Raw genomic sequence first — 122,242 nt, forward strand, 5'->3', positions numbered from 1 at the left:
CATGAGCCATGGGTTTCCATCCCACACTTCTGATGCCAATGTAAAGCCCACAAATCATATGCATTTTAAGAGGGGTTTATCGCCTCACCTCCAGGCAACCCAATAACATTTTTAATAGCATTAATACCATTTTTATACTAGTACTTGTCCATAATTATATATATATATATATATATATATATATATATATATATACATCGATCAGTCATAACATTATGACCACCTGCCTAATATTGTGTAGGTCCCCCTTTTGCCAGCAAAACAGCCCTGATCTGTCGAGGCATGGACTCCACTAGACCTCTGAAGGTGTGCTGTGGTATCTAGCACCAAGACGTTAGCTGCAGATCCTTTAAGTCCTGTAAATTGTGAGGTGGGGCCTCCATGGATCGGACTTGTTTATCCAGCACATCCCACAGAAGCTCGGTTGGATTGAGATCTGGGGAATTTGGAGGCAAAGTCAACACTTTGAACTTGTGATTCATCAGACCAGGCCACCTTCTTCCATTGCTCCGTGGTCCAGTTCTGATGCTCACGTGCCCATTGTAGGCACTTTCAGCAGTGGACAGGGGTCAGCATTGGCACCTTGACTGGTCTGAGGCTACACTGCCCCATACGCAACAAACTGCGATGCACTGTGTGTTCTGACACCTTTCCATCAGAACCAGCATTAACATTTTCAGCAATTTGAGCTGCAGTAGCTCGTTTGTTGGATCGGACCACATGGGCCAGCCTTCGCTCCCCTCGTGCATCAATGAGCCTTGGCCACCCATGACCCTGTCGCCGGTTCACCGATTTTCCTTCCTTGGACCACTTTTGATAGGTACTGAACACTGCAGACTGGGAACACCCCACAAGAGCTGCAGTTTTGGAGATGCTCTGACCCTGTCATCTAGCCATCACAATTTGGCCCTTGTCAAAGTCACTAAGATCCTTACGCTTGCCCGTTTTTCCTGCTTCTAACACATCAAGTTTGAGTACAAAATGTTCACTTGCTGCCTAATATATCCCACCCACTGACAGGTGCCATAATAACGAGATTATCAGTGATGTTCACTTCACCTGTCAGTGGTCATAATGTTATGGCTGATCGGTGTATATATATATATATGAACTTAATTATGCATTACTGTAATAAGATTAAGGAAACATAGTGCTGATTAATAATTTAATATTTGTGTAATGGCTTAAACATCAATTAACCAATTTGGTTTGTTACAGGTGTTTCGGGGTTAATATTGAAGTGCTTGTAATGCATTTTATATTAGAATTATTGTGTAGAAACTGTGGTTCTTTCATTTATTTGGCATGCTTATTTATTGTATGGTTTATTTGTTTTTTAAATGAAGGTTGCTTGCTGAAAGGAGATGATGACATTGGTTCAATGTATGAGGAATGATATGACTGTGAAATTGGCTGACTTATTTAATGGATATTTACTTTTGTTGAGATTGCTTTTTGATATTTTGACCAAATTGCACATTGCAATATTGCCGAAATTGCAAATTGTACACCCATTTTTTTTTATCTGTTAGAGATTTTGTTTTCACAGATTTTGTTTCCTGGTGTTTCTCTCTCCCTCTGTCCCATAACTACCTCTAGTTTCTGGGATTATTTATTGTGAACATTTAATCATGTGCAAATTGCTGCAAACATCAGCCTGGAACCGCTATCTGAATTGGAATCTCTCACCTCTAGAGTACATAACGTGTCTATTCAAAACTGGAAAAAAGAGAACTCGAAATTGAAGATCTGTATCAACCAGGAAGAGGGTACTGTGATATTTCTGTAACTCATTAGCTGAGAGACAAAGCTTCAGGGGACGAGTTCAAACGCGCGGGTTCCCACTACCCACGTGACCGCCGAGCAGTACATTTTCGTTGCAGCGAGTCGGAGTAACAGTTTCCATTTGCCATTGGTGCAAAGACATGGCCAGAGTTCAAACTTACTTCAGGCAGCTCCTGAACCTCACTTTCCTCGACATCCCAGTGCTGTGACCGCCTGTCTGATCTGCCACACACTGCACACAAAATGTTCTGGTTAATGGAAGGGATGTGTTTTTTGCCGACTTTCTTGGTGATTTGGTCTTCTTGCTCCTTCATCGTTTCCTACATCATCTCTTTGTTCGAACATCACGTCCCTCCAGTATTTCCGTATATCAGGTAAGCTGGATGTCATTGTTAAGTGTCAGAGGATAAACATATGCGTTTCCATTTATTTCGATCAGTCAAGCTTGTTGTAACAAATACTGCAGATTACCAGTTTTGGTCGAGAAACAACTAATGTGTATTTTCTTTATTGATATAGGAGAGATGCATTTACAACTAGTCGATATATGTAATTTGGGCTATTTTAGTTCCATGCACATAATCGATTTTGGGTTTATTATATAAACAATTGATAGTGTCAGTCTATCTACAATAACGCATCTCTTCCTCGTATACCGACCGCAGTGCTACGTTACCTAGTACTACAACAAAAGTGTCAATTATTTTTGAAGGTGTAAAAAGTGTTCTAAGTCTTTGTCATTCAATTAATTTTGGAGATCACACGCTGGATGATCTATCAATCAAGTCAAACAAAACAAAGCAAAACCAGTTTCACTTTTTAGCCACTGAGTTGATCATTTGGATTTTTTCCAGATAACATCTGCTTTCAGTAAATGCTATGTGGGAGTAGTTTCCTGCGTGTATGACTCGAGGCAGAACTAAATTGTTCTGTATTTTAACTTTACAGACCGACTGGGAAACCATGCACTTACCTAATCTGTCTTCATGTTTTAATGTGATCAATAAATCAGTCAATAAGTTAAAAAATAAATAAATTTGGGACCTGTATTACAGCATAAATACAGTTTGCTGTAAACTACCACAGGAATAAAAACTATTTCCCTTGATTTGTCAGTAATATAATAAGTATATAGTATACATATCTTTATTAAAGCATAATGACATACATTTTAAATAGACTATATAAGATACATATCTTGAGTTAGGCAATCCATTAAGTATCTCTCTCTGTCTCCCTCTCTCATATATGGTTTATCCATTTGGTAAGATTGGGAAAAGAACAATGAGAGTTGTAGACTCATCCATTGATGTAAAATTCACAGTACATAGTCCAGGAATCTTACTACCTGGTCATTTTTTCTGATCTGCTGACCTGCATGCTGTAGTAAACCTGGAGGTTCTGGTCTGGGCGTGCTGTTGTTTAGGTGTGAAATCGGATGAGGGAGACAAAATACATGGTTGTGGGCAATGTGCATTTTGTTAATCATCAGCCCTGATATTTAAAGTCTGATATACAAATTACAGGTCAAACTGTTCAGAAATATGGTGGTAAAATATGAAGGTATGGTGTATTAGCAGTAATCGTTCTTCACAATATTGCTGGTTAGCTCCCTATAGTAACCCAACTTAACTCATGACTCCTTTTATTCAATACACCTGCACACACAGTGTGATGATCTGAAAATGAATGCAGGTATGAAGTGGTTCTAGACTCTTGAACCAAACAGGCTATGCAGGCCAAAGAATGAAGTTGGCTTCAGAAAAGGGGATTTGTAAAAAAAAAAAAAAAAACTTTCAATTGACCTTTTAAAAATATTTTACCAATAGAAACTTTAGTTTTGCTCTGAAGTTTTAGAAACAATTGTCGAATTAAATATTTGTGTTCTTGTTGTGCCTGTTTATGTGGTGTTTTTAAGTTTTCATCTTTTTCCCCTTTGTTTTGCAGTGACACAGGGACACACACCCCTGAAAGTGGCATTTTCAGCATAATGATTGTTATCTCAGCATTTTTGGGTAAATACAGAAGTAAATCATTTTTGTATTGATACAATATCTTGGCTTTACATAGCCCTGAGAAGGCTTAGACTTATCCTGAGAGCACATGGTGTAAACACGGTATAAGATGAATAACAGTGAAAACAGGTGCTGGGTATTGCTGAATTCTTCACACTTTTTACAATTCTTACATACCTATGATCAGCGAACATACAGATCCGTATTCACTTGCATGTTTTTCTTCTCTACATTCATACCAAAGTGTCATGATCTGTTAATGAATCTGTAATCTGTAAATAAAGTATAATATCAACAATGTTTGTCGTTAAGTGTTGTAACCTGCTGGTAATTCAACAATCACTTTTATTTTATTAATTTGCTTTCACATTACGTGCTGATTAATATTAATTAATTATTCATCCACTGGCATGATAAGAAAACTGGAGCCCTCTCCTGATGGTATGGAGCTGCACTGGCTTGTTTTGATTTAATCACTATAGTAACCCTACCACAGCCAGATGTCAGACATGTAAATTTACTAGAAATAGCAGGTGATCTTTTCATGGGCTTTTCCCTCAAGTTCGAAGCATAACTGAAAGCCAAAGCCCAACTTCCCTTTCTGAGGAAACCGAAAGCAGAAATATGTTGATTTTGAAAGACCTTAATAGCAGGTGGGGTTTGCAAGCTAAATTGAGTTTTTCCTTGGTAGAAAAGACAAAATGAAAATCCACAGACAACAGAAAGCAAAGTGCTATTTCATTAATTTAGTCTGGATTGTTGTGGATGTTTTTTTAATACTAAAACAAATTCACATTTTACAATTAAAGTGGAATACATTTCTCTTGGGAAATTTTGAACACTACTAACCCATTCATTCTTGTTTGTATTTTTCCATTCACACTTTTTCAGGTGTGGCCACCATGTACACAAGGTACAAGTTTGTGGAGAAGTTAAATGAAGCAACTCATACAGTTAACCCAAGACTGAATCACATTACATTCTATGTGGGGCTAATTGGGTGCATGGGGATGTGTGTTGTGGCTTCTTTCCAGGTACATAAAATACTATTATATATCTTAAGAATACTGCACCCTTTCTGAGCATTGTTCTACATCAAGTATATAAGTATAGAATTGACTGTATATGGTAAAATACATGCACATCTTTTAACACAGTTAGAGTACAATATCCTCTGAAGTTTTTGTTGCTAGTGTGTGACTGCCTATGAGCTAGAATTATAGAAATACCATCTACTTCCATGGTGCATTGTAATTATCAGTGTTATCCCTGGGAATAGTTAGGTGCTTTGTGGTTGTGTTATCAATATTATGTTATGCAACTATTAAAATCATAGTGTATATTGTATATGTGGTGCCTTGCAAAAATATTCAGAACCTCTGATGGTTTTCACATTTTATTGCTTTAAAGCTTGCAGGCATGTCACTTTCAAATAGGAAATCATAAGAGTTCTATACACAACCTACTGCACACATTCAAAGAGTAAGAAAATTAATGTCCCTGACTGGCCCAGTCAAAGTCCTGACTTGAATCCTATGGAAAATCAGTGGAAGGACAAATGTGCTTCCACCAAATATGGAGTTGATGGGTCTGAATACATATGCAATCAACATTTGTTTTTCTCATTCAGTTTTTGCTGACATTTACTGTAACTTATCTTACCCTTAAATGTCTTTGGTTTGAGCATTCAAGTTTTTAATAAGTTTAAAATCTAAGCATAATTTTGTAATTTTACAAATTGAGACACCACAGGAAGGGTCTGAATACTTTCCCAAGGCACTGTATGTGTATCCATGTCCTGCTTTTTTCTCCTTTCATTGTTTTTGCTTTCTGTGATTGCAGGAAACAGTCATAACAAGCGTCCATGACATTGGTGCGCTCATTGCATTCCTCTTTGGCGTCATTTATATTCTCCTCCAGTCTATTGTCTCCTACATGTCAGTCCCACACGGCTCCTCTCTGCCCTTGTGCCGTGTCCGTATGGTGATCTCCATAATCTCCGTCGTTGCTGTATTCCCAAGTATCCTTTGAATTAAAAAAAGAAATCTGCACTAGCCTATAGTTTTTGTGTAGCTTTTGCACTAAACAGATAATAAAACAGAGCATGATTGGCTCACAAATAAAATGGCTTGCAATCACAAGTGAGAATGAATTATAGTCCTGGATTTGATCATAATGGTTCACATTATGATTCAAACTTCTACCAAGGTCATGGAAGAAGAGTAATATCCAGTTGTTGATTTCACTGCTTTGCCTTATCATCTTCATCACTAACCCTTGACTCTTCACTTCACCAGTGATCATATGTGCAATTTATGTGAATCATTCCGATCCACATTGGGAATCCTATAAAGAGGTACTCATTAACAACACAATTGCTGGTATAATAAAGATGTGTTTTAGACATTAATTAAATTGTGATAAATACATATATCTTGAAAGAAAAGGCCATACGGGAGTAGGTCAACCTCAATCTAAGCATAAGTATCCAACAATAAATGCACTTTCCCAGCATTCATTGCTTTATCTCCCTTCTGCACCCCCATTACCGCTCCTTGGCTTATTCTACCTAGTTGGGCCGGGGGATCCAATGATCTTGTCCTCATGGCATTATCATTCATTTGGCGAGTCTATAGGCAAAAATAACCTTTATTTACCTACTACATACATCAGCTGGGGTTGTCCAAAATTCTATTTATACACAGAGGACTCAATATTATGAAGGAGTTCCTAATGTTCTGTAAACTCAGTTTACCTCAGATCAGCCTCAATTCATACTGTTCATTCTCCTTCTGCCTCCTAGGAAGACCCTTACCGTATGGCCAGTGCAGTGTGTGAATGGATAGTGGCCTTTGGATTTATCTTTTATTTCCTGACCTACATTAAAGAATTTCAGGTTTGTGGATTTTTTTTATTCTTATACACCTCTCATTATTATTTATATTTTTAACTAAATTCGGGCATTATACAATTCTATACTTTCTTAGAAGTATTAAGGATTGGTTTTATTTACTATTAATCATAATATCCTATCAAATGTCTTTGTTTCCTGTATTTAAAATTGACTGTGGTTATTTATAAAAAGTAAATTTCCTGTCAAGCAAGAAAGACTTTTGTGCCACCTTAAAATAGAAAAGTTTAAATATATTTGAAGACAGAAACTAGTCGGTGATAAATGCTTGGACACCCTCCTGTATTTTCAGTGCATAAAACATAGATTTTAAGGAACTTAGCTATGCCAACTAATTGTGAAATTAAGTTTCAGGAATTATCTGTTGACACAGCTACCCGGCAGTCTGAAATACAAGCAGTGTTGTGATATTATGGAAAATTGTGATCCTGCGGTTGTGAAATATTTTCTGCAGATATATGTATGGGAAGGTTAGAAAAAAATGCATTCAAAAGAGCTCCTGCAATTAGTTTCTTCTCACACTATTTTCCCCCTTTTACAGACATTTACACTGATTTGGAAGCCAGAGATTCTATTATTTCCCTGACATCGCACTTTGTTGAGAAATCATATCATGGCCTTTCGCTGCTGCAGGGAATTAAGGGATTATTTTTAAAAAGAAGGTTAAAGGAGGTTCTATTATTATTATTATGTTTTTTTATGATGTTAGAGATGCTTTTCATGTAAATGAAAAAGCACTTACCATTTATTACAATGCCAGTGCTGGTGAATGTTTTCCTGTTATTCAACATCCAACGCACGCTTTAATAGATTGTAGAACAATGGGTTATGGTATTTCTCTTGAAATAGTATGCTCACTTATGTCAAGACTTCTAAGATATGGCAATACTTTTAAAATTGATTTTGAAGACTTGATTCAAGCCTTCAAAATCATGAAAGGCATCGGCATCAAACCAGAGGAGCTTTTCCAGATCAGCAGGGACACACGGACCCGAGGACCCAAATGGAAATTGGGCTTCAAGGCATTCAAAATGGAAAACAGGAGACACTTCTTCACACAGAGAGTCATCACAATCTGGATGTGGTTGAAGCTGAACATTTGGGAACATTTAAAATCAGACTGGATAGGATCCTTGGATCACTCAGTTATTAATGGACACCAAACAAGCACGATGGGTCGAATGGCCTCCTCTTGTTTGTAAACTCTTATTTTCTAGATCTATACAGCCATTAAAAAATAGCTTTATTCAGGTAACGTAATTACCTACTGACTTTCATAGCTTTCCTTTTTTTTAATATACTTTCTTTTGATTTATTTGAGGAAGGTATCCACACCCACAATCTGAATATATGTACATTACCCTCTGCCATGGTTCTTTTTGTATGAAGAGGGCTTTTTGTCAAACTTGTATTTAAGGACTTATTTTATTATTTTCTAGCCAAATGCTCATCAAATATGTGAATTAGAGGAGCTTTGCTGAAATCTACATATCATAGCTTTCTTTTGACAGTGGTGTTAGTGGTGTTTTTGCCCTTGGAAATGCATGCTTGTGGTGTGTCTTTGGACAGCATTATCGATCATTCGATCTTCGTTTGGTATAGCACCCTTCCTAGAGCTGTCATAGAGCGCTTTACACAGTCTAATCAATACAAGCTGGTGTTATTAATACAAGAAAGGAAACTAGGCTGTTAGGCATGGAGGAGAGAAAAACAAAAGCTGCCACAGGATGATAGACTGGAGAATGAGAAAGACTATGGCTTGATGGATGTTGCATGATTCAATCTCAAACTATTAAGTTTCACAACACAACCTTCCCAGTCTGTTCTGGCAAAAACCCCAGGCTTACCACAATGAGACAGATACACTCAAATATAAACCTCCTTGCATTGCACAGGTCAGGTTTGTTTCCTGTTTAGTTGAAGGTTACTGTATAATGAAACATCAGTGGATGACAAATGACAATTTGGTATCTCTAAACAATATTGACACCCCTTCCCATTTTCATTTGAGTGGTGTTGTAATTATAATAATCATAATAATAATGTGGAAAGCTGATATACAGTCAGTCTAGTTGAAACTGTATCTATGGCTCCGTTTCAGTTTCTTTTACACAGCTGGTATAGTACAAGAAAAACAGCACCAGCTAAAACTTTGACTTGTTTTAACAGGCCTTAACAACCTTCAGACTCAATAGCGACCAATCAGCAACTGTTAAGAGATTTTTGGAGTGATGACAGTTGCTTTTAGAATCAACTTCACTAGCGACTGAACAGTGCAACAGCAGCTAGGGTGAGGCAGAGTATACAATGCACTTCTTGAAAACAGTCTGCCGACACCCACAGATCAGGGTCATTAAGTCATGAGTGTTTTTTTGTGTGTGTTTTTTTACATCTTATGACTGCTTGTACATCATTAGCAGAAATCCCAAATGCTGTGTGCAAAAAGTGGGTATTTGTGAAAATTTTAACCACTAAATGAAATGCAGTTGTAGAATTTCCAAATAGAAGCAAATAATAAAAAAAAATCGTGTGTGTGTGTATATATATATATATAGTGACAAACCAAGGGGCAGGGTCATACATGGCAGATATGTTAGGCCAGGTCTGCTGCAAGGTCTGTACTCTAGGGTAGAATACTGACCCTAGACAAATACATTTCCCAGAAACCCTCAGGCAGCCATTCTACCACCTAATGTGGTCACCTGGTGCTACTTCCTCAATTATTCACCAGGTATATAAGGCGTACCTGAGAGAGTGAGAGAAGAGAGAGACAAAAGGGTGAGTGATCTGGAAAACAGAGGTAGCTCATAAGGACAAAGCCAAGACATATTTATTCCAGACTTTGTTTAAAATAGAATGATTATGTAAGATTAGTTACAACTCCAGTGGGAGTTAGGTTTTGTTTTCTGTTTTGTTTGAAGTAAACATACAGGCACAGCCCTGTTTTTGCAACCTCCTCCCTGGGTCATGACTTGTTTTTACTCCTAAGAAGACCAGAGAGAAGACCCGCACACGTGTACAGCCAAGGTGGTTTGTCACAATATATATATATATATATATATATATATATATATATATATACATACACACACATACATACATACACACACACACCCTCACAAAAACAAGCTTCCTTTCAGCAAATCTGTTGCTACTCCACTGAGGGTATTAAAGCTTATTAAACACATGAAGGTGGAGAGTTTATCACATTGCATTTTATCTACTGATAGGAAAATTGAAAGTTACATTATTACCTGAAAAAGCGGAACAAGTTTGTAGTTTATCAAGGTGAAACTGCAACACAAAAAGTTGATTGCCGGACTTACATGACTGAAAGAAAATAATTGGTAAAGTTGGTAAATTATTTACAATTGATTACAGGCCGTTGGTATGTTTATTAGGTTCTGTAACATACTTACAAACGCAGCTCAAAATGGTTGAGAAAAGCCACAGAATATAATGAATTTACACTGGTGTCTATTCTCATTCTGCTTTTATGTATTGGTTTTGAGGTCAAAGTGATGTTCGCTGCCTTAAGCAGTTCAAAGTGTTTTCAGCAGTGTGAAAACCATGTGCAAGTCTGAGAGATAGAAAGCAACACAGCAACTCCTTTGAAGCTTGCAGAAAACATCTCAAAGAGCTCTGTGGTTAATTTTTCATCACTGAGATCTAAAAAAGGTTGGCAGTACTTTTTAATGTTATTTTATGTTCATGCATAATATTACAAATACCCACCTGAAGAAAAAAAAAAAAAAAAAAAATCAAAAGAAAGAGATTCAAAATAATCTTAATGCACTTTACTGAAACCTGGGAACTCAAAAGTTGTTATCGTCATGTAAAGTACCTTGCTCAAGGGTACAACAGCAGAGTGCCTCACCTCATGGGCCTTCGCTCCAGAGTCTACTGCCCCTGGTAGATTAGCTGAACGTATGTTGCAGTAATTCTATCGTATTTTTTTCCCTTGCACATTACCCAATTTTGAGAACTCAGGCCCTCAGTTGTTTTAGCTGGATACATTTACCTCTGAGAAGTGATTCATTTGTTAGTTAATACAAGAATTGACACACAATCTAATGATAAAAATGAAAAAAAGAGGACATTAAATGTAATTAAAAAAACGCCAAAATTACCTACCTTTCCAGTAGTGCAAAACTTACTTCATTCACAGAATACAAATTAAAGATTATATAATTTATAGTTAATTCTTATAAAGAGCCACCAAAAGGTTAAATAAAAGTAAAATAATGCTTTCAAATAGTATTGCTCCTTCATGTCAGAGTAATCAGCACTCCTTACAGATAGTTACATTTATTGTATTGATTGTTATACTAGTGGTTAATTAAAACACAGCCACGATTTAACCTGTCTTTCTACAATATTTCAATGTCGTATTCTCCACAGTTGATTAATGTTAAAGAAAAGGAAAATAAAAATCCGACAGAAAAAAAAAAAAAAGGCAAGTAACATTACACACCATTATGAGTAGGGCCTGAGAAACAAATGCTCTGAAGTTTTGAGGAGTTAAATGCTTTTTACTTTTTTTTTTTTTTTATTCCTCATGAATTGGATAGGACATGATGACAAGAACAACACACAGACGTCAATCCGAGCAAAATGGGATTGCAACTCTCAAGATACAGATTTCAAGCAAAATACAAAGAAAAAATATATAAAAAATCCTCTGCGGTGGTTTTCCACAAGAGATGTGATTAAGCTGCTCACTGCATTGTTCCATTTTCTTCAGAGGGCCAAAGTCTGGCCTTTCCTGTCAATGTTCCTGACTCACCTTCTACCTTCCCATCCTGCTCTGCCTTTTCACGAGCACGCTTGCCTCGTCTCCTCCCACACCTCCTTTAAGGAGCACTGGGGGCTGAGAGCCACCTGGCTGCCGGTGCTCCCAGGTCTCAGTCGCTAAAAGAGGACTCGCTGCCAGAGCTGTCGTCTTCCCCCTCTGTGGCTTTAATCCCTCCGTCTGTGACAGGAGCGTCAGGTGTGCTAGAGCCGGGGGGGAGGGGCGGCAGATTGAAAGGTCAACTGAACAGTAAATCATGAAACTGAATTATCAACAAAAAACATAACATTTCCTTTCTGGCATTAAGGGGATGACTGGCATTTGTTGGCTAGTTTGCATTGGTGAATCTCATTTTCATTCTATATCTAAGAATAATACGATTAATGTGCACCTGCAGCCTTGATCTTTCACAACCAGATTACACATAAGGAGCAACTGCGCCCCCCTGAGGCATTTGAGAAAGAGACACCAGACACTTTCTACATGACTGATTAACACGTAAGAGAAGTCTGAGGTTGGGATTTGCACATACTATTATGGTTCTGGGAAGGGCTCTACTGTTACTATGCTAAACAGACATGCACTTCTATTCAAGAAGACAGAAGACAGGACCAGAAGAGGTCAGCTTCTACCTGAGAACCCAGCTCTCTGCCCCAAAATAAACAGGGAACTTGTGCTAGAATAATGAAAAAGGGGAAGCTTAGACATGTGATCATGTCTGAGGTGGACTAGGTTAAAGAAAATTACAACTAGTCTAAATTGTCAGAAGACTGGTCAAAATGGTCATCTCCTCAACCCCACTGTCCTTTATTTGCTCTTTGCTGCATTATCCTCTAACCCCTCCCTGTTCCTGACATACTCTGGTCTTCTTTTCTTAGATTACACCAACAGGACATACTCAAGCAATGAGGGATCCAACCCTTCAGACACCATCTTGTTCTTTATTGCCATGACAGGAACACCCTGAAGAGACAAGTAAAAAAAAAAAGTACGATTAAACAGGAAGTTACATGTGGTTGTGACAATACTTTTTAAGCCATCTCCTAAGTCTTTAATTAGCTTGGCAAGACAGAATGCAAAATATGTAACTGGTGAAACTGAAATACATGTCTAGTAGTCTACATAATGATATCTGCAGTCATATATTAAGGGGAAACAGTACTTTCTGAATTCTGCATATAAATGTAGCACTGTTACAGGGAATGTTAACAATTTGTACAGAATACTCCCATAAACAAGTGATGTATATTTTCTACTACAATATCAAGTTTTGTCCAAACTGAAATGAAGACATTCACTTCTGTAGGTAGTCAAACAGAATTTTCACATAGTAATAATAAAAATTGCATATTTGAAGAAAAAAAAGCTTTTTATTTTTAGAAAAGAACAGCTTTAATAAAAGTTAGAATATACGTGTGTATGTGTGTGTGTATATACAGCTCTAGAAAAAATTAAGAGACCACTGCAAAAATATCAGTTCATCTGGTTTTACTATTTGTAGGTATGTGTTTGGGTAAAATGATTTTTTTTTTTTTTTTTTTTACATTTAGAGCATTTATCTGGAGAAAACGACAATTGGTCAAAATTACAAAAAGATGCATTGACGCAGACCTCAAATAATGCAAAGAAAATAAGTTCATATTAATTTTTAAACAACACAATACTAATGTTTTAACTTAGGACGAGTTCAGAAATCAATATTTGGTGGAATAACCCTGATTTTCAAATCACAGCATTCATGCGTATTGACATGCTCTCCACCAGTCTTTCACATTGATGTTGGGTGACTTTATGCCACTCCTGGCGCAAACATTCAAGCAGCTCGGCTTTGTTTGATGGCTTGTGACCGTCCATCTTCCTCTTGATCACATTCAAGAGGTTTTCAATGGGGTTCAGGTCTGGAGATTGGGCTGGCCATGACAGGGTCTTGATCTGGTGCTCCTCCATCCACACCTTGATTGACCTGGCTGTGTGGGATGGAGCATTGTCCTGCTGGGGAACATTGTCAGAGCAGAAGGAAGTAAGTTTTCTTCCAGGACAATCTTGTATGTGGCTTGATTCATGCGTCCTTCACAAAGACAAATCTGCCCGATTCCAGCCTTGCTGAAGCACCCCCAGATCATCACCGAACCTCCACCAAATTTCACACTGGGTGCGAGACACTGTGGTTTGAAGGCCTCTCCAGGTCTATGTCTAACCATTAGATGACCAGGTGTTGGGCAAAGCTGAAAATTGGACTCATGAGAGAAGATGACCTTACTCCAGACCTCTACGGTCCAATCCTTATGGTCTTTTGCAAACCTCAGCCTGGCTCTTCTTTGCTTCTCATTGATGAAGGGTTTTTTTCCAGCTTTGCACGACTTCAGCCCTGCCCCGAAGGAGCCTGTTTCTAACCGTCCTCACTGTGCACTTCACCCCAGCTGCCATTTTCCATTCTTTTGTAGGTCACTTGTTGTCATCCTACAGTTGTTGAGTGACATTCGAATTAGTTGACGGTCATCCCAGTCATTTTCGCCCTATCTGTAGCTTTGTTGTCTCCAATGTCTGCTGCTTGACCTTGTTCTCATGAACCACCGTCTTTCAAATTTTAAGGATGGAAGAAACCTGACGCTCACTGTATCCCTCTGCCAGTAAAGCCAGAATTGAACCCTTAATTTTCTCACTCAAAACTTTCCTTTTCAACTCTTTTGGCATGGTCAATTTTTTTATTACAATTACTTTTGAGGTACTACTAGCACTGTTTTTGACATCCAGCTGGTCCTATTGCAAGAGGATAGTGATGACCACAGCAGTGGTTTTTATACTTTTCCTCATTAAATAAGATTTGGTTCAGGTGATCACCTAATCAGTACCTCATTCAGTAGAATGAGGTGTGCCTGTGTTGGAATTCAATAGACACTGGAATGGAATGGCTGCCATACATGTAGAGATGCTTATTTAAGAAAGAATTGTAGTGGTTTCTTAATTTTTTCCAGAGCTGTGTATGTATGTATGTGTATATATATATATTAGGAATGAAACGGTATGAAAATTTCATATCATGATTATAGTGACCAAAATGAGCATGGTTATCAGTATTATCGCAGTATTGTTAAAATGTGTGTGTATCAGTACTTTTTGAACATTTCCAGCACAAATCATTGTTGTATATTTAAAAACAACAAACAAAAAATAAAATTAGCAGCACTATGCACTTTTTGTGTGCATAAACATTGAAATAATAACATTAACATTAAAGATGGCACCATGTGGCCATGAGAGGTAAAAGTGTTCCTAGTGCAGCACCTTAAGTAACCAAATCAAAATGTGCATACAAAAAGCAGCACAAGTAAAGCAATGTGCATGAACCAAGTTGACGACTGCCTGATGTTGTTGTGTGACTATACTACATAATGTGTTATCGCCGTTTCTGCTAGGGGCGGGTTCTAGCCTAATAGATCCCCGTCATTGGCCAACAACCTGAGAGCGCTGATTGGACAGACTCGGAGAGACTTAGACAGTTTGAGCTGTCACAGTACAGTAGTGACGGGCAGTTGCACTCTTTTTAATTACTCGATTAATTTGTTTCAGTTCAGTTTGGTTTATCAATTCAATTAGTTCATTCCATTCACTGATTCAATGAAACGACAACAACCAATGCAGACCAAAACAGGATTGTTAGATAGATTTATTTAAACTGTAAAGAACGAGGCGTTCACAAACTACATTTAAAAGCCAGGGAAAATCTGTATTTGGTTCACTGGGTTAAATTAAATATAAATAAGTATAGCTGTGACAAAGATATATTTAGAGTACTGGAGATAACAACAGTTTGAAGCATTAACATTATTTATCCAACACGTCTAAATGTAATATTTAAATATATACGGTTAAATGCATTTGAGTAAATCATTGTTTTTAAGAACAAAAATAGTCTCGAACGAATGTGGAAATAATCTGTGGTATTTATTCAGCACCAGCAAAACGCTGTCTGCCCAATTTGATTGACAGATCAACACCGCACAAGTTAAACAAGATAAATGTTGCCAAAGCACAATGCCGCCCTCGATAATATTGCTTTGCAACAAAGCCATTATAGGAATTCAGATTTAGAATTTTGTCATTTTTAAATCACAAAATACATTTAATCTCTCTCTCATACACACATATGATATATATAAAGAGTTATTTCTTATTGTGCACTAAGCAAGGAATAACCAACATGGGATATACGGTCTTCAGTTTTAACACTCAACGAGTTGAGAGGCAGCTTGGTTTCTTTTTTAGACGAACGAATCAGCCAGACTCGAGTCAGTGAATGAGTTTTGCTGGGCAGGTCAATTGCGACGCGATCATAAGTCAGCGTTGCTTTCAGCTCGTTGCCATTGTTGACCCATAAGGACTGAACACGATTTACATTTTGTAAACATAAACACTCCCAGATCGGATGCCCGCGTTTTTAATACCTGCGTTTTAATCAGACAATGTCTAACGTTTACATATGTCTGCAGCTATAAGGACAGGAAAGGTTATATGATATTCAAATACTGTAGATCTATCAACAATAACTGTACGAGATGTAAGACTGATAAAGCGCAGAAACGGGGCGTGGTTTGGGCAAAACTGCGTTAGAAAACAAATTACGCTGCCGAGCGCTGTCACTGCCGTCCGCCATGTTTTCACACAAAACAAAACCCACGCTGCATGCTGCGCCTGCGTCAGACTGCTGCTAACTTGGGTTGATGCGGGTCAGTATTTACCGTGTTTTTTTCAATCCGCGGTAATCAAACACAGTTTTAATGATAATAAAAATTGAAACGGTAATACTAACCGTCGGGAATTTCACCGTGGTTTATCGTGAAACCGGTAACCGTTTCATCCCTATATATATATATATATATATATATATATATATATATATAATGGATTTATTCTCAACTTGATGTATTTTACAGTGATATAGGCATACAGATAGTGCTAAGTTTTGAATCCAACTGACTTCAGCGATTTGAGCTTTGCTGTTACTGTAAACAACCTCAGCTTGTTTTACAGAGTAATTAAATAGAAGGCAGTTCTCAAGCTGGCACATTCCAGAATCTGCCTTTATAACCAGCAGGCATTGGCAAATTTAATAATTTATAGGAAACATGCCTATTAAAAGACTTAGACACTATTTTGATGTTTGGCAAATGGTAAAAGGCAGTGTGTTTATGGATTTGTCAAATGTTAGCTAAATTTCCCGATGACTGAAATATCTGCCGATATTTGCTTTTTTTGTTAGCATGCAAAAACAGACATTTTCTAGCATTTATCCCTCAAATATTTCCATGTCAGAGAGAAATTCTGTCAAATATGCACTGAAGGCAGGACTGTTTTACATTTTTTCATTTAACATAATACATTTAACATAACTTTTCATCATAAATAACAACCAGAAATCAAATATTGTAAAAAGCCATTAAATAAATTAGAATAAGGGCAAATAAAGGACAAATATAAAACATTAGAACAAAGACCAAGGTATATGAGCAATTTCTCACACAAATGGAAAAATGTGCATGTTCTATACATTCGATCAAACTGGTCTGGCTTATATTTGCATTTTACACTCGTCAGGTTCTCTCAGGTCTCAAAGTCCTGCTCAGTGCTCAACAGTGCCGATCACACAGTGACAGGTTATAGTGCAGGAAGCACAGCACAGCTGCATTTGTTTTAAAATAAATATTGAAAAATGCCCTCGAAAGTATAACTTATTTAAAACGTATGTCAAACATATTGCAATACGAATCATTGATAAACACTATGTAGGATTTGAAATAGTTTTATAAATATAACGTATAGTTTCAGTTTTATCTAACATTGAGAGATGTGTTTTTCACAAATTTTCTTTAGATTTTTTACTACGATCTGAACTTGCTTGTGATTTGGAGACAGTTTTTGTTTGCTGATATCCAAGTCAACATCTTCAGAGAACATTTACTGTTTTTATTAATTTGAATTGCTATTGTGAATTTTGAAAAGCGATTTAATGAACTTTTCAGTAAAAATGCGCCTCTATGCCATCTTCAGTCATGATGAAAATAAACAATCAAAACCATGGATACTCAAATGCAGCACAGCTTTCAAAAATACTTTCTATCAGTTATGAGAGTTTTAGTAAAACATGTTTATTGGTTTATAAGCCCTGTGTTTCACCACGGCACTCAGTAGTGTGTGTGCAGCACCGCTGTGCAGAAAATTACGATGGAGTCAGAAGCTTCCAGATTCCAGCTATTTTTCACTGTGGCGCGAATAAGCTTTCATAGAAAGCAACATACGTTGAAATGTTGTCTTCTTCTCCAGTAACATAAACCCTAATTCAGAATTTCTTCATCATTTTACCCACATTCAATCAGTCTACTAATTACAATATAATTTATGGAAGTTTATCTTCTCCCTCAAATCTGTGACAGATGGAACATTGCTCTGCCTTGTTCTCAGTCTCCTTATTAACTTAAACATGTTTAGCTACTGTAAACTGATACTTTCCAGCAGTAACACACACTTACCACTTGCACCATTTTGAGGTATCTGGCATATCGTGGGTCTTTTGCTACAGTGATGACATTGTCACTAACAATACTGGCTTTCTGCTGGACAGCTGTTTCCTGGGTAGTTTGCTGTGCCTGAAACCAACAATGGAATAAAAATCATTAGAAGAACACAAAAACAATAGGGCTCCTGACAATTATTTTTCAATTCAACTGTAAACAATAATATTGCTGCATAATAATGAGAAACAGAACTAGAAAATTTAATTTTTCAGTTAGAAAGGTTGCTATGTTCTCCCACCTGAATATCTTAAGGGTGATTTATCTATAAATAAACTGCATGATTTAACAAAGCACAGTAAAATGTGCAACAGTGAATAGCAATTATTGTAACAAACTAAATCATATATTCTGAATATTTATTCTAAATTGTGAGAATGTACTGCAGTGCCAGACTGAACAATGTGAACTATAAACCATTGTAGTATGCTGGTAAGATTCCCCACTGCTTTGCTAGCCCTATAAATAGCTAGAACCCCCAATCCTAAACCAAAGTAGCCCCGTCATTATTTTAATTTAAACACTGTAAACACAGGAGAGTGAGCTATGGATCCTACCCCAGAAAGAGGTAGAGGGAGATCTAACTTGCTTACTTAATGTAGTGTGAAAGCCCATGCCCTACCTGATTGACAATGTGTCATACCCTGGGCAGAGGATACTAGTGTGAAAGGGGCTAGAGAGAGAGTGGGGGTTACCTCAGGCAGGGTGGGTACTGCTGGAACCTCCGATTGATTTGGCACAGATACTGTGCCATTGGACTCTGAACTCTGTCTCTGACTTGAACCCTCAACCTTCACATCTTCCAGACCAGGAATAGAGGAAAGCTAAGAGTCAGGAGAGAAGGGAAAAAAGTTAACTTATCATAGTGAGCTTCTGTAAAACAGCAAAAGCAATACCCTAGCAGTGGCCGAGACACAGCCCTTGCCTTTTCCTATACACTGATGGTTGGAAGTTTTCACACTCTTCATTTGAAGCAATACTATTCTGAGATTCGTGATATTATTCATTTAACCTATACCTAGCCTATTTATCAATATATTGGTTGAACACTGATTCAGCCTATAGAAATACAATATAGCTTTGTACTGCAGCACACAACTTCACCTAGCTGGGGAGTTGCCCAATTAAGTATAACCTGCTAAAGAAATAACTGTTTGTCTTAACATGGGCATATTAAAAATAGAAAATGGAAGTATAGCACAACAGACCTTTGCTTCCAAAATGTTCAGTGTTGTTTCTATTTGCTGTATTCGAAGAGATATACTTGCTAATTTCTGGAAGAAAACAAAAACCATTACAGGATTGAACACTGGGGTATCCTCAGCACATTGTGTGCCATTAATATAACATTTCAGTTTAACACAAACCTCATCTGCCTACCTTAAAAATATAATGAACATTTCTGCCCATTTTAATAAGCTGCAAAATATATCATGCCAACACAGAAACACACAAAATGCAGCTTTTGCCCTTATGCATTTTCTGCCAAATACTACTACTACCAATAATAATAATAATATAAATAGCCTGCAAATGGCTACTTACCTCTTCACAGACTGTGGAGAACCGGTTGAGAAATCGCACTGTGTGCACAATAAACTGGTTTAGAAACGCAACAATTCTCTTCTGTTGAATGGCTGGTACCTACAATGTGATTTTTAGAAGTTATCCAACTTTTCACAAACACAGCACGTATTATGACCATGCAAAGCAAAATAGCGACTGCACCATAAACGTCTAACCAACGACTTAGCTACACAAGCACGTCCAATTTTGCTAATTCTACTTGTTAAACGTTACATCTCTCACATATTATTCTATGGATAATTTAAGATTATTAATTTTTAAGCTGAATAAACGTATCCTGTAACGATGCTATTCACCCATAACACTAACCTTAGTCAAATCTATTCCAGATCCCACTATTGGTAGCCCGTCCTCATCCATATCTTGATTCCCCCTAAATATAAATATTATTAGCAAATATATATATATAGTTCAGTAATTCTTTACTACTTTGTTTGCAGGAACGACTGGAGAGGACCTTCGGTTGCACAGCTTGTCAAGTGCTTTTCACGTGATTTAACTTTGAACAGGAAGTATTATTTACAATGTTATTGATTTAACCAAAATACAGATATATAACACAGATTGTTTTTTTTAATGCGATAAATAATATTACATGAATCTAAAACGCATAATTATTTTATAAGGGGAATATATAAAAAATGTGTTTTGTATCAAACGCAGCAATGAATTGTGGTAGTTGTAGTTTGGTCGTGGCTCGTTCGAAGCTCATTGGTAAAATGGATCAGATAGACGTTTCGTTTTATGTATGCATGTTATGTATATGCATAACTAGATGACATTTTAAAATCATAAACATTCAATGTCACAATATTACAGACGTGTACATGGCGGACAGCCATGAAATGTGTTATTATATGTAAAAATATCAACAAATGCTCACACACTCATGTGTTAGATACATCACCTATCTCCAGCTTTATAATATCAATTAAACAAAAATGTTCTACAATAATTACAACTGGTTACTTTATTCATTAGGCTTCTGTAAATAAATAAATAAATAAATAAATAAATACAACAAATGAGCTTACAATGATCTGTCATAGGGAAGAGGGGAATTGTAGATTTAAGGCTTCTTAAGACTTTGACAGATCTATTCGACCATTTTATTAATCCACCACTAGATGGAAGCAAACTCTTTGGAATACACCTCCAAGGGTATTGACATATATTTACAGGCATTAGTATATTAGACATTAGTAAACGCACAATATAACGTTTTATAAAGCCCCACATTTCTTTACTTACATGCAAAACCATAAATACGTCTCTGTGCAGTGGGATGCGATTTATTTCCAGAAAATGTCTATATGCAGAAGGAATAAGTAATGATGATTTATTTTTTTAAAAGCTACCTTGTCTCTGAAGAATTAGAAACAAAAAGCTGAAGGACACGAGAGACATGGGGTAAAGCAGTAACAAACGGTAGTGACAGTAGACCTGGATCCACAGGTCTATGTTAAAAACAGGGAAGGTACAGTCACTGTGTGGAGTAGAGTGTCAGACATGTCCTGCACACTGATTTAACTTCTCTGAAGCCTTCAAAAGTCTCCCTAACATTTGCTTTGTTCCCCTCTATTTTTTGCCTTAGAGTACCTAATTGCTCTTCATTGTTCCTGCCAATCAGCAGTTTCTGACCTTAAAAGACCCCCAGTGTTAGTTTCCTGAGGTTTTCTTTGAAAAAATCTCCAGCTTTGGGCCATTTCCTCTTTTCAGCTCGACCTCAAATACCCTCTATTCAGGGGTTTACCCACTTTCTGGATTCCAGCCAATATGGCTTCATGTGTCTGCAGTCTTTGAGAAGGTGCTCCATTAGACAGTCTGGCTCTTAATCCTATTACTTTGTGCATCAAAAAATAAAAATGGAAGATTATTTTTTTGGTTTAATTAAATACATTAATATACACTCAAATTGGGCTCTGGATGTCAACCATAGGCTAATTATCAAACCTCTATCCTAGCCAGGATCTAATAATGAAAATAGATCAGGTTCCTTAACAAAATAATTTATCAGGCAGCAATTATTCTTCATACAGGAATGTAGAGGAGCACAACGCAGTGAGCTTTTGAGGGTGCAGTTTTCCTTGACACCACATTTAGAAAATGCTTACTACAGAAAATGTTAATATAAAACAAACTTAAAAGTGTCTTTCTGCACATGAGAAATATGCCATCTTAAATCTGATGTAATGAAAAAGCAACCTGTGTGATCTCTATCCACCTTGACTAATTCTTGTTCCTGTTGAACTCTCTGAGGGTTTCTAGGGTGAGAATTGCTGTGTGGTGTGTTGGCACTGTCTTACAAATTCCTCTCCAGAGGTAGCTGACCTTCAGATTAGTCTGCACTTTTGGCTGGACATCGGTGGGAAGTTCTAAGAAATCTTTTTCTTAGAAAAGCTACTTAACAAACCTGAAATTTATTGCTTCATTATATTTGGAAGGCAAGTTGATATCTGAGAGACCTGCATGATACTCAGTGTGTGTGCTTCAAAATGGCTAGAGAAGAAGCTTTTTGTCAGTTTTATGGGCACAAATGAGGTTCATTAACAGAGGATATATATTTATATGGCAACATTTTACAATAATGGGAATCACTTGTTAGTGAATTCATGTGTGAATCCCACAGGAATAACACGAATGCCTCATGTACTTGTAATGTTTATCACATGTATAAGCCCTAACCCCAAACCTAGTCTGTAACCCTAACCTTGTTATACATCTGATTAACAGCAAAATTCATGTTATTCCTGAGGTATTCATAAATTAAGAATTAGTGCCACTTATTTTAAAGTGTGTAAACGTATAGAATATAAACAAAGCACATACAATACAAAAAACAACAATTTATTCAAAAATAATTTGGTGCATTTTTTTTTTTTTTAAAGCAAAATATTGTAGGTCATTTTACATTTCACATCTCGGTCATCCAAAATGACAATTTGCGATCCCCACCAATCACACACAGTGGGAGGGTTCTGTGCCAACTCAGCCCTGCGCCGACAGTGGCTGATCCAATCATCACAGGCTACAAGAACAAAACAGTTCAAATGGTAAGAATGCATAAATTATATACAATGTCTTTTACATTCATCAGGCCATCAAAATGTAAACTTATCAAGAATCTTCAAAAATTCTAGTATTATAGGAAAAAACATGCACTTTCAGTGAATCTTTGGGTTTTAGGTATTATTTTTATAAAATGTAAATACGGTATTTAAAGCAATCTCCATTAGACTCACATGAGATATTTAATTAGCAAACAGTATCACACTTGCACCAATACCCTTGTGTAAATATACATGTACAGTGGGGGAAAAAAGTATTTGATCCCCTGCTGATTTTGTATGTTTGCCCACTGACAAAGAAATGATCAGTCTATAATTTTAATGGTAGGTGTATTTTAACAGTGAGAGACAGAATAACAACAACAAAATCCAGAAAAATGCATTTCAAAAAAGTTATACATTGATTTGCATGTTAATGAGGGAAATAAGAATTTGACCCCTTCGACTTAGTACTTGGTGACAAAACCCTTGTTGGCAATCACAGAGGTCAGACGTTTCTTGTGTGCAAACCTGTTGGCCAGCTACATCTCAGGAGGGATTTTGTCCCACTCCTCTTTGCAGATCCTCTCCAAGTCATTAAGGTTTCGAGGCTGACGTTTGGCAACTTGAACCTTCAGCTCCCTCCACAGATTTTCTATGGGATTAAGGTCTGGAGACTGGCTAGGCCACTCCAGGACCTTAATGTGCTTCTTCTTGAGCCACTCCTTTGTTGCCTTGGCTGTGTGTTTTGGGTTATTGTCATGCTGGAATACCATCCACGACCCATTTTCAATGCCCTGGCTGAGGGAAGGAGGTTCTCACACAAGATTTGACGGTACATGGCCCCGTCCATCATCCCTTTGATGCGGTGCAGTTGTCCTGTCCCCTTAGCAGAAAAACACCCCCAAAGCATAATGTTTCCACCTCCATGTTTGACGGTGGGGATGGTGTTCTTGGGGTCATTCCTCCTCCTCCAAACACGGCAAGTTGAGTTGATGCCAAAGAGCTCGATTTTGGTCTCATCTGACCACAACACTTTCACATAGTTCTCCTCTGAATCATTCAGATGTTGGCAAACTTCTGATGGGCCTGTACATGTGCTTTCTTGAACAGGGGGACCTTGTGGGCGCTGCAGGATTTCAGTCCTTCACGGCGTAGTGTGTTACCAATTGTTTTCTTGGTGACTATGGTCCCAGCTGCCTTGAGATCATTAACAAGATCCTCCCGTGTAGTTCTGGGCTGATTCCTCACTGTTCTCATGATCATTGAAACTCCACGAGGTGAGATCTTGCATGGAACCCCAGACTGAGGGAGACTGACAGTTATTTTGTGTTTCTTCCATTTGCGAATAATCGCACCAACTGTTGTCACCTTCTCACCAAGCTGCTTGGCGATGGTCTTGTAGCCCATTCCAGCCTTGTGTAGGTCTACAATCTTGTCCCTGACATCCTTGGACAGCTCTTTGGTCGTGGCCATGGTGGAGAGTTTGGAATCTGATTGTTTGATTCCTTCTGTGGACAGATGTCTTTTATACAGGTAACGAGCTGAGATTAGGAGCACTCCCTTTAAGAGAGTGCTCCTAATCTCAGCTTGTTACCTGTATAAAAGACACCTGGGAGCCAGAAATCTTGCTGATTGATAGGGGATCAAATACTTATTTCCCTCATTAACATGCAAATCAATTTATAACTGTTTTGAAATGCGTTTTTCTGGATTTTTTTGCTGTTATTCTGTCTCTCAGTGTTACAATACACCTACCATTAAAATTATAGACTGATCATTTCCTTGTCAGTGGGCAAACGTACAAAATCAGCAGGGGATCAAATACTTTTTCCCCTCGCTGTATATGTGTTTCTTCCTTTGGGACTGAGATGCACATTAGTCAGTCACAGATGACAGTTCACTGAATGATTTTCTGCTAATGAGGTTAAAAAATGCAGTGCCCTGCCACATATATATGTATATATATTCCTTCCCTAGTCCCAGAGGAAGAAATAGCAAAGTCAAACAAAGCAGATATGTTGAATTACCTGTGGGTGACCCAAGTGATGCACAAGTAGTTGGCTATTTATCTTCCCTGGACAACCAGTGGTAGCAAACAGGTTTTCATTGGCTTTGGACCATCTGAAACGAGAGAAAGAGTTAATTTCTCACAAAGTCTGTACATATTATGTTCCTTTTAAACTCTTGGCAATTCATGATTCCCATATTAATGCTGACTAGATAGATCTTCCCACATTATTTACAACTATGAAGTGACTCCCTTATAAAGACTACTCCTTAGTGTTTCCGTCTGGTCAGTTTACCTGAACAGTCGTGCACGGTCGACATGGGCAGCTCTTTTTTCTTTTGGATAACTGGAAAAAATTAAATAAAAATTAGAAGACAGCTCATCCTTAATACCTACGTCCAGCTGAGAGTGGAAAGAAACTAAATTGCCACAAAGACTGTATGGTTTTAAATTAATTGATCAATATACGGTAGAGTGTTTGATTTTCTTCTCCATTGCTAACGTCTTGAGTTCCCTAGGCATGCTATGGTTTTAGATGGCATATAAGTTAGTGAATTAATTCATCTCATCGTTCTTCTGTATGGAGTACAATGATGATGATCAAGATGAAATAGTGTGGAGCCATTTGAGAAAAAAAAGTGCTATTCCTGAAAATATTTTCTTGAGAACTCCAAAACAGCTTCGAGGTCACAGCAGTCAGTGGCCTAGACATTCTTTGCTCAGCAGAAGTCTCCCTGCGGTTAACAATGGACTTCCTTTTACTGCATTCCACTGACAGAACATAGTGAGGTAAATGTCAGAGATGCTGCTTCTTGAAGCGTATTTTCAGAATGCGATAAAAAAAAGAAATCCCATGATATTATTAAAAACAACATTATATTATACATTATGTAACAGACCTGGGTTAATCAAGTCATCTTGTGTGTCATAAAAAATTCACAATATAACCGGTTACTAGCATAAAAGGCCCCCCCCCTACACACACTGGCTATTTCCCTCTTATTTTAAGATTAATCGGACTATGTTTTTCTATCACATTTGATCTCAGCATTAGACCTCAGGGTCTTGAGAAACAGCCGACATACCTGGAGCAAGTGATGTCCCAAATAATCCAGTCATTCCCTACCACTGCTCCCACTTTAATGGTGTTGGCAAAGCACCAGTCTGCAGACATTAGAGGTGTCTGCCCACTCTCGAGGGACAGGATGGCCTGCTGCGTCACCAGGTCATAAAAGCGCACCATCCCGTTCTTCTCTGCCACCATCAGCTGCAAAGAAATATGGCAGAGACAGTCATGCAGAGCAATGTCTGTTAGACAGAAAAACTTTTTTTTATTTTTAATCCTTTAATTACCCATTCTTGGGGACTGTTCTGGCACTGCATGCATAGAGGCACTGCCAGCAATAAGCATCACATGCTACTAATTACATTGTGTCCCACTAGATACCATTTTCAAGTGTCTAACTGAAGCATTTTAATAGTGTAATATCTAACGTCAAAAACTGCATTTGTGGCAAGCTTTGGCATGAAAATCCAGTGCAGAACCCTCAAACCGAATGAACATGATACCTAGCAGGTATTATTTGCCGTCCCTGGGTGCAAATGGTATATTTAAAAAAAGACGTTACAGAAAATGGTAAACAATGTTATGGGACCCAAAGAAAAACTTCATGACCAAATTTAAGAGAATAAAACTTTCAGTGCTTTGCCTTTGACCGAGATTTCTGCTCCATTAATCATTGTTTGAATGTGCTGAATCTGCAGAGAAGGAAAAACTGCTTGGTTTCCAAAAATAAGCAAAAAGTAGAACAATAAATTTTGCATTTCCTTTTCCACAGTTCAGTAGTTTCTTACTTTAAACTATTTTTGGAATCCCTATTACATTTTACAATGCGAGCATTCAGGCCTGCTTCCATGAAAAGTTAATAATCATTTAGCATATGCCTTAATATGGATGAAAAAACAGAAGCCTAATGCATACTGGCAGCAAGGCAAGCAGTAGCCTACTTTAATCTGCATTACCGGACAGCTTTTTGAATGATGGAATGCTTTCAAATGTAGGAATCGTGTAGATGTACAGTTCTTCAAAAGCAAACAGTGGAGTTCAGAAAAATCTTCAGCATGTGTTGCTTCAGTCGTTTAAGAAACCTGGAATGCTGCACATTGTAAAGTCTTTGCTGAAGAGCTTTAAAAACTCCTGAACTATTGCTTTACCAAGATACCAGCTTGTATAATGACACTGACCTCCATTGACTAAGAAAATTCGTCAGAAGTTTTCTAAGTCTGCTTGGAATATGTCTAGGCTTTTACTCTCCAATACCTCCCATGGTGACAAAACCATTGCAGTACACAATCTTTCAGTTTCTGAACCCTCCCTAATCCACCGTGCAAACTAGATTTTTTTCTCTTCACCAATGCATTAACATATGACAAAACAATACAAAACATACACAACAGACTCACCTGCAAAACTAAGTGGAGTCGTACATAAATCACACATCAACTGATTGCGTGAAAATAATGAAAATTAAAAATAGACATGTTTTCAAGTTCTGTATGATAACACACAATCCATTGCAGCGAACCTATCAATGTTCATAAACCCTAAAATATTCAGGTCTACAATATAAGACCAAGCGGTGTAACGGACTGTAGACATTTTGAAGAAGATGACGCACAATAATTTTCTTGACCTGGACTAATGACTGGTTCATTAACATTTTAAATTTATTGACATATTGCCAAGTCACAATTGTTGAGGATATGTACTGAGATTGACAGAAGTCAAACTCTTTTGTGTAACCTTTGTTTTCTACTGAAAAACTATCCTTACCTGACTTACATATTTTGCATACATATTTTTGGAGACTATGGTCTATACAGAAGACTGAAAAGAAGAATATTTATTGATTTGTTTTTAAAATCACTGCCAACCTTTAAAGCCTCTTCGGGATGCCAGCAGACACTCATTCCCGGAGAGCGAAGCAGAAATGACACTGTCTGTTTTCCATCTAAATCCCAGATCCTATTAAGAGAAAGTTACCATATATCAAAATACTTCGATGCAGAGAAACATTTTTTTCCATAGCAAAAAAATACCCGTTTCTGCGTAGTGTGTGTGAAATATTTTGTATGGAATGAGTTTAAAATAACAGATTACCATAACACAGCTAAAGCAACTTCAGAAACAATCTTTTGGAATACACTAACCTATAAGATACTAACCTAAATACCACTCAGCTTTGAACAATGATGCCAGGACCAGTTCAGAAAAATAAGATCCTGCTAAAGTACTCAACAACAAATGGTTACTGGAATGCTGTATGCTAGTGATGGATCAAATAGTTCAGAAATATTTTGATATGGTGAAATTGTAAAGATAGATGTCACACCTACCGAGATATCTAGCCAGTGACTTATTGACTGCCTTTGCAATTAAATTAACTGACCACTAGGCAGTGTGCTAACTCAAGCAGAAAAGCAAGAATTAGAGTAGTTACCAGAAGACATAAATTCCTCTAAAGTATATGGTATAGTTTCTGCAGCACAAAAGCCCTTTATTGCCATTCTTTAAAGTCGAATTGCTCGTTTCTGTAATTGTTTGGACATATGCATTCATTTTCATATAACACAGTACAAAGAAACACACTGTGTAAATATATATTACAGTACTGTGCAAAAGTTTTAGGCAGGTGTGAAAAAATTCTGTAAAGTAAGAATGCTTTCAAAAATAGACATGTTAATAGATTATATTTATCAATTAACTAAATGCAAAGTGAGTGAACAGAAGAAGAATCTACATCAAATCAATATTTGGTGTGACCACCCTTTGCCTTCAAAACAGCATCAATTCTTCTAGGTAAACTTGCACAAAGTCAGATTTTGTAGGCATATGGTCAGGTGTATGATTAAACAATTATACAGGTGCTAATGATCATCAATTCAATATGTAGGGTGAAACACAACCATTAACTGAAACAGAAACAGCTGTGTAGGAGGAATACAACTGGGTGAGGAATAGCCAAACTCCGCTAACAAGGTGAGGTTGCTGAAAACATCATACACCATGGCAAGACTGAGCACAGCAACAAGACACAAGGTAGTTCAACTGTATCAGCATGGTCTCTCCCAGGCAGAAATTTGAAGGCAGACAGGGGTTTCCAGATGTGCTGTCCAAGCTCTTTTGAAGAAGCACAAAGAAGTGGGCAATGCTGAGGACCATAGACGCAGTGGTCGGCCAAGGAAACTTACTGCAGCAGATGAGACGCATCATGCTTACTTCCCTTCGCAATCTGAAGATGTTCAGCAGGGCCATCAGCTCAGAATTGTCAGAAAACAGTGGGACCCCGGTACACCCATCTACTGTCCGGAGAAGTCTGGTCAGAAGTGGCCTTCATGGAAGACTTGCGGCCAAAAAGCCATACCTCCAACATTGCAACAAGGCCAAGCGACTCAACTATGCACCAGAACACAGGAACTGGGGTGCAGATGGCAGCAGGTGCTCTGGACTAATGAGTCAAAATCTGAAATATTTGGCTGTAGCAGAAGGCAGTTTGTTTGCCGAAGGGCTGGAGAGCAGTACATGAATGAGCATGGTGGAGGTTCCTTGCAAGCTTGGGGCTGCATTTCTGCAAATGGAGTGGGGATTCGGTCAGAATGGTACCAGGTACCATGCATTTTCAAGTGTGTGTACCACACTATAAAATTTGCACAGACAAGTTAACGGTGACATCAGTACAGACAAATAAATCGCCATTGTTGGCCAAAAAACATACTGTATAACCTACATGTAGCGTATTTACCCTTTGATTTGGATTTTTCTACAACTATTATGTTACAGTTGGTTTCTGTGGATGTATAAAGTTTTAATTTTGGTTTACAGTTTTTGGTGTCGTATTTAATACGTGTTTGGGTTTGAGTATCAATCAATCAATCAATCAATTTTTATTTGTATAACGCCCTTCGCAGGGTAGCCACAGAGCGCTTTACAGACTGGTAAACATACAACAAATGTACAGCAAAATAATAAATTAAATTAAATATAGACCTTTAAACAGTTTACATGATCTAAAATAAAGTAAATGAACATTTAAATAAACCATTTAGGCACAGAGGTGAGAAAAACAAAAAACTCCTATGGATGACATGTAGGAGAAAATAAATCTCTGGGGGTCCACGGCTTAGGGCCTAGACCTAATGGATGTCTCTCCTCCAGGCAGTACAGTTGCAAAGAATCACATTTGCTATCCTGGCATTGCCACAGATACCCCCTATATATTCCAAGAGAAGTTAGAGCTTGCACACTGCAAAAAATATGTGATGGAGATGGTTATAATATATATACACTCACCTAAAGGATTATTAGGAACACCATACTAATACTGTGTTTGACCCCCTTTCGCCTTCAGAACTGCCTTAATTCTACATGGCATTGATACAACAAGGTGCTGAAAGCATTCTTTAGAAATGTTGGCCCATATTGATAGGATAGCATCTTGCAGTTGATGGAGATTTGTGGGATGCACATCCAGGGCACGAAGCTCCCGTTCCACCACATCCCAAAGATGCTCTATTGGGTTGAGATCTGGTGACTGTGGGGGCCAGTTTAGTACAGTGAACTCATTGTCATGTTCAAGAAACCAGTTTGAAATGATTCGACCTTTGTGACATGGTGCATTATCCTGCTGGAAGTAGCCATCAGAGGATGGGTACATGGTGGTCATAAAGGGATGGACATGGTCAGAAACAATGCTCAGGTAGGCCGTGGCATTTAAACGATGCCCAATTGGCACTAAGGGGCCTAAAGTGTGCCAAGAAAACATCCCCCACACCATTACACCACCACCACCAGCCTGCACAGTGGTAACAAGGCATGATGGATCCATGTTCTCATTCTGTTTACGCCAAATTCTGACTCTACCATCTGAAGGTCTCAACAGAAATCGAGACTCATCAGACCAGGCAACATTTTTCCAGTCTTCAACTGTCCAATTTTGGTGAGCTTGCAAATTGTAGCCTCTTTTTCCTATTTGTAGTGGAGATGAGTGGTACCCGGTGGGGTCTTCTGCTGTTGTAGCCCATCCGCCTCAAGGTTGTACGTGTTGTGGCTTCACAAATGCTTTGCTGCATACCTCGGTTGTAACGAGTGGTTATTTCAGTCAAAGTTGCTCTTCTATCAGCTTGAATCAGTCGGCCCATTCTCCTCTGACGTCTAGCATCAACAAGGCATTTTCGCCCACAGGACTGCCGCATACTGGATGTTTTTCCCTTTTCACACCATTCTTTGTAAACCCTAGAAATGGTTGTGCGTGAAAATCCCAGTAACTGAGCAGATTGTGAAATACTCAGACTGGCCCGTCTGGCACCAACAACCATGCCACGCTCAAAATTGCTTAAATCACCTTTCTTTCTCATTCAGACATTCAGTTTGGAGTTCAGGAGATTGTCTTGACCAGGACCGCACCTCTAAATGGATTGAAGCAACTGCCATGTGATTGGTTGATTAGATAATTGCATTAATGAGAAATTGAACAGGTGTTCCTAATAATCCTTTAGGTGAGTGTATTTCAATACCGTAAAAGTTCAGTTAGAAACTCATATGCAGTAGTCTCATACCCAGGGCCAGCAATAAACATGATCATTATGGATTTATTTAGTTTTAGCATGGGATGGCTGTGTCATTGAATGCATTTAGTAGGTATATTATTATGCAATGAGTATTTGGAATAAATATGAAATAGATAAGAACATATATTACAATATGAGTATATAGAAACCTATAACCAGTCATAACGGGACAAACAGACTGCTAGTAATAGACATTAAATTGGAATTTTACAGGCCTTTAAATTATCTCGGCAAACAGCACAGTATTCACATACATTGCGTTTGAAGTGGTCACTGCTGATGACTGAACTACATTTGATCTCAAAAACATATTTTTCCCAATAAAACACATTTTGTTCATTTGACAGAAATGAAAACAAGCTCAGTCCGGGCATGTATGTTCACGCACTTAAAAGAGCAAGCAATTAGACCTTAAAAGCTACATGTATCTTTTTTCTAGGAAAGTAAATTTGGGCATAAGAAAGCTTGTAACTCATATAGCCTATCCACTAACAAACAATCACTGCAACCACTGAATGGAGGAAATAAACTCAAAATATGTAATAATTGAAATAAATGAATGAATGAATACATTTTGTGACCATGCACAACCCTGTAGCTCCAATAAATATCTGTTCACTTGGGGGATTGAGCACATTTCTGGAGGAGAAATGCAGTGAAATCGGTACCTTAACATGACACGATCACCTAAGAATACCATACCTTCTCCCTGAATACTTAGAAAATCACATGGACTCCTTCCTATGACTTCCTAGGGGAGTCAAACAGCCAGGAAATCTAGGCACCTCAGTCATTTTCCAATAGCTTCCACTGTCTGAAAAACGATACTCATTGGTAGCTGCATCAAGACAGAATAAACCAAGTAAAAAAACAACCACTGGATAGTACTGCAAAACTGACACTTATCTTTCAGGTAGACAAACAAAAGAAATTGCAAATAAAGCTTAAAAAAACTCAATGATCGCAATAAAGGTATTTCAACTGGCTTGATTTATTTTGTTTTCAAGAGAACCTTCTGGTAATATTTTCAAACAACATAAAAAAGGGGGGGGGGGGGGGGTGAACAGAACAAGTTTCCTCTGAAGCCATGTCTTGGCAAAGCCAAGGACTCTTTGAAATGACAAATGCGGAAGCATTCTTATCTACTGGGTCCAAGAAAGTCTCAGTTGTTTGAGTGAGGAACACACAGCAAGACACAGACCACAGAAAGATTCTTAACAGAGAATCCTAGGAAAATGCCTCCATAGCTAAGTCACCCATGCAACCATGTATGGGTCCAATTAACTCAGAATGTTTTACTAGTTTCTTTTCGAAAATATATATTCATTTCCTTTGATTGGAAGAAAAAATAAAAACAAAATCTGTGGGTCATATCTTTTGAGAATTGACAAGAAATGTGTCCTTTGCCAAGACCTTGTTTCTGATTGGCTTCCAGGGTTGACACAGTGCCTTAAGTTCAGAGAACCATGGATACAAAATTACAACTTCAGAAGAAATCTAAAGAACATTTCCACCCTGTATTCCAACTAAAGAACAAATAGAAACATAACATTTAAGTATATTTAATATGAAGTTAAATTCTCAGAACTGAAACTGGATTAATCACCAAAATAACACCAACAATTCAAGTTACGCCTATACAAATATACACAATTGAGTTCAGTCACTAGAAAAGTGAACCCTAACCTATATAAAAGTTTACTGGGGACTCTAATCTCTCATCTCCATATCTTCAGTTAATACAGATATGGCAATTAAACAGATTTAAAAATAAATAAACTTCAGAATCCGAGCTGTTGTATTGCATTGCAGTGTCGAAAGGTGAAACTTTTCACTATAGCTCAGTAAATGAAATCAGTAGGTTACCTTACCCTTATTAAAACCATTGAACATGTTTCAAATTTTGGGTGGGAAAAAACACGAGATAAACAGAATAGAATGCATACACAAGTAATTCCCAACATTACAGATCTCTGTATATCAGGCAAAACTTGGGTTTACCACTGAAAGAAAGATTTGTTTTAACATTTGTAAGGAGATTAAGTGTGCTGCACAAAATTGTATGTTAAGCAGGCTTAAAATGCTTTGGTTGTGAAAAATTGCAAGTGTACTGGTTTTACTTAATAATTCGTAATGAGATAAAATGACACTTTTTGTTAGAGCTCTGTGTTCTAAATTACTATAATTTTAAATATTCATATAATTAAGTTTGGACTTGCGTGTGTACATACATAGACCCCTGTGGAGGCTGACAGTTGATCCTGATCAAATGGCAGTGTTAACACGACAATTCTGATCCTGATCAAATGTACCGATGCATTTGATCCAGATCAGAAATCACAGTGTAAATTGCGCCTATTGCAAACTGGATTGAAGATTAAATGTTTGCAACAAATTAGACTGCATCTAAAATGACTGTTTTTACAAGTGTTTTAGCCGAGAGAAACATTTGCCAGGGCATCCTTTATAACAGCCGGGAAACATGAGGTAAATTCAAAGACAAACAGGCAGATTTATAAACCAAATTAGGCATCTTTAAGGTTTAATTATGAGCTGGAGTAGTAGAAGGATGTTTAACAAAGGTTTGTTGTTGACCGTTTGTGAATAATAATATAGCACTTATTAGGGTACTAATAAGTACTATAAAAAATCAGAAGGAGGAATTGAGGCAGATCAGACTATTAGCACATGTTGAGTTTGGCGGTGACGGGTGTGCCTAGATTCCTCATTGCAAAGCGTACAAGACCTCCATTCTACAAGTTATCTTCCACAACAGCCTCATCATCAGGCAGGTAAGGATTTTAACGGAGGGGGTAGTTCAGTATGTACTTTTTAAAATAAATAAAAATGCCTTCATGCAGCATTAAATTAAATAACCACCAGGACCAGCTTGCTTATCTTCACAGATCTGACGAGATCAGGCTCCAAGGTGGTATGACTGTAAGCTAAGCTCACTGCGAACATTGCCGGCTAATTGAAAACACAACTTTAAGCAGAAAAATTATTTTCCACAATGTACCATACTTAGCTGTACTTAAGAGTTTGACCAAAGTTCTGATCATGATTTAGGGCAGATTTCCTTCAGCAGAGACCGACAATGCATCTCATGCTCAGATCGGGTCACCCCTAGCAACGCCGCAGCAAGCAGAAACCTCAAGGAGACAAAGTTCTAGATTTAATTCTCTTTAACGCAGCTCAATTTTCAGGAAAAAGAAAAGCTAATTTTCCTTTGTATATGAATTCCATGTGGAAAAGCTATGTTAATGTGGCTGGGAGGCTGAAGTTACACCACAAATTCTGTACTCAGGAGAATTTTTTTTTTTTTTTTTGCAGGTGTAAGATTCAGAAACTGATCTTTTAAATATGAATGACACAAAATTATTAGCGTTTATTGAGGTTAGCCTACTTACACGTGTACATTTTTTGTTAATCCAATTAAGGTTATTAAATTAACATTGTGTTCTGGATTGATTTAAGGCTAACACGGCACAGCAAACCAGCTCTGTGTAATTTTCCATGTATAGTTTTACTACTCTCAGAAGTGAAGAGGTTCTTGCCATTTTATCTGGCAGACTTCATTTTGAGAAACAAAAGTATTGGGTATTAACTCAGATTTGCTTTTGCCAGTCCAAAATACATAGAAATTCAATACATCTCTCTTCCCACTGTACCATCTTGTACATTTTTTGCTTGTCTTTATCTAGTAACAGTTCTAAGCAGAATGGATCAAATGCATTTATCACATAAACACTTTTAGTTATCTGAAGAAACAGAAACATTATTGCATTTAAGTCTGAGTGTGTAGCTTTAAAACTGAATTCAAGAAAGAGATGCATGACTTATCAACACCAGACACTGACGACACCAGATTTGAATTTAAAAAAAAAAAAGAGAAGACAACAAAAACAAAACTCAAACAATTAATCTCCAAAAAGCAAAGTGGGGTAGGTGCTGACAGTAGGAAGAACAAAGGCAATACATTCAAGCTAAAAATAAAGTAGAATTAATCAATCATCAAAAGTGGGTTTTTATAACCCACGTGATAAAATGCACGACAGTATCCCTTTTATTTAGCTAAATCATTTATTTATTTATTTTTTACATTAAGCTTTCAATTTTATCTACAATATCTATAACAGAGAACAAGCCGTAGTCGTGTATTTTTCTCTATAAAAATAATTAAAAATGCCTTTTAATTTAACATCTAAATACATAAAATCAGTGGATCCTGTAGACGTTGCTGAGACCTAGCGACCATCAAAGTGTAATATTACAATACATCCTGAGAATTAGTAATTTCTACCCAAATCGAAAACAGATAGTATGAACACTTAACTTGAATTTAAAGTGCATGGTGACCAATACTTCCTAAGAAACTGCTCAATAAAGGCCTCTTTAATAGGCTCAAACAGATGTTAATAACACATACTTGATGTAAATGCTGACAATTTTACCGATTTAACCGAAAGCATTACAGTTAAGGGGGGAAACGAGGCAATCTGGAACACACAGAGCTTTCTAAAAATAATAAATGCCACAAGTGTTGCATGACAAGTACTTATATGCTAGGTAATTCAGAAGACTTGTTCTTATTTAACGAGAAATGGCATTTCTTCCAAAGCACATCCAAATGTCAAGCTGACTTGTTGAGCTTTTATAAAATTTCACATTTACTTTTCTTGCTGTTATCTGAAGTTATGACTTTAAAAGGGTCTACAAAATATATTAAATTCTGAATCCTTTATTAATTATTGCTATTTTCTGCTTTAACTCTGTACAACTATATTCAAGTTGTATTACGCACACAAAATACTCACTGTAATCAAAGACTTCAGAGAAATATTTTTTCGGCTCTATTTTAGATCTCTAATTTTCTATTAAAATCATATCCAGACTCACTGTCTGTGCAATATAAAGAAGCAAATACAATACCAATGCACTTCAAGAATATATGACCACCTACATGTATGTTTTGATGGAGATGTAGCTGCCTTTAACTACCAATCTCTACCAATATCCAATTAAGAAGAGGAAAAAAACCTCCCTGCTGGCATGTGACGTATGATTCCAAGAAACACACTTAGAGGTTTTATCAGATTGCTCACTGCTCCATTACACCAGCACATATACACTTCTGAATCTAATTACCTTCTGAAAAGCAGAAGCAAAGTGTGATGTTAAGAGAATAAGTAGCGAGAAATAAATGTGTGCTTTCAATAATACATCATTACATTTGTATAGGATAAATGGACTGTATGTCTGATAAAATCCTGACCAGGTGCTGCAGCACAAAGCTAAAGCAAATAATTCATTTTCAACTCAGAATCAAACATAGGCCTATTAAAAAAAGACTGCAGAAAGTAAACTGCACAACTGTGTTTTTGGGTTCTGCTTAAATAGGTCACAGTTATTTTAGAATGAAAGCCAGGTTCAAGGCTGGGTTAAACAATGTGCCATTTCCCACCAAGCCCATCTGAATGTACCTCCATCAGTTTCTCAGTAGCATGTGTGACATCCTGTTCTAACGAACCCGTTGACCTCCACCTTATGTAACCTTCATTCAAGCTGACATAACAGGGTAAATTATCTCAACCACTTCCTAACGGCTTACAAAAACTTACTACCATCCAACTTTTGGAAGGCTTAAGTTGTTTTCACCACTGGCTTTAAAAATTCTTTCAGCACTTGAAAGATAAAAACAAAACAAAAAAAAACATTGAAACTATACCGCTTTGAAGACTATAAAGGTTTTGACGATGACTTGTATTCTGTTCTAGTGCACACACCAGGCTGACATGCACAAAAGAAGAAAAAAGAAAAAGAGTACATTACATTTTTAACCTGAGTTTAAGGTCTCCCACTGTTTGAAGGCAAAGGGACACAGGCTCAACTAGGGTTCAGTAGATATATCCTCATCATCATTATAATAATAATAATAATAATAATAATTATTATTATTATTATATTTTGCTGATGCCTTTACAAAGCCAAGTGAAATAATGGGAGATAAAAAGGGAGATAAGAGGATCACTTTCAAGACATGTAGCCATAATGGGCATGTTTAACTTAATACTTCAGATTTGGGGGTGAAAAAAAAATATATATATTATACACTCACCTAAAGGATTATTAGGAACACCTGTTCAATTTCTCATTAATGCAATTATCTAACCAACCAATCACATGGCAGTTGCTTCAATGCATTTAGGGGTGTGGTCCTGGTCAAGACAATCTCCTGAACTCCAAACTGAATGTCTGAATGGGAAAGAAAGGTGATTTAAGCAATTTTGAGCGTGGCATGGTTGTTGGGGCCAGACGGGCCGGTCTGAGTATTTCACAATCTGCTCAGTTACTGGGATTTTCACGCACAACCATTTCTAGGGTTTACAAAGAATGGTGTGAAAAGGGAAAAACATCCAGTATGCGGCAGTCCTGTGGGCGAAAATGCCTTGTTGATGCTAGAGGTCAGAGGAGAATGGGCCGACTGATTCAAGCTGATAGAAGAGCAACTTTGACTGAAATAACCACTCGTTACAACCGAGGTATGCAGCAAAGCATTTGTGAAGCCACAACACGTACAACCTTGAGGCGGATGGGCTACAACAGCAGAAGACCCCACCGGGTACCACTCATCTCCACTACAAATAGGAAAAAGAGGCTACAATTTGCACAAGCTCACCAAAATTGGACAGTTGAAGACTGGAAAAATGTTGCCTGGTCTGATGAGTCTCGATTTCTGTTGAGACATTCAGATGGTAGAGTCAGAATTTGGCATAAACAGAATGAGAACATGGATCCATCATGCCTTGTTACCACTGTGCAGGCTGGTGGTGGTGGTGTAATGGTGTGGGGGATGTTTTCTTGCCCAATTGGCACTAAGGGGCCTAAAGTGTGCCATCGTTTAAATGCCACGGCCTACCTGAGCATTGTTTCTGACCATGTCCATCCCTTTATGACCACCATGTACCCATCCTCTGATGGCTACTTCCAGCAGGATAATGCACCATGTCACAAAGGTCGAATCATTTCAAATTGGTTTCTTGAACATGACAATGAGTTCACTGTACTAAACTGGCCCCCACAGTCCCCAGATCTCAACCCAATAGAGCATCTTTGGGATGTGGTGGAACGGGAGCTTCGTGCCCTGGATGTGCATCCCACAAATCTCCATCAACTGCAAGATGCTATCCTATCAATATGGGCCAACATTTCTAAAGAATGCTTTCAGCACCTTGTTGAATCAATGCCACGTAGAATTAAGGCAGTTCTGAAGGCGAAAGGGGGTCAAACACAGTATTAGTATGGTGTTCCTAATAATCCTTTAGTCCTTTAATATATATATACACTCACCTAAAGGATTATTAGGAACACCATACTAATACTGTGTTTGACCCCCTTTCGCCTTCAGAACTGCCTTAATTCTACGTGGCATTGATTCAACAAGGTGCTGAAAGCATTCTTTAGAAATGTTGGCCCATATTGATAGGATAGCATCTTGCAGTTGATGGAGATTTGTGGGATGCACATCCAGGGCACGAAGCTCCCGTTCCACCACATCCCAAAGATGCTCTATTGGGTTGAGATCTGGTGACTGTGGGGGCCAGTTTAGTACAGTGAACTCATTGTCATGTTCAAGAAACCAGTTTGAAATGATTCAACCTTTTTGACATGGTGCATTATCCTGCTGGAAGTAGCCATCAGAGGATGGGTACATGGTGGTCATAAAGGGATGGACATGGTCAGAAACAATGCTCAGGTAGGCCGTGGCATTTAAACGATGCCCAATTGGTACTAAGGGGCCTAAAGTGTGCTAAGAAAACATCCCCCACACCATTACACCACCACCACCAGCCTGCACAGTGGTAACAAGGCATGAAGGATCCATGTTCTCGTTCTGTTTACGCCAAATTCTGACTCTACCATCTGAATGTCTCAACAGAAATCGAGACTCATCAGACCAGGCAACATTTTTCCAGTCTTCAACTGTCCAATTTTGGTGAGCTTGTGCAAATTGTAGCCTCTTTTTCCTATTTGTAGTGGAGATGAGTGGTACCCGGTGGGGTCTTCTGCTGTTGTAGCCCATCCGCCTCAAGGCTGTTCGTGTTGTGGCTTCACAAATGCTTTGCTGCATACCTCGGTTGTAACGAGTGGTTATTTCAGTCAAAGTTGCTCTTCTATCAGCTTGAATCAGTCGGCCCATTCTTTTCTGACCTCTAGCACCAACAAGGCATTTTCGCCCACAGGACTGCCGCATACTGGATGTTTTTCCCTTTTCACACCATTCTTTGTAAACCCTAGAAATGGTTGTGCGTGAAATCCCAGTAACTGAGCAGATTGTGAAATACTCAGACTGGCCCGTCTGGACCAACAACCATGCCACGCTCAAAATTGCTTAAATCACCTTTCTTTCCCATTCAGACATTCAGTTTGGAGTTCAGGAGATTGTCTTGACCAGGGCCACACCCCTAAATGCATTGAAGCAACTGCCATGTGATTGGTTGGTTAGATAATTGCATTAATGAGAAATTGAACAGGTGTTCCTAATAATCCTTTAGGTGAGTGTATATATATATATATATATATATACACACACATACATACATACACTTCTATTTCTCCAGGAAAATATTTATGAACATGCTCAACCACTGCATAAATATTTGAAATCATTAAGACATGCATGAAAACCACTCCTTAACATTGATATGTTGCTTTGCATAAACTGTTAACCTTTAAGAAAAAGTCAGCAGGAGCTAAGGTTTTGGATTGGAAAATTAAATCCAGACAAAAGCCCTTGGCATCTTCCAGTGTGGGCAGAGGGTGCCCAATCATCCTCCCAATACCAGGCAATCCAATACTCTTCATCACTGCCCAAGAAACACAATGATATAGCAGCTTATTGTATCCTTATTTGCAGATAATAAAGTTGACATATTTGCTACAAAATATAAGTAACATCATTATATATATATATATATATATATATATATATATATATATATATATATATATATATATATATATATACACATACATACACACACACACACACACAACGCCCAACAATGTGCAGTTTTAGTATAGCTCTGTCTGTACAAACAAATAGTTTACTCAGGTTTACAGTAGTGCTGACTTAAAATGTAATTTTAAAGATCAACTATAAGCAACAGTACCCTTATTTCTAGTCCTGCCTTTTCCATTAGATAGTTTTATACAGGTTCATAAAATTAATTTATTTTCTTAGAAGAGAAAAACACTTATAATTAGTACTTTACCATACAGGTTTTGGATTACAGTAACAGGGTAATATACAAACATTTTTGGCTGTTATTGGGTGACTGCAGCTACACAACCAACAAGACAGGGTTATCTAATGTTTTAGGTGAGCTCAGCATAAACAATTTTTCTATGCAGCTTACCACAGAAATATTCTTGCACAGCCACCTCAGAGATCAGGCATCATCATTGCAAACCCTGGGAGTTAATATAATAATAATAATGATGACGCTTATAATAATAATAATAGCAATAGTTTCTAGAACATAACAGGAGTTCCCACGCTGGACATGTCGATGTTAACTTTTTAAAGTTTGCCTTGAAACAATGCCAGCTGTGGAGTACAGTCTGTTGTGGGGCACCAAAAAGGGTCTGCCTGGCTGCATGGAACTGAAATTGAACTTAAACCTGTTTTAAAATCAATCTGCAACAAAACACACAACCGAAGGTCAGTAGAAAAAAATATATTATACAGAGGGTGCCTACGTCTTATTTATACTAAAGGCTTATTCTTTATTTGTCTAGAAGCCTTTCCCTTGATAACAATCTTTGTACACATTTTGACCCCCATCCCTCGCTTCCGAGTTCCATATTTTCTCAACACGACAGAATTTTAAATCTTTATGCAGATTTGAATTCCCCTGTTTTCCCTGGCTTGATCCGAGCTTGCTCTGAGCACAGAAGTTTCCTGCAGTAGCATTTGAAACCCCTCCCAGGACCAGCACTCCATTTTGTGGGTCATGTTAGTTACCCCAGGCCTCCACTTTATCAATCGGAGGAAATTAATAGAATACATTTAAAGACAGCATTGACAAACATTACATACAAGGTTATGATGTTAATAAGAAAAAAAAAAAACACATACTTGTTTTTGTAATAAAAGATCTCTTCAGAAGTGTGAACATGGAGACCTTCCTGAGGCCTATCTTGCAGACATTTGCCCATATCATGACACCCATTATAACGCGGAATGAAAATCATACAGTGAGGGGAAAAAAGTATTTGATTCCCTGCTGATTTTGTACGTTTGCCCACTGACAAAGAAATGATCAGTCTATAATTTTAATGGTAGGTGTATTTTAACAGTGAGAGACAGAATAACAACAAAAAAATCCAGAAAAACGCATTTCAAAAAAGTTATAAATTGATTTGCATGTTAATGAGGGAAATAAGTATTTGACCCCTTCGACTTAGTACTTGGTGGCAAAACCCTTGTTGGCAATCACAGAGGTCAGACGTTTCTTGTAGTTGGCCACCAGGTTTGCACACATCTCAGGAGGGATTTTGTCCCACTCTTCTTTGCAGATCCTCTCCAAGTCATTAAGGTTTCGAGGCTGACGTTTGGCAACTCGAACCTTCAGCTCCCTCCACAGATTTTCTATAGGATTAAGGTCTGGAGACTGGCTAGGCCACTCCAGGACCTTAATGTGCTTCTTCTTGAGCCACTCCTTTGTTGCCTTGGCTGTGTGTTTTGGGTCATTGTCATGCTGGAATACCCATCCACGACCCATTTTCAATGCCCTGGCTGAGGGAAGGAGGTTCTCACACAAGATTTGAAGGTACATGGCCCCGTCCATCATCCCTTTGATGTGGTGCAGTTGTCCTGTCCCCTTAGCAGAAAAACACCCCCAAAGCATAATGTTTCCACCTCCATGTTTGACGGTGGGGATGGTGTCCTCCTCCTCCAAACACGGCGAGTTGAGTTGATGCCAAAGAGCTCGATTTTGGTCTCATCTGACCACAACACTTTCACCCAGTTCTCCTCTGAATCATTCAGATGTTCATTGGCAAACTTCAGACGGGCCTGTACATGCGCTTTCTTGAGCAGGGGGACCTTGCGGGCGCTGCAGGATTTCCTTCATGGCGTAGTGTGTTACCAATTGTTTTCTTGGCGACTATGGTCCCAGCTGCCTTGAGTTCATTAACAAGATCCTCCCGTGTAGTTCTGGGCTGATTCCTCACCGTTCTCATGATCATTGAAACTCCACGAGGTGAGGTGCATGGAGCCCCAGACCGAGGGAGACTGACAGTTATTTTGTGTTTCTTCCATTTGCGAATAATCGCACCAACTGTTGTCACCTGCTTGGCGATGGTCTTTGTAGCCCATTCCAGCCTTGTGTAGATCTACAATCTTGTCCCTGACATCCTTGGACAGCTTTTTGGTCTTGGCCATGGTGGAGAGTTTGGAATCTGATTGATTGATTGCTTCTGTGGACAGGTCCCTTTAAGAGAGTGCTCCTAATCGCAGCTCGTTACCTGAATAAAAGACACCTGGGAGCCAGAAATCTTGTTGATTGATAGGGGATCAAATACTTATTTCCCTCATTAACATGCAGATCAATTTATAACTTTTTTGAAATATGTTTTTCTGGATTTTTTTGTTGTTATTCTGTCTCTCACTGTTAAAATACACCTACCATTAAAATTATAGACTGATCATTTCTTTGTCAGTGGGCAAACGTACAAAATCAGCAGGGGATCAAATACGTCTTTCCCTCACTGTATTAACCGTTTACAGTTCTAATTTGCACATTTAAAACTATTGGTAACTATTGCCGATTTAGAAAAATGCTATATGCTTTCATGTGGCTATGTTTTGGAGCATGAAGGCAGAAACATTGAAGGGAAAAAGAAAAGGACAAGAGTGATTTTGGATTAAAAGTTGATATTGCGCACTTCCACACTATTAAAAAGGAAATAAACTTTGGTGCTTTCATCCTTTTTTCCCCAAATTCTACATCAATAAAACAGCAGGTTTGGGGCTTACTACACTGAGCAGGTGACAAGGGCAAGAAAACATTACATGAGAGCTTTTCACTGACGGTAGGCAGCATGCCTACAATTGCAAAAGAAATGCATAAAAAAAAATTAGATTTGTATTAAGTAAACCATTACAGTAAGGTGATCTATTAAAAAAAAAAAAAAAACTCTGCAAACGTAAACAGTCAATCCAGTATTGTTACAGGATTTTAATGTCTGCTAATGCTATCTGCTCACCCTAATGGGGAAACCACATGCAGGCAGCAAGAGCAATTGAAATTGAATCTATAGCTACTAAAACGTACCTGCTAGGTATTGTTCCCTGCAATACAATTAACCAAAACGCCCAGTGTTTAAGCAATGTGTTAACAATTACACCAAGGAAAAAAATAAAAATAATAATAAAATCCCAAAGACTCTAATGTTAATTGGATTTCCACATTTAACCAATTACTTAGGAAAACTAAAACATTGCAGAGTAATTGCGCAAATCCACCCTGTAATATTTCTCACATGTTATGCTTAGCTTTAGATTTCATACTGGAAGAGCTGTGTCAGTGGTTTCTGCACCATTAATAAAGAACAGAAAACACTTTCAGTACAACTGTTCCCACTTTCCCACCCCGCCTTAAGCACACTGCAACCTCTAGGTCACCCCTACAAAATTCAGTTACCTCTCGGTGCCACCTGCAGTCCTTCTCTGATACGAAGCTTTCAGGAGTGTTACTTTATGAACTGAGAAGGTGGGGAAAGCAGCTCAATAGTAGCTCTAAGGATTAAATTAAAGGAAATTATAAGTCTCTCCTAAACCCAAATTACTTACACCCAGAAAAATCCCTATGAATACAATTTACTGGGATTACGGAGTACAAAGACATTGTAGTGTTTTATATATCACGGAAATTACATTAGAAATACACATGACCTTTGCATATTTTAAGCATCCCCACTAATAATTTTTCATGTTTTGCCATTTAAAACTAAGAAAATCAATTCCTTCTCTCTCAATTATTCAGATGTCTCCTACTACATGCTGCATTTGACATACACTCACCTAAAGGATTAATAGGAACACCATACTAATACTGTGTTTGACCCCCTTTCGCCTTCAGAACTGCCTTAATTCTACGTGGCATTGATACAACAAGGTGCTGAAAGCATTCTTTAGAAATGTTGGCCCATATTGATAGGATAGCATCTTGCAGTTGATGGAGATTTGTGGGATGCACATCCAGGGCATGAAGCTCCCGTTCCACCACATCCCAAAGATGCTCTATTGGGTTGAGATCTGGGGACTGTGGGGGCCAGTTTAGTACAGTGAACTCATTGTCATGTTCAAGAAACCAATTTTAAATGATTCGACCTTTGTGACATGGTGCATTATCCTGCTGGAAGTAGCCATCAGAGGATGGGTACATGGTGGTCATAAAGGGATGGACATGGTCAGAAACAATGCTCAGGTAGGCCGTGGCATTTAAACGATGCCCAATTGGCACTAAGGGGCCTAAAGTGTGCTAAGAAAACATCCCCCACACCATTACACCACCACCACCAGCCTGCACAGTGGTAACAAGGCATGATGGATCCATGTTCTCATTCTGTTTACGCCAAATTCTGACTCTACCATCTGAAGGTCTCAACAGAAATCAAGACTCATCAGACCAGGCAACATTTTTCCAGTCTTCAACTGTCCAATTTTGGTGAGCTTGTGCAAATTGTAGCCTCTTTTTCCTATTTGTAGTGGAGATGAGTGGTACCCGGTGGGGTCTTCTGCTGTTGTAGCCCATCCGCCTCAAGGCTGTTCGTGTTGTGGCTTCACAAATGCTTTGCTGCATACCTCGGTTGTAACGAGTGGTTATTTCAGTCAAAGTTGCTCTTCTATCAGCTTGAATCAGTCGGCCCATTCTCCTCTGACCTCTAGCATCAACAAGGCATTTTCGCCCACAGGACTGCCGCATACTGGACGTTTTTCCCTTTTCACACCATTCTTTGTAAACCCTAGAAATGGTTGTGCGTGAAAATCCCAGTAACTGAGCAGATTGTGAAATACTCAGACCGGCCCGTCTGGCACCAACAACCATGCCACGCTCAAAATTGCTTAAATCACCTTTCTTTCCCATTCAGACATTCAGTTTGGAGTTCAGGAGATTGTCTTGACCAGGACCACACCCCTAAATGCATTGAAGCAACTGCCATGTGATTGGTTGGTTAGATAATTGCATTAATGAGAAATTGAACAGGTGTTCCTAATAATCCTTTAGGTGAGTGTATGTTCCATAGAGGCAATTTTTTCTCCCAAAAGAAAAGTTACAAAACACAAGAACTTAAATAAAGTATCCATAGGTTACATCACTATGTTACAAGTTTCATGCAATAATGGTAAACCTTGGACTGGCTGGCACCCTGGTCATTCACCTGTGCATACCTGCTGTCTGTAGTGATTGTTACTATATGTACTGCACTGTCCTTGCAAACCACACACACTGCACCACATGTACTAGAGCATTACAAATTGAACAGGCTTGACAATCTGTCCACTGTACTGCCTGTCCATACCACACAGTAACAGTGTCTTTTTACCTGCAGATACTGAATGAGGCCAGATATCTCATTATTCATATGTAAAAAAAATTAAACACCACAGCTGAGTATTTACCTTAAATAAGACTTAGTCAGTGCTGCATTACATTAAAGACTCCTGATACCTCACAAATCTGTTGAACATGAAAAATAATCTAAATATAAATATGCTCCTGAAAAATATACATTTCACAACCAACTAACCTGCAAGTGTGATCATCACTAACTGATGCAATCTGCTGACCCTCCCTGGGTTCAAAAATCAAGTGGTTGATATAATCGGAGTGCCCTTCCATTTCCTGAAAAATAAAATAAACCCTGGTTAAAAAGAGAGATTGAGTATCTCGATAAAGACTGAGTACGTACACACATTTATAGGATTACTATAGGATTACAGATGTTAATGTAACTGTGACAGGTCGGCCCTGTCACAGCACAGCTTTTGGTAAGGGTTGTATTGTCTCTCAGCATTGGTAGCTGGGTCTCATTTAGGTGCTTTGTACCGGGTAGTTAGGCACACTTAACTGGTGCACCTATGAAACGTGTCGGGTTCGGGTTCTGTTTACGGGCTGTTGTGGTACATAGTTGTTTAGAAGATTGAGCAGCTTTGTAGTCCATTCCTGGTTTAGTTTCCAAGGGGGGTTGTCCATAAAAGGTAGGTTGTTTGCCAAGTGATCAATCCATCTCTCTCTCTTCTTTTCCTTCATACTATTCTTTATTGCCGATTAAATTTCAGTTGTGGGGTTTCTATATGTGCTTGAATAACGCATGACAGGTGCATGTAAATTCAGCTGCTTGACATGTGTAAAGTGGTATTTTCGCCGTCACACTGTATGATAAAAGGTGAATACGGTCATGTGCCATCCTGAAGTACCTCATTACACAGGTACACCTTGTGCTGGGGACAATAAAAGGTCACTCTAAAATGTTGTTTTGTGACACAACAATGTCACAGATGTCTCAAGTTTTGAGACGGCATGTGATTGGCATGCTGACTGAAGGAATGTCCACCAGAGCGGTTTCCAGAGAATTGAATGTTCATTTATCTACCATAAGCGACTTTCCACTGTCATTTTAGAGAATTTGGCAGAACGTCCAACTGGCCTCACAAATGCAGAGCACATGTAAGCAAGCCAGCCCAGGACCTCCACATCCGGCTTCTTCAACTATGGGATCGTCGGAGACCAGCCACCTGGACCGCTGACGAAACTGTGGGTTTACACAACCAAAGAATTTCTGCACAAACTTTCAGAACCCTTCACTGGGAAGCTCCTCTGCGGCTCCTCATCTTCACCAGGGTCTTGACCTGACTGCAGCTCAGCAGGCCAATCACATGCTCCCTCAAAATATGAGAGTTGAAATCCACAGATTAGGGCCTAATGAATTAATTTCAATTGTCCAATTTCCAAATCTTTTAAATTGTTGCATGTTGTTGCGTTTATATTTTTGTTCAGTGTGTATAATCACACAAGCACACACACAGCATAACTTTGCTAAAGCGATTGATATTCCTGCTGCACTTTCACTTGATGGAAAGTGACTTCTGGCTTTATTTTATTTGTCGATTCACAAAGCTTGGTTTCACTGCTGATTGTGAGATCTTTGTCTGCAAAAAAATACAGAAAAGAAAAACAAAAAGAAGAGTCCTTTCACAAGTACATCCCTTTAAAGAAGATTTTAAGTATGTATTATGTTTAAACGTGCCTCCCAACAAGCTGTACAGCTGAACAGCCGAGCTTCCTGTGCTGTTCAAGTCTCTAGTGCCAATTTAATCAGCCACTTACATTGCTTCCAAATAACATGCCAAGCAGCCTTGAAACATTAGGTTAGCATGGGAACCTCTGGATCTAAGGATTGGGCACTGCTGGACTATTCAACCATCAATCCATCCATCCATCCGCAAAACCGCTTATCCTGGTGAGGGTTGCGGGGAAGCCAGAGCCCATCCCGGCAGGCATAGGGCACAAGGCAGGAATGACTATTCAACCAAAATGATCATATTTTTTTAAGGTTTTAGTAACTGGCAAGCAAGCACAAGGCACATTTTCCATCCACCAAATAATAAGAAAAAGAAAGAACGATACCTAGTTGGGTTCATGAGGTCACTATAAAGCAAAACTGGATTAGTGTTATATACTGACAAGGCTTAAATCTTGCACAGCCTAATTTAGATAAAAATTACAAATCCCAAGCACTCGATTTCAATTTGTTGAAAAAAAAGAAAAGTTTTATATAATGGTGGACTGTATTATATAATAGTGGAGACAACATGCAAAACTGACAGGACCCTACAGTTTGAACAAGATCTCAATGTAAATTTCACTAAATCTTTTAAATAATATTTAACAATGCCACACAACACTATTAGGAGAAAGTAGAAGAAACATTTCCATGAACATCACTTGGTTGAAATCCAACCTCTTGTTTGAATACAGAAGCTACACATCTTTAGCATTGTTCCCAGTCACAAGATTACTGTTAACAAGGCAGGAATTACTCATTATTTAGGAATTAATAATATTATTTTGTTAGAGGGGTATACAGATTAGGAAGACTTGAGGACTGTTTACCTTCACTTCATATTTGTCCTGAAGATCTGAGGTTACAAATCGCAGCTTTCGGTCTGCAGCTGCAGTACAAAACCTGACACGAATGAACAAGGGAAGAACAGTCATAAAAGCTGTTGAGAAACACAGGAGACATTTGAATCTGCTGAGTGAGAAATTGAAAATCAGTACAACGCAAAACATTTTTGTGGAAGAGGCATTTAAGACACTGCTGGAGCTCCGTTTATGTCATTTATAGTGGTCTAAAAGCCCCTGAAATGATCAGAATAAATGTAAATAGAAACTGTATACATACACACTCATGGAAACGCAGACACACAGAATATGTACAGTTTTTACCAAAATTTACCAGTTACCATCACTGCATAGTTACAAAATCATGAAGCTATAAAATTATCCTTTCCGTTCTTCACCTTATCTGTTGAGGAAGCATGTCTAGTCTGGATTCAGGACTCCAAGCAATGGCCTCCACACGAACTCCGTGATGAAATACACGCAGGGGGGAATACTGGATGCCGTCCACTTCCGCGTCTTCCTCCTGTGAAATGCAGGGAAGAGCAGGAGGGGCAGGAAGGGAGAGCAAGACATGCTGATTAAGTTTTCTTTGTCTATTTTTTGCTACAGCACGGTTAACCCATGATTTCAAAGACTGAGGTTGATTCATGTACTTCTGTCTCTAAAGATGGACAGATAAATCAGATGGACACAGAATTATAATTAAATGGTAACAGTTAAGTTGGCGGATCAAGACACCAGATTACGTAAAAGGACAATAAAGCACATATTACGTAGTAAACTAGAGATTGGTTTAAGGGCAAATTGATTTGCTTATTACCATTTAAATTAATCTGTCCATTACTTTGCTTATCATTCCTAACATTTACAATATGTAAATATGTACAATATGTACAGTAGGGGAAGTTGAAGACAATGAAATAAAAAAATTGCAGCTGGAAATACAGTGTTTCTTCCAACACAATACGAACACCAACCAATGTCAGTCACCCTACCTACATGCCCAATTTCTTGTGCCACTAAGACCAAACACTCCTAAACATAAATACAATCAGTATTGCTTGCATTGCTTTAGTGTCAAACACACCTGAAATCGGCACGTTCCCACCACGACATACTGATTGCCACCATAGGCTATGAGCGCCACAGGACATCCGCTATCGAATGGACTGAACTCCACCACATGAATGTAGTCTTCACACTGAACTGTGTAGGTGGGACCCCTGGCTGGTTCCTGCTTCATCTTTCCCAACTGTTGCTCCAAAGGCCACACACGCCAGACAGCTGTAAGGGAAGATAATTCTCATTAATATCAGATAACCTTGACATGCACAAATCCTATCAAGCAACAAACTGAGCACCACATATTGCCAATGATTGAAAACAAATTGTGCAAGTACAGGACAACTGTGTCGTTTGGACATACAATTATAAGCATTATTTTGTGTTGCTTTTTAACATTCTCTTTTATTTACATCTAAAATAGTGAGGCTGAACGGATCTACCATTGTCAACACTTTATTCAAGAGAAGGGGAGTCAGTCTAATTGTAGCTAAGGAAATTGTGCTTTGTTTGAGCTTTGACTCACTTGGTGGATTTTAGTAATTTTGTTTTTAACTTGAGGCAACATACACCTGAACATTTTTAAACAGCTTTGCCATCCATCTATGCAAGGTGACATTTTTTGATTTGTTCAAATTTGATATCATAATGATATTTAATATCAATTTTAAAAAATGTCACCAGTGAGCTTGCAAAATAAGGGAGACTGCTTGGCGAGTATTATACACATTATATATGATCATATATACAGTTGCTCTCAAAAGTGATAACCCCCCCCTTGGACTTTTCCATATTTCATTGTGTTATAACATGAAATCAGAATGGATCAGGAGTTTTTGCCACTGATCAACACAGAAAATGTCTATAATTTCAAAATGAAAAATATAATCTGTGAATTGTTCTAAATTAATTACAAATACAAAACACAAAATAATTGAATGAATAAGTTATCACCCCCTTCAGTCAATATTCGATAGAGGTACCTTTGGCAGCAATTAAAGCCATAAGTCTATGTGGATAAGTCTCTACCAGCTTTGCACATCTGAACACATTCATTCTTCTTTGTGAAATTGCTCAAGCTCCATCAATTTGGATGAGGACCTTTGCTGAACAGCAATTTTCAACTCTTTCCACATTTTCTCAATTCAGAAACTGACTGGGCCACTCCAGGACATTGACCTTTTTGTTTTTAAGCCACTCCAGTGTGGCATTGGCTGTATGTTTGGGTTCATTGTCCTGAAGATGATGTCTCAGGTCTCTTGCAGACTTCAGCAGGTTTTCTTCCAGGATTCCAATGTACTCTGCTGCATCCATTTTGCCCTCTCTCTTTACAAGGTTTCCAGGCTCTGACACAGAGAAGCATCTCCACAGTATAATGCTGCCACCACCATGCATCACGGTAGGGATGGTGTTCTCAGGATGATGTTTGGCGTTAGGCTTGCACCAAACGTAGTGCTTAGCATTGAGGCCAAAAAAATGTTGGTCTCATCAGACCATAGAATCTTCCTCCACTTGGTCTCAGAGTCTCCCACATGCTTTCTGGCAAACTCTAGCTGAAATTGAATGCGAGTATTTTTCTCTCCCATAAAGGCCACTTTTGTGAAGCACCCGGGCTATTGTTGCAGTATGCACAGTGTCTCCCAGCTCAGCCGTGGAACACTTTAACTCCTTTAGAGTTGCCATAGGCCTCTCGGTGGCCTCCCTGACTAGTGCCCTTCTCACCCAGACAGCTTGTATTCAATGCCTTGGAAATGTTCTTATATACTACCCCTGATTGGTGCTTTTGAAAAACCTTATTCCGGATTTGCATTCAATCTTCCTTTGTCTTCATGATGCAGTTTTTGTTACGAATTGTACTAACCAACTGTGGGACCTCTCAGAGACAGGTGTATTTAACCTGAAATCATGTGACACACCTTAATTGCACAGAGATGAACTCCATTCAACTAATTACGTGACTACTAAGAGGGCTCTACAGTGCGAGCGTTTTACTCGCATTTGTACTCGAGTACAAATAATGTTGTGCGAATGTGAAATACAATTTGGGCGCACACTGCGAATATTTTTTTTCTACACCCGTGGAAAGTAAAGGAGCACTTTACAACGAATTTACACTGAAGACGGTTTGCTGCAACACATGGCGCAATCACGACAATGACGCAGAGCACTAAAGAGACACACTGGAGCCGCGAAGGCAGGATGCTCGGCTGGTACAGGTAATTCTTTTCTGGATCCGAAAGGTTGTCTGTCAAGGACGACACATTGGATCCGTTTAAACCGCACAAAGTATTCAGTCTTTGCCGTTACTTGAACTCGTGTGCGTCTCGCAAACTACGACTGTTTCTTTACCTCCTCAACTACATTATTATTATACACTGTATTTATAACGCACTCTTATTATACCCAAGCAAGAGTCAAAACAGACAGTAAAAATATGCAAAACAGCAGGACAGTACAGACAGACACAACAAAATAAGCAAGAAAACAAGCGGCTAGGTTAGCCAATAAAGGAGAGCAAGCAATAAAACGTCTGAAAATATTATTTTAAAAATTGTAACTAACAGAGATCCTTAAAAACTTTTTTCCAAAAAGTGATTAAGACATTTCTTTAAATGTGTAGGGCACTCCTCAGAGCCTCTGGAAGTGCGTTGCACAGCTGTGGCGCATTATACTATAAGAAACTAGTGCCATACATTTTGAATTCAAAATATAAATATATATCATAAATGAAAATACAAATGGAAAACGTTTGAGTTTCCAACGGCGATGCTGAATGTCTATGTATTTACAAAGGGACGTGCAGAGATGGGGGGCAGGGGTACCAATTTTCTTTCCCCTGCCATTTTTTTCCCCCGAAGTGCCCTATAAGACCTGACTGCCCCCCACCACCAGGACAGCATTTCGCTAGAATTGCCCCTTTTTTGGTTTGAGCCACATGAGGCTCCACGGTACAGCACTGTATTTCAATGTCTTGAACATTGTTGCATTTGTTTTTCATTTTAGCATTAAATATTAACCAGTTATAATGATGTGCCTCTAATTTTTTTGTGTGCCCCTAAATTTTTCAATAGGGGCACAGTGCTCCTAAGTAAAAAAGTAAATGTAGAGCCCTGTCTAAAGACAATTGGTTTCACCACAGCTCAATCAGGTGTGTCATAGCAAAGGGGGTGATTACTTATGTATTCAAGTATTTTCTAAGACTTGCATAAAAGCCTGAGGTCATCAGAACATTTTACTCGGAATGCCAATCAGATCCATAAAACGAGTTAGCACTGTATGGAACAAACATCAAATCCTACTGCTTATTTCACTGAGCATGTTCTTAATAGCAACTGAAACCATGGGGCACAGACATCATCAATAATGGTACAGAATGATTTGGAAAACGATCCTCAGCATTAAACATTTCACATTTCCTCCACATGTCAAACAATCCATTACCAATGCATTCTGCCTTATGTACCATGTTAACCAATGCTCCTGGAGTGCATTATGCCAAGAGAATCCTCCACCTCACACTTGCTTTTCAGTGTTAATCAATGGAAGCCATAGCATAATTTTGTTAGGCCACAAATTAAGTCTCCACCTGCACAAACTCTGACCTATTGACAAGCAATGCATTACCTCTCTGCTAACAGTCTTCCTGTATTGTGCATTTACTGTTCAGGATATCTACACCCCCCTGTTTATTTATCAGGAAACAGGACTTATCATAGAAACAGAGACTGCTAATTAAAAGACTCATATAATTTCCCTGCCTGTGTACCAATACCTCTCATATGAGAGCTGGTAATGCTGTGGCTTACAGAGGGGGAAATGTTATTCTGTATGGCAATCTTTCCAAATGAGAAGAAACATAAAAGAAGGAACTTTACATTTATTTAAATGCTTTCCTGACATAATTAAAAAATGTAACTAAAATGTTTTAAATATGCATGCCTTATCCTTTTATATCAATAGGTTACCTACCTGCTTTTAAAAAATGAAATCTTTACTGCATTCAGGGGTAAAAAAAAACAAACAAAAAAAAACAGATGAACACCTAAATAATAATCAGAATCTTTATTCTGAACTGCTCCTGTATCACTGTGCCGAATGGACAGACTTTTTCATTACAATTTAAAATTAGGCCCATACAAATCTGCACCCATACTAGTCAAGTCAATAGAAACACAAACCTAACCTTAACAAACCTAAAGTTGATGGCAACACTAATGTAACTTGATTGCTAAATTAAATTTGAGTTAATTTACCTAAATGACTACACAATACCCTATAACTAACCTAAATGTAAGCACAAAACCATTCATACCTTCATCTGTAACCTGTAATCTTTACTTAACTGATACCACTGATATCAGAAGTTTATATACCACTCAAAAGGTGAGACCTTACAATACATTTTATTGTATTACATCAGTAGTTAGCTGGCCTGAATTAAAACTTACCATTGTCAAATTGGAATTGTACTATGTAATTTATAAGATACACAAGAAAAATAAAATCTTTAACAATATCCTACCAGAATTACACAACTCTGTATATGAGGACAAGCTGGGTTTTCTCAATGAAAGTATGTTTTGATTTAAAGTTTATAATGCATAGAAGGTGTTGGTGTGCCTCACAAAATGTACTATTAAGTGCATGTGACTTAAGCAAGTTTGAGAAACACTGCTATAAAGGCAAATAATACAGTCAGTCTAGTCTTTCTTAGTTACTTAAAGTAAATATAATGCTTCATGCCAAGGCTAAATACAGGCAACCAATTTGCGGTATTTAATTGTGTCCTTGTTTAAACTCATCCATAGGCAAAATTGTCAAATGCTGGATGTGTATCAGGTATCTGAGCAGCAAGAGGACACAGCATGCTGCATCTGCATTTCATAAACGACAACTAGTCAAACAGTTCCAAACGTTTAAAAATTGTAAAAATAAAAAGCAGTTGGAAAATTTCAGCCTTAATTCCTTAAAATTCGAGTTGCAATATTAGAATTAGAGTCCATGTCATTGCACACAGTATAGGAGCCAAGTTCCGAAGATGCAGTTGTTTTCAAGTTCATATGTTTTTCCATTTGTGATTTTTTTACTTTCTTTATCCTTTTTTCTGCATAATAATTGGCATCGTTGTGCACGGTATAAGAGCCCAGTTAGAGGACGGAGCCTTATTGAATTTCATCACCTTTCCCCCCCACCTCATGTTCAATAAACTTATCTCAAGCTCATTGTTTCCTGAAGTTTAATAAAAAAAAATGTTTTCTTCATTTAATGAACTAATAGATGAGAAACAGTTGCAATTAGTATGTATTATGTGTAATGGTTCACATGTTTACTGAATGCTTTTTAGGTCATGTAAGGCTTATTGCATAAAGAGAAGGTAGCAGCATAATAAACAATCTTGAATATTCAAAGAAAAAAAATGTGAGGAATTATCCATAGAAGTGGTTGATTTTCCCTGTTACAATTTTGATTCTGTTCACCATTGCATTGGCTTCCCTTATAAGGACAGATTTTTCCTAAGCGATAAGTATGGCCTAGATCTCCTTAAATTGTGTTTTTTTACTCCATGTGGTCATAGTAATTTCACAAGATCCCAGGCTTTTCTAAGGATACAGAAACAGGTGGTAGACTATTCAGCTTTAAAGCCCTAAGTTATGGGACAATAGGCATAGATTTATTTAACCACCCTCTGTTACGGATTTAAAAAGTAGATTAAAATATAAAGGAACTGAGAATTTCAAGTTACGTAAATGTGTTTTTATACACCTCAAAGGTTTAGTAGCATTTCAAATGATTTTATATACTGTTCACTTTTCAGGGACAAAACTTGATACAATCAATGCTGCCATACCACATTAACAAATATATCACACAGTTAAATGTTTTGTTTTTGTAATCAGAATGTTTGACTCCTTCCTGGTTTCTTTGTATACTACTTTTCACCCCCAAATGCACTCTGTATGAGACTGGAGTAATAGCAGAACTAATAGTTTGGTACTGTGTCATGAGCAATCACAAGAATTAACTTGATCAGGAAATAAAAATGCAGTTGGACAATTTCTTATTTGACTGCCTGCACCTAACATGAATAATCCTGGTGAATTTGTACCACTTTCCATGTTTGTCAGTTAAGAGTGCATTTCATGTGCGAAAAGGATATTCCAACTGAACTAACACATGCAGATCTAAAAGTTCTCAGGGTGGATATGAACAATCTGCAAGAGAAATGTAGACATCAAATCTAAGAGCAGGTAAAACAAGACACCTATGCATTTTTTGTGAAAGGGGTTAAAGGGTTCTAAGAAACAAGTTGTCATTTGAAGACAAATGATGGAAATTTTTAAAGGAAGACTGGAATTTTAAGTCTCAAATAAATTATTTTCAGCTATCCGGACAGCTAAAAGGATGTAGATATCTGGACGACCTATCTGAAAACCATATATAAACCAATTGACACTTTGAAAGGTTATAATCCATTCTAAAATAGTGTAGGAGTGGTTACATTTTATAGGCACTTGCACTTCAGTTACTGCCAGGAAACTAATATACCATATACATTGAATGTCATTTGCATATCAGGTAGTAATGTTTCAGATCCACAGCTGATTGGGATTGCCCTTTTTAAAAAAAAAAAAAAACTTTAAAGAACATGAATGAGGAGTTACCTTGTGTCTAGAGAAGGAGGTAAAATGTAGTGCTTTGACTCAATTATGTAGTTTAGTGAAATTGCATGAAAAGCATTTTATATATATATATATATATATATATATATATATATATATATATATATATATATATATATATATATATATATATAAAAATGGAGTGCAGAGACAATCAACAGATACACAAAACATCTACCAAAAGAAGTGAAACTCAACTTTCTGCTGGCTTCAATTGAATCATACTTTATAACACAGTATGTGATATATTTGGGAAGTTGGTATGTTTGGAAGAGTGGATAAACACGGATGAAATACAGAGGAGTAAAGTATTGAAAAGGGACTAAAACGACAAATACTGTGGGCAGATCAAACAATATTTGATCTTTTCAGCTCCAAGAAGACAGAGTAGGACCCATAATCATGTGTAGGCTACTACATACAGTAAATATAGTGAGGTTGCTAATTTAAGGTTTGGGGATTGTGCTGCTAGTGCATCAACTAGCATATAGTGTAATATAGAGTTAGATTTGGGCATTACAAATGCACTTTCTATACTATGTATATCAATATTTTTCAAACAGGATTATAACCAAAAACAGCAAACAACACAGTCAGACTGAACCTCGATTAATAAAAGCTTTCATTTATATAACACTTCAAATTAAAGTATCCTCCTATAAGCATAAATTCACTGAAGAGCAACCTTTATTCTACATGGCAGAAAAATGTAAGTAATGTCATTTTGTCTCACACTGTTTTCGTTTCTTAAACAAAAATAAACTTAAACGCAAAATAGTGTTCTTTACGTCCTACTTGTTCACCTATATACACGTTAAGTTTTATTATTTTAAAAAGATACAAATATTTGAAGTCTGTCATGTTCCTACCTTTTTCCAGGAAAGTTCAACTGCTTGCTTAATTGGATTTCAAAGAAGGCAGATCTGACACTGTTAAAACCGTATTACAATATTATATTTTTGTTTTCCTTTTATTATAAACGAGTGTATATATAATTATTATACACAGAAAAGCTTCTTCGGTTTCAAAATTCAGATACCACACGCGTCTCCAATTTATTATTGCAAAAATCCGATTGGTCGTCCATCAGTCTATATCCGGGTCAAAGGTTGACGGTTTCCTATTGGCCAGAACGAGAACGATCAGGAGATTTAAAAAAAAAAAAAAAAAAAAAAAAAAATGTAACAGCTGTCCCTGGGAGACTGTTGTAGGACCTGTAAGACTTGCAAGCCAATAAAGTAAGTTGTTATTTCAATTAGGTATATTAACCTTAATAGATGGGTAATTTTGGCTACCTTTATTCTCTACGGGAGTCAAAATTTAAAAATAGTTTAATGAAAAGCGTTGAACTTCAGGTTCAGGACAAAACAGGAAATAGATGGCTAAGTATCAGACATTTTGTGTTTTACCATTCTCAAGTCTGGGTTTGGTTTTTATGCTTTGGATTTGTAATAAAGTAACTTGTGTTGTGCTGTATTAATATTTAAATTATTATGTTTTGGTATTTACCAATTGCATGCATCTTGATTTGGTTTTTGTGTGTGCATAGAAATGACGCCAACCCTTGAACAAAGTCTGAAGGCTTTGGTCTCAGTGTTCAGGAGAGAGAGCCACAAGGCGCTGGGCTCCGAGAGGACTTCTATCTGCAGTGCTGACCAGATGCTCATGGCTCTGCAGCTCGCAATGGCTGAAACGAAAAGAGAGGTAACTTTCTGGAAATCCACACACTAATATTCCATTAATAATCAACACTGATTTGTTTAAGTAATTCAACACATCCAGAGGACGTATAACATTTAATGATCCACGTATCTGAAGCTATATAAAGTGTTGCCTTAAAAAAATAAGGCTATACTGTGAACAAACTGGATATTGCAGGACTGAAGCTAACCTACTAGGATGTCAGTACTGTCTTGTAATAGTGTTCCAATGTATTTAAGATGTCCTCCCCCACAGATTTTGGGAAAATCGGTGTTATGACATTTCCTGCATCCCCCGATTGTGCACGCGCAGATTCAAACGTATTTTAACTACTGTGAACAATAATTAAAATCATTTTTTTTAATTAATATCCTCGGTATATACGACTGACTTGACAATTGGCTTCATAAAACACTCTACAATGAGAAGGCTTCACTGTTGAATTAATATCACATTGTACGTAGCTTTATTTTCAATTGTAAATGGATGCAAATCTACTTTGTGATAAAGCATGCATAGTTGACTGAAAAGTCATAATTGTGCAATTAGGCAGGGAATGCAGGATTCCAGGTGATGTCAAATATGTCATAACACCGGGACATCTGCTAATATCGTGTAGATTTTAACAGACTTTCTTTAAATATTTTGATAAGCAGCTGATGCTCGTTTTGGAATGCAACATGAACTCAACAATAAAAAGTCAATTCTGATCCACTTGTTAGCAATAAAAAATGACAAGTTTTGATTTTTTTTTTTTTTTGGTTGTTGTAATTTCCTGATTTAATGAAAAATAGGCCTGCTATTAGGAGGAAGCTTCCTCTGGCTAAATATACAGGGTTCTGTAATACCTAAGGAATGTACAACTGGATTAGTACCTGCTGAGATTCCAGTACGAGTTCATGACTTCACAGCATTAATGCAGTTATTTTTATGTCTGCTTGGCTTTATGTGCGTGTGAGAGAATAGCATTACAGCACACTTATTGAAACCATTTGTGCTGTATGGAGTAGGATATGCCTAGATTATGTGCATATGGATATTTGTAATTCACCTACAGTGAGGGGAAAAAAAAAAAGTATTTGATTCCCTGCTGATTTTGTATGTTTGCCCACTGACAAAGAAATTATCAGTCTATAATTTTAATGTTAGGTGTATTTTAACAGTGAGAGACAGAATAACAACAAAAATCCAGAAAAATACATTTCAAAAAAGTTATAAATTGATTTGCATGTTAATGAGAGAAGTGAGTGTTTGTCATTGTCATGCTGGAATACCCATCCACAACCCATTTTCAATGCCCTGGCTGAGGGAAGGAGGTTCTCACCCAAGATTTGACAGTACATGGCCCCATCTATCGTCCCGTTGATGCGGTGCAGTTGTCCTGTCCCCTTAGCAGAAAAACACCCCCAAAGCATAATGTTTCCACCTCCATGTTTGATGGTGTTCTTGGGGTCATAGGCAGCATTCCTCCTCCTCCTCCAAACATGGCAAGTTGAGTTGATGCCAAAGAGCTCGACTGACAACACTTTCACCCAGATGTTCATTGGCAAACTTCAGACGAGCCTGTACATGTGCTTTCTTGAGCAGGGGGACCTTGCGGGCGCTGCAGGATTTCAGTCCTTCACGGCGTAGTGTGTTACCAATTGTTTTCTTGGTGACTATGGTCCCAGCTGCCTTGAGATCATTAACAAGATCCTCCCGTGTAGTTCTGGGCTGATTCCTCACCGGTCTCATGATCATTGAATCTCCACGAGGTGAGATCTTGCATGGAGCCCCAGACCGAGGGAGACTGACAGTTATTTTGTGTTTCTTCCATTTGCGAATAATCGGACCAACTGTTGTCACCTTGTCGCCAAGCTGCTTGGCGATGGTCTTGTAGCCCATTCCAGCCTTGTGTAGGTCTACAATCTTGTCCCTGACATCCTTGGACAGCTCTTTGGTCTTGGCCATGGTGGAGAGTTTGGAATCTCATTGATTGATTGCATCTGTGGACAGGTGTCTTTTATACAGGTAACGAGCTGAGATTAGGAGCACTCCCTTTAAGAGAGTGCTCCTAATCTCAGCTCGTTACCTGAATAAAAGACACCTGGGAGCCAGAAATCTTGCTCATTGATAGGGGATCAAATACTTACTTCACTCATTAACATGTAAATCAATGTATAACTTTTGAAATGTTTTTCTGGATTTTGTTTCTTGTTATTCTGTCTCTCACTGCTAAAATACACCTACCATTAAAATTATAGACTGATCATTTCTTTGTCAGTGGGCAAACGTACAAAATCAGCAGGGGATCAAATACATTTTTCCCTCACTGTATAATGTGGTGGTGTTGGTGGGGAATTAGAATGGGACTATCTTAGCTCTGGAAGAAAAGGAAGATGAAGCATGTCCTGTACTATGTTAAAATTGGGAGTCCAAAATATTGTAAATCTCTAGATCTTCTCCAACCCCCCTGTTTTGTTTCGTTTAGGAGAATGGAGAATTTAGTGCCTCCCTGAGTGACATCCTGGTGACTTGGAAATATTTACTAAAGGATAAACTGAACTTGCATCATGAAGGTGCACAGGCCTCTGAGAACTATGACCTTGTACGAAAACACTACGACTCCTTCCTGAAACGCAGTAATATGGTTGACTTGACTGACATCCATGGACTGTACAACCAGTTAAAAATGGAAAGTGAACCAGTGGCACCAGTCACAGCTGTAAGTATCCATTGGTAGCTTTAAAGATTGAATTCTGTCTTGAACTTTTTGGATTACTTTAGACTTACTGCAGCTTTGTTTTTCCACTGAGAGGTGCATAAATTTGTTAACTCTTCAGGGGTAACTTCTTCTGTTAGGATCTGGAAAGTTGTGCAACAAATATGTATAACTGAAGAAAAACTGCTCTTATCCATGTGCTTACGTTTTCCTGAATCAAGAAATGAGTAGGAAACCTGACTTGGAAGTGGAATTCACTGGGAGAGCTGTTAACTGTTTCTGACTGTTCCCAACACAGTATGATCCAAACAGAATTGAGGGTTTTTCCATCTGATATTATGTTTATCTCTTTGGACCAGATGCAGCTCTTCGAGTTTCTGTCTGAAAACTCAGAGTGCAGCGGTGAAAAGGATGCAAGCAAGTTTGTTCCAGCGTGTCCATCAACACCATCCAACAGGCCGAGCCAATCACATTCACAGGTAAAACGATATTGTGTTAATACTAGGCAATATCTTATAACTTGAAGAGGAGAACGCTTTTTGGAATTTTCTACCTTTGTTTCATGGGTGCAAGATGTATAAAAATAAAGATTTTAATTTGTTCAGTACATTTAAACCCTTTTTCACATTTCCCCTCATCTCATAGTTAAAATGGAGTCCCATTTTCCAAGATGACATTTGATATTTACATTTCCTCTTCACAAAGCTACTATATGTATGAAAATGTTGCCGTAAGAGACTTGTGCTCTCTGCACATTTAGGCATCGTTCGGTTTTCATTTCACCTAGAATGTTAGGCACAATAGCTGTGGGTACTCCAGCACCCTGCTGCATTAATTGCTATGATATGTTTGACACACCTACATTTTAACTTTCAGCCCAAGAACAGAGTGTTCTCCACTGTGACTTTTAGGATCTGATCTGTAAAACCGACAATAATACTGGACTTCAGAGGTCTTTAATTTTTCCATCAGGTCCCGTTAGATCTGGCCAGGCTCTGGAAGCTCTCTGGCATTTCTTACCTGGAACTTTAAATCATATAGCCTTTATTTAAGAGTGTAATGTGAAATTAAATTGTTTGAAATGAGGTGACCAACACAGGAGTTTTGGAGCACAAACATCTGCTGGCACTTTCCAGTTATTTTAGTTTCATACACCCATTCTGGTGTCTCTTCAGTATTTTATATTGTTATGGTGTAAGGCATGAGTTTGACATCTTCTAGTTTGTAAGTTTTCCATACATTTAAGATTCTTCATAAAGTATGTGTGGTGACAGCATACTTGACATTTACAAGTATGTGGTTTAACACCATGTGCAAAAGATCTTCATAAATGTCATGCATCTATAAATAACTGGTTTATTAAACCTCTGTCTGGCTGTTTACTGGTTTAACCTACATAGTTGTGGAATATTTTCCACATCTACAATGCTAATGCACTACTAAGAACATAATTATATTTGGAGGGGTATCAGAGGGGCAATTCCAACATTTAAGGTGTCTTTCATTTTGAATTTTTGTTGTTCTGAATGCCCCATGCAAGTTGTTTTTCACCATTTCTAAGGCAACCGATGCAGTGTTCTGTATACATTCTGTATATATACTTTTTTTCCCCTCTCTGCCTGCCCGCTGTTACATTTGTTTTTTGCATTTCTTTCCAATGCAGTTGCTGAAAGCGGTGAAGAGGCTACTCTGTGCATATTTAAACTTGCTGGTGAACTCCAAGAATGATCTGGCCTTGGCCCACGTGCTCAACATTCCTGACCGAGGACTGGGGAGAGTTGCATTCACTGATCTCAAGCACGCCGCGCGCAACAAGCAAACATCCCTTTTCTTGGTAGGGCTTTAGTTTCACTGGCACAAGTCCAGCTGTGAATTTCTCTTGCATATTTTCTATACACAGACGTACTATTGTTTATCATTCTCCCTTGTGATGCCTTTATCCCAGATGACTTGCAGTGTTTTTCAAGAATCCTAATACAATAATGCATTCTCTTTACTAAAGCATGCACCTTGAGTTCACCTCTAAGTTTGTGATGTCATAGTCTTTATTACTATTCTGTTAAATCATCTTCACTTTGGATTAATGATAAATGACATTCAAACCATTCAAATGGGCAGGGCTGGATTCTCCAGCAAAATGGATGGTTAAGCTATAGAAAAGGATGCAACCAAGTTTGTTCCAGCGTGGCTAGGGCTACCCTAACTTTCTGGAGGGATATAAAGAAGAAAAGCATGCAAATTAAAAATGTTTTTGTTTTGTTTTTATTAATACTGGAAGATGTCTGTACGTTGAACAGCATTTAAGTAACACATTTATGCATTATAGTTAATCCAAATGGATTATTGTGTATAATTAAATTATTAAAGAGCCGAACGTCCAGAGAGAAGGGTAACCTTCCCTTCAAAGTATACTTGTATAATACAAGAAAAAAGCTTGCTGTCAATATGAAGCATGGGTTTAACATGGTATTTTTGTTGTTGCTTGTGCATAGGCAGCTACATCCTTTGTTCGCGCAATACAACTTGGTGGGAAGGGTTATGCTCCATCAGAAACGGATCCACTGAGGAAGCATATCAAAGGCCTTTCTGACTTTGTACATTTCACTGATAATTTGGAGGAACTGCTTGGAGAAATTCCTGACCCAAGGTAATGCTTTTAAATATTATTACCTGTATTTAAAATGATAAAGGAGACTGTTACAGGATTGTTTTTAAGCCTTACAGACAGGTGGGTAATATTAACATTTCTTTCCTTACAGTGATCCGGAAAGGTAAAACCTTTATAAACCATTTATTTGATCTACTGTTCTAAGTGACTAATTTAAGACCTGTGTCACTGTACTACAGAAACTGTTGCTGTTACTGGTACCTTTCTATAAAATAATACCACCAATTCATTGAGAGTACATAAAGTACTGGGAGGCTTGCTTTGTACCTTTTTTTTTTTTTTTCCTCCTTGAGATTTGCAGCATTTTACCCAGTCTAGAGACTGAAAGTAATCTTGGGTAATGATTTTAGAATTGTCATTATTTAAATGCTTCAGTTTTAAAGACTTTACATTGAATAAACTGACAATATGAATCTAGAATTAATATGCTTATTTTTTAAGCATTTGAGTTTTCTTCAGTATGTTTCAACTTTGTTGTAGCCAAACTGGGGTGAAAACATTTAAGTGTGAATACAAGGGTTAAAAAAAACCTGTGAACTGGTTTCCTTTAATTGTTACTGTATGTAATTCTTTTTTTTTCCTCATTTAAGCTCTAATGATGGAAATAACTCAACTGTTGCACTAAAGCGATGCAGAGTGTGTCTTAGTCCTGGTAGCTGGTAGAGAGCATAGTTTGTAACGACTCATTACACTTTGCCTTAATAAAGATTGCCAGAAATAGAGGAAAGAGACCAGTGTTAGAAAGTATGTCAGGCCTGTGATTGTGTCCTGATGTGAACTTGCACCCCCCTTCTCTCCCTTGGCTTCCTGTTCACTTCACAGCAATGAAGGGAAGGCCTCTCTGTAGGGAGTAGGGCACAGAGGACGGGGCGTGATATGAAATGCAGCCACAATATCCACTATGGGGTGTGTGCCATCAATATGCTTCCCCTGTTGTCACTCCCTCTGTCAGCTTGAAGAGCTTTTTAAGAATCTATTCTTAGCCTGAATAGTTAGCACTGCGAACAATGAGAGCGGAAGCAGCAACAGAGAATAATGTATTGCATACAGTGTGATATGATCGAAAACCAAAAAAAGCAGGTGTGGGTGTGTAACATTCGCCCCTCCACGAGATTCCATCCAGAGCGTGAATTAACAATTCACAATAAATTAAAATATCCTAATGGTTATTTTTCTGCATGGGGATCAGACGTCAATCTAAATATAATTTTATATAACGCACACACACTGATCGACTATCGAAGGTTATGAGCTGTGGGGATGGTTGTGGCCCTTTGTTTGCTGACCTTTCATGAGACTGGCCCTCGTTAAAAATGTTGTACACCTCTGGTGTAACCAATCACCTTGAAAAAGTTAAGTGACCTCCACAGGTTAAACTGTAGTGATTCACACGATTTCAGGATAAATTCAACCGTTAAATTCTCTGCTGGGCAGTGCATTTCAAAGCAAAGTCTCAACCATGAGCACTAAGGAGCTTTCATAAGAACTCCAGCACAACGTTGTTGAAAGGCACATATCAGGGGATGGGATGTCCCTCCGAACTGTATGACCAAGCAAGAAGGAGACTGATCAGAGAGGCTACCAAGACGCCAATGGCATCTACAAAATCTCAGGCACTCCAAAAATCTGGCCTGTATGCTTGGGTGGCAACAAGGAATCCATTTCTCAAGAAACCCCACCTTGAATCCCATTTTGAAATATGCAAAAAACGGGAGATTCTGTAGCCATGTGCCAAAAAGTTCTGTGGTCTGACAAAATTAAAATTTGAACCTTTTGCCTACAAAGTGTTGTTTGGTGCAAACCCAACATAGCACATTACCCGAAGAACACCATCCCCACTGTGAATTGGTGGTGACATCATGTTATGGGGATGTTTCCATTGGAATGGACTGGTGCACTTGTCTGAATAGAAGGAAAGATGAATGACGCAAAGTATAGAAAATTGCTTGAGGGGAAAACCTGCTGCCCTCTTCATGGAACCTGAAACTGGGACCTTTCAGCAGCCAAACCTAAAAGAACAAAAAGGTAAATGACCTTGCGTGGCTCAGTCCGAGCCTCAACCCAATTCCAATCAAATATGTGGCATGATTTGAAGACTGCTGTCTGTGTTTTTAAATGTATTTTGTCCAGCTTTTGAGAATTTAAATGTGTTGGAGGTAATTTAAAAAAATGTATGTGAAGTCCCACATACAGTATCTTAAAGCAGTGCAGTCCCTTAAAATAGGTCCCTTTTAAGGAATAGCATTAACTTTTCAAAAATAATGCCTTCCATGTTTTCTCTGCAGCTGTAAATGGACTCAAGGAATAAATACTCCTCCCCATGACTTAAATATAAATATATATATTTAATTGAATGTTATGCACTTTGCCTTGGAGGATTGATGCCATCATACCAAAATAAGTGTTTATGGTTTGTCTTAAGCCATTTTGCTCCCACTCTGCAGTAGGTATAGAATTACATTTGCCATAAACATGCTGCTTTGAAAAGTGTTTCTTTGGATATTGGACAAACTAGGGAAAGTGCTGACCTTAATATAATAACAGTATACTGACGTATTCTTCCTGTTCTTGGAATGTGAGCTGGGTCTGTTTTATATTTTAGCAGTCTTTTTTGAATTTAATCCATGACCGTGCCCCCCCCACCCCCTACATTTCAGTGGAAAAAGAATAGTAGTTTGGATGGTGGGCTTTTCCCAGAAGAAAGGCTGTGTACTGTGTGTTTAGGATAACGTTCTGTGTAGAAAGAGGAGAGACTTGACACAATTACCAAAGGCTGGGGCTAAATACAAAAATATTGATGAAGGAGTAATACAGCAATACTGCCTGAAGGTGCAGAATTATTTATATTGTTTTAAATTAAGGAATCACTACCTGGAAGAGAGCAATCTTGGGCCAAATTAATACTTTACACCGCTCCGTTTCTGTGTCCATGATTGATCACTACTGTACTAGATCACAGTATTTCCTGTTACTAGAAGCATTTGAGGCCATCAGGACTATAAATCCGGCCTACTTAAAAAAATAAAATGCATTCTCCTTATACTGTAATTTAATAGAAGCCTTAGTTATGTACAGGATTCAGCACTATGACCACAGGTAAACAAGTAGTGTATTAGCATGGCAATGTTTGTTTCAGCCTTGTGGAAATGCTGTATTCACTTTAAATGGCAAACAACAATGTAAGCGGTAATCACATCTGTGAACCATTTACGCACACAATATAAATGCAGGCAATAACAAAATATATTTACATAATCCTATTTTTTCTAAGTTGCATATTTTTGTGCCCATGCCTTTTATAGGTTCAGTTTAACAGAGATTAAATTGTCGTTGGGTTTGAAAGCAATTGTCACAAAATGTCTTAAAAATAAAGACAGTATAGCTTCAAATATAAGAAACCTATTACCTTTTAAGCATAATCTATTCTAATGCAGTAAACTGTGCAATATGTTACGATTACTATTGTAGTTTCTTTAAAACCAGAAACCTGATTTCTATAGTGTACTACAAAGATAAAGTAATACATTGCTAATGTAGGTTGATTTTCTTTTTTTTTTTTTTTATGTATTTTCTTCTTTTGACATTTGGGGCTTCTTGTTAGGCAAACATCTGTTTTCCCAGGTGGTGGCTACCCCCCCCTTCCCCCTCCCCTCTATCAATTTAACATACACAACCACAAGCCAAAAAGCTGGAATCAACATCTATTCTTAAAATGTTTAACTCTTTCATTGGAGTCCTGTTTGTGTGGTGCAGCTGTAAGACATCTCAAATATTTAGTAATTGCTCATATTCCCATCTTATCTGTTGGGAACTGTTTTGCATAGGTTGTTTCTTGGAAAACAAATTGAATTTGAGCCCATTGTCAGGCCTATAATGTCTTCGAAGAATACCAGTGGATTGTCCTGATGACTCGTGTATCTTGCTTAAAGATCTTGCAGTGTTGGAGAACTCCATACTCATTACTTATTTCAGTAGTAGGTCTGACTGCATACTGTTGAAATGTCTTGACCCATTGTAGGAGAGTGTTGATATTCTTGTGTGTGTGTATGTATATTTATCTCTATCTCATAATTGACATATTGATCCACTCCTGGATGAAGGCCTCCCCAAAAGGAGTTGGGTAGTGTATGTTTGTTTGTATATACCCAAGAATACACATTAATGCACATAGTCTCCCACACCTGCTTTTGTTCAATAATCATATATAATGTTCCCCAGTAGGGAATGCAAAGGAATGTCCATTTGTATTTGCAAGGGCTCCTCAGAAAGTAATATTTTCCTCCTTAAAAATTTAATTAGCTGAGCGAAATCCCAGTGCACAAGATGTTTAACACTGATGTAATTCCTCCTCCTCCACTTCTGATGACAGAAATGTGCTGTACCATTAAGATTTTTGAAGATTGTACACACTGCTGGCATTTAATCTAAAACTCCACATTGTGTGGATCAAAGAAAAGTCTAAGACCTTGTTCACATGGAACCATAACCTATGAGATGTCCTGTTTGCTCAGTCTTCACACCACACTTGTTTTGAAGAGGTATTGCACTTGAAAATGAACCATAACAGTTCCAAAGAGTGACTGTTGGTTGATCAAATTGTCTGTTTCAATATAGCCCTCTAATTGAATCAATATGAAAGATTGCAGAAGACCTTTATTAATACAGTTGGGGAATCTTATGACTTCAGAACTAAGTGGAATGTCAGTCTCTGATCAGCATCAAAAAGGAATGCAATTGAGCTTCTCCTAGTTAAAGCAGACAAAGTTGTAAATGTCTGGTGTCCTAAGTCTACAAGTCATATTTTCTGGTAGCCCATTTCATTGTGAGAGCTACTGTGACATTTAAAGATATTTTGGCAACGTCCCTGTCATTTAATACATTTTCATTTTCTTTTGTTATTTCCCCTTACTGTTCCGAAAACGTATGCTAATGGATTAAAGCTGAGAAGGTTTATGCTCGCCAAATGTCTCTGGACCAGTATCCTATTGCAGAGTTTCAAAACAAATGCAGTTTGAGAATAAATCTGTTCTGGAATTTTAAAAGCCTCTGCAGTTGCAACGGTTTGGTTAATTAGTAGGAAATGCATCAAGGGCTTTTTCTTTTGTGGTATATGTATTTCACACAGGAAAGCATTTGGTAGGGAGACCATATAAAAATGAAATTCCTTTCATCCCCAAGATCAAACGGCATTATTTGGCTATGTGGCTCAAGACGGCAATGTGCTAATGTGCTAAACCTTTGCAGAAGTGGGGAGTGATACCTAACACTGACTGATAAAACAGACCCTTAACTTCCTTGAAGGGGTGGAGGGATTTGGGTGAGGAGGTGGTGGTTGAAATTATTGAACTGTTTTTCAAAGCAAGTTGTAAGTCTGAAACTTGGTAACTTTCATCCTGGTAAAATTCCACAGTTTGTGACAAATCCGGTACCTAAAATGTTCTTGTTTTGTCCTGATTCACACAAAGTGGGCACAGTTGGCTGAGGGGGGGTTTCTAAATGTCTTGTGTCAATAACCTAACCATCACCATTGACAGAGATTGGTGAGGAAACAACCCGTCTGCCTTAATAAAGAAATTACATAGGCATGGCGGTCTGCTTCAGATTTATTTACTGAGGCAGGGCCGGTAGCAGCAGCGAATGAGCAGAGGGTGTTTCCAGGGGAGGGGTGTAGAGAGATGTAGGCATAACGAATGAGAGCAGGGGTTGCTCGGCTGGGTGGGGGGGAGGTAACCCTGGAAGGTGGAATTGGACAGAGGTTTAACTCGTAAAAAACTGACCTGTCACTCAAGTCTTTGTACGAGTGTTGCCTTGCTGTACTTTTATACAGATTTCTATATTAACCCGATAATAAATCACATCTTGCCCTAATTGTCTTCGTTCCAGTCAATACAGGTTCCATGCTTGCAAAGTCTTTTGGAAGAGGAGGTGGGCGGGTGGGGGGAGTCTGAAAGCATGGTGTGCAGTAGCACCTTGCCAAGCTCTTGAAACTCATTATCGAACTACACTGTCCGTGATATAAGGTGGTTAATTGAGGTAGGGGCTTAGGGGCTTCCATTATTTCGTGGGTTAAAAATAGCAGGCCGAACGACAGTCCCAGTTGAAGTATGTCATTTACAAAGCATCTCATCCAGCAGATGAGACTGGGAGATGCTCTCATTGAATGGCGCATATTGTTATGGGAGATTAAGGCAGCAGCAAGCTTACCAGGCCCCGCGTGGGTGTTAAGAGCTGTCCTTTTCTCCAGCCTGGCAGGGGGGCGGATGATGACGCTGATTAAGATGGCCTTACTGAAAGGGCGCAGCAGTGGGGACCCCGTGTGCCGGGCAGCGGAGGAGGCCTTACAAGAGCTGAAACAGAGGATTAGCTGTATCAACGACACTCGCAAACAAGCCACCAACCCAGCCGGCACAGGCATCAGTCCAGCACGGGTAATGCAACTCCCCCGCCCCTTCCCCTGTCACTGCTTGCTGCTTCTCTCTGCAGAAAGGAAGAGCAGGCTTTTTGTTGTCGAGAATCCATGACCCCCTGAGGATATTTTGGGCTAATCTCCTTAGTCGTCATGGAATTCAGCCAGTAGCCAAAAACAAAAGAAAGTTCCAGTAGTATCTGAAAGAGTATGCAAAAAGGTTTTCTTGCTACACCTGTAACATCTCCATCAACAAATATTACACGTCACAATCCAGGGAAAGCTATTGTTACACATTATTATTATTATTTATTATTATTTTATGATTAATACAGAAATACATTGTACAGAATTGTAAGTATACAAGAAATTCCTAATACACGCACAATAAATCTCTTCCAGTCCAATATTACAGTTAATGTATGGACATAGTCAGTTTTGCTCTTCACCACCCATTCTAATTTTTACATTTCAGCCGAAAGCCCACACCATCAACCACGAGACGGCGTACGGAGGCAGAGAGATGGTGAAAGTGCTGCTCACCTTGTTGGATGAAGAAGCGCTTTGTCCTCCAACCAGAAACAAAGCAAAGGTATTGTCTGCAGTAGAAGAAGGACTGGAGTTGTCTGCAGGAGCTTGCATCGTCACACTTTTCAGGTACAATGATTGTGCTTGGCTCCATTTCATTATGATGTAAAAATGCAGAAGGGAGGAGTTCTAGTTAATTGTTATTTATAGTTTAAAAAAACAAAAAAACATCCAAATGCATGAAAAATAGTCTGGCTAACCTGGTGCCATCTGCTTTATTGCTTTATTGAAATCATTCAGGCAGAGAGAAGGATTCAAAATAGGGTCTTTTTAAACCACACATGCTGAAATTGAATGAAAAACCTTAAGTGGATGCTTACACAATGCATGGTATTCTCCTAATTCAGTTGACGATGATGATGATGATGGTGGCTCGCACCGTAAAATCCTCTCATTAGGCTAGTAAAGGAGAGCATACTATAGCTCTCAGATCTCTGGTTTGAAGGCAGGCTAGCCAACTGCGGATGGAAACTCCCAAGGGGGATTGATTAGGCTGAGCAAGATTTGGGTTGGGTTGGGAGGAAGTTGGGTAGTTATTGCTGGACTCTAAATAAAGATTGTTTCCTGGGAAAGTGAATATGTCTGTTCTATTTCAGTCAGTCAATGAATCAATCAATCAATGAAATCCTAAAATAATGATTTATACTCATGCATAGAAACCACAAATGTTGCTGCTCAGGAGTAGTGTTGTCTGTACCACCTGATGTCGGATCTCTTTTCTCTGCTTTGCTGACATGAGAGCTGTAGGGCTGCAGTGAGGTCTATTGGAATAGTAAATTGTTCTGAAGAATTACAGAAATGGGATTAGAAAGGATCCATTTTCGACTCATCCTGTTTTTAAAGGTCCCCTGAGCAATCAAATGGTTCATCTCCAAAACCACTCAGAGCCCGGATTCAGGAACGTGAAAACCAAAAACCAAAGGTACCCATTCTTAGTTCATGGATCAAATGCTTTTAAAGTATTAATTGGCATGAACTTCCTGAGGGTAAGTCTTCGAGCGTTAAACTGCTTTGACTGTTGCTTCCTGCTATTGTTTTTTTTTTTTTCACATGAAAAAATTTCCAACAAATTTCATAACTTTATAATTTTGTTTTCTTCTGTACGTAATTTCCTTTACAACCTGAATGTACTTTTGCTATACTTCTAAATAGTTATAAATAAAGAAGAAAAGACAGGTATGTCAAAACAGCTTTTCACTGAATGGAATTTTTTAGAAGGTGTAAAATCATTCCAAGCAGTTAAACTGGTAGGCTGATTGGTTGCCCAAGCCAACTTAGTGCTAAGTAATGTTTTATTATTAAGTTGTAAAAGACTTTTAAACAAATAAAAACTGGGTCTAAAACTGCCACTATTCATTAAGTTGGGGCTGCTTTTTCTTACAAGAAATAAAAATAGTTTCCTAGAATTCTCCAAAAAAATATGCTAAATGCATTTTGTGAAATAACTTCTTGATTACAACTTCATTTGATTGCACTAACAGATGTCAATTTAGCAATCCACTCGCCGGATATTCTACTGTTAAAACAGATTCAAGGCAACATAATCGTCCCCGGGCGATTCAAAGTTTCCTGAATTTGTTTAAGTTTAAGCTTTCTGTTTCAATTAACTTTGAAGACCATGTATCACTCTCATTCACTCGAATAACAATGGAAACTTAAACTGCCATCCTTTCCGGTTATCTGCTAAATGCTTCCATCTCTCCATTTGAAGGGTTTTTACATGTTTGATGACATAAATTAAGTTGGTGTACATGTACGTTTAAAAAAAAAAAAAAAGCTTAAGCCCATCTGTGCATAGTTGGAAGCATTTGAATTGAGGACTACTGTCATTGCCTGAGTCAAGACTTTGAGTGGCATAGAGTTCAACAATACAGAAATGATCTCTTGTTCCATGTGAACCTGATGTTCTAGCAGGTGTCTTTTGCTAACTTTCTTTGAACCAGGCTTTGGATTTTTTTCTCTTCTTTCTCTCCTGTTCATGCCCATCAGTAATCTTTCAATTTGTGTTACAGCTGGTAATAAAAAGCACCTGTTTTTCTTGGAATAACATCATCCGACTTGGGCTGATGGGCTTACAGTTGTATAGAGAGCTGTTTTGTACACAATCTGACATGAAACAGAATGTAAATAAAGTGTGATATGGTTACCTTATTAAACATTTACTAATGAAGTGCCCTTAATCTGTATATTTGATTTTTGGTTAATTACCAAAAATCAACAATTGCAATGGTATTGATCTACAAAGAAATACATGGTATTAATTCCTTAAGGCTGTACTCCAGTTAAGATTTGGGGTGGGGATGCAGATTTTAAATATTTTATATAAACGTATATAAACAAAAAAAATCTTATTACATGTTACTTTAGACTCCATTCAGTAAACCCACTGTTTAGCCATAATATTAAATTGCAGCTCCGGTGCAGATGTATTGTTTTAGGTGCTGTTAATTTGTCTACATTATTTTTGTTATGAATGTTTTTGACACTCTTCTCTGCCTTTTGATCTTGTGTTCTGCATCCAATATGCTCTGTGAAGCTTTATGTGTGTGTGCGCGCACAGGAGTTTTTTAATTTCTTGCCATAGCTAACAGGTTTAAAGCAACGAAATCCTAGTATCAGTAATCCAACCAGGGCTAAGATCAAAGAGGAGAATCAAAGTGCCCTGAGAGCAGAGATTGAAGAACGCCTTTAAGATTAGTACCTTCATTTTAACTTTGGCTGGATGTTCTGCGTAAAAGTTTGTAGTGAAACTCCTTGATTATTTTACTTTGGTGGAAGCTTGAATATTTTCAAGGTCAGAGCTTTTCGTCTGTATTGATTTTGCACATCCCCATTCTCAATACACAGATGTTCGCTGCCGCGCTAATCCCAATCTCCCAGCTGTTGCAGCTCGGCAGTATTTCTTTGTTCTTTGTTCTTCTGACTCTCTCCTCCCACAATCCACCTGGCCCTATAAAAAGAACCTTGACGAGAATATGCTTCAACTTACGGGAACTGCAGTCAAGGTCTTCAGTGCAGAGATCAGTAAGGTAGCTGGAAAAGGCGAGGAATAGCAGACTAGCTCAGAAGCACCCTATAAATTCTGTATTGAGATATGCATGTGTGAAGGCTTGTCTTTCTTTATCAAGATTAAGGGTGACTCATAAAGCTCATGGAATTAACCTATTCTAGTCGATGTCATAATTTTGCCAGAGCATTCATATCGGAGAATGTTTTTGAAGTATTAATACATAACCTGCCATAAGGAAATCTTCAAAGAGAATGTGCACTTTGAAAAGAGATTAAACAGTTCTGGGGTTTTGAAAATAACAAGTCTGTGCACCCAATGTCTTAATGTATAGAGAATAAGAGATGTTATGAAAGAGATCATGAAAGTTTCTAAATCAAAATTCACCAGATTTATTTATACATAAATTTTTAATTTGATAATATTAATGAGATGGCAGAGAAGGATATTAGAAATTGCTCTCGATTTTGTTTGTAGCACAGTTACTCATAACCAGTTTTTGGCAACTCCGTTTGGCCCACAATTCTTAGGCTGCAGTTTGTTGTTTTGTTGCTTTGCAGGTCAAAGGAAGAGCCATCAGATCTCAGTTCGCCATCACGTACAAAGATGAGGATGCCATTTTAAACAGAGTTCTTCAGTTTCCCAGCCTCAGTCAGGTGCCAACATGGGTGCACCCAGCCCCTAAACCCGGGCACCATCCATACAGCTCCTGTGATGACCAGTCTGCCGCAGGGACAGGTAATCCTTGACTTTTACCAGTTGAGAGTAAGTCACCTAATTTAAGTGCATCTGTTCTGATGTTTTTGTTTATCCAATAATCAGCCTAGTTTGCATCTGAGATTCTGGGCATTGGCGCTGCCAAGTTGACACTTTTAATTATGTGGACCTTCATTAACCAGAGTTAAATTTGGTTAAGAAAATGGCACTAACCGTTTAGCAATAGTTTGGTGTCACAGCTACTCTTATTTATGGGCATTGTTTCATGGGCTGAGTTTCCCTGAATCAAAGTTACTGTGCCCTTTGCAGAATGCTTATTAGGAGTATTTCTATACAGTATCACCCCTGGTGTGTCTGTAAGTCATCAATTGGTAGGCTATTAATAATTTTGCAGGTGCAACCATTTCTTTAACAATTTGAGGATTGACTGTACAATATTCTGTTCAATTTCCTTGGAAGAAATTTTAAGCAGGATATTTATGATGGCAAGAATTATGACCCCGGAGAAGTTGTTCCCCGTCTCTGAAAGCCATATAATACAGGCCGTCGTTGCTGATGCAACATTTGAATCCGATGCTTTTAAATTATTCTTATTGCTTTTAATTTTATTTCATAGCGTGTACTGTAATTGGTGTCTAATCAGTACATCTGTATCATCTGTATACCAGATTGAAGGATCATTGTTGAAATTATTCCACATTTTCCTCCATAAAACTCACATGAGAAATGGGATTGCATTGTTACATGACAGATTTACTGCTTTTGATTAAACCTCTGGGATAAATTGAAGGTTAACTCCTAGTTTATTGCCCCAATTTTAGATCTCTCTTCAATAGATGGAGGTAATGCCAGTGAAGACTTCATAAAGAGAGCTGCCTTTGGCTCTACTTCTGGAAATGCTCAGCAGAAGGGAAACCCGAGGAATAAGGGCAAAGGGTGTGCTAATGGTCAGCCAGGAAGCAGAGGCTGCAAGAGGAAACCGGAGGACATCAACCACGAAAACATAGTTTGTAGTCAAGAAAACCAGCCACCTCACAAAAGAACTCCGACGCGACCCCCAACTTCGGACAAGTCCCACGGCACACAGGACAGCAAGGCCAGAGCACCCGGGAAAAAGAGCAAAGCTGCCGCCAAGACCAAGTTGATTGCAGGGCAGGGAAAGCTCACAAACTTTTTCAGATTGTAATTATGTATTTATCAATTTATGTTTTCAGATTGAAATTTACCGACATTAAGCATTTCAGTTCTGCTTTTATTTTTTATTTTTTTATTTTTTTAATAATTTTGTGATCACAATCAATATTTTTTTGTGTTTGAGATTTGATCATTACCTTTTAATTCTGAACCACTTTTTTTTTTTTTTTTTTCTCAAGTAGATCTTGATCACTGTCTGGATAAAATTCTTAAAGGATTTGCTTTATATGTTTAGGCATACACGTTTTATATACCTTCTTTAAGAATTGTGTATTTTCAAAATATTTTAGGTGACCTCCATTGAAATGCATGTTCATGTTGGGTACATACAACATGCATTTTATTTTCTGTAAATATATGCTGTTTTTATGCCATATTTTCAGTTTTCATTTAGACAAACCCAAAACGTGGATTTTCAAATAGTTTTAATAAACATTTTTGTACATATTTTCATTGTTTGTGATAAGAATACACAATGTGAGCTAATGGGGATCAGTCTAACTGGTATAATGCAGGTAGGTCAGTGTTGTGGTGCTGAGCAGTTAATCGTAGGTTTGTGAACAGTTCTTACACTTGCCAGCATGGCCGGTAAACTCTTCCCAGCATGCATCTCAGCACTAGGAGAAAGAGGAAAAACGTTACATTTGTTGACTTCCTGGACCTAGAAACGGTACTTTCTTTACTTTGTAAAATTTAACTGAAGTTTCCAACAAATGTATTTTCTTGTCTTGCCTTTTAACAAAAGTAACCTGGAGATGCTGAGGAGACCTATGTTTCTTCTCTAAGGATACTCCTACTGCTGCTACTTCATACATTTAAATTAGTTTTCTAGTTAAGTCTTTACAAAGGCAATGCAATTTACAGAACCCAGAGGTTGAATTGTGGCATCAGTGACCACTGTTGAAGCCTTGTCATTTACAACACACGCTTGTATTGATGTCTTGCCTGAAGGACAGGACACTAAGAGGTTTAGTAACTTGCTTATCATTGCTTGTATAGAATCTCAACAGCTAATGGTGGACATCAATTAAAAGCCAACTGATGACAAGCTCTTTTCTCTAACCATTAATTAATGTGGTGTATTTTATGGTTTCCTACGCCTCAATGTTGAGTACTTTACTTACTGTCATAGTCTCTCCTGCCGACTGGAATATTTGCATCACTCCCGGTGTCCCGGCGCTCATCTTTCTCAAACCTCTGAACTGTCTCGCCCTGTGGGGCCTCCTCTCTGACTGTGTAGATGGGGAGGTGTCTGGCTGGCAGGTTCATGGATAAAGCTGGTCTCCGGAACCTCTGGAAGTCCTGGAGATCTCTGAAGTTCTTTTTCAGACCCAAGTCCTGCTCAATGACAAGTGGTAAACATTCAGTACAGATAATTTCCCACATGGTATTAGTTTTTCTAGATATTCTGTATAAATACTGTGCATCCCTAAAGAAGATCACTGATTCCACCATCATTCAGGCATTGTCTTCATATGAATGGCTTTTCCACATGTTAAGGTAATTTCTTCAGTTATTGCAACCAAATGCACTCGGCAAAAATGTTTTTACCAACTTTTTACATAAATCGTCAAAAGCTTTTATGGAACAGGCAGCATTCTTAAAGGGATACTTTGGTATTTTGGCATTTTAGCCTGATTGCTTACTCACCCATAGTCATACGAATCCATGGAAACCTTTTTAATTCTGTGTGTCCAGTTTAATTTATTGTTTCATTAGCACAGCACAATTGCTGGAAGCAAATGGTCACAAATCACTCACTCTCAAAAGCCAGCTAATACATCTTTTAAATACTCAAAAGCTCGGTTGTTATTCACTTGTAGTCTTACAGTACTGTAAATCCTAAATAAATAGTTCAATACATTTGTAAATTTACTGGTAATCTTAGGAAATTAGTTTCCACATACTTCCTTATTACTACTTTTGGTACTGCCTGCGCTCTGTTTTCATTCGGGTACAGCAATCATATCCTTGTCGACTTCATCACAGCTGATGAAATGTGTAGGCGAGATAATTCCAAAAGAAAAATCTTTAAACCTATTAATGAAAATACTTTAGAATTTGTATAGATTTTGTAGAGAATACTTAATGTACAAATGTGCTATCCACACATCTTTTCAGTAGTTAAAATATCTATTAGTTAGCTTTTGAGAGTCAGCAATGAGCGACCATTTGCTTCCAGCAATTGTGTTCTACAAACAAAATGATAAATTCAGATTCCTTCAAACTGGATTCACAGAATTAAAAAAAAAGGTTTCCATGGATTTGTATCACTGGGTGAGTAAGCAATGAGGCTAAAATGCCAAAATACCATTAAAGTACCCCTTTATTGTAACTTATTGGCAACAGCTTTCCTTCTGCCCATTTTAGAAGTGTATACCATTTCTTCCCCATTCCCACATTCTGCAGATGTAAAGCTCCAGCCAAATTTTGTGTGTTGCTTTGTCATTCTGCTTTAACTGGGAACTTTCTGTGCGATTTTCTTTAACTGTCTTTGATGTTACATGCAGGCATACCTACTAACGGGCAACTCAAGCTAAAGGTTCACTCGGAAAAGACTGCATGGTGGCCTATAGCTATGAAGACTTACAGTCAAGATGATGATCTTTGAGTTTCCTCCTTCGTTTGCCATGGTTCCCTCCAGGACTGGGTAGTTGCTTGATGGCAGTGTGTTGATAGACTTGTCTACCAGTTCTTCGTTCAGGAATGGCTCGCTTTGAGTAAATGCATCTTGCATCATCCTGGAATCTTCGATCTTGCTGATGGACATTGCTACCGAGTCTGTGTAAGACTCAAAGAATACGGCTACAGCCAACACAACAGAGTAAGCGGAAAGACTCATATTGACTGCTTGGATAGATAGCTTGTTCAGTGATTGCCTTCCTTGGCTTGGTGGACTGAGAGAAACCCTCCTACCTCTTATATACTATGGGGACTGAAAGAAAATGTAAATTAAGTTACATCAAAGTTGGAAGAGTTCTGTCAAGTCGTGATGTTATGCAAACGTAATTATAGAAAGGGATAAGCCCCCCAACTGAGCTTTATGTTTGTGGGTTGAAAAAGAGATGAATGCAAAAGCTGATTGTAGTTACCTGGGAGGCAATGCAGAATGCCCTGTGGGGTGGTATTGTCCATCAGTGGATCTAATTTAAAAGATTATCTTTGGAGTGTTTTTCCCCTGTTGAATGGATCAGCTGGGGAGGGATAAACTAAAGTTTCAAAAATAGACTTGTTGATCTCCATAGTGTGTAGTTCACATCCTGTGGTTCTACTCATCTTAACCCTGTGAAACATGAAAGTCAACCACATGTCATCTCAGAATACGGGCTTGCCTCGCAATGACCTTCTGTTCTCCAACTTGAAAAGAAAAACGAAGGTGACGGGAGTTGCCACGTTGGCCGGATTTGGCGGCTTCCTTTTTGTGGTTGAAAGTGTTCGCAACCTTTGTTTCAACACTATTCAGCGATTTTGTATTTATCTAAATTTTGTTAATTCGACAATACTTATTTAACAGTGTGCTGAACACTGGTTCTGCCTTTTCTGAAAATCACTGTCCACACACGGTAATAGCTCTGGGTCATTTGTCTTTCTGTCTGTCACTCAGGGACATAATCAAAGGGCATCTGGATGACAGACAGGAAGGTCTCAGGGCAGCAATGGCAGTCACATGCTACTTTTGTACCATTATTCCCCATTTCTACCATTTGAGCATTACATTTATTAGAACGATGAACATCAATTACTGAGATGAATGAGCTGAAACTTTCTTGTATTTAAGAAAATAAGATGTATTTACACAGCTCTCCAGATCACCCAGACTCTCCTGTTCTAAAGAAAACAAAAAAAGGACTTACCTTATTACCATCACAGAAGCTTTAGCATAGGGAAAAGAGAAATAAATATTACATGAATAATAATCATTTAACTCCGCTGAAGTAATTTTACTTGGAGAGCACTGGCTTTATTTTGTTCATGTTTGGTTTGGAGACCGACGGACTCTATTGAAGGATTGAACTGGTCTTTCGGGATTACCGTGTTCCAGTAAGTGGATGTGAACCGGCCTGCTTCTCAAGCTGTTGTTGTAACCTCTCTCTCCTATTAAATGCACTGCAGATCTGGTTTCTTCCCCATTTTCAAATGGACAGGAGTAGCAACTTATTCTTACCTTCTATTTTTGCATTTCTCTCTCTCATATCGTTTACAAAAGAGTTTGTTTGCAGAATGCAGGATACCACTGCAATTCTTAAATAAATTGGGGATGGGGGGGGCTTAACAGGTATGGTTTTGGATTCAGTACTGGCAGTGGCACACCCAGTTTCTAAGTGCTCACAAGTCATTCTTTAACAAGACGTCAGTAATAGTCCTGTCTGTTTAGCTACATGGAAGTCTTGGCGGTGATATTGAGGGACTCTAATGAGTCAACACAGCTGAAAATTCAAGCCAGGGCCATTGCTCTTGGGGAGGTATTCACAGATTGTGTGTATGGTGATGTCGTCGTTGTTGTTATTCCACTTATAATTATTATTATTGTTAATATTATGTCATTTCATAGCTATCTTTATCCAAGGTGACTTGCATGACTTACAGACACTAACGTACAATCATACATATTACATATACACATATATTCCTTTTCTATAGTTGCTTTGAAGTGTAAAATGACAATAGCAACAACTGAAGGAAGTCTTCAAAAATGTAACTATATGTATAAACCACTAAAGAAAAACAAATAGTACTCCGATTGGTTCAAAAGCCAGATAATTGTATTTATAAAATGCTTCTCATCCTCAGTGCAGGTCAAAGTATTTTATATACAGAATATAAATACAGGATTTACATTAAAAAAATCTAGGATTAATAATGAGACAAATCAAATAATAATTACAAAGAATTGAAATGTACCGAACAAAGCACACATAGGATTCATAGAATTATGTCAGATATTAGCCTAATGTATGTGAGCAGTATATACTTTTTCTTTGGTTTTTGGTTTGCGGTAGTATCTAAAATACTGGTGTTTATTGAAAAGTCATATAAGGATAAACTGAGCAAGGCTCTGCATGATAAATATATTTGTTAATCTTAAATGGGCCTGTGAAGTGGCCCAGGAAGCATCTTGTAAAAATTTCTCATGATATTATAAGAGGTCATATTGCAGACAGACAGGAGAGCAGTTAAGAGTAGTTCTTTTTCGAAGCAGCAAAAAACATAATGCAACCAGACGTGTCTGTTTAAAAACAAGATCAATGATCATTTCTAATGATGAACATGTAGGAAGGCTCAAGCCAGTGAAGCAGGCAATCCAGGAAAGATATGCCACTAAATGTAAAATAGAAATTATGAGAAAAGTGAGAACCACCCCCACTGAGTCAATACTTGATAGAATCACCTTTTGCAGTAATTACAGCCGTGCAGGTTTGCTCATCTGGATTGTGCAATTCCATTATTCTTTCCAAAATTGGTCAAATTGGATTGGGATCGTTGGTGGACTTCAAGTTTTGCCACAGATTCTCAAAGAGATTTGAGAAGTCTTGGACTGGGTCACGCTAGGACTCTTGTTTTTAAGCCACTAGTATTGCTTTGGATGTGTGCGTGGGGTCATTGGTCCTGCTGAAAAGTACATCTCTGTCCCAGTCTGTGCTCCAAGGGATATGCAATGCCACTGAAATCATTTTGTACCTTCCCCTGATTTCTGTGTTTCTACAACTTTATCCCAGAGTTGTTTTGAAAGCTCCTTGGTCTTTGTTAGAGAGAAATGTACTCCCTCAATAGATAGATGCACAAGAAATACTCAGGACCTGATTTAATTTGAATAAAAGCAAACTAATGTATTCAGCTACAACGAAGTGCTCCGGAGATAGCCAAACAGGAAGACACATCTAAAGTTTTTCTAAAGAACATATTATCATATAGATATAGATAAACTACCTTTAGTTGCCGGGCAACTACATGACATCAATGAGGTACCCCAAACTTCAACACACACTTCTCCATTGTCTTCTGTTCTCTCTATGAATTGTTTTTCTAAAAATCACTGCAGCTGGCCTCACCGGATCAATACACAAAGCGTAAATTCATACATGGGTTACACAATCTTGCTCCAATAATGGTGTGAATAGAATATATATGGAATCTAAACAGGGACTGTCCCACATCAGTCTTCATGGTAGTATCTTTGCTTTGCTTTTTATATTCCCATCTCCTGACACATCTCCTGCTGTAAGTTCTTTACATTTGTATCTTAGATTGTATCTTTGCTCCTGTAACACTGTTTAAACATGTTAACAGAATTGCACAACATATCAGTATATTATTGATTTAAATAGTATTTGATTGCCATTAGCACACTGAAGATGGGGTCCAATACTCATTTCTCAGAAACAGCTGTTGTTGTATCTGCTTCAGATTTTACTGTGTACTGTTGCTTGGTGTCCTGAGATTTCCATAATTGCTTTAACCTAAAGACAATTGCTGTGTGTTAATAACTAACTCATCATTAATATATACATTTTTAATTTTTACAACACTGAAATGTAATTGGACTATTTACATGACATGCAAAAGCTGGAGCGGTCTTGCTGAACTAATTAAAGTCTATTGTCACCCTTGATAGGTGGACGTGTCATTGGAAATCAAATCTCCTTACACTGCATCTCTAGTTACCGGAAAGATGTTGAACTAACTACAAAGATCAAGCCAAGTGAAACTAACACAATTATCATTTTATTTTTTCATTTCTATTTCCTTTTTTGTTTCTGGATTCCTGTGTGTTGGGAATACGATGCTTGAATGCAATCCAGATTCTTTACCCTTGATAATAAACCCTGAAAAAGTGTGAGGCCCTGTCATATCTCACCGTTTTCGTATTTCCTCCGAAACATTAAAGGAAATGACAAGTGTAAAATTATCTTAAAGAACTAGATGTGTGACCTTCCTTTTAAAGTACATTAACTTATCTTATTGGACAACAAACCAAAAGAACACCAACAGCAGCCTGTTAACAAGTGTAAACCAATTGTGTTTCGATTCAAATTTCATAAACCCTGTTCCTGATCCCTTAACTTAATGCACCATGTGTTTTGTCTGCTGCTGTCATGTGTTGTTCTGGACTATATCACATATGGTCAATTGCTCAGCATACTTCTGCCAAACTCATTTCACCTTCAGCATTCTGGGTTCACTGCTCTGTGTACCTTCAGTGTACTTCAGCTGAAAGTTAACTTTGTTCTCCAATTTGTTTCTAATGAAGCAGTCTTTTGCAGTGACCTGTGTCACCAGGTTCCTGGAGAACAACTGACTCAAGTGATTAAAAGAAAACATAAATCCAAGATGAGACTAGAATAGCAAGATGTTTTCTAAAATTACTCCTGGTTACAAAAGGGCATTTTTCAGATAAGCAAAGGATACAAAAAGATTCCAGCAAAAGAAAAAATATTAGTTCTTGGATTTGTTTAATAGGCCCAGCTTGATTTCTCATTCTGTATCTTTTTCCCTCGTCAATGTTTGTTCCTTCTGGGTAGCACTCTAAGATAGTGGCTACAATTTCCTAATGAATCATAAAAATAACACAATAACACAATATCTCAAACATTTCCTATGCTATGATGTTGATAGTGAATACCCAATGGGCCTTAAAATAAAACATTTCCATAGACCATTCTAATGATTTGTACTTCCAGGTCAACAACTTTGTCTCCATCCAGATACAGCAAAACTTCCCCCCCCCCCCCCAAGGCCTTCTGCTGTGGTTGCAATTGGTCTGATAGATGGCCACCTGACTAACTATGCTCACCTCCCAGCTTTGAGACATTGTGCTATGGTAATGGTAGAGTGTGGACCTTTTCAATACAATTTACTTGTTTACAATTTACAATATTGTGGGTCATGGTTGTCTTTAGTAACACTGACACTAACGCTATGTAGCAATGATGACTTCTGGTACAATACTATTTTCTGGTCCCAGACATCACAGAAAACTCAAAAGATCTCCTGAAAATGTTACTCGAAATGTTCCACAGAATCCAGTAGATGAAGCAGAAGCTAAGTCATTGGCCAGAAGCAACTTTTATAAAGATAAAGTTGGCACACCCTTGGTTTATGGCAAAAACTGGATAGATATGTAATCATTTAAAGCTGATAAATATGGACAGACAGATGGATGAGCTATTGACAAGTTTATTTAAAACCCCAATACATTTCAATTCTCAGTGTCAGTTTTAGGGCAATGTATTTATAGGGTTTATTTTGATCCTAGCAGAGGGGAGGAGTGTGGAGGTTAATGAAATCCCAAACTAAATCCAGTCTATAGAAGTGTGAAAATGGCAAGAACTGAAAGAATGTCATCTCATCTGCCTTAAAAAAAAAAAAAACACTGTATCCTTTTCCCATTATTCCTGAGAAATCACATTCCCGTTTATCACTTTGCCCGGATTTCTCTGCAACTAAACTTACAGTCAGTTTTAAAAATAAGAATAACAATAAAAAGAATATGCATCTTGATATTGCGGTTGGGCTACTTTCTTTTCAAAAGCAAAAAGCCTTTGTTTATACTGTTGATGCTGAAGCAGAGAGCAGCTAAAGCAGGCGCTCTGTTACCAGAGAACAGACCTTCATTTCCAGGAACAATGCAGCTGCACCGAACGATCAGAACCCCTCCAAGGATAATAGCATTCTGACATCATGGTTACTTAAGTGCAGCTGAGCCAATACTCTTCTGAAGCAAATCAAACCTCTGTGATTTTCCACTACAACAGCAAGAAATTAAATTCAAAGGCATTACTATCACAATTAAAACAGTTCCCCCTCCACACACACTCTCTCCATCACAGGCAAAGGTTTTGGGGCTGACTGGACTGCATCTGACTGCAAATGTGAGATCCACTACAGGTGTCCAGAGAAGTCCCTGTAGTCAAAGGGAAATAGTCAGAAGGAGCTTTGGCAGAATGCAAAGAATGCGTCTCTTTCATCTGAACAGGCAAATCTGTGTAAAATGACTGGATTTGTTTCTCTCTCATCTAAACAGCAATTTCTATTTTTTTGCATAAGAAGCTCTCTCAAATTCCTCTGTGTTAAAATAAATAATACTCATTTACTAAGCTTCATTAATTATCGGCTTATTTAAGGTATTAAACGTATATATCCATCTACAGCTGATGGCTTAAACCATGCTGTTGATGCACATGGCCAACACAGTGTTTTTGGATCTGAGAGAAGTGTCAAATGTATCAGTTGAATCATGTAATTAGATCAGTTAAGTAGCTGAGAGCCGAGTTGGTTCATTGGTCCAATTACTTCCTCTAGTCCAGTTGGAGACCACCACCCAACAACCTTGTTTATATGTATCAGCCAAATTTGTTGTCAGGTTCAATTATTTTTTAAAGAGACAGCTTTTGTTCAAAGTAGATACAAAATTACAAATGAGAATCAATGTATTACTCATCTTTGAGTACAGTGGCAAATTTTATACAAAATACTACCTTTCTGTAGCCCAGGAATGCCATTCAATCAAAACTGCATGAAATGTATAACAGTTGCTTAAATATAAAATTTACCTTTTTTTTTGTGTACTATTTTGCTTTATGAATAAAAGGTGACATTCATCTGGCATTTACTTTTGAAAAATGTCTGTTTAAAAGAGACTTTTTTGAGCTACTGGTAACAATTCCAAAATCCAAACCACATATATCATACACAGACAGGTGACAAATTAATGGAAAACCAACATAAAGTGTCTCAGAAAGGTGTTGGGCCACCATGAGCCACCAGAACAGCTTCAATACGATTCTACAAGTCTCTGGAACTCTACTTGAGGGATTAGAACACCATTCTTCCAAAGGATATTCCCTCATTTGGTGTTTTAATGATGGTGGTTGAAAGTGCTGTCTAACACGTTGGGCCAAAATCTCCCTTAGGTGTTCAATTGGGTTGCGATCTGGTGACTATGAGGGCCATAGCATATGATTTAATATCATTTTCATACTCGTCAAACCATTCAGTGACCCCTCGTGTCCTGTGGATCGGGGCATTGTCATCCTGGAAGAGATCACTCCCAACAGGATAGAAATGTTTCACCATAGGTTAAAGGTGATCACTCAGAATAACTTAATGTAATGATTTGCAGCAACCCTTCCTTCTAAGGGGACAAATGCCCCCACAGCATAACAGAGCCTCTGGCCCCCTCACTTTTTTAGTTTCAGAATGACACTTTGATTGTTTAGCGAGGTCCTTTCATACCATCTTCCATAAGAAACCCACCACAAACAGAAGTAAAAAAAAAAACGAACACTAAGCCTTGTCATATTAAAATGAGCACCCTATTGGGTCTCAAGCACCAACACTAATACTTTTTGCGTATTAATACATCCAATGGGAAAGTTAAGAAACTGGTAAATTTGTTTAAAAAAAGACCACAAGATCAATTATAAGACAATGACAGGAATACAGTTGGAATACATTTATCTGGTGTTTTTATGCTTAATCTATGTGGGTGTCTATGACTTCTTACACCACAAATTCTCTCACAAAGTCATTTTAAAAGGAACATATAAACTGCTTTAAAAATAGATCTCAATTAAAATATTTTGTGCTATGAGTTATTGCATTTCTATAAAACTCATGAAGGATTGGGTTTTGGAGGAACATTACTGAAGTTTTATATATTATTTAGCAGATGCCTTTATCCAAGGTGGCTTACATAGTTTTAGAAACCCTAACATTCAAAATGTATTCGTAATATAAAATGTAAAATATTACTGACATTGCAATTACACAACACACAAACACACTATCAAAAGGAAGGGCTGTGGCCTCACACAGTAAGAAAATGAGACAAACTTATCTGCAAACGTATGTAAGGTGGTTGTCAATAGTAAGGATTGTGGGATGTGGCTAGAGCACTAGGGGGGGCCGATTTTCGGCCCAAAACCACGCCCCCTTTTAGCCTTAAAATGTTTTTTATTGGACAAATCTGCATAGCAACAAATTGTTTTAACCAATAGCAGAGATGTTAATTGAAGGAATGAGCCATTCACAAGACTTAAAAAAAAAAAAAACGAGGTTTTGTATTGGTTAAAAAAACCACACCTATCTTAGGAAGACAGGAAAAAATGGCATCCCCTGGAAATGCACACGAGATGAGAGCGCTTTTAAAAGGAGTCAAATGGAGGATGTTTTGAACATAAATAACAGATAACTGATAAACGGACACAAAAGAAAGCTGGTAATATTAATAAATACACTGTAGTAATAGTCCGACATACATTTTCACATGGCAACAACGACCGGCCGATTTCTCCCCAAAGGAGAAAGAAAAGATCTGCCCCGAGCTGCACACACGCGTTTACAATCAATGAAAAGTAAGCGATGTACATGTATTATTAGTAGTAGTAGTGGTAGTAGTATTGTTATTATTAAATATTACTGGTAGTAATAAAGATGACAACAACAATAATCTGCACATTTTGAAGATGTTATTATACCTGTTTATAAACCAGGTTATTTCTGAAAACTGGGTTGTTTTGAAAAAACAATGGCGTCTGTATAAGTTTAGTTTCTTTGCCAATGCACATTTCTGTATTCATTTGAAAAATAAACTAATTATACCAGAATGAAAAATGTCAGTGTCTTATGTTTCTCGTGATATATACAGTGAGGGAAAAAAGTATTTGATCCCCTGCTGATTTTGTACGTTTGCCCACTGACAAAGAAATGATCAGTCTATAATTTCAATGGTAGGTGTATTTTAACAGTGAGAGACATAACAACAAACAAATCCAGAAAAATGCATTTCAAAAAATGTATAAATTGATTTGCATGTTAATGAGGGAAATAAGTATTTGATCCCCTATCAATCAGCAAGATTTCTGGCTCCCAGGTGTCTTTTATACAGGTAACGAGCCGAGATTAGGAGCACTGTTATAAAGGGAGTGCTCCTAATCTCAGCTCGTTACCTGTATAAAAGACACCTGTCCACAGAAGCAATCAATCAATCAGATTCCAAACTCTCCACCATGGCCAAGACCAAAGAGCTGTCCAAGGATGTCAGGGACAAGATTGTAGACCTACACAAGGCTGGAATGGGCTACAAGACCATCCCAAGCAGCTTGGTGAGAAGGTGACAACAGTTGGTGCGATTATTCGCAAATGGAAGAAACACAAAATAACTGTCAGTCTCCCTCGGTCTGGGGCTCCATGCAAGATCTCACCTTGTGGAGTTTCAATGATCATGAGAACAGTGAGGAATCAGCCCAGAACTACACGGGAGGATCTTGTTAATGATCTCAAGGCACCTGGGACCATAGTCACCAAGAAAACAATTGGTAACACACTACACCATGAAGGACTGAAATCCTGCAGCGCCCGCAAGGTCCCCCTGCTCAAGAAAGCACATGTTCATTGGCAAACTTCAGACGGGCCTGTACATCTGAATTATTCAGAGGAGAACTGGGTGAAAGTGTTGTGGTCAGATGAGACCAAAATCAAGCTCTTTGGCATCAACTCAACTCGCCGTGTTTTGAGGAGGAGGAATGACCCCAAGAACACCATCCCCACCGTCAAACATGGAGGTGGAAACATTATGCTTTGGGGGTGTTTTTCTGCTAAGGGGACAGGACAACTGCACCGCATCAAAGGGACGATGGCATTGAAAATGGGTCATGGATGGGTATTCCAGCATGACAATGACCCAAAACACACAGCCAAGGCAACAAAGGAGTGGCTCAAGAAGAAGCACATTAAGGTACTGGAGTGGCCTAGCCAGTCTCCAGACCTTAATCCCATAGAAAATCTGTGGAAGGAGCTGAAGGTTCGAGTTGCCAAACGTCAGCCTCGAAACCTTAATGGCTTGGAGAGGATCTGCAAAGAGGAGTGGGACAAAATCCCTCCTGAGAGGTGTGCAAACCTGGTGGCCAACTACAAGAAATTTCTGACCTCTGTGATTGCCAACAAGGGTTTTGCCACCAAGTACTAAGTCGAAGGGGTCAAATACTTACAACTTACAAACCACTTATTAACATGCAAATCAATTCATAACTTTTTTGAAATGCGTTTTTCTGGATTTTTGTTGTTGTTATTCTGTCTCTCACTGTTAAAGTACACCTACCATTAAAATTATAGACTGATCATTTCTTTGTCAGTGGGCAAATGTACAAAATCAGCAGGGGATCAAATACTTTTTTCCCCTCACTGTAGGTGAATTACAAATATCCATATGCACATAAGCTAGGGATATCCTACTCGATACAGCAAAAATAGTTTCAATAAGTGTGCTGTAATGCTATTCTCTCACATGCACATAAAGCCAAGCGGACATAAATATAACTTGGCCTTCTGACCTGCCAATCATTGAAAGCATGTACCAAAGCTGCCCAATAGGGGCCCTGCTGGCAGGAGGAAGACCCGCCCTCGCCATCTGTGAAAAGTCTCCTCCTGACTGCAGCTCCCTGCCATTTCTTCTTCAGGAAGGTCATCTGGCCGAGCGACCCCTGAAGAGTAATGGCTGTCTTTCTTTTTCAGGGAACTGGGATTATGATAACCTATAATTCCCTTTCAAATCAAAAGACAGCCATTACCCAATGGGAAGACTATACCAGAGCTGTCACGACTCCTGACACCTGAATAAGCCTAAACCCACAATGACAAGGATAGCAGAGCCTCACGGCACCTGAGGGCTAGCAGTTTGAAGTACCTGGGAGTCCAAGATCTTCAAGTGTGGCACCGTGAAAGAGAGCCCACGTTGTGGGCTCGTCCCCTCGTTGAGTGCACTGAGATGTGTTCAGGCATGGGAACATTAGCAATCTCGTAGCTGAGCTGGATCGCATCCACTACCCAATGTGCTAGTCACTGTTTTGAAACCGCCCTCCCTCTGGTGGTGGAACCATAGCAGACAAACAGCTGGTCAGATTTGCGGCTCTGTGCAGTCCTCCGCACCTTAAAGGATGGAAAGACTCCAAGACAATAGGTTGGTTTATATGGAACGACGACACGACCTTGGTCAGGTAGGCCGGGTTCATCCTGAGATTGACTCGGTCATTGCTTCCCGAGATCTGACATGCTTTATCCATAGACATGGTATGAATTTCCCCAATTCTCCTTGCCGACGTTATCGCTACCAGGAAAGCTACCTTGAGTGAGAGGAAGCGGAGCTCTGTTGTGGAAATGGGCTTAAAGGGAGCACTGCTCAGTCCTTTCAGCAGTAATTCCAAGTCCCAGGCTGGAACCGTGTCCTTTATTGGTGGTCTCAAGCGTCTTGCACCCTTCAGAAACTGGACTGCCAGGAAATGGGCTCCTGGTGAGACATTGTCGATTTTATCATAGCAAGCTGAGATGGCAGCCAGATAAACTTACAGCGTGGAAGCAGATTTCTTGTCTTCAAGCAGCTGTTGCAGGAAGCACAGGATTGTTGATATGGGACATGACACCGGATCCACCCGCTTCTCTAGGCACCAGTTCTGGAAAGCTGACCACTTGTAAGTATACTGGGCCCTGGTGGAGGGGGCCCTGGCTGTAGCATTTCAGGCAGCCCCAGAGACATCAGGCAGTGCCTTTCAGGGGACAAACCCACAACTGCAGCTGTGCTGGATTGGGATACCATAAAAGTCCCTCTGCTTGACTCAGCAAGTCCCGTAGTAGTGGAATCTGCCATGGATCTGCACTGATCATCTGTGCCAGCGTTGCGAACCACAATTGTCTCAGCCACCGGGGGGAGATCAGGAGAACTTGAGCTCCTTCCTGACGAATCCTATCCAATGTCAGTGGAAGAAGTGGCAGTGGCGGGGGAAGGCATACAGCAGTTCCTGCGGCCATGGGTGAGCAAACACGTCCACACCCAGGGGGCCGTCTCCCATCTGCAGGGAGAACCACAGAGCACAGTGGGTCCTTGCCTGTGTATCGAAGAGGTCGCCCCAAGCTCGTCCCAGCCTTTCTTCTAGATCTGCTCCACCACCTGAGGTCTCCACTCAGAGCTGTCTGGAACCTCCCCTGGAGAGAATGTCAACCTCTGTATTGGACACACCTGGCAGATGTATTGCCCGTATGGAACAGAGATTGTCTTGCGCCCACAGGAGTTATCTGCACGCCACACGATGTAGTCTGGGGCAGTGTAGGCCCCCCTGGTGGTTGATGTAGGCCACCACTGACATGTTGTCCATTCGAACCAGGACATGTCTGTCTGCCAGACCATGGTGAAAATGGTGCAGTGCCAGTCGCACCGCTTGCAGGTCCTGTACGTTGATGTGTGTGGCTGACCAGAGGCCACTCCACACTCCTTTGACTCCCATCCCATTCCAGACAGCACCCCAGCCTGTTCCAGAGGCGTCTGTGGTGATGACTTTGTCTGTGCGGGCATCCAAAGGGGAAGCCGAGGCACAGATTGTTCCGGTTTCTCCACCTGCCAGCATGCTGCAGTCACTGTCAGTGGGTGGTGTCTGTGTCTCGCTGGGTGTAACTTGTGGGTGTTTACCCAGCATTGCAATGGGTGCATGTGCAGAAGGCCCAAGGGAAGAATATTGGAGGCGGCAGCCATCAGCCCCAACAATTTTTGAAATTTGACCAGCTGGAGAGTCGATACCCTTCTAAATGAAGCCAGTCATTTCTCCAACGACTCGATTCCGTCTCTGGACAGGTATGAGATTCCAACTTCATTCCCAAGAAGCCCACCATCTGTGCGGGTTTGAGGGAGCTCTTCTCTATGTGAACTGCGAGACCCAGTGCAGTCATGTGATCTATGACCTCCGCTGTATGTTTATCCTCCTGAAGCCTGGAGTCCAGGTAGATCAGGATCCTTATCCCCTTCGTCCTGAGGGGGGCCAAGGCTGGGTCCATGCACTTCGAGAATGTGCGGGGAGCCAGTGAAAGGCCAAATGGCAGCACATGGAACTCGTACGCCTGGCCCTGGAAGGCAAAGTACAGGATGGGGACATGGGGACTATTGATGTGAACCAGTCACCCGGCCAGTGACCAGGAGTCCTGGGTGCAGGCTTGCCATTGGTCAAGTCCAGTTGGGGGGCGATGGTGGCCGTGTCCCTTCAGGAACGATCCTGCGGCTTCACAGGGGGCTGTTGGATATCTGCCTTGCCCTTAGGCTTCTAGCCGGAGAGCCTGTTTTTCCCTCTCACCTGTGGCTGGCTTCTGTGGTGCTGCTCAGGCTGCTAGCCACTGGATTGTTGTGGCCTGGGTTGAGGCTTCCCTCGCCTTGGCCATGGCCTATTGGGTTGTTGGGAACCCCATAGGCATTGCTGTGGCTGCCATCTAGCCTGTTGGAGATTAGCATATTTGGACGCGGTCTCCTTCGCCTTTGCCGACCGTTCAATGGAGAGGTCCACCATCTCTCCGAATGTCTAACCCTGGGTGATGGGAGCATCGAGCAGGACGGACTTCTCCTTGTCCTGGAGCTTTGCCTGTGTCAACCACAGATGGCATCTGGCTGCAACCATAGCTGCGAGAGATTTTCCAATGGCTTAAAGTCAGTCATTTAAGCATTGACCAGCTCCATTTCCTCCACATCTACCATAGACTGGCGCTCCCTCAGGCATCCCGTTAGGTGACCCATGTACAGAATCAAGATGGCCTATGCGTTATTGGCCCGGACAGCTGAAGTCTCCCCAGAATACACTTTCTTCAGCATAGCGTCCATCGTTCTGCATTGTTTATTAAGGCAAAGTGGTTCCTTGCCTAATATTGCATTCACCTGTACCAGCCTGGACACCGAATCCCCCATCAGTGTGAAAGATCCCAGTCCCTTCTTTTCTGTCCCCGCCTTGCATACATGGCATCCGCCTGCCTAGAAGTTGCAGAAGCAGATGCTGGCTGGTTCCACGTGGATCTTCTCCCTCACAAGCCGGTTTTTCGGAACCTCTTCCTGGGGCATCAGGGAACATCCACTGCCATGGCCGCACTTCTCATCGGGGGTTTAAATGCCGTGCTCTGCCCTTGAAAGTGCTCCGACACCGATCTCGCCACCTCGGTCTCCTCTATGAAAGATGGAGGGTCCGTTATGTCTGAGCGTGACGCCACATGAGACAGCGCTTCTTCCGGTGGCGGTTGCAGCGGTGGTGGCAGCCGAGAGAGATGGTGAGCGTCCTCTTCCGGCAGAAGTCACGCCACCACAGAGATTAGCATCTGCTGCTGGGAGTCCAGTCTTTGTGTTATCTCACCAACACGCTTAAGCAGTGTTGCAATCCCTTCCGCTTCCGGTCTCCTGCGGCGTGGAGGAGTCTGCAGAGCGGAGCGTCTTGCTTTCGGGATCTTCGTCTGGGGGAGCACGTTCTACTCCCTGGAGAGCCCCTGCGAGGAGGTGAAGAGGGGGAAATAGACCAGTGCCGCCTGTTTTGCCTTCGTAGAGAGACACTCGCAGGGGGTCCACGCAGAGCTGAGCCCACAGAAGAGCGGTGGACGGAGCTTCCAGCCGCCTTCTCCCTTCAGCACATTCTGGCATGCTCCTCGCCCAGACAGCACACACATTGGTCATGTCCATCATCCAAGGGAAGCTTGCCCTGGCACCTGGAACAATGGTGGAACGCCCCCCTTCGGCTTCATCCCAGATAAAAGATGTCCAAGTCGTCTATGTCCAGACCCTATAAGTAAATCGACAGCTCTTTTGCGGCAGGTGCACTTTGCCGAATTCCTCCGCTCTGATACTGTCTGCCTTGATGTTTATGTCGAGGTTGTCGACGTCGACGTCCAAGAGGTCGACACAGGCGTCCAAAGCAATAATAATAAAAAGAACGTAGTCGGAGCTCCGAAGAGGCAACAATATTAATATTACTCCAAAGAGGTTAGCAAAAATTAGAATCGAACTCCAAAGAGCAGGTGAGTACACTTCTAAAAGCTTTAAGGCAATCACAATCGAAATGCAATAAAACAATCACAGGCAGGTGAAAGAAGAAATGGCAGGGAGCTGCAGTCAGGAGGAGACTTTTCAGACGCTGGGGGCAGGTCTTCCTCCTGCCAGCAGGGCCCCTATTGGGCAGCTTTGGCACATGCTTTCAATGATTGGCAGGTCAGAAGTCTCTTCTCATTAGGTAATGGCTGTCTTTCGATTTGAAAGGGAACTAAGAATGATGATACATTTACAGTTTATCTATTTAGTTTATTTACTAATAATGCACCAATAATCATAGAGATGAGACTTCTAAAAATGTGTAGTACTTCATTAGAGTCCCACCCTGTGTGGCTGAACATATATCTCCCCCAAAACATTTAACTCTCTCTCGAATTTGGAAGAGCATGGCATCTCTATCAGATGTTCACGTTGGTAAGTCTTGAATATCAAATAAATTAAACGGTGAAAAAATGACTTAGATCTGTAGATCTCCCAGTTAAATGGCTGATCAGAATTGTGACTAGATGGGAGAAAGATAACCACATGGCAACCCACCACTCCAGACCTAACCCTCCTGAAACAATGCTGGAAATGAGGTCATTGCTGTAGCTTCTTATTACAGCACTTTACTTGCCCAGTCTCTCCCACTTTCTTTCTTCTCTCTAACGTCATGAAGTAGACCAGTGAGTCAGGCTGCACGAATGGGAAGCCTGCCCAGTGCAATTGACAGAAAATGACCAGAAAATGCCCGATAACGATATTTATCCAAAGGAGGACTGTGTACAGACAGTTTCCCTGAAAACAAAAAACAAACCTAGAGTCCATAGTGCCCATCTTTTCTTCCATGAAACACACCAGTGCCTGGTTTCGATTAACCAGAATATATTGATCATTCAAATGCCGGAATAATACACCAGAGAAGTACAATTATAGGTTATGATTCTTGACCTCCATTGTCTTACTGTGAATGCTTCTGGAAACTCGGTAGAATGTATTTCCATGATCAACTGGGTATTATCTGTTGGTATTTCTTTGTTGGACATATTGTTCTCAGAAAGAAGTTTCCAAAATGTTCCAAATGTCAGTTTAGAGACAGAAGTGCGTTAGTGGCTTTTTAGATTAGTCTAGTCTACTTCTTGCAATGATTTCTGAAACGATATCTGGAAATAACTTGGTTTCATGCTGCTAATGTGCTTTCTCAGTTAGCACCTTATTCTTTGAAGGGGTGATTCCACCTACTGCATTTATAAACCTTGAAATAGTAAACCTCTAAATACAGATGTGGATATTATTTTCATGCAGGCTGCTTATTGCTTGAAAATGTACCCCTAAACTAAGTTGTTGGTATTGGAGTTGGGGAACCTGGGAAAAAAAAAATCAATAACATCAATCTTAAATATATATTTTTTGTGGTTGAAAGAATACATTTGGCTTCGGCAGCTGTTTTGTGAGATCCAAAAATGTGTTGTTTTATTGATTCTGTCTTTCCGATATTATTCTAATGAGGAGTCTCAGCTGGCAAAGGATATAGTCTTTCCAAATGGATTGAAATACAGCCATGAGCGAACACAACAAAAGAGCAACACAAATGTGGGATTCTTCAAGGGACATTACCAATAGTCTTGTCTGGAAATATGGAGAACATTAAATATAGTCCTGTTAGGGAGTTATTGTGTGGAAGGAAATGTTATGAAATACCAAAAAACACAATCCTGAAAATAAGCATATGGTGTTTAAAATATTGTGCACATTATACATCATTGCACAGCTTTGGCTGCAGAATTCCACACAATATAGAAGAATAATGCATTACATAATTGAAGGATAGGCAGATGGATGCTATTGACTTTAAACACCTTAATAAATGGAAGATAACAGTTCACAGTGTTTTTTTTTTTTGTCAAGTCATTTGGCATAGGGATTAAGACTGAATAATAATAATTAAAAAATAAACAGTACAAAAAAAATAGCAACTAGTCTTCTTAGGAACACATCAAGATTTTTTTTTCCCCATGCATTCACAGATTTCACACAAATACACTTGCTCATTTACACTAACTCATTGAAATAGCTTACAAAAAGAAAAAAGGAAAAAAAAATACTATTAAAATTGTGGCCATGAGCCTGTGCAAAAGGGAAGACCTCTATTTTGTATAGTTTCACTTTTTTCTGTTTTAGCCAACCCTTGCAAGTAACAAACTACAAAATAGCACCATTATACAGTGGATACGAGTTCTTAATACAGTTTGCTATACATGTACAATGATAGTAGAACAATGCATAAAATAACATATGGGAATATGATTGATTATACACAGATACAAAATGCATGAATTACCTGAAGAACATGGTTTGTGTGAGGTTTGAGAGATCTGATGACAAAAGCTGTGCTTCAGAGAAACCAGCCTATTAAAGTCAGAATGAAACATTGTTCACTATAATGTTTTCCCCAAATTAGACATTTTATGGTAGGGCACTTGGGATGGTCTTGCATGCTTTTCCATGAAAAAGTGCTGTTTATTTACTTTTTTGTTTTTATAATGAAAAATATGCAGTGCAAGTTATTACGAAGAAAGCAAAGGTCCTTCCCTAAGCTGACAAAATAAGCCAAGTTTAATCAATCATTAATCTGTCTATCACTGGACATTGTAATAAACTTTCCCCAACAGAAGGCTGTACCGACATTAACCCTTATAGACAATGCAAACCTGTTTTTAAAGCCTAGCCCTATGAAATCTACTTCTGAAATGCATGTACTGAACAGGGCTCCAATGTTGTAATAATCTTTCATGTTTGTTTTGATCGGAAACGTGCTCCTAGTTGCATTAAAATGACATGCCCATTTCATCACTGCAGGACGTGAAGAGTTTTATTGGAAATAATCCTTTTGTTCTGCAGATAGTATCTGCATACCAAAAGGTAAAAGTACTGTATAACACACGAGATTACTTTTAAAATTCGTAGTCCGATGACCATCTGATCAAATCGACCCACGTTGACAACAAAAGAACAAAAAACAAAAACCACTTTTCAGCATAATTCATAGTACTTGTCTGAATTTTAGAACATGTAGGTGCTTTCTAGCGTCGAAGGTAACGTTTCCAGACTTTTCTTAAAGGAAGCACACATAGAACATAGAGTAATACTAAAGGCTGCAAAAGCCTTTCTTGCCAAGGTTACATGGATTGTTTTACTCCTTTCAGACTAGTTGCAAAGCTTCCCCTACTTTCTGAACTTAGCCGAATGAATAATTTGGAATGTGGTGCAGTGCAAGTGTTTACAGTGATTTGCCTTTTTAGAGAGGAGGAAGGAAAAAAAGGAAAAAAACTTCACTGGTTATAAATGGTTATATACAGTCTTCAGGGTTCCTGAAACTATGCAGTTGTTTGTTGCATAGGTGGTGCCAACACATCTTAATTTCATTTGTTCACATTGTTTAGAATTACGGCATTCAGTTGCTCAAAGATGAAGCTCCAGAACAAATAACTTATTACAAAAAAAAATCACCAGCACTGCGCAGGATGTTACTGCAGTACCAAGATAGGTCGCATGGTTTACGTGCAGTCAGATTGCCAATCAAGTTTGGGCTATAGCATTTCCAATGGATGATGAAGGCAACTCCTACACCCCATACATTAATTCACAAAGCCACTCACTATTTTGATAATTTTACAAAACTAGGATTGCTTATGAAAACTGAATAGCTCCTCTGATTACACAGCCAAGCCTTTTTGTGATTTGGGGGGTTGGGGGGGTTATTTCTCCTTGACATGAAAAACACTTTGGCTTTGTGAACCCCCTGCCTCTCCTGTACTCTTGCATATACACAATCCTTGCCACTGGACATCAATAACAGTATATAGTAGCTTTAAGATGCCAGAATTAGAAGGGAGCCATTTCTCTCAGCTGCCAGTGGTGATCTGGGTCTGCTGTTATCGGACAATCAAGCTTTGATCTGGATCTAACGACAGAAGGTCAGTTATTAGTTCTCCTATCCGAGTCAAAGGTATCTCAGAGATGCTGCTCATCAATGCTGATCACATTGGTGATCAAGGACATAACTGCAGTAATGTGGAATACAGGACACAGGGAGCCAGGGGAAAAGTGCACAGATTTCAAACCAATGAGTGGTGCTCACTACATCGGTATTTGGAGGCCATTGATTTTCTTGTTTTGTTTCCTTATTGCACGTTGACTTGCTTATCAGCAGAAAACCCTCTACTTACATAATTTAAAATTTAGCTTTTTTTTTAACCATTTTCCACTTTTTGCATATACAGTGAACAATTTCCAGGGAGGGGAGGGGGGGGCACGTTCAACCACAAACCCCCCCACCCCACCTCCCACATGCCCCCAATCCACTCCTCATTTGTATCGCTCTTTGTATTGCTGTTCTACATCCGGTAATTTCTGCTGCCTGTGTTTCCTCGACTAGAGTTCTTCAAATGCACCTCCTGCAATGAAAAAGAAGAAGTTTATATAGATAATCATTTTGTGCACAGGAAACTTCAGAGGTTCTCGCACTTATTTGCATAATAATTCACAACATGTTTTTTTTTCATTATTCTAATGAACAATTAAACATTAATTATGTATAGATTTTTAAAAGTCACACCATACTTAGGCTGCAGTTCACTAAAGCAGACCCAAAGTGCTATTGACTAGTTATTCCCTTTATTCTGCTGGGAAAAGTGGAATACCTTTGTAAGGGAAAATGTTGAAAATGTCTACTATATAAGCAACTTACTCTCAAGTCTAATTCACTGTGACAAGAACTGTACTTTCACTAATGGCTTCCTTTTTGAAAAAAGTACAGTAAAAAGCAAGAATACTTTTCTTAAGAGCATGTCATACAGGCTTCTACATTTTCCCAACACACTTTTTGTAATATCGCATACTGCGTACTGTGGTATTTTAATGGATTCAAGATTTTAGCATGCTTTTACCATTATTGTCCATGTTAAACCATGCATGATGCTGCCAAAGACGTGCTGACCATTAGGCTTTACAGAAGACCACCAAGCCGTTTTGTTTCAGCTAATGGGTTTCTTTTCAACCACACAGGGGATGGAGAACTCGGCACACCGATATGTTAGTTAGATATTTGAGACTCACAACTAAACATCTTACTTTTATGAGGGACAAATCAGAGACATTCCTGGACATATTCCTTCAAGCAATTTGAAAACATGCAAACTTTTATACAGTCCTGGACATTACAGTGTCTTTTTTTGTCTCACTAACTTAAAAGGTAAAACTTTGGGATTCTGCAAATGAACTTAATATTTTTTGAACTTGTATTTAATACATGTAGGCAATATATTAATATGGAAAATCTATAAAATCAGGAAGACAAACCAACTCCATCAAATGTTTGGCTATTGTTTTGCAGTGTTCCTGTTTTGTTCTGTGTATATCATGAATGACCATGCATGCCATCTGAACCACTCTAAGATCACTTTCATGGAATGCTTGCATGCCTCAGTTGGAGTGCATCATGCCCAGCATGCTCTGACTACAGTGCAACTGCATCAGTCTGAAAAAGACATACCTTGCAAGATGGATGACTATTACCAGCTATGGGTCTCTGTAAACAATAAAAATGCAGAGTTTGCATGTTTACATTTTGTGGAACACTTAAAACCACAGTAGTCACTGAGAGGCACAAGGTAGGTCAGTAGAAATGCAGTATCTCAAAGAGCAGATTCAATAATAAGTCATGGTTTCTATTCTTTGGGTTTTTGATTGGTCTCATTCAGTGATCAGATACTATTCATATGATTGTCAACATGAAGATTCCCCCCCCCACACACACACACATTATGATTTTCTCTGCTATTTTGTTGGCATGAGAAAAGCAGAATACCATCACACCTTCAGATTAACATCATGTTGTGCGTGGCACCAAAAACAAATACATACAAACATGAAAAAACACCACCACCACATCTAACTGATACTTGGCAATTGCCCTTTGGACATCAGGGGACAGAGGGCAACACCAGAGCCAAGAACACTTGCTGTGACAGCATTACTGCCCATCTCACACGAGGGAGGGGGCAGCATTTAACTCTGAATCAATAAACACTTCCTTCAAAATTGGTTTACTTAGCCTTGAACATAGAACCTCATGCATGTCAGGTAAACAGTCAAAAGCAGCAGAATCATCATTAAAAAAATAACTGCCGTGTACATTTCTGCATAGAAACAGAACAAAAGCAGTTTTTACAGCGAGTCTGCCTTACTACCTTGATGTTACGTCACAGAACCTCATACAGCACACTTCAGATCAGGGGCAGAAAATGACATGAACAAATGTTTTTAATTCAGCCCATATTAAAATAGTATACATATAAGGTACTAGCTGATAACCACTAAGATTTAACATCTTGTTGTAAAACATAAATGTATATTGTTCTCATATGTTCACATTTTAAAAGAAAATGCATACTTCCGCACTAACAAATTTGGTTATAAATCTTTTTTAAACACCTCTGCTAATGCGTTACTAATGTTGTCTTTTTAATGTGTGAAACACTCTGTGGCAAATTGTTCAGAACTGTGATATACTAAAAACCAATATATATATTGATATATTGATATAAAAATTGATTAAATGTTTTATGGTTTGCGTTTTAGTCCTCGAAGCAGCAGCAGGTGGCCTACCTTCTGTGTTTTTGGCATGTCTGTGTGGCGTTGTGCTCGTACGGAGCGGGTCGACTTGCTGGGCTTCAGCGGGGCGCAGTACTGCTCCAGTTTCATCAGGTCGCAGGCCTGGAAGCAACACTCGTTCACGATGCCTCCTTTGGGTGTGGGCTTCCTTGAGTATTGGCCATAGCCTGGTTTTTCTGCAGGAGGGCCAACAGAGAAAAGGGAGAGAGGGAAAGGAAGTGAGATTTTCTGAGATTCCTGTCCCTTAGTACTATATTAAAGACTGCTGTATCCTCGATGAGAAAAACAGGTTACAAAAGACAGTCACCCTGCCACCAACAACGGCATCACTTTACTAAGAGCCCAGAGTTGTCGTCCTGACTTTTCAAAACCAAAGGGAGACTTTTCGCATCATTGATCCAAGTTCTAAGCCCGATCTGATTACATTTGTATTGATTCACCCCTGCTTCCCTCAAGCCTATTAAACTGGACAATTTATTCAAGAAGAACAGCTACAGAGTATGCAAGTAGGGGGGTTAAGATGACTATCCCATGATCAGAAAATAAGTGAAGATTAAATTTTTCTTTAGACTGAGGAACAGTTATGAAATCAGAACAAAAAATATGTACTTTTGTAATATTTGTCATTGTAGAATACTGCCTTTATTTGCCGAATTACTATTTGCTTACACTTCGCAAACTTTCAGACATTTCTCCATTTCTGATGATAGTGGATTCCAGGCAGATACAGACAGAAGGCAGTCATTGATCAGCGGTCTGCTGAGTGGAGTTACTTCCTGGCCAGGCTCTGCTTCTTGGGCAGCTCCCCTGTCTGGATACTGCTTTCACCCCCACAGTACCGTAGGCCTCAGGTGGGGGCGAATGCAGTAAACGGACACTACTTCCAGCCGAGAACCATTTCCTCTTGGCGATGCCGTCTCACATTCTTCAGGGTCTGGGCAACTTCCTGGACAGCTCCCTGTAGTAGATCGTTTCTCTGGGGGGTGATGGTGGCATCCAGGTCCTGCTTCCTTCAGGAAAAGTTGCACTTGCAGGATCCAAAAGGGGCTTCAGGCTTCACTCACTTCCTGGTCAGCTCCCCTGTGGCATCCAGTTGCTGCTCCCAATTGAGCTGGAGGCAAAGGCACTCAATCTCGGATTAACCTTTCAGCCACAGTCATCTTCGCCTTGGATCAGCTTCTTCCAGTCAGCGTTGATGCATGCTCCCTGTTTCTGACCCCAGTGTCAGAGCTGCGTATCTGTTGGTGGGTAAGTAACCAACAATGGAATCCTGCAGAGCTAGGGTGCTCTTTAATTCAGTAATCCAACTCACATGATCCTTAAAAGGATATAAGACTGAACACTGAGACACAGACAGAGGGAAGAGAAGCTGTGACAGGCGCTTGCCGCCGCAGCCAGGGTGAACAAACAAAAGGTGCACACAGAGGGGAATGGGTACATGGGACTGCAAACCCACACCCCAATGTCCACACAACAGCTATTTACACTGGCCCCTGGCCATCCCTCTGTCCACACAGTCCAGTCAAAATGCACGAGGCTGCCCCCATAATCCCTTGCACTCCGGGGACTATAGGTTGCAGCCTCTTGCACTGCACTGGTCCAGCAGACTGAGCTACAATTTGTTCTTTCCATTCTCAGCATTTAGATTTTCTGATTTCTGGCCATGTTAATCGGAGTCTAAGAGTTACAATAAAAAGGTGTGAGAGAGAATAATATTATATAATATTTTTTTTAGTACCAGGATACACTAAAAGGGCCAATTCTTACTATTCCTTTCAGTGCACTCCAATTTCAGTGACAATGCAAGCAGGGAGAAAATTCATCACAACACTCGGCTGAACTTTGAGCAGCAATCAAACCTGGCAGATGGGAATCTGCACAATGGGCACAGGAAATGTGAATATGAATGGTCAGTGTATACCCAGCTATTAGAAACAGTCCTGACCATTTTACTGAATCAGAGTTCTTATTGAATTCTAGTAAAGAAAAGCCAACACAATTGGACTATGTTGTTGAGAACAAGATCAACGTGCAACATGAACGTCAAGCAAACCAGAAAGGGCACAATTTAGCTTCAAAAGTAAAAGAAAGAGGGACACCTTGTATGCAGCTTGGTGATAAAACCCTGTACCCCCTTATTCAAAGAAATAAGAGGGTACAGGCTTTTATCAGTATATTATATTCTGTATATACACACATTTTTTGCAAATGCATTTACATAAAATCCGTCTCTCTTTCTCCACCATGCTGGAGACCCATAAAACTCGACAGAAGGACTAAATGGAATTTCAGCTTGGCTAAAGCGCTATGGATTTGGTCCGGTTGGATCTCGTTCACGAACTTTAAGCTGCACAATAATTGTCCTGTTTTAGCATCCAGTCCTTTGGCTGACTACAATGATATATCGGTGGTGTTAATGACAGGCATTTCTTTAGTGTAAAATTTACAGGATATCACATTGCACAGAGTGGACCTTTTTTGGCAGCTATTCCCCACCAAATGTTAAAACATATATATATATATATATATATATATTATATACATATACACACACATACATATATACATACATATATACACACACACACACACACACACAGTGAGGGGAAAAAAGTATTTGATCCCCTGCTGATTTTGTACGTTTGCTCACTGACAAATAAATGATCAGTCTATAATTTTAATGGTAGGTGTATTTTAACAGTGAGAGACAGAATAACAACAAAAAACATCCAGAAAAACGCATTTCAAAAAAGTTATAAATTGACTTGCATGTTAATGAGGGAAATAAGTATTTGACCCCTTCAACTTAGTACTTGGTGGCAAAACCCTTGTTGGCAATCACAGAGGTCAGACGTTTCTTGTAGTTGACCACCAGGTTTGCACACATCTCAGGAGGGATTTTGTCCCACTCCTCTTTGCAGATCTTCTCCAAGTCATTAAGGTTTCGAGGCTGATGTTTAGCAACTCGAACCTTCAGCTCCCTCCACAGATTTTCTATGGGATTAAAGTCTAGAGATGGGCTAGGCCACTCCAGGACCTTAATGTGCTTCTTTTGAGCCACTCCTTTGTTGCCTTGGCTGTGTGTTCCTCACCGTTCTCATGATCATTGAAACTCCACGAGGTGAGATCTTGCATGGAGCCCCAGACCGAGGGAGACTGACAGTTATTTTGAGTTTCTTCCATTTGCGAATAATCGCACTAACTGTTGTCACCTTTCACCAAGCTGCTTGGCGATGGTTTTGTAGCCCATTCCAGTCTTGTGTAGGTCTACAATCTTGTCCCTGACATCCTTGGACACCTCTTTGGTCTTGGCCATGGTGGAGAGTTTGGAATCTTCTATACAGGTAACGAGCTGAGATTAGGAGCACTCCCTTTAAGAGAGTGCTCCTAATCTCAGCTCTTTACCTGTATAAAAGACACCTGGGAGCCAGAAATCTTGCTGATTGATAGGGGATCAAATACATATTTCCCTCATTAACATGCAAATCAATTTATAACTTTTTTGAAATGCGTTTTTCTGGATTTTTTTGTTATTCTGTCTCTCACTGTTAAAATACACCTACCATTAAAATTATAGACTGATAATTTCTTTATCAGTGGGCAAACATACAAAATCAGCAGGGGATCAAATACTTTTTCCCTCACTATATATACACTCACCTAAAGGATTATTAGGAACACCATACTAATACTGTGTTTGACCCCCTTTCGCAATCAGAACTGCCTTAATTCTATGTGGCATTGATTCAACAAGGTGCTGAAAGCATTCTTTAGAAATGTTGGCCCATATTGATAGGATAGCATCTTGCAGTTGATGGAGATTTGTGGGATGCACATCCAGGGCACGAAGCTCCCGTTCCACCACATCCCAAAGATGCTCTATTGGGTTGAGATCTGGTGACTGTGGGGGCCAGTTTAGTACAGTGAACTCATTGTCATGTTCAAGAAACCAATTTGAAATGATTCGACCTTTGTGACATGGTGCATTATCCTGCTGGAAGTAGCCATCAGAGGATGGGTACATGGTGGTCATAAAGGGATGGACATGGTCAGAAACAATGCTCAGGTAGGCCGTGGCATTTAAACGATGCCCAATTGGCACTAAGGGGCCTAAACTGTGCCAAGAAAACATCACCCACACCATTACACCACCACCACCAGCCTGCACAGTGGTAACAAGGCATGATGGATCCATGTTCTCATTCTGTTTATGCCAAATTCTGACACTACCATCTGAATGTCTCAACAGAAATCGAGACTCATCAGACCAGGCAACATTTTTCCAGTCTTCAACTGTCCAATTTTGGTGAGCTTGTGCAAATTGTAGCCTCTTTTTCCTATTTGTAGTGGAGATGAGTGGTACCCGGTGGGGTCTTCTGCTGTTGTAGCCCATCCGCCTCAAGGTTGTACGTGTTGTGGCTTCACAAATGCTTTGCTGCATACCTCGGTTGTAACGAGTGGTTATTTCAGTCAAAGTTGCTCTTCTATCAGCTTGAATCAGTCGGCCCATTCTCCTCTGACCTCTAGCATCAACAAGGCATTTTCGCCCACAGGACTGCCGCATACTGGATGTTTTTTCCTTTTCACACCATTCTTTGTAAACCCTAGAAATGGTTGTGCATGAAAATCCCAGTAACTGAGCAGATTGTGAAATACTCAGACCGGCCCGTCTGGCACCAACAACCATGCCACGCTCAAAATTGCTTAAATCACTTTTCTTTCCCATTCAGACATTCAGTTTGGAGTTCAGGAGATTGTCTTGACAAGGACCACACCCCTAAATGCATTGAAGCAACTGCCATGTGATTGGTTGGTTAGATAATTGCATTAATGAGAAATTGAACAGGTGTTCCTAATAATCCTTTAGGTGAGTGTATATATATATTTTTACTTTTCAGACCTCATATGAATTATCCACCAGCCGAGCAACATGTGGCTCCTTCTGACTTTAAGATATCAAAGCAGAGAGGTCCACCTTTATCCCAGACTCCCATTAGATACTGGAAATTGTATACAGTGCAACAACTTTTTGTCTGTGGAACATTAAATAAAAATGGTCTAAAAAAACTGCTCTGTTCTGCACATATTGGGTATGATACTATCAATATAAGAGAATTTAAAAAAAAAAGTTGATGGAAAGAGGGTAGATTTTAACTTCAGGAATCAGCTTTTAGTTCTTCCCAAATATGATCCATATTTCTTGAATTATAATCTAGAGCAGTATTCTAGAGCGAACAATTTGAGAGGAGCTCTTCTCTGCTGCTAGTCTAAAGTACAAAAATTCCAAATCGGCCTGTAAGTGAATCTTCAACTCATAGATTCAATCATTCATCACAAGCTTCCAAACACATGAAAATTGACAGAATTGCTCACTTATACCTTGACACTATGTTTTACTAGCTATGCTAGTTTATTTTTGTTTTGGCAATTGGAACTAATTACTAGTACCTAGTACTTGTAGAAGCTTAAAAAGTGGTGATATGCCACTGACTTAAATTCCAACAGTGAATTTAGAAACACTGCAATGACCTTGCCAACAAATATCTTAAGGATAGTAGCAGTGCTGGCTTGGAATAAATTTGTTTCCCTGTTTGAAGGAAATGTCCCTCTCTCTCCATAGTACATGGTCAATATGGCAATGTGCTTTAGAATTTAGAATGTAGCAAGAATAAGGAAGACTTAAACATAGGGTTCTTAGGACCAAACCTCCTTGTAAACTGTTGCAGATATGGCTTGTTGCCAAGCAAAACCTTGATGGCCAGAGGAGGGGGTGAACGTTAGTGAGAATGGAGCCTAACAGACTTCAGGAGGTCACCATGTTCTTCAAGCCAGTTCATCCAGCCTGAGCTCAGAGATGAATCATTACAAAGGGTTCCACTTTCTTGTGAAATACCAGAGACCACTGACTGCTCTTTACTGCAGTGTCCTGGCTGCACCCCAGGACTGGGTCAATATAACTTTGGTCAGACTAATTTCTCTCAACATCCTCCGTGTGACTAATAAAAGCAACCCCCTACACCCCTAAAAAAAAAAAAAATCTATTTACAGTTCCCCTGTTGCCCCGGACAATTCAGAAAATGAGCTATACAGCTCAATAGCCTTTCCCTGTTACCAAATTAAATAATAATTAAATATGGCACTTACAAGGAGGAAATGACTTTCCTTTTCAGAGTTAATAGCTCTTGGCTAGAAATCATGCCAGCCCTGACAAAGAGCATTAACTTCTGCTATCCACTTGCCGTGTCGTGACAATTGTGTTTTGGATGAAGGCGGTGGCCATAATTGGGAGACAGATGCATCTCCACACCACAAATCTCTTCGTTGCAATGCATTATTATTGGGACCATTGTGTATAAGTCGTTCAGTCTTCCATTGCTGCTCAACAATCAAAAATCTGCCATGAAGCTTACAAAGCCTCATTGGGCTTACCAGTCCTGGTTGCTCATTTGAGCAGCATAAGCACTTGTTATTGACATTGCAAGGGTGTATTACATTTTACTTTGTTCTTGGGAGAGTGTTTTTTTTACATTTGTTTATTGCCTCTGGTGGAGCCATCTGTTGTCCCTGGAATAAACTTGAAAAACAAGGTGCTTATCCCAGTCTGGACTAGTTTGTGGATGTATACAAAACCATTTCTCTTTCTGGCATCACGGTGAAGAACAAGATCTGCTGTAAAAATACTGTAAAATGTATTTAAATATATTTCTAGTACTTATAAAACACCTAGGAGAGAAGATACAGCTCTATTAAAAACAGGTCTGACTATTGTTCTCCACCTAACAAAGGAGGTTTTGCATAGAAAACAAAAAAACATTAGCATACTCTCAAGGCATATCTTGAGCCAGGGCTTATGATTATGCAGTTATTCACACTGAAACAATTGCCAGCAAATTGCTGGAATTTTGTTGTTGGCAAGGTCTGTGTGAATGGGTTATTGCCGGCAAATAGTTTAGTTTCAAATGAAATCGGTTTGGTTCGCTTGCTTTGAAACTTGTTTAATGTACAAACGTGCTCAGTAAATTTGGTTCGTTTTCGTAGTTCACTTCCGTGTTAATAAACTCAATAATCAAGTGAGCTTGGTTCCTTTTGTATTAGTAAAACACCAGATATTTACATTTTACATGATTAGCACATACAAGAAATGACGCGTACAATAACAAATACATATTACTACATTGTATTGTTTACTGTATATTTCCTATACACGTGTGTAAATTTGTAAATTGCATTATGCTTTGAACTGTACTGTATTTTTGCACATTGTATTGCTCTTCTTTGTAACTCACCCTGGATAAGGGCGTCTGCCAATAAATAATGATGGCAATAAAGTTACTACATGCAGTAGTCTAACACATTTGACAACTAATGATACAACCAAATAATACATGGGTGTGTTCACGTTGTGCAGAATGTGCACAGATCTGACCAGCAAAGCAATTCATTTTCAGAATCTATGACAACAGTCTGAAGTGACCGCATCCAACTGTCTATTTAAACACACTGTATGCAGTTATACAGAACACAGCAATAGCCTACTATATTTGTGAATATTATAATCAGCGTTGCGCTGCCGAATGGTGATAGTTTTGCCTATATAACAATATACAGTAACACAGTAGTGTGACGTCTCCTAAATATCCATGTCAGAGTATTTTACTGCTACTGTCATACCTTTAAATGGGGAAATTATCACACTTGTACAAACACGTCCAGAATATCGGTCCGGGTCTCCTCTCCCGAATCCACAGGCTTCTGTAGCGTCTTGTTCCCATGGCTACAGCGCTCTTGCCTGCAATCTCCGTTTTCTGTGTTAATGGGTCCTTGCCGGCAATTTTCCAGCATTCAAACCCAGTGTGAATGGGGGGGAAACCGGAAAAAAGCAGGCAAACGTTGCCAGCATTTCAGTGTGAATGGGGCTTTAGAGAGCTTGTTGCTAGCCAGTTTAGCTGTGATGTGGGTAGATTTCTCTTTTTGGCTTGTTTTCCATGCCTATGATGAAGTCCCACAAATTAACATCCGCTGTTCCTCAAAATAACTTAATTCTGCCGAACAAACCGCTGGAGCAGAGAAAATCAGCTGAAACAGATTTAAAAACAGTGTATTAAGAAGGATTATTACTTCTGATCCCTGTAAACAAAGGTTTGTGCCTGTGAGCTTTTGTAAACAAACAGGGACAAATACTTTAATGCTATTGGCAGGCCGCTGTGCACAACATGAAATTCCACAGCAGCTTTCCAAGACTGGCTTTTGTCTACAATTTTCATTCCCGACGTGACTGTCCACTTCAGGTATGCACTGGTTTGTGATGTTTTTTTCTCTTCCAAATATCATCCGCTAAGCTTTCTGTGCTACCCACAACACCTTGTGAATCGTCTCAGACTTTCAGCCAGGTACAACAACACGGCTACATATGTAGACAGCACTGTGGAGTAGTGGTTAGGGCTCTGGACTCATAACTGGAAGGTTGTGGGCTCAAATTCTGGGTGGGGCAGTGCTGTTGTACCCTTGAGCAAGGTACTTCACTGTATAAATGGGTACAAATGTAAGTTGCCCTGGATAAGAACATCTGCTAAATGACAAATAATGTAATGTAAAAATAATGTGTACATATCAGACTCCCTTTGTGAGGCAATTTTCCAGGCTTTAATAAGCCTAGGTTCCATAATAAAAAGCAACTATTCATTTTGAAAGACTTTACAGTCCTATAAAGTATATACAGTTGCCATCCAAAACATTTGCAGCCTTCATTTGAAACAATGTTACACGCTATTTCCTTTACATTCATAAAAATCCTTAAACTATATCATTCATGCATTTCCAGAATTTGATGAACAGGGATTCATTCAACCTACAGAAACCAGTAGAGTTAAGACTGGGGCGAGGGTAAACTTTTGACTGCCACTCCATACATATCAACAGGTGTTCTTTTCTTGGCATTTCAATCAATTGTAGAAATCTCCATACCTCCTTCAACTTCTGCTTGGTCTTACTGACAGGAAGCCCCACCTTAAATGTACATACTAAACAAGCAAAGTCTGCCAGGCGAGCCAAGAAACAACTGCATGATGAAAGTTATTTCTCCTTCACCAGCAATCTAATATAACCTAACAAACTAATTATACATTATTGCAACCACACACTGAAGTCAAGTGAAGTATGCAGGACATCTTTAAAACAATATGTACATTGCCAGGGAATACTCGCTAGGCTAAGGTTGGGGGCCTTTTCTTCCACAAATGGGGCTTACTCACGGGAGATGCTCAGGAGCCTGTGGAAAGGCCTTTGGTTTTACACCTTCCAATGGACTCCTTGCCTGTGCCTAGATGGAAACAGTCCAAGTAACATGAAGAGGCATAGGAAAGCATGTACTTAAGGCCCAAGATGACGTACAAAATACAGGAGAGCACTGTCATGGGAGGTACACTGGAAAGAAATGTGTTCCAGTCTGGGGTTAGCATCCTAAGTGAGTAACACACTAATAAAAAGGGGAAATAATTTAATATATTCTGAGGGATGAATACAATGTTCAGGAGGGAGCATACCTTGCCAACACAGCAGAATTTACAAGCCTAGGTCAAAATACAGTGCTGGAAAAACTCACACTCTCTGCCAAACAGATTTTCGTTGGAAGGGGAAATAGATTTACAAAGTTATTATTCATTCTTAAAAAAATAAGAAGAATACAACACAATATCTTCCGGAAAAGGACTGAAAGCAGGTACATTGTCAATGCAAAGTTCATACATTGCTTAATCCAAAATATATTGTACATAACATGCCATCCTATAAAAAGAAAGGAATAAAGAAATGGGAGAAAGAAGCCAGATTCCTCCTTTGCAGTACCACAGCTGGGATACAAGAGTTTTACAGGCCCTTAGTGGTTAATAAAAAAGTAGATTCTGTAACTGGTACAATGTGTTGCCTGCTGAGTGTCAAGCAGTTTATAACTCTGTGGGGACTATGAAAAAACCTATAGACCTGGAAACAACCTATTTCTTATTGGTTCAAGAAAGCGTTTATAGCCAAGCTTGGTTTCCTTCACCTTTTAAACAAGGTTTCTTATCCACTGAACATCAACAGAATCAACCAATATCTTATTTAGCACCAAAATAACAAATTAGAATGGATAGCTCAGACAACACTGAAATCATTATTTTTAGTTTAATGTTTTTGGTGGTCCAACAATGGATGTCTGAAAGCTTCACAACAAGTGTAGTTTAATCCTATTGGTAAATCTTCAGTAATTACCAATGATACCTCCATTAACATTCTTAATACTGTATAACAAAAATCTTAGCTTAAGTCTTAATGAGATCCAATCAAATCTGCAACATCTACTAATTAATACCTACTTTACAGAGAACAAGGCAAACTCCACTTAAATCTGAAGAAAACTGGATAAAATCACAGAAACCTGGCAAGGGATTTCAGGAAAGATAATCCAATTTGCATATTTGTGGACCCTTATTATTTATTGGAGTTTTTCAACCTCAATGCTTCATTTTTTTGTTCAAGTTTATAGTACCAGAAAAGAGATTATCTTTTAACTTGACGTTTCCAGCAGGATTAAAGAGTTTACATCTAAAGCAGAGTTATTTATAATGACAGATTCTGAACTCTGAAACAATGAACCAACGAACAAAGGGCTTTCAGTGATGATACAGCCCTTTTACTTTCTCCTCGGATAGATGACACCTTGGGAATGAATAAATAAAGTATTTTAGTCAAAACTTTGGTTGTCACTCATCACTTACAAAAAGAAGAGGTAATATAGAATACAGACAAATGTAGACCATTAACTTACAAGCCAGATGTTCCTGTAAACACTGCAGAAAAGTAACTCAACAACAAAAAAATGTGCCAAAAGACAGTTTACTTTGATGGTCTTCATTCTATTGGATCTATTACTGTGAACAATATTATCCACTTATGTATTTTATTTACCAGAAGTAATGCATTTGTCTTCATTGCAATAACACAGTATTCCTTTCATTATTGTGGAAAATGTCAACTGGAAGTGGCACACAATTACAGGAATACACCACCTACCCTACTGGAGAAGCTGTGGACAGCATCAAAGTGCTTTTTTAGCCTGTTTCACTTTATTTGTACCAAGATGGCAGACTTCTCATCCCTCTTGCACTTGCAAAATGTAGGTCTGCACCAATCAATTTAAACTGAATTTTCCTTCCTCCCTTGTTGATCAGAATAAAACAAAAGCCCATCAAAGAACAATTCCAAGATGTTGTAATATGGTTACACATGTTAAAAGCATTAAATGAGATAATCTTCTGCAAGGTGATCTCAAGGGATGAAAAGTTCTTTTTTTTATGGATTTATCATGGGAGATTCATTGGAAAGATAATGTAGGATCCATACAGAAGGATGTAGAGAAGTGATGAAAGAGATGGTCGCAGATACTAGCCACTAACGATTGCACACTTCAGGTCATTATGCCAGGTCATTAAGCAGTCTATCAAATGCCAATTAACAGACAGGAAACGGGGAAAACCAATATACCAGCAAAGTAACATCAAACTCCATTGTAATCAAAAAGACATAGCAGAAACAGCTTTACTTTGATCAGCAAAAGCTCATTTTGTGGCTGCAGTGAGTGATCATAACATTGTTGCTAACCTGCATGTAGTGATCTCATTGAATGCATTTTCATGGGGGAGGCGGGGGCAACCCAAAAAAAAAAAAAGCAGAACCTGTACCTGTTTTTGCACAAATAAAATATATAAATGAAATGTTATCCGATACATCCCATTCAGAGCTTTGGACTAGATCTTTATTGAAGGAATAAATGGTTGTTAGCAATAATGTATGAGTTATAGGTTTAGAGATATTTTCCAAATTTTTTCCTTCTTCACACTTATGGCTGGAGGTACTCAACACAGAATTATATTTCTCCTGTGGTTGGGAATATAGTAGTTAATTAAGGAGCTGCTCATTGGGAAATTTCACGTTTGCATTTCACCATAATGAATTTCTGGCAGCCCACCCTGTACAAACTTCTACAGGAAGCTTTCTAGACTCCTTTCCCCAATTCCGTTAATTTCACCCGAGATATGAAAGAAGTGGGCAAGAGCAGATCCAATATCTTCCTGCTTCTTATTTTTCCATGGCTATTAGTTGCGTCTCAAAAGGTGTTTTTGATTTTTCTTTTGTTTGTATTGTTGGGCTCTGTAAGAGTGCATACTTATGTACTCACCCACTGTTTCAAGGACTTTGACCCAAATTACAAAGTGCATCAAAGATTTAAAGCAACGTATCATATGATCCTGCCCAAAACTGTCAAACACACCTTTTTTGTCCACTGTAACTCAATACAATAAAGGTAATTTTAATGGTAGAGATCCCATTAATTAAAATAATTTAACTAAAAGTGGAAAGTCACAAACTTTTTCCCTCCATAATTTAGCATTAGTCATTCGGAAATGAGATGAAGCTGCAATTATAGTATAGAATATTGCATACTACTATATACAAGCTGAAAAGGTCAATCTTTTCAGAATGCGATTCTGTTCAGTGATGTCACATGATGCCAAAACTTACGAATCATGTTATTAACATAGTTATATACATAGTGGATTATGGAGAACTTTATTCAAGTGTCTTCACTTTGCCGTGTCTTTTTTCCAAATTTCCAAAATTTTAACCTACATTTTTATTAGTGTTAGTATCTGCAACCAGATACATCACTTTTAGATGATTCAGTCTATATTAACATTTAACAAGACATAATAAGATTTCTCATTCAAAATAATAATTGGAAAAACTGACTATGGTTTGAGACATTTTGTTTCAATAAAATATTTTTCCATCGTGTAGTATTTCACATTTATGTCAAGGTAATGAAATACGAAGTTATGAAATCCAAGTGCAGCTACTTTTACAATGACATGTGCAAGGTGAATTGGCACATTCTTTTCCCATGATCCTAATGTCACTGTGTAGCTGTCAGAGGACAGTTCAGCATGGAGGCCTGGGCCAAGTTCAACATAGTGGTGAAGACAAAAAGGTTGTCAAGCACTGAAATAATACTTTTCCTTAACTGGTACTGCTAACTAAAAATACTACAAGAACACTGGCTGTCCAGATTTGCATTTTATTTTAAATCTTAACCAGGTGTCAATAGATTCCTGGCATCACAATCTAAGCTCACAATTCCACGTTAATTACAGGCAATTATCTTCAAATCACATGAAAAAGCAATCTCTCACGTTCTTCTACCACCAGTCTTCAATAAACTAACAAAACACTTTTTGGAGTTCACAGTGCACATACAGAATACTTTGAATTTAATCAAAGCATTCAAGGTATGCGTCATACAGCACTGACTGCAGTTATAATAAAAAGTATCCTTTGTACAGGAAGAACCAGTGCATCATTCCTTTGTGAATGTGAAGTCTAATGCCTTCAGGTGTTCAACATGTTCACAGTCCCTTACTTATGTACAAGAGCATGTCTATATGCAATTCCACAATGTCTTACTTGGCCCTTAGTGATGGTTCAGTTTAAAAGCTGTGACAAAGAGGGGACTTTAGACCCCAACAAAAACTATAAACATGGCAGAATAGGTTACATGTTTAAAAAGATACCCCCGTTTCCTCTGTGACCAAACAATCCTACTGTTCGGCTTTTCTTGAAACCCGAGACCTTGCCCTTATTTTACCCCAGCAGAACAAATCCCCCGAATCTTAGACACCTGTACTGGATGAGCAATACTCCTAATTACAGGCATTAATGGCCAAAGGTTATAATACCAGGCCTTTTTTCTTATTATTCAGTCCAGATTTGTGTGGTCTTTCTGATATTTGCATTGTCTCTGCGACTGCCAAAGCTAATCAAATACTGAACTGCAAATAATTATGTCAAGGCAAATACATAGGAACATGCAACACAATCGCCAACAGTTGTCCTCTGCCAAAAATGGAGTCACTCAAGGGTTTTTCTTGGTATTTAAGGTTCAGTGAAAAGCAGAAGTAGCAGTTTTGCCAAGAATGAGTGTGGCTGCAGCCAGAAAAACATTCTCCTGTGCCCATTATTTTATCCAGTGCAAATAGACAACTTATTCAAGTAAAAAAGAATATGTATGAAATAAAGTAGACTTTGAAAAATAAGATCACAAGCAGCATCTTCTGATATTAGTGTTTGTATCCAAGATACTTGTATCCAAGTCTGGATGAGTTACAAAATAAATCAAATCAAAACAAAACAGTGTGAATAGTCAACTTTGTTTTTCCCAAATGTCAAGCTTAGCTGCAATTAGGAACACTTGGATGTTGTGGAGGATAGATCGTATATTTAGCACATTGCCATGCTCAGGTAAACAAGTTCTGTACTGTATAGAAGCGATTCTTGCAACCAGTTTTTGCTTAATTCTAACAACCTATGTTCTACACTGCTGATTTGCTATTTATCATTGATTTATTTAAAAATAATTATCTACAACAATCTATAATTATCTTCTCCTAGGTTGGTTATCAACCTACTTGATGTACATGATATATTTCATTCTCAACCTGCAACTAAGATGACTAGTTTTTGAAAGAAACTAACATGAAGAATACATATACAATTCAGGTTGGATATAGAGCTTTTCATTCCAAAAACCTGACTTCATCCGCTTTGAATCTGACTGATAAAGTATGCCACTAAATCAACACCTGTCAGGCATGGATTATACAGTGAGCATACAGTTACAGATACATTAATATTACTATTGTAAAAGGCATGACAATGAATGTCACATAATATATGAATCAAAAACAGGGCACATGGTTTACTGAAAGAACAACTGGGTTCTTGGCTAAATATTCCTTCGAGAGAGCTCCATAGGTGCACCCAACTTAAATACAAATACTGGTGAAGGTCGATTTGGCATAACAACTTCCTACATCTACAATAAATGTATCATTTTTGAAAAAAACACCTTACCGCTCGTATCATAGACAATTTACAACATTAAAAATATTTCAAAACGATCATGTGCATTCAAAAGTAAACCTTAACAATGGAAATCTTACTCCTTTTAAACCCCCCACCCACCACACACACAGTTAGTGTTGGATAGTAAACCCCACATAATTTCTGAACAGAAGATCCCATCAAGAATAACAACCAAAAAGACGTTTTAAAAAAGAATGAGAGAAAAGCAAAGGGTGCCATATCTAATACAGATTCATCCCACTAGTTTTACTCTTGATGTAAGCTGAAATCAAAAAGGGAAAACTGCTGCTTTTGTATTTATTAAGAAACCCATTAGGGCAGTGAGGGGGGGGGGGGAAGGGGGGAGAGAATGCATTACACACATAAATAAATAATAAAAAAGTGCACTTACCGAAATAAAAGCCTCTATCTCCACACACAAATTGCAGAGTGTCCACCAGTTCAGCACCACACAAAGTCTCCGGTCCTGATAGAGCTGCCTGAGTCAGGCACAGACACAGGATCAAGTAGAGGATATGGGTAGAGGATAAAGAGCACATCTTAAACTGCAACCAATAAGAAAAGGAAATAAGCCTTTTAGTATAACGTAACCAAACTTCTGCAGAGAGCATCATAGGCATTAACTCGAAGCTGACCTATCATCAGATTACATGGATACATGCCTCAGGGTGGAACAGACTGATAGGCAAGACAGGCTGACAGGAACACAAACAAGGATAGATGGACAGACAGATCATGAAGACAAACTACAAACATAGGGCTTGACAAACATGAAAAATAAATAGATAAGGTCCAGTTAAAGGCTTGTATTTTTAGATTGGAAGCAATTTGCAGGTCATGGTGAATTTTTTTTTGTTTTTCTGTTGATTGGTTTTGCTTTGTTTTCCCATAGCCACCTCAATTCCCTGTTCACACTCTCTGGCACTCAGAGGTTAAAGTACAGTGACTTACAGCCAACTGTGTTATGTTCAGATCTATTTAGTAGAAACGGGTCTCAGAGGAAAACCTGCCTTTTTTTTGCAGTAGTGTTAAAAAAACTGCATCACCCTTGAAATTGTCTTTTTGTAGGTGTCATGCAAGTTGAATATGCATCTAAAACAAAAATATAAAACAACTTTTATGTGCAACAGCTGGTTATCATAATGTGCTACAAAAAGTGACCTAGTACACAATATCGATTATATTCCAATGGTTACCACTGCGCAAACACAAATGGTTTGTTTTTTAAAGTCTAATACTTTGTTGATCCAAGCATTGCCTTAATAACGGCACTGCAGTAATGGTGGAATTAGTTGCTGGATGTGATGGTCAATTCATTGGAAGTACAGTTCCATCAGGGTTTATAGCTCCTACATGGAAAGGTAAGCACAAATCAACCTTTAGCAGCTCTCAGTGGGACTTAAGTCTGAGCTGTTAACCCTTCTGTGGTAGGCAGTTGATTGACTTGATCTTCAACCCTTTCTTTAACTACTTGCGTTGTTGTGAATCATCCTGAAAGACACAGGTAACCAGTGTGTCCAAACTGATCTAAGAGATGAACGCATGAGAGTTCACTATTTCCAAAGTGCAGATGAGCAACCCCATGGAAATAAAACCAGACTAATGTGCATGAAACATCACAGTGGACACTAGCCAGTCAGGATGAAATTCTTCAACCCTTCTCCTTCATACATACTGGGGGACCCTCAAAGCCATGGAGGTTAAGACTCAGAGAAACTCACAAACTTCCAGGGCTCAGCTGTCCAATTGGTCTGCCCTTTAGTCCACTTTAAGAAAGCAGAAGGCATTTTGACCATGATAAAAAGTTTATTATGTGGATGCCTTTGCTTGCAAAGAGTCTTCTGGCAATCACAGCACTGGCTATATGCTTCCAAGATTGGTGTAGGAAGCTGAGCAATGTTTCAAAACTCATCTTTTCGAAATGCCACCTTGAAATGCATTTTTAGATGTCCGTTTCTCTTCATCCGAGCTACAGTCCTTGCTTCACTATGTTTTCATTGCAATAAGCAGGACACAGACGATGATTATAATGCACATAGTTTGCCATTTCTTGAGAGGAGAACCCTTCCTAATTCAGGGCAAGACATGCGCTCTGGCTGGATGGTGCAAACTGGGAGTGCTCACCCATTGCTGCTCTAGCACTGTATGGACATTCAAGTTCTCATTGGTTGGTTTTATGCAAAACAAAGTTGATGATGTAACATGTGTTGCATTGTTCCACCACTGACTATTGGTTGGTGTAAATACAGAAGGGTTATTGCCGACTTAATGGCAATGGTATTGGCAACATACAAATAAATACATTTCCTTTGGGTGATGCTACTCTTTTTAACACCATTGTACATTGTACATCTGGCAGAAACTGAAGCTACCTCATTTCAACTACCGTGGCCAAGTGTGAGTTAGGATGGCACTTATATCGAAATAAATACATACAATGTTTCACATTCACCAAAGTAAACAATACCCCGTGGGTACAACATATTCAATCCTTTTCAATCGATACAAAGCAGCAACGCATAACAGGTGCATTTTAAGGTTCGTTGCGTTTTTATGTAGTAATTGTATACATCCTGCAGCTATTTAATGACAGCGTAAATAAGTTTATCAGCACGGACATACGATTTTCGCATTTTTACCGAGTTCTCCGTTTACGATTATCCGAGAAGTGTGTCAGGAGAGAAAAAAAAAAAAAAAACAACACACACTAAGTGGCATAGGGAAGCAATGAGAAACCAACTGCCCGGCACCAAACCGCTCTCTCATAATGTGCTGAACGGGGGTCTTGCAGGCTTAAGTTAGAGTTACAATGTGATGGAAAATTGCTATTCCGCCAAACCCAGCAGTCAGAGCCAGGGAACCTCTGCAGGCCAAATTTACATAATAAAGAGAATTTACACTAGATATCCAGCAGCATAACGCTATAAACTGCAACTTTAAACCGAGCTTTCTAAGGGCGCCTAAGGTAGCCACAGACTGAGAAAAACGCTTTTCACATTTCGTTCAAAAGTTTGTTTATTCTTCTTTATTTATGCAGAGACAGCATAAGTTAATTTGAAAGTTGAAATGCAAACGCGTGCACCTTGAATGGTTTTTAAATTAGGATTAATGCCTCTACAAGCGTTTGTACAAATGCGAACTTGTGAAAATTAAAAGCACATAAGTCGCCTGCACATTCACACACACGCATATATATGGGTATATATACACATGTATGTGCCTGTGTGTTAAAGACATACAATCATATATAAAATGCACAATGCAATGCCAAACTTCATCAATGGTTATATGTTACAGACTGTTAAACAAATAACTGCTACACACTTTTGCCAAAGTAAAATCAATAATGATTATATATATATATATATATATATATATATATATATATATATATATATATATATATATATATATATATATATACACACACATATATACATACATACATGCATACACATACACACACACACAAACATTAACACGTCTAACGTTTTTTCTTAATAAATGCAGCCAGTCTTATTATTATTATCAAATGTGCTTAAATATGAATGCATACATTTAAGAAGTCTAAAATAAAAGTAAAAGGTGAATATTTAAAGAAAAAGCAATTCAGCAAATTACCTTGAAGACATCACACAATTGCCACTGAAAGAAGTCTGTTGTATGACCGCTAGACATCCCCATGGGTTTCTAAACTGCAAAGCCCAGCAAAATGAATTTGTTTGAAGTCATTAAAAAAATCCAGCGAGAAAGAGGATGAGATGTAGGCAATGTCACATTTCAATATTCAGACTTTGTTCCATTGCGCAGGCTCATCTGCTCTGATTTTTGTGAAGTGAGATTTAGCAAACAGGAGACGGATTTAGAGAAAATCCTCACATTTATCTACATTACACAGACATTTTCGACAGGAAACAGCTGGAGGAACATTTGCTTTCTCCTCTCGCAAAGTTATTCATTAAGGAGTTTTGGGCACATTTACAAATAACGTCATTGCACTTTTCTTAGATGGGATTGAATTTTGATCTCGTAAAGACTAATCTTGGGGAGTTAAAGATAAATTACACTGTATATGCCACCCTCGTTGCTTAATACAGCTTGTTAGTAGAATTTTACACGTTTTTTTTTCTTTCTTTATTTGACACAGCTGAATAAGCCTAGTGCACATCAGATAACACAAATACATTAATTAAAAGATTAGTTTCTACGAATCACGGGCACAGTGGATTATAATTGTCAGAGGGGTTTATCTGCTACACTTAACTCGGGAAACCCAAGAAACAATGGTATAAAAGTAGTAAAACAACGACAAACAAATCAATAATATGAAAGTATTAAGTATTCATTCCTTTGTTTTAATATCGGACACGTTGTTGTTTCACGCTAGCCTTCACAGAAAAAATCGTAATTTCCCCCAAACAGGTTTATACTGGGTCTGCATAAGGTGTTTTTAGATATAAACCCAGCCAACATACAACGTTGTAGCAATGTAAAATTGTTAATATAACGTTGTGTGTTAGCAGGGAAATATAGGGAAGTCTGCTGCTTTGTGTGTATACATATCATGAGGAAGACAATGGGAGGATTGAATAAAAATAAATCGTACCTGCGTTTGTTTGCTGTGTTGGTACGTTTGGTTTCATGACTTGGCAAAGCAAGACGGGTCAATATGACCCACGGGAAGCTGCACTGTGTTCCTGTCAGGGGCTTTCTTTGCATTGTTCCTTTTTTATATATTTTGAGGTTTTCTACAACTGCTTTATTTCACTCCCCACCTCCTCCTTAACCGCACTACGTCATACATCCCTCAACAGCAAGAAGAGTTTGCTATTCCAGGAACAATGAGAAGAAAATATTTGGTTTCATCATGTAAAGTCACGTTTTTTTTTTTCGTTTTTTTTTTTGTTTGTTTGTTTTTTCTTATGTATGGTACGTTAGTAAATTATCATTTGGTTTACCCTTCAAAGGGAATCGTAAGGAGGTTGAGAGAAAGAAAGATGTCAATACAGCAAGTGCTTTTGTCCCAGGGATTGACGTCATTGTGTTTTTCTTTTTAAGTAAACAATACTTAAGCAGCTTTGATGTAACGTCTAGTTAACTGTTATCGTAGCGTCTGTTATATTTGTGTACAACACGTTATTTGTTAGGATCACTAATGCACAATCTTCATTTGTATAGCTTTTTTGCAACCGAGACCTTGCCAACTCATACAACAATGGCCAAATCTCACCAGCCCCTTGCAGACACCCATAAGTGTATGAATTTAAAATTAGTATTTAAAAAACATATAAACAAACATAAAATTTTTGACGTTAAGTTTACAAAGAAGTTAAAAAGAAAATCCTTAATGGACTGCATGAAAGGATGTCAGACAGACATACAGATAGAAAGTGTGTGCCAACTAGCCTCAGATTCAATACAACTTTAACCCACATGCCCAGTGGCATAGGTTTGGTTTCAGAATTGGGGGGGACATGTCCCCTATGTCTGTGGAGCCAGGCATACAGTATTTGTGGAGGACAATGTAACATTCTCTCAACATTGGGGGACATGTCCCTAAACCTACGCCTATGAACATGCCTACCATTCACTAAATCTCAAATGCATTGCTTGTTTTCCAGAGGCTTTTTATGTTTACTCAATATTAAAAAAGAGAAACCTCTGAGGAGCATACCTATGTGCTATTCTAGCCATATAGGCATTTCCTACAGAGACACCTGCTATACACAGACCAGACACCCAACGTTCTTCAATGACATCACCGACTGGAAATCTTGAGTCCTCCTCAAGAGAATGGTTTAAACGGTGAGTACATTTCTAAAAATCTGATCTGTGGCTATAAAAAGCATTAGCCATGACTCTCAGGCATGCATCTGACAGTGTAAATGTGTTCCAATGTGAATTTAAGTTACACTAAATTGTTTATTTTGCTGAAAGCTTGTGAGAAGTAGTGCAAGTAAAGTGGCAGGTATGCATTCTTTTGTGGTAAAAACTATGTTTTATTTATTGACAACCCTGGTATCAGCTAGACACAGACATCATGTGGCAAATTCCGTCTGATTCCTAGATACACAACAGCCCAACCTCATTGAATGTTCTACAAGATAATAATTGCACCTAGAATGTAGGATAGATGCTGATAGAGTTTCCCAAACTGCCTGCCGCACTTTGAATCTATGGAAGCATCTGCTCTAAATAACAGAAGATTAAACACCAGAGATATTTTTTTCTCTTCCTTGGATGCCTGCGTCAGAGGAGCTACAGTAACAGGAGATCAGCATTGATCTAATCCAAATCTTGTAGTTTTGCTGCATCACTAGCGTGAGGGTGGATTCACAGCCAACTGTGGGTAATGAAAGGCAAAGTCAAGACCTTTCTGTTGCAAAATGGGTCACCATGCAAATGTAGTGTGGAAGCTATGCCATGTTGCATGCTTTTGTGTGGAGCCTTTTGTTGTAATCAAAGCCATCTTAAATGATGCGAGATTAGAGCCAAGAAGAGGGTACGAAACCAAAGAGAGAGGATGTAACATCACCACCTCATCAAAATGCCTTAATTAATATCTGCTTCATTGAGAAAATTGACAGGGTGCAACCAGCTCATTGTAGAAGCTAACACCTAAGGCTCAAGAAGGAAAATTGGGTGAAGACATATCCCAATACATACATAGAATAATAGACCTATGCTTAATTGGAAGAATATATCATAAACCATTAATTGGAAGATTTCACACTGAGGTGTAATAATAAAGAACAGGCAGAGGACACAATGCTCTTTAAAAGCTGGAAAAAGTTTACAGTTTAGGGATAGTTTACCTTGTAGGCAGTAGAGAGGTTTTAGTAGTCATATTTCATATTCATAGTCAACTGTCTCTATTGTTCATTCTTTTCTGTAGGCAATGTAAATAAATAGATAGCTGGGAACTTTGTATTACAACCTGCCAGCCAATGTATACACAATCAACTGGAAGAATATTTCCTGCTTGAAGTTGTATAGAAGGGTGTCCATGTTGTGTATATACAGTTGAAATCAAAAGTATGCACATCCTTCATATGAAACAATATAATTTAGTGAAATACATTTTGTTAATTAATCTATTCATCTATATGGATTGTATAATTTGGGAGTTTTTTGGAACAGCCCAGAGAAAACAGTGAAGATTCAATTTGATTGGACAGAGTGAATACTTTAGAGTACAGCTGTAACAGATAATGCTGGAAACTCATCAGATGCCTTTCTTTCCATCATTATATATAGAGTCAAGCTCTTTTTGATGAACTTTGAGAGAGAGATTAACTCACTTGCAGGTTTTGCTCTAGTGCAGTTGTGCCTCATTTGGTCAAGCCTTGTTCAAAGAAATTTACAGAAACCAGACTCATATGCATAAATGTTTATAGACTACAGTCAGATTCAATAAATAATTCAAAGTGTACATATGTCCAATGTCTTTTGTTTGTTTAATAATTAAGCAATTATGTGTCCTGGGCCCATCATTACACACATGTAATGGTATTGGGTATTCACATGAATC

General features: G+C 38.7%; 6 protein-coding genes across 9 annotated transcripts; 2 read left to right on the forward strand and 4 right to left on the reverse strand.

Annotated features, from left to right (window-relative positions):
- Positions 1 to 1,827: 1,827 nt before the first annotated feature.
- dram1 (DNA-damage regulated autophagy modulator 1) lies at positions 1,828 to 9,667 on the forward strand. 2 transcript variants are annotated; one of them, XM_066705478.1, is made up of 7 exons: positions 1,828 to 2,159; positions 3,733 to 3,800; positions 4,692 to 4,834; positions 5,643 to 5,820; positions 6,098 to 6,156; positions 6,604 to 6,696; positions 7,621 to 9,667. In XM_066705478.1, exons 1-7 carry the CDS (start codon positions 2,029 to 2,031, stop codon positions 7,624 to 7,626), a joined length of 678 nt encoding a protein of 225 aa, XP_066561575.1. In that variant the 5' UTR covers positions 1,828 to 2,028; the 3' UTR covers positions 7,627 to 9,667. The 2 variants fall into 2 exon arrangements, with proteins under 2 accessions (XP_066561575.1, XP_066561574.1); XM_066705477.1 differs by having other exon boundaries at positions 1,829 to 2,159; positions 7,253 to 9,667.
- Positions 9,668 to 11,003: 1,336 nt separating this feature from the next.
- On the reverse strand, positions 11,004 to 20,156 carry washc3 (WASH complex subunit 3). Its single transcript, XM_066705479.1, has 7 exons — positions 19,969 to 20,156; positions 19,618 to 19,716; positions 19,281 to 19,346; positions 18,768 to 18,896; positions 18,031 to 18,147; positions 12,402 to 12,466; positions 11,004 to 11,706 (listed from the first exon to the last, which is right to left on the reverse strand). Exons 1-7 carry the CDS (start codon positions 20,017 to 20,019, stop codon positions 11,616 to 11,618), a joined length of 618 nt encoding a protein of 205 aa, XP_066561576.1. The 5' UTR covers positions 20,020 to 20,156; the 3' UTR covers positions 11,004 to 11,615.
- Positions 20,157 to 22,485: 2,329 nt separating this feature from the next.
- nup37 (nucleoporin 37) lies at positions 22,486 to 57,363 on the reverse strand. Its single transcript, XM_066705482.1, has 10 exons — positions 57,154 to 57,363; positions 49,630 to 49,826; positions 48,941 to 49,065; positions 48,531 to 48,603; positions 46,165 to 46,259; positions 27,652 to 27,742; positions 25,803 to 25,984; positions 25,013 to 25,063; positions 24,737 to 24,830; positions 22,486 to 22,687 (listed from the first exon to the last, which is right to left on the reverse strand). The coding sequence occupies exons 2-10, from the start codon at positions 49,783 to 49,785 to the stop codon at positions 22,574 to 22,576; spliced, it is 981 nt and encodes a 326-aa protein (XP_066561579.1). The 5' UTR covers positions 49,786 to 49,826; positions 57,154 to 57,363; the 3' UTR covers positions 22,486 to 22,573.
- A 76-nt stretch (positions 57,364 to 57,439) lies between these two features.
- Positions 57,440 to 75,713, forward strand: parpbp (PARP1 binding protein). The gene is made up of 11 exons (XM_066705480.1): positions 57,440 to 57,522; positions 57,834 to 57,988; positions 60,456 to 60,689; positions 61,046 to 61,165; positions 62,350 to 62,520; positions 63,179 to 63,333; positions 69,599 to 69,782; positions 70,236 to 70,417; positions 71,192 to 71,270; positions 73,916 to 74,093; positions 74,894 to 75,713. The coding sequence occupies exons 2-11, from the start codon at positions 57,836 to 57,838 to the stop codon at positions 75,256 to 75,258; spliced, it is 1,821 nt and encodes a 606-aa protein (XP_066561577.1). The 5' UTR covers positions 57,440 to 57,522; positions 57,834 to 57,835; the 3' UTR covers positions 75,259 to 75,713.
- Positions 75,714 to 75,769: 56 nt separating this feature from the next.
- pmch (pro-melanin-concentrating hormone) lies at positions 75,770 to 78,564 on the reverse strand. The gene is made up of 3 exons (XM_066705483.1): positions 77,857 to 78,564; positions 76,391 to 76,604; positions 75,770 to 75,883 (listed from the first exon to the last, which is right to left on the reverse strand). Exons 1-3 carry the CDS (start codon positions 78,106 to 78,108, stop codon positions 75,834 to 75,836), a joined length of 516 nt encoding a protein of 171 aa, XP_066561580.1. The 5' UTR covers positions 78,109 to 78,564; the 3' UTR covers positions 75,770 to 75,833.
- Positions 78,565 to 94,803: 16,239 nt separating this feature from the next.
- Positions 94,804 to 119,612, reverse strand: igf1 (insulin-like growth factor 1). 3 transcript variants are annotated; one of them, XM_066705485.1, is made up of 6 exons: positions 119,318 to 119,612; positions 118,333 to 118,406; positions 115,103 to 115,256; positions 99,751 to 99,932; positions 98,636 to 98,671; positions 94,804 to 97,538 (listed from the first exon to the last, which is right to left on the reverse strand). In XM_066705485.1, the coding sequence occupies exons 2-6, from the start codon at positions 118,393 to 118,395 to the stop codon at positions 97,479 to 97,481; spliced, it is 495 nt and encodes a 164-aa protein (XP_066561582.1). In that variant the 5' UTR covers positions 118,396 to 118,406; positions 119,318 to 119,612; the 3' UTR covers positions 94,804 to 97,478. The 3 variants fall into 3 exon arrangements, with proteins under 3 accessions (XP_066561582.1, XP_066561583.1, XP_066561581.1); XM_066705486.1 differs by lacking the exon at positions 118,333 to 118,406; XM_066705484.1 differs by lacking the exon at positions 119,318 to 119,612 and having other exon boundaries at positions 118,333 to 118,728.
- Between the last annotated feature and the right edge of the window lie 2,630 nt (positions 119,613 to 122,242).

Source organism: Amia ocellicauda, chromosome 5 (genome assembly GCF_036373705.1).
Source record: "Amia ocellicauda isolate fAmiCal2 chromosome 5, fAmiCal2.hap1, whole genome shotgun sequence".
In the NCBI taxonomy this organism is placed as follows: domain Eukaryota; kingdom Metazoa; phylum Chordata; class Actinopteri; order Amiiformes; family Amiidae; genus Amia; species Amia ocellicauda.

Excerpts from the sequence above, each read along its gene's own strand:
- igf1 (XM_066705485.1), bottom strand. The coding sequence starts at position 118,395 with ATGGGGATGTCTAGCGGTCATACAACAGACTTCTTTCAGTGGCAATTG. Across the intron at positions 115,257-118,332 it reads AATTGTGTGATGTCTTCAAG|TTTAAGATGTGCTCTTTATC; the intron begins GTAATTTGCTGA and ends TATTGGTTGCAG. Across the intron at positions 98,672-99,750 it reads ACATGCCAAAAACACAGAAG|AGACCCATAGCTGGTAATAG; the intron begins GTAGGCCACCTG and ends TATTGTTTACAG.
- pmch (XM_066705483.1), bottom strand. The coding sequence starts at position 78,108 with ATGAGTCTTTCCGCTTACTCTGTTGTGTTGGCTGTAGCCGTATTCTTT. Across the intron at positions 76,605-77,856 it reads CAAAGATCATCATCTTGACT|GACTTGGGTCTGAAAAAGAA; the intron begins GTAAGTCTTCAT and ends GTCATTGAGCAG. Across the intron at positions 75,884-76,390 it reads CGGCAGGAGAGACTATGACA|TGCTGAGATGCATGCTGGGA; the intron begins GTAAGTAAAGTA and ends TCTTTCTCCTAG.
- parpbp (XM_066705480.1), top strand. The coding sequence starts at position 57,836 with ATGACGCCAACCCTTGAACAAAGTCTGAAGGCTTTGGTCTCAGTGTTC. Across the intron at positions 62,521-63,178 it reads AGCAAACATCCCTTTTCTTG|GCAGCTACATCCTTTGTTCG; the intron begins GTAGGGCTTTAG and ends GCTTGTGCATAG. Across the intron at positions 63,334-69,598 it reads GGAGAAATTCCTGACCCAAG|CCTGGCAGGGGGGCGGATGA; the intron begins GTAATGCTTTTA and ends CCTTTTCTCCAG.
- dram1 (XM_066705477.1), top strand. The coding sequence starts at position 2,029 with ATGTTCTGGTTAATGGAAGGGATGTGTTTTTTGCCGACTTTCTTGGTG. Across the intron at positions 2,160-3,732 it reads CCAGTATTTCCGTATATCAG|TGACACAGGGACACACACCC; the intron begins GTAAGCTGGATG and ends TTTGTTTTGCAG. Across the intron at positions 3,801-4,691 it reads TGTTATCTCAGCATTTTTGG|GTGTGGCCACCATGTACACA; the intron begins GTAAATACAGAA and ends ACACTTTTTCAG.
- washc3 (XM_066705479.1), bottom strand. The coding sequence starts at position 20,019 with ATGGATGAGGACGGGCTACCAATAGTGGGATCTGGAATAGATTTGACT. Across the intron at positions 18,897-19,280 it reads TGAACATTTTGGAAGCAAAG|CTTTCCTCTATTCCTGGTCT; the intron begins GTCTGTTGTGCT and ends CCTGACTCTTAG. Across the intron at positions 11,707-12,401 it reads TTGGATCCCTCATTGCTTGA|CACACCTGACGCTCCTGTCA; the intron begins GTATGTCCTGTT and ends CCCCGGCTCTAG.
- nup37 (XM_066705482.1), bottom strand. The coding sequence starts at position 49,785 with ATGAAGCAGGAACCAGCCAGGGGTCCCACCTACACAGTTCAGTGTGAA. Across the intron at positions 27,743-46,164 it reads AGTGATGATCACACTTGCAG|GATCTGGGATTTAGATGGAA; the intron begins GTTAGTTGGTTG and ends TTCTCTTAATAG. Across the intron at positions 25,985-27,651 it reads ATCCCGAAGAGGCTTTAAAG|CTGATGGTGGCAGAGAAGAA; the intron begins GTTGGCAGTGAT and ends ATTTCTTTGCAG.